General features: G+C 42.7%; 5 protein-coding genes across 10 annotated transcripts; 1 reads left to right on the forward strand and 4 right to left on the reverse strand.

The window, feature by feature from the left end:
• Positions 1-12332: 12332 nt before the first annotated feature.
• DHRS1 (dehydrogenase/reductase 1) lies at positions 12333-17608 on the reverse strand. The gene has a single exon (XM_090038377.1). The coding sequence runs from the start codon at positions 17538-17540 to the stop codon at positions 16554-16556; it is 987 nt and encodes a 328-aa protein (XP_089894503.1). The 5' UTR covers positions 17541-17608; the 3' UTR covers positions 12333-16553.
• Positions 17609-17971: 363 nt separating this feature from the next.
• On the reverse strand, positions 17972-31017 carry ZUP1 (zinc finger containing ubiquitin peptidase 1). 4 transcript variants are annotated; one of them, XM_090038397.1, is made up of 9 exons: positions 30625-31017; positions 27867-27974; positions 26168-26277; positions 24353-24521; positions 22732-22920; positions 22223-22391; positions 20901-21052; positions 20420-20640; positions 17972-18174 (listed from the first exon to the last, which is right to left on the reverse strand). In XM_090038397.1, exons 1-9 carry the CDS (start codon positions 30947-30949, stop codon positions 18127-18129), a joined length of 1491 nt encoding a protein of 496 aa, XP_089894523.1. In that variant the 5' UTR covers positions 30950-31017; the 3' UTR covers positions 17972-18126. The 4 variants fall into 4 exon arrangements, with proteins under 4 accessions (XP_089894523.1, XP_089894541.1, XP_089894514.1 ...); XM_090038415.1 differs by lacking the exon at positions 20420-20640; XM_090038388.1 differs by having other exon boundaries at positions 17972-20640.
• A 144-nt stretch (positions 31018-31161) lies between these two features.
• On the forward strand, positions 31162-56956 carry KPNA5 (karyopherin subunit alpha 5). Of its 3 annotated transcripts, XM_090038424.1 has the most exons (14): positions 31162-31273; positions 32981-33114; positions 33833-33934; positions 34020-34119; positions 37782-37876; positions 40177-40308; positions 41245-41333; positions 44056-44155; positions 45248-45411; positions 47587-47665; positions 48853-48978; positions 51474-51601; positions 52355-52533; positions 53191-56956. In XM_090038424.1, exons 1-14 carry the CDS (start codon positions 31270-31272, stop codon positions 53376-53378), a joined length of 1620 nt encoding a protein of 539 aa, XP_089894550.1. In that variant the 5' UTR covers positions 31162-31269; the 3' UTR covers positions 53379-56956. The 3 variants fall into 3 exon arrangements, with proteins under 3 accessions (XP_089894550.1, XP_089894561.1, XP_089894572.1); XM_090038435.1 differs by lacking the exon at positions 31162-31273 and having other exon boundaries at positions 33004-33114; positions 33873-33934; XM_090038446.1 differs by lacking the exons at positions 31162-31273; positions 32981-33114 and having other exon boundaries at positions 33848-33934; positions 34024-34119.
• Positions 55363-67487, reverse strand: FAM162B (family with sequence similarity 162 member B). The gene is made up of 4 exons (XM_090038458.1): positions 67319-67487; positions 64946-65051; positions 58736-58844; positions 55363-58459 (listed from the first exon to the last, which is right to left on the reverse strand). Exons 1-4 carry the CDS (start codon positions 67428-67430, stop codon positions 58361-58363), a joined length of 426 nt encoding a protein of 141 aa, XP_089894584.1. The 5' UTR covers positions 67431-67487; the 3' UTR covers positions 55363-58360.
• An 11069-nt stretch (positions 67488-78556) lies between these two features.
• Positions 78557-94652, reverse strand: GPRC6A (G protein-coupled receptor class C group 6 member A). The gene is made up of 6 exons (XM_090031438.1): positions 94459-94652; positions 93465-93768; positions 90475-91302; positions 84416-84628; positions 80909-81032; positions 78557-79680 (listed from the first exon to the last, which is right to left on the reverse strand). The coding sequence occupies exons 1-6, from the start codon at positions 94650-94652 to the stop codon at positions 78557-78559; spliced, it is 2787 nt and encodes a 928-aa protein (XP_089887564.1).
• Between the last annotated feature and the right edge of the window lie 18209 nt (positions 94653-112861).

Raw genomic sequence — 112861 nt, forward strand, 5'->3', positions numbered from 1 at the left:
GTTCATCTTGGAGTCCACTATGAGATCCCTTTTCACTTCTGTGTTGCTGAGAGGGTCATTCCCCAGCCAGCAGGTGTGCTGGATATTTTTAAGTTCTAGGTGCAGCATTCTGCATTTGTACTTCTTGTAATGCATCCTATTGTGTTCTTCCCACTTATCCAACCTGTCCAGGTCTGCCTGTAATTGTTCGCTACCCTCCAGAGTGTTCACTTCCCCTGACAATTTAGTATCATCCACAAACTTGGACAGAGTACACTTCATGCCCACATCAAAGTCACTGATGAAGACATTGAAAAGTGCAGGTCTAAGGACCAAGCCCTGTGGGACCCCACTACCCACATCCTTCCAGCTTGATACCCAACTGTCTACTACCACTCTCTGGGTGCGACCCCCCGCAAGCCAATTTGCCATCCACCAGACAGTGTAAGCATTTAAGTCTGGTGGTTAAGAAGAGTGGTTGCTTCTCAAGGAAGCGATCCTCAGTGCACAAGCTAAATCTATTCCAACACAGAGGAAAGGCAGCAAGAAGGCACAGCAGCCCTCCTGGCTCTCCAGGGACCCAGCAGACCTCCTGCAGCTAAAAAGGAAAGCCTACAAAGGATGGAGGACAGGATTCACCTCCAAGGAGAATTATTCTGCAATGGTCCGGTCCTGCAGGGAGCAAACCAGGAAAGCCAAGGCTGCAACTGAACTCCAACTAGCTTCAAGCATCAAGGACAACAAAAAGTCCTTTTTCAGATATGTGGGGAGCCGGAGGAAAAGCAAGGGCAATGTTGGACCCCTGCTAAACCAGATGGGGCAACTGACAACTGACGCCCAGGAAAAAGCCAACCTATTAAATAGGTACTTTGCATCAGTCTTTCATCAGTCCCATGGGACGCCCATGCCTGCTATGGGACAGGGAGATCCGGGTGATGGGGATCCCCTACCCTCCATAAATGCTGACCTTGTGAAGGAACATCTTGAGAAGCTGGATACCTTCAAGTCAGCCGGCCCTGACAATCTGCACCCCAGGGTACTCAAGGAGCTGGCGAGCGTCATAGCCCAGCCCCTGGCACGGATCTTTGAAAACTCCTGGCGCTCTGGTGTAGTGCCCAAAGACTGGAAGAAGGCCAATGTGGTGCCAAACTTCAAGAAAGGGAGGAGAGTGGATCCGGCTAACTACAGGCCCATTAGCCTGACTTCTATCCTGGGGAAGATCTTAGAAAAGTTTATTAAGGAGGCCATCCTTGATGGACTGGCCCAGGTTAACATCCTAAGGGATAGCCAGCACGGATTTGTTGCGGGTAGGTCTTGTTTGACCAATCTCATTTCCTTCTATGACCGGGTGACCTATCAGCTGGACGAGGGAGAAGAGATTGTGATGTCATATATCTTGACTTCAAAAAAGCTTTTGATCTGGTATCCCATGATCACCTCTTGGCCAAACTGGCCAGTTGTGGCCTTGGCTCCACCACGATCCACTGGCTGGGAAACTGGCTCCGTGGTTGGACCCAGAGGGTTGTAATTGATGGCAGTCACTCTTCGTGGTGCCCTGTGACCAGTGGGGTCCCTCAAAGCTCTGTGACCCATCCTGTTCAACATCTTCATTAATGATGTGGACACTGGAGTCAGGAGTGGACTGGCCAAGTTTGCCGATGACACCAAACTTTGGGGCAAAGCATCCACACCAGAAGACAGGCAGGTGATCCAGGCTGACCTGGACAGGCTCAGCAAATGGGCGGATGAGAACCTGATGGTGTTTAACACCAAAAAATGCAAGGTTCTCCACCTTGGGGGAAAAAACCTGCAGCACCCTTATAGGCTCGGCAGTGCTACTTTGGCTAGCACTACAGAAGAAAGAGACTTGGGGGTCATCATTGACTACAAGATGAACATGAGGCTGCAATGCGATGCTGCGGCTAATAAAGTGACCAAAACACTGGCTTGCATCCATAGATGCTTCTCGAGCAAATCCCGGGACATCATTCTCTCCTTGTACTCGGCCTTGGTGAGGCCGCAGCTGGAGTACTGCGTCCAGTTTTGGGCTCCACAATTCAAAAAGGATGTGGAGAAGCTTGAGAGAGTCCAGAGGAGAGCCACGCGCATGATCAGAGGTCAGGAAAACAGATCTTACGATGATAGGCTGAGAGCCATGGGACTCTTTAGCCTGGAAAAGCGTAGGCTCAGGGGTGATCTGATGGCCACCTATAAGTTTATCAGGGGTGACCACCAGGATCTGGGTGAACGTCTGTTCACCAGAGCGCCCCAAGGGATGACGAGGTCGAACGGTCACAAACTCCTGCAAGACCGTTTCAGGCTGGACATAAGGAAGAATTTCTTTACTGTCCGAGCCCCCAGGGTCTGGAACAGTCTGCCAGTGGAGGTGGTTCAAGCACCTACATTGAACACCTTCAAGAGTAAATTGGATGCTTATCTTGCTGGGATCCTATGACCCCAGCTGATTTCCTGCCCTTTGGGCAGGGGGCTGGACTCAATGATCTCCCGAGGTCCCTTCCAGCCCTGATGTCTATGAAATCTGTGAAAGTCACAGCCTCTTAATTTATTTATGAGAGTAGGATGAGATGTGGTATCAAAGGCCTTCCTAAAATCTAAGAAACAACATCCACCTCTACTCCTGTGTCTAAACACTTTGTGACCTGGTCACAGCATAGTTAACAGCAAGTTAACAGCATATTCTATGGTTGGTAATTTCTGTATTCAGTTTTCTATAAATATTTACTGCAGACTTGGATATGGCATTGCAATTTTTCTGGGAAAGAGGTTTTTTAATATTTGTAATACATGAGTGATTATTCTGGCTGAATGTCTTTTTAGGCAATCAGTTCACAGCTTTCATACCATATGTTATAACTGAACACAAGTGACAAATTACTCGTATAAGCTATTTGGATGATGTGTTGACTTCTGTTTTTCTTGGTTTGTGTCTCCAATAGTTATAGCAAACTCCTGGTTTGACCATGTTAAAGGCTGGTACACACACAAGGATGAGTTCAACATTTTCTTCCTATCCTCTGAAGAAATGATTAAGGTGGAGTCTATTAATCCTTTTACATTTCACATACAGAGTCATGAACAAGAACAAGCAGATGAAATGTAGGCACACCCTAGAATTATACTTAAAGAAGTGCTGGCATTGGTGAGAAGTAACCTGTTTTTTTACATTACACAGAGTTTGTTAAAATGATGAAATACATGAATTAAGTAAAGTTGGAGAAAGCTTTCATCACAAAACTGATAGATTGCTTTTAGGTTTCATTGCCAAACCTTTCCAAGATGCTTGTCTGGTTTGAGTTGGCTCATGCCCACACTTCAGAATTCTCAGCTGCAAATTTGAAAACTCCAAGCAAAACTCTGAATAAAGGCCTCTAAATTAAGACCAGTCAATTTGGCCAAATTTTATTAGTTTCACTGAGAAACTCACCTGAAAGGCTTCTCGCTGTTCTCTTCCCAAATGGTGCAAAGTGCACCACCGCTACTTGCGCCTAGAGAACCAAACATCCACTTACATCTGGAAATGCCCTATGGCATGTTGTATATTCCCATCTTTGACTCATTCATGCATGTATGGATTGCAATAACGTCTTGTGCCTGGTGCTGATTTCTAGTGCTGCCTCAATGTTTGGGGGTGTATGGTTTTTCTTGCCTGGTCTCTTTCCTAGGTTTGGAACGTAAGCAGACTTTTGATATGCTCTTGGCTGACTAATGGACATTTATCTTTTTTGCGATCTGGGCATCTCAACTGTATTTTTGGGGTCTTATCATTAGAATTATATTATAATTCCAATGGTTTCTTCTCAACTTCTTTATCAGAAATATCAGTTAAAACTCGGCCTCAAAGGTACTTACTTTTGCTTCCTGTAAAATCAATTTAACATTAGTTTATAGACATTTCTAGCAAATATTTTAGCTGATTCAATACATAAGTGACTGTACAGGTAGAAACAAGTTCTGGTCATGATAGATGCCAACTGCCTCATGCATGCATTTGGTGGCATATCAGGACAAGCACTCGTTACCTGCTACAGTGGAGGCCAACTTTTTTGGCAGGTGTGCTGCAAATTAGCTCCACATCCTCCCTGATTGCCACTCTGATTCCCTTCCCCTACCCCATCTACTGCTCTGCTTTCTGCCCTGTGCCTCTTGCCCCATCTGCAGCTCTGCTTTCTGCCTCCTGCTTTATTGCTGCTGTGCTGCCTTCTCCCACCCCACTCTATTGCATGCCACATATAGGGGCAAATAGGAGTCTCAGATGAGCCTACTATGGTACATATTCAGTCCATTCTCTTGCAAACATTTTGTTTGTGCTTAACCTTCAGTATTTGTACTGTTCCATCTATTTTAGTGGGACTAAGCCAAGATTGTAAAACAGCCAAGTACTAGCACCCGCCTCTGCACCTACAGCTCATTCAAGGGATGGGCCATTTCTGGAAAATATAATTACTAAAAAATGCAACATTCCCAAACCTAAGTAGAATTAGGCAATAAGGCACAATGAAATCTAATGTGTGGTACCATAAATCGTACCTCCTGCAATGTATGTGTGGCATTGCAGGAAGTGTGATTGTGTGGATCTTGCATCAGATCCCATTACGCCTTTACCGGCACGTGTAGAGGAGTCCTAAGAAACAGTTAAACTTCAACATCTGGTCACATGTCTCACACATGTATAGGTGTAAGTATAAGTAGGTGGAGAAGTTTCCAATGACTTGTTTGGCAAAGGTTTGTGTATATGTAGATGAGAAACTAACAGAAGTGAGGAGAAAGAAAAGATCTGAGTCTCAAGTAGACAGGGTGGATAATCAGGAGGAGAACCTTCCTGAGAATAAGCATAGAAAGAGCTATTTAGGTTACATGCTGGCTGAAACAAGCTTGTAGCTATGTCAATAAAGGTGCCATCTCTTGTCTAATTTTTCCATATTTAAAGAAAAAAAACTGTACACTCTTCGTAAATAAACAGGACTACATCGAGGGAACATCTGACTCGTGTCTAGAAAAAGTCAGAAGATGCTCAACCTTTGGCTAGCATCTCGGATCAAAACTAACAGTATTTTAATATTTTTTCAAGAATGACTTTAAACTCTCTCTCCCCTACAGCATCTGACTCAAAGATTAATGAACTCCAAGCAATAAACTCCACTTATGTAATGTAGTTTTACAATCAGAAGCACATGGAAATATTTGTACTTTCTGGGGTTTCTATCAGCATTCTTTGTGTGTGAATTGCAAATTTGGGAGCAAAGCAATTTGTATGTGTGACAGGCTAGCTGGCAGTGACCTAGCCCAGGGGTTTTGAAAGGGCAAAAGATGATTGGAGGACTTGGGATTCCCTTTCCTCACCAATCTGGTAATGATTTGGCCCAGGGATTTTGAAGGGGTAAAAGATGATTGGAGGACTTTCCACACCAATCAGGCCCCAGAGACTCACCTCCCCCATGTCCTAATTGGCCCCTTGGGTCACCTGGAGGGGGGTAAAAGGGGCAGCGTGGGCTGACTCAGGAGAGACAACAAGGAAGACGCTTCACAGAGCTGGCAAGAGCTGAGCCAGTGGGGCAGGAGCAATGCCCCAGAAGAGCCTGAAAGAGCAGGACCTGCAGGGAGCAGTGGGACCCTCAGCCGTACGGCGTGTGGCCGGCAGGAGAGGCCCCCCGCTGGGCTCCAGGATCCCCTACGAGAGGCTGCAGCCAGGAGGAGAGGCTCCCCCCGCTCCAGCAAGGATCTGAGCAGTGATCTGAGGGCTTCCCAGCTCTGTTTCCAGCTCCTCCAAACAGAGGCCAGGCAGCTTGACATGAGGCTGGCGCACTGGGAAGGTGAAGACCCCTAGCAGGCTGGAGCAGTGTCAGCAGTGGTGGCTGTGTGGCAGCATTCCTGCCTACCATGTAGGAGAGCAGGGTCCAAGTCCCAGCAAAGGTGATTTGGGGTGTGAAGCATGTCTTGCAGTGGAAAGGGGCTATGGTGTTTTCTCCCTCTCTGGGTACCAAGGCCCTATATTTCCCTGTCATTTGATATTTTGCATTTTGTGCCTTTTTACATTTCACCAACCCATATTGTTTGTTCTACTGTTCGTGCTTTATATTTTGTTAACTGTCTTTTGTCAGTGATTGTAAGTGTCTAACCTTTGTTGAATCCTGCCCCCTTGGGGCATTGTAGTGTCCACTATACCCTCTGATTTATGCCTGTTATGTTCCCAGTATTAAAAGGCGTATGGTTAAGTCCCCATTGGTGGTCTGGCTCTGCTCTATAGGGGGAGGAGAGTCCCTACACTTCCCATAGCACTTGTGCACCTGCTGTGATCCCTTCAATTGGAGAGGGGGTACCTCTTGGAGTACCGCCCAGGTTACATATGTATGTGTATCTGTGAGCACAAAGTTGGCCTTAGGGGTGGATGATGTAAGTGACTGCCCAGGGGGCCATGGTTAGAGGGGCACCACCCCACCGCACCGTGGCCGATCCCAGCCCCTGGTCTGCAACAGCTGCTCTGGAGGAGCTTGGTGTGGGCTGGTGGTTGGGGAGGGACCAACTACAAAGCCAGAAACCCCACCTCAGCCAGGTCCCTGCAGCACTCCCTTGAGGAGGAATGGACTGGGGTCTGGGCCAGCCGCTATGCTGGTTATGCAGACCACCTCCCCCCTCACCTGCCAACCTGCCCAGGTCAAGGAGCAGGGCCCCAGATGCAACCTCCAAGTCCATCTGTGCTGACAGGAGCTGCAGCAGCAGGGGGCAGCTCAGACTTCAGGTGCCCCATTCCCATCTCTGAGTCACAGGGGAAGGAACCATTGGGGGAAGTGTGGCATCATGTTTGTCCAACAGGTTTGCAAGAAGCAGCAGGGGGAGGAAAAGGACATAACAACCTGGCTGGGCCAGATTGACCCCTGGGGCAAGACAAGGCAAGGGTTTTTATTGGGTGGGGGCACCAAAATACAAGTTTGCTCAGGGCACCTTTTTTCTTAAAGTCAGCTCCATATGAGCACAACAGGCAATTTCTGTAAACTATTTTGATCGAGGTGTATGTGAAGCAGCCGAGGTTATTTATTAAGTTGCTTGCCAAAAACTCCATTGTGGTTTTGGAGGGTGTCACAGGAATTGCTTTCTAAAATTATTATTAGAGCTTGCTGCGAAGTTAAATTTCTGCTTCACAGCATGCTGTATGATTCTAAACTGGATTATTTCATAATCCAAATGAAACACTGAATTTCAAAATTGCAAGTGCAAAAGCTTTTCTGTTTAAAAAAAATTCTGTTTTGGGATCAATCAAATGTTTTCTTTTGGTTTTCATGTTTTATTTGCTTATTATTTTAACATTTAAAATGTAAAATCAAAGTAAGGTTTAAAAGGAAGGGTTTTACAGAATAGCAAAGCCTTTTGTTCTGGTGAAATCGAACATCTTCCATTTGATATTTTGTCTATGAAATCTGTCAAGTGGCACATTCACATAGAACAGGGGCTCCCAAAGTGTGGTACACATACCCCTGTGGGTGAGCAAGACATCTGTGGCGGGTTCGTGGGAGAAATTGTGCAATGGCAGATTTCATTTTCATTATAATAATAATTGGCATTTGCACTATTTAACATTTAAAATCAACATTTAAAATATGAAACGTATGCTGGTGGTGGTGTATGGGTGGCTGGTAAATCTGGAGGCAGGTTGCTTTATAAGAAAATGTTTGGGAATTTCTGGCACAGAATGTTTTGAATTCAGTGAATCAGCATTTTCAGATGGAAAAAATGGGCCATTGAACAATTTTCAGCCAGCTCTAGCAGTGGCTTTTCCTCATCATCCAACAAAGAAGAACTACACTGACAGTGGGCATGATTGCACCCTCCAACTCTTAAACTGGAGGTGCAACTCTCATACTGTCCTGTGCAGAGTAGGGGCTCACTTACTTTTCTCTCTCTGGCACAAGCAGGACTGATCTGAGCTTAATGGGTGTTCCAGTTTGTAATTCTTTTGCCTTATTTTGCCTTTGCAGCTGTTTCCTGTCCCACTGGCATGCCTAGACGATGTTATATCTTCTCTTAGCATGATTAAAATGATCTAAATTCAATAATACTGACTGAACATGCATGGTACCAATTTAGATATGCAATGGGAAATACAGCACATGAATGGAAAACTATTGAAGGAAATAGTTATATAAATTAAAAGAGAAATAACTGAAAATGGAGACCTTTGCCCTTTGGTTCTGACTGCAGTAGGAATTTTTCAGGGAATAAGAGGGAATCAGTTATATACAAGTATCTACTGTGTCTTGATTGTTATGAGCAGAATTCAAAATTTAAGGAGACAGAGTATATCAGATGATGAATATTCTGCAACAATGTGTAGAAGACCTGAGAACTGCACTGAGGCATTTTTTTTCTTTATAGTACTACTGCAGATCCCTAGGGCTGTCTTGTTGCACTGGTATAAAACAAGAATAAATGTTCTGAAAACATTTTAGGTCCTAAATTTTAGGACATAGTGGGCATGTCAACACAAGACACTTACTGTGTAGTAGCCTAATAACACTGCACATTAGCATGTCAGTCAAAAACCACAATAATATTCTACTGCACACTGTTATTAGGCTACTGCGCAGTAAATGTCACAAAATAACCATGCACCAGTGCTACTGTGCAGTAACTGTAGGTACTGCGCATTTAGTTGGTACTTCATTAGGCAAGTAATAAACTAAATGCACAGGAACTAAAGCACATAATGAATATGTAAATGTACCCAGCAATACTAGGTATTTAAACACTGTATGATCCACTATAATCTGCACAGGATAAGAAGCCTATTGTCCAGATACAGCCCCTAAACAAAGTACAGAACTGGCTGGGAACCAAAGGTTAAATTATTATGGTCTTTATTCATCATTTCATTGGTTTTAAAACTGCAAATATATTGATTTTGTGTTTTGGTGAAACAGATTGCTTAGTATGATTGGTACATAAGAGACCACAAAACAAAGATTTCTCTGCAACCCACATGGATTTTGTGATAAAAGGCTATTTTCTGGTGCATGTTTCTGTGTGCTAGCAGTCTCCTTTCCCACCAAGCCAATAAAGGGCAATTAAAATTTCATCTTTTACTTGAAACTTGAATAGCAAGAACCCCAAAGTGAGTTCTTAAAATGATTTCTTCTCGTCTACACCAGAGTGTATGCTGTAAATCAGGAGCAACTCTATTAAAGACAATGAAGTGAAATTGTGCAAAACGCTGTAAGAGGGTAGCCAGTCCCCAGATATTTTATTTATGTTATACTGAAGTAATCTATGGAAGATAAGCACTAAAGGAAAGCTGTCTAGAATGTGTGCTTGTTCTTGCATGCAGGCCCTTGAATAATGGCAGAAATGGAAATCACAACAGAGACATCAAACGAATATAATTTCCAAATTCAAAGGATTTAATTTCCAAAAGGGACTAGTTAAACCTGACTATCTAGAGACAATGAAGGACTTTGAAACCAGAGATGGCGATGTATTTATAATTACTTATCCCAAGTCTGGTAAGAAATGTTTTGTTTTTTTCCTAAAAGTAATTTGGCATTTATCCAGGATGTTCCTCACTTCTGAGTAAATTTACTGTGAGTCTTTTTAATAATAGAGATGAGGGTAAATAATGAAGCAATTCAGCTGTAAACACTGAACTTAGGGGTTGGGAGGGAGAGGACAGGAAAAGGATCAGTTGCACAAGGACTGTCAAACATACAGAATATCTTTGTAGCTTATTGCTTGCTTTATCATGCCATTAATTGGTTGAAGGTGGAGCTGGATCACAATTTAGCTGGTTAATCATGCCTTAAGTGTGAAGTGTAGAGGGGGCCTTACAACTATCCTTTATGAAGGGTTGTGGTTGCAACCCTTCCCCTCCAAAGTTAAGAAGCTACAACTCAAACCATATCAGTATTTCAAAATAAACAGTGCATACTTGATTTAAATGGTTCCTTTTATTTGTTCCCACAGATTAAGAATCAATTTAAGCCCCACAAGTTTCTATACCAAGTTTTACATGATCCTTTGGATAAAGAGAGAGAACGGGGAAGTGTCAACTTGTCATGTAGAAGGAAGTTTAGTCAGTCTGTTATGTTAGTTGGAAAGATAAAAGTTGTATCTAATTAAACCCCATTCATTTGATGACATAATGTGTAGTCACCAGGGTCTTAAAGATTTCCCTTTTGTATACTGAGAGAATTTCTCCACTGCCTTTAAATGCCACCTCTCATTTCCACTAGGATTATGTCTTCAATAGTTGCCCAGTCTGAAAAAGAGTAGGGAACCTAGGCTGGCAGAAGAGGTTGTTTTAAATCCCACACTTACACTGTGTTAGGAATCAGAAGCCCATTTTAAGTTACTGATTATTTAAATAAGTGTGTGTATGTATGCACACACGAAATGTGTATGCATGTATGTTATACAGGCAACCCCCACTTAGCGCTCTTAATTGGTTCCCAAAAAACTGAGTGTTAAGCAAAATAGCGTTAAGCAAAACCAAGTTTTTGATGAACCAAGATGGCAACCATCGTGACTGTTACAATGAAGCTCACTGAGCACTAAGCAGAATTCAGGTACCAATGTAAAATGAGCATTACAGCAAAATAGCACTAAGTGAAACAGCATTAAGCAGGGGTTGCCTGTACACACACACACACATTCAGTCTTTTAAAAAGCGGATTCAGTTGCCTGCTCATGGGCAGTGTTGGGGAGACATGGCATTAGGGGAAATGTAAGAATTTACCACAGTGCGACCAATAGTTGTTTTGCTACTGCTGCTTTGGTATCCCTGAAAGCCAAGCTCACAAATGAAAACTGGCAAAACAAATATGATAACCATCCTACACATATCTCATATTTATCAGGGATCCAGACTTTTCATTTGCTGTGGAAAAATGCAGATTTTCTCCTTTAAAGGAGAAAAATGTGGGAAACTGTGTGTTTCCCCTTATAGGTTGGCAGAGTTGCAGCCTGCAAGGGACTGCTTGGGGCTGGGATGGTAGCAAGATGCAAAGGGAAGAGAGCACCACGTGCATGTGTGTGCACACATGCACGTGGCAGCTGGGCAGTGCGGTGTGGAGTACCTCTTGCAGCTCCCTCCAGGTACATGTACTGCGGGGAGGCCACAGGTAACATAGTAGGGGAGCAGGGAGGCATGGGCAACATAGCAGGGAGGCATGTGCCCCCCCTCCCCAATTTCTCCACCTATACCAGGGCACATAGCTGCAGCCTAGCCGGATCAACTCCGGGCTTGAGCCGCCTCTGCATCCCAGTGGGCAGGACCAAGGGCAAGAAGGAGAAAGTGCCACGCCGCCATGGCTGCTAGGGAGAGGCACCCCCTGCACACCTGGCAGCAGCAGGGGGCACAACTCTGCACTGCCGGCATGCCCCACCTTGGTGGTGGTAACAGCTGGAGAAAATATATTTGGGAGGGGGAGCCGAGGGCCATTGCAGAGCCACCATGTGCTGGTGGTGGGTGCTGGTGGTGGAGTGAGGTGCTGTGTGGGCAGGCATGGTGGTGGTGCCGAGTGGCACTGTGGGATGGTGGTACCATGGCACTGCTGCTGTTGCCAACCACTGTGTAATGAGTTGGGGGGGGAGCGCTTCACCATGTTAACCCTGGCTTTCCCAACCTATGCTTGGTGGCCATGTCAGTGTGGTGCTCCCTCCTGCATTGGGTCTCATCCGCTGGGCCATGGAGGCAGCTCCTGCCTGGGCTTGGTCCAGTCAGGTTGCAGCCCTGCACCCAGTGTAGGTGCAGAAAAGTGGGGAGACATGCCCTGCCCCTGCTGTGTTGTGTGCCCAGACCCCGCCTTCCCAACACACCCACCTTGTTTCCCACACACTGGAGGGATGGGGACAGGGGGACAATGGATTGGGAGTGAAGGGCACTAGCAGGGCTGGGGGGATGGAGGACTGTGGGTCAGGAGTGAGGGGCACTGGCAGGGCCAGGGGGCTGTGGGTTGGGAGTGAGGGGCAATGACATGGGCAGGGGCAGGGAATAACAGGGTTGCTCATGTGGCGAAATGCCGGGCTAGCGGCTCCGGCACCGCTTAGGGGAGCCGCGGGCTTTGCGGAGTTGTGCGAGCGCGCGGCTTGTGGGGCGGAATTGAGGTAGCTCTTAGCCGCCCTCGAGGTTCGCCGAGTTGGCACAAGTAGACGACTTAGAGTAAGTAGTTAGTGTCTCTTAATCTATAGGGTGTCCATTGGTTCACGAGGTTCCAGAGCCAGCCCTTGCGTTCCAACAGTGGAACAAGTCCAAAGCTAGGTGCGGCTGCCGACTCCTTAAGTCCCAGAACTGGTCAACGGCTCATTGATATGGAATGTTAGTTATAAAAGTTATTACGGAGTAGATATAGAGTAAAATAAAAAGATTTATTCACTCACCTGGCCTCACCCTCTTACAAGTAAGAGGGGAGGCCGGTTGGAACGAAGTTGCAGTAAATACAAGTATAGCGAGCGTAGATATGCTGTCTAAGCTACGATGAGAGGCAGTCGAGAAGCGGAGTCTCCGATGTTTCTTCAGTTACAGTATGCTGGATACTAAAGGGGTCTGTTGGTTCACGGGGTTCCAGAGCCAGCAGCTGCCGACTCCGTAGTCCCAGAACTGGTCAACAGCTCATGAATGGGATAGTCTATAGGGTGTCCGTTGGTTCACGAGGTTCCAGAGCCAGCCCTCGCGTTCCAACAGTGGAACAAGTCCAAAGCTAGGTGCGGCTGCCGGCTCCTTAAGTCCCAGAACTGGTCAACGGCTCATAATTGGGAAACACAAAGCAATACTGTAACACAGTGAATCGTTGTCAGTTGTCGGATTTCTGAGGCCTTTATCTTCGCTGGGATACGCCCAGGCGGGGAGGCTGAGAACCGGTCTGCGGGGTGATCAGGCCCACAGAGTTTTCCAGTTGTCGTCTCTGCTGCTTCCTGCTTTTTGCCTCTTCTATAAATGTTTGTTGGACTGCCTCTATGACACTAACTATAGTATACAGATAGGATAATTTTCTTTTACATAATTATTGCTAGGCAGATTTTCTACATAAGTTTCATTTCTGCAAAAATGACACTTTTAGATAAGAAATGAAATTTACAGAATGCGCATGTGTAGCTTAATGCCAGTGAGAAAAGTACAAAGCATTCATTTTGATTAACAGTCCACTTCAAGGTTACATAAATGTGAGAGTGCCGCGCAGCAGTTACACAAAAAAAAGAGAAAATAATATAAAGTCTTTGCTAAAAACTATAAGACAGTTACAGCTCAGAGCCACAAAACGGGGAGTGGTGGGGGACAGCTGTAACAAGACCCACATCCTGGTAAGCAAAGGGGGAAGGGGAGCTCTGATTTTCCATGAAAATCACAAAATAGAATGCCAAAATACACAGGTATTTAGCATTTAATTATTGAGGCACTGGTAGGCTTCCAAATTGCTTTAGAACTGTAAATATATCAATAAAATATTGTGTTCAACTGATACCTATATATTTACTGGCACTTCATTTTAATCGCAGAAAAAGATGGATTTTGTGTTTGTTTTTTTTTATAAATCAGAGAACGTGGGATTTTTAAACAAAGGAAACCAGGATCCCTGCTTACCATGCAGAGGGAATTCATGTCTTTCATTTTTAAAGGCATATCAGAGAGATTCTCTTTGCAGGCACTTCAGGAGTGGAAGGACCATCCATCCTGATTAGGAATCTGAGCACATGGACATTGTTTCAAAGGAGAAATAGGAAAAGTGATCATTGTTGATGCAAATGACTGGCACTAAATAGAAAGAGCTATTGAAATTGTGGGGGGAGGAACAGCAAAGACACTTGGATGGCTTCATGGAACAGGAGACGATGGAAACGGGTGGGAGCAAGAATTAATGGAGTGCTCCATCAGAATGGTCGTGACCAGCTTCAAGCACCTGCACACCTCAGTGCAGGCACTTGACTATAGCCTTCTAAGCACACACCAGTCCCTATGGGCATGACTCTACCTGTTGAGCCTGAGATTACAGCCAAGAGTCAAGCATGCCAAGACTGGCTGGTTGTTGACTCTAGCATCTCCACTGAGAACCAAATCCTGTCTATTTACCCCATCACATGCACATTCAAGTCTTGCAATTAGCCAAAGTACAGGTCCTGAGCATATGCTGGAGGGCCTCTCCCAGGCTTTCCCAAGGTGAAGCAGCTGTTAAATGGCCTTTCACAATTTTCACACTTTACCATAGTTTATAATTGTTAGACACTTCCAGGTTTACTATCTTGAGTATAGGCATCCAATCCAGTTCCATAAATCCCTACCCTTCTAAAAATTTTTAATACTTTTTCTTATCTTGCATCCCCTTACAAAGATAGGTAGCACTGCTATCTCCATTTTACAGAAAAGTAAGACTATAGCAGATCATTGGAAAAACTGGAAACAGAACTTGGGTTTTCTCACCTTTTGGGCTAACTCAGAGGCATCAAACATATGGCTCGAAGAGCTGCTCTTCTGGCCTACCAGGCTACTGGTGGGCCACTGGAAGTTGTCCAGGGGCATGGCTTGTTGTAGAATCCAAGGCCCATGGGCCCTGGTAGATATGGAGAATGGTGGCAGGGTGAAAAAGTGCTGATACCCCTCAGGTCCCCTACAGTTGTTTAGCCCATTACCACTGCCACGGCCCCAGTTCCTTGGTCGCTGGCCCCACTGCCACCAGGTGCCCCATACCATGGCAGCAGCTTCAGGTCTGCCATAAGGCACATGGGAGGAACCAGAGCTGTGCTATGTGCCCCATCCCAGAGGTGGAGCTGCTACTCCTGTGTGCCCTGGGTTAGAGCCACAGCTACTACCATTGCATGCCCTAGGCTGGATCTGGCCTGTAAGAAGCTCCACAGTTTGGATGCAGCCAAGGGCACAAGGTGAGTTGATACACCTGGTCTAATTGGTAGTGGCATGCTGTTGCACAGGTAAACGTATCTTTTTCCAAAAAAAGTCAAAGTTCTGGAATCAAAAGAAAACAGAACAAGGTAAAAACAAAAGTGCAACCTCCACAAAACATCCCATTGTTTACAAGCCACGATATACAGGATACATTTAGTTTTGTACTGAGATTGTAAACAGCAAAACTCATGATTTGAAGGGGTATTTGTTCACTCTAAAAAGTGGCAATTAAAAAATGGCACCCGCTTACTCAACAGATTAACTCCTGTGTAACTTGTTCTATCCAGTTCCCTTCTGTTTTTACTGTTCATCTACTCTAGCAAAGAGTGAATGAGCTGGAGATCATCTACTGAATTAACTGTGGGCCAGCTGCAGTTATCTTTGGCCTAGTTACATATGTGCAATATCTGTGATGATAAATGATTGCACAAATACATGTGATCTGATATGCAGAAAATGTATTATCAAGGAACACAGTTTGACTCACTTCACATTGAGCCTATAATGATAGCAGAAAATGTATTATCAACAAACACAGCTTGACTCACTTCAGATTGAGCCTATAGTGATAGCAGTGGTTACGGCATAAAGCAAAATAAAACTACACTACATTGAGTATGAATCAAATGAACAAATAAACAGAGATACAACAAATTAATTTCCACCATGCTATTTTTTGTGATTGCTTAATTTGAGCAGAACTGCAAGCTAAAGTGTGTAGCCATCCCTCAACAAACTTCAATGCTTCTCCAAGAAGTCTGCTTTCCTAACTTCACAATATATTTGAAAGGCATGCCTGACTGTCATTTTCTAGCTGTGAGCTGTTATGATGTGATAGGGCTGGTGTGCCGCTGCAGCTGAGGGGGTCCAGGGGAATACTCAAGAAGCAACGCTTGTTTGGCGATATCTTTCACTGGACCTTTTTTGGACCACCTGGGAGAGACATGAGATGAGCTTTCAAGCCCAAACTGCCTCTTCTTGAGTCTTCAGAACTCAGGTCCCCAGACATGCAGCAGGGCATGGCTGAAAGGTTGTCTCACATCTCTCCCAGCTTTACAGTTAATTCAATAAGATCATAGCTGTTACAGCACAAGGAATCCATTGAGGCCTATGATAAAGACTGTGAGGAGGAGGGAAATGAGCCAGCCAAATACACTGAAACCAAGATATAATCCTGTCTTTAATATATGTGGCAATTATCCATTCAGAATATCACGGCTAAACCAGCATAACTAGGTACAATGTGGATTATGGCTGCTAAAGTGCACTCATAATCTACAGGGTTTTTTTTAAGTGTTCTACTGCAAAACTCCTAGGCAGAAAGGCTAACTGTGAAGTTAGCCTTCTAGGAAACAGGTGAACTACTGGACCCCAAACAAAATGTCTACAATCCTCAGATGGCTGGAAACTTGTGGGAATAACTGCTACCTTGGTCTGGGAAGTAATAGGAAAGCAGCAATCCCTGCAAAACTTTGGGGGAGGGGGGAGGGAATTTAAAAGATTGGCAAGAATTGCCTTAATCTCCAGAAAAGAGACAGACAGTCTCAGCTCACCCACTTCGAGCCCCACTTCAAAACAAGCTCCTGTGAGGCTGGCACTGAAAGAGAAACCTGTTTCATGGAAAGAGGTAAGGAAGGGTAGGAAATCTTTTTGAAAAAAGTAATTTGCAGTTCGGTCAGTCTTCTTTCTTAGGCTGCGGGGCCGGCTCCAGGGCCGAGTAGGCGCTGAACTTGCTGGCATAGAGGGCAAGGACCCATTTGGGGATAGTGAGACACTCCGGGATGAAGCGGAAGAAGCGGGCCAGCTGTGGCTTCAGCATGGTCAGCACGTTGCGCACCGCCAAGTAGTTGAAGACGGGCTTCCCATCCACATCCCGGAAGCCGTAGCGGCGGGCAAGGTCGGGGGTGAGCAGCACCTTGCCGCTGTGGGCCATGACGTGGGGGTCGGCTGCCAGGGCCACCACGCATTTGCCGCTGGCCTCGGTGCTCTCCGACATGCCCACCATCGCCTGCACCTTCTGGGCCAGCGGGCCCGTGCCCTGCTGCTCTTCCAGCACCTTCTCGGTGCGCACCAGCCCAGGCCACAGAGCCACGCAGGCCACGCCGTACGCGCGCAATTCGTGGGCACAGTCGGCTGCCAGGCGATCACAGGCGGCCTTGCCCACACCGTAGGGCACATTGAACATGTAGCCCAGGCCGCCGGGCGACGACACCACCACGAGCAGCCCGTGACCCGCCTGCACCATGAGGCGGGCGGCGTGGCGCAGGCACAGGTAGTGGCCCCGCAGCCCCGCGTTGTTGATGTCGTCCCACAGCTCGGCCGGGCTTTCCCAGAAGGGCCGGCCCTGCTGCGCCGCCACGGCGTCCGCCCCGGAGAAGGCGCAGCTGACCAGCACATCCAGGCGGCCGTCCTGCTCCTGCCGCACCCGCTCCAGCAGCTTCGCCACCTGCTCGTCCTGCGACGAGTCGCAGGCCACGGCCACGCAGCGCCCGCCCCGGGCCGACACCTCGGCCGCCGCCCGCCCCAGCGCCTCGACCCGCCGCCCCGTCACGTACACGGTGGCGCCCGCCGCCGCCAGCTGCAGCGCGATGCCCTTGCCCACGCCCCGCGACGCGCCGGTCACCACGCACACGCGGCCCGACAGCTGCCCGGCGCCCGCCATTGCCGCTGCCTCAGCACTGACTGGTGGTGGCCGCGACCTCCGCTCCCGGCCCCGCCCCCTGTGCCCGGCGCTTCCGCAGAGCGGCCGGAACCGTCCCCGCTGCAGCAGCGCCTCCTGGCTGGAGTGCTTTTTAGAGGCAGCAAATAAAGGTCGGGACTCAAGAAGAGACGTGTGAGCGAAGCCGGTGGAGAGCTAGGATCCGCCACGGCGACTCGATTTACACGGCGCAAGGGAGGAAGGAAAGGCTGCGAGTAGGAATTCGTTTCTCGTACTGTTGTTCAAGCATAAGCAGTTTGCTGCTTTTTTTACCTACCTAAACCTGAGCAATCAGCTGCCTGTACAGCTGACCCTCTATTACACCACACAGTGACTATTAATGTATAATAAACACGATCTCCAGCTCTTAAGTCAGAGGAACAAGCCCACAGCTGTTTGTTAAGAAAAATAGGAATCTTTAATTTATTTTTCATCTTAATATTAAAAGCTGTACAGTTTCTTAACATGTAAAGCACATGCTGATTGCCATGTTGAAAGACTTTTAAGGTTTCACATCCATAATATTGTGCAGGAATGCAGGTGGCAGCCTTTACGGGATCTTGTCTGCGGTGAAGAGCTGAGAAGCCTCACGTCGAGTCTTAAAAAGACAAGGGGGGCAGTTGGGGGGAAGGTAGCATAGAACAAAAATAAAAGGGCACAGTAATGAATGACTTCTTTTTTTTTTTTAAATAAACTAGCATTACCAAAACAATTTTAGAACAGTATTAGAGTTGAGAGTGCCCAGTATCTTTTATTATGAGTCCATATTTTCAGCTGCTTAACTCTGACAGACTAACTGCATAGGCTCAGATTTTCCATATCAGACAGAAATTTTCATTTAATTCAGCCATTTCCAAAAATAAAGTTAAAAAAAAAAAATTCTTCTCTAACTCATGCAAATAAAATAATCTACCATGATTTTGATAAGCAGCTCCTCCTGGTGGGGAGGTGGGGGTGTCAGTATGGTTTCTCTCGACATCCCTTTAAATTAATAACTTAACATCTTGAATTTAATGTAGCGAACATTAAGATTGCAAAACTTTACACATAAAACACAGGTAGTGCCAGAATTAAAGTTAACCATGAAATCTTAATTCACCTTTCTTTAGTACATACATCAAGGCAGTCTAAGCATGTGGTCATATAGCACTTTTCTAGAGCTCCTCTACCTCATCTAGTACATAAAATGGATTGTTAGAGAAATCATATAACACTGTGTACAGAGCATCCCTGCATATGTAGGATGACAACAATTTTTTTTTTGTAAACAGATGAGGCAGAGTGTTTCAGGAAGAGAAGGGGGGGGTTTGATAAAAGCAACTGAACTGCACCAAATAAGTAGATTCTATACCCACTTCTCTCACACAGCTCTTAACCAATAGTATACAGGTCACTTAATGACTTATCTATTAAATGTTGGTTCAATTGTACATTTATGCCCTGGGTACCAAAAAAAGACTCAACGAAGTCATGATATACAGAAGTGCAGAACATGGACGATTCATCTGTAGTGGACTATAGCTGTGCCCTGAATATACACAAAGGTGCTAAAAATGCACTGAAATATGCCAAGAGCAAATTTCTGCATTTCAATTTTGATGCCCAAAATAAAGTGGAGATTTTCATGATTTTAACCCTATCTTTGTGCCTTTCTTCTCAAGATGAAAAATGCAAATACTTGCATCTAACTTCACAGGGTTGGCATGAAGTCAGTTCACTACCACTTACAAAGCAGATAAATACTATGATGAAGGCACCTTAGAAATGTCATAAAGAAATTCTTTTCATATACTATTCATTGCATGGTTTTCACAATGTATATTATATACATCTCAGGCCACACACTGAGTGAGCAGGCTAGAGAGATTACGCCACTGAAAGAAAGAAAGAGTGTGAACAATTACCCAATACGGTGAAGGAGGTATGATGCTATGGAAAAATAGGGTGTGACTGCATCTTGAAGAGAGTGTATGCATGCAAAAAAGGGAACCTAATACACACTGCATTGGTATCCTTAAGTCTTTCCTTTCTAATGTCTGAATACTTTTGCAACCTTCATAATGGTGTTTTAAAATCGGTTTTTTTTGCATACTGTTTGCACATTTTGCTAACCTCTTTGCAACTTGCTAACAAAAGCACTCAGGCCCAGATCCACAAAGGACATGAAGTACCTAACTTCCACTGAAATCATCTCTACAGAATCAGTCTTGAGAATAGGAAACCCAGTTTGATCCTCAGTCAATACTTTAAGCTTAATTATTGAGACTTTAGCTGTGTGAGAAACAGTTTTTCAGCTCTTGTTAACCATGTTAAAATTATTTCAACTACAATTCAATTCTGTTTTTGTACTATATAAGATACATAAGGTCCAATGAGAATTGGCTTAAAACAGCATTAAAATTATTAATTATTTCCATATGACCAACCTGATACTGGCGTTCTTGACAAGTTATCTACTACTGGAAACTAGATCTGAAGAAAAAACCCTTTGTAGTTCAAATTTGGTATTCTTTGTTTCTTAGAAAGTGTGTATTCTTTGTAGCAGTCATTCTGTATATGCACACAATTTGTTTTACACATACTGGAAAACAGCAAACTTCTAAAAACTAAAAATTTTTAAGTCTCATAATATGAGAAAAAATTAATACTCTTTTTAAAATTTGGACTAGGAAATGGATACTCTGTAGTTTAAGAATGTGTATGAAAGCTGCCATCTTTATTCGTGAAGGATAAAGGTGGGGGGAGAAAAAAAGAACAGAACAATTCTGTTGACAGAGAACTGAAAGGAGAGAGGAAACTTTATTATTTTTCAGTAAGTTCAAGTTGCTTTCTGGAATACTTACCGTTTTTTCTTCCGGTGAAAGTACACCATCTACAGACACTATTTGGTACTGCTTATCTTTTAAGCTACCCACAAATTTCCGAAGTTGCTTCGGAAAGGTAACATCACCGTTGTGTCTTAACAGCTTCTGCATTTCTTGCAAAGGGCACCCTGGGTCAAATATTAGTAAACATAATGTTCTATTCTTCTTCTCTTCTATTCCAACAATGGTACGGCTATGACCTAATTCAGAAGAAATTTTCATTGTCATTTTGCTAGCCAATTCATGAAGTTATTTTATCCCTTAATTTATTATTTGTTAAATAAAAAAAATACAAATGAACTCAATGCTGATTATAGCAGTTTCATTCTGATGGAAATCTTATTTTAAGTAAAGAAAAATATAAAAATCTAGATGAATAGGAAAAAAGCCTGGGAAGAAAGAAGGAGGGGACAATACATATATGAAGATATAAAATAAAACTAAAACTTAGGATACTGACCTTGGTGCTGCAAGTAGAGAGGTGGCTTGGAGGTACACACAACTTTTGCACCATCTTCTCTGCCTCTAGAATAGTAGCTCAAAACCCACTCAAATAAACGAGGGTGTGTACCCATAGGGCCAGTTGGTTTGTGAAAGTCAATAACTTGACATCTATAAAGACATTTCAAATGAGATCTCAAAGAAAGATATAAAAGAGCCAGTTTTTAAAAAATGGTTTGTAGCGGTTACTCTTTCCTTTGTACACTGACTATTGTCTTTAGAAGATATTGTTCTGATAGATATTAGATTTGTAATTGGGTGGGACCAGAAGACACCGTACATATTAAACTGTTAGAAGACACACATCAGTGACATGCTTTCAAAATCAGTTTTACTGAGAAAAAAAACTCAAGCTAAAACCACACAGTTAGGAAACCCCTGGGCAGAAGTTTTCTATTTGTTGTCTCAGTCCAAAGTTGATTAGAAAGTTAATGATGACCCCTTCAACTTCAATCTGAATAATCCAAAAGTGGCAGGAATACATCATACATTAAGATAGATTATGTGGTAGCAACTTTTGGCACCACAGATCAACAACTGGAGTTCAAATGTGTTCATAAGACTCGATCCTCATTAAGGGAGATGAAGCTCTTAATTAAAATATTTTATACACATGGAACACAAAGTTCTATTCAGCTGAATAGTTGCTTTCACCACTCTATAATTCATAATTACGCAATTATAAGGTGTCTTGTATAGGGCTTACATGCGGTTATGACCTGGCTAGTTTTAATACAATGAAGTTGTATAAACTACACAGCTGAATGGCTTAGTCTTGCTTTTCTCTCAATGAAAACTGGGATTAAACACAAGTTATGATGACCTGAATGGATCAAAGTGGCTTATACATATGCAAATAAAGACAAACATATCTTAACTACTGATAAAATGTAGAATATTAAAGGGACTAAACAAGGTAGACCACTAGCTCTGAAAATATAAACTGACGATCACAATTTAACAGTGGCCACGGGCAGCAGTCCATGGATTGCACTTGGCTTGCCAAACCTTTTCAGTTAAAACCCTGATAAGGCCCAATTGGTTGTCTGGGAGAAATGTTACGGGCTAACACGGGTATGTAGGGAATCACTGCTATAGAAAACTGGTGCATGTTGTTATTTAAGATGCTATTTACTGCTTGAGCAAGTTCCAGACTAAGCCTATTAAGATTATTATAGATTCATAGATGCTAGGGTTGGGAGGGACCTCAACAGATCATTGAGTCTGACCCCCTGCCTAGGCAGGAAAGAGTGCTGGGACTTTACCAATGGCTGTACTTACTTTAACCTGAGACTGGTTAACAGGGAATAAATTTCACATGCTCCTATCCATGCCTTTGTACCACGTAATCTATTATTGAAGTGAGATGCTCCTTGAGGGTCAAAACCTTCTTTCCAAGCATCCTCAATCATGGATTGAATTTTTGGTATACTGGGAATTAATGTATGATCTGAAATAAAATAACACAAACCAAACCACTGAGTTGCAATGAGCAAACCAATTCTGATAATTCCATGAATATTAGAAGAAATGCATATTAAGACTTCCAGTAATAAAAGAAGAATTGCGGTATGAAAATACACTGGGTAGTTTTAGCTCTTATCTCCCTTAAGTTCAAACATCACTACTCAAGCATTGGTCTCTCTAATTGTTCTAGAACATATTAATACCAAGGAAACAACTTAAATATCAGTAATCTATTCCATATTAAAGATCACACCATCAATCTGAGGAATCAAAATATTTTATACAAAGGTTATGTAAAATATTAGCTCACTGCTAAAATATACCTTGCAAGCAATCATTATACATGTCATTCTTCAATAATGAAGAAAGCAACATTTGGAAGTTTCTGTAACCACAGCCCCAGCCCCTGTCTCCCAAGGATGAGCTGAAGTGATCCACTCCTACAGAAAGCCATATGCACCTTACATCTTTGAATTCATTTTGATAGTACTTGCATAGTGCTTCAATGACACCTTAAAAGAGAGAGAGAGAGAGAGAGAGAATGTGAAGTTTATCTTAAACAATACGCAATAATCTGTAAAGGCAGGCTCTCTTGACATAAAAGCAAGTGAATAAATTAAGGGCTTGGACAGACGTTCAGTTTCTCCAGGGAGAGTCCCTGTTCCTTCTGGAGAAACCATGAGTATATAGAAACTCATTTTTCTCCCTGAGTGACCACTTCTTTTACGCTGGGAGAAAAATTTATAACTTGGCAAAAATAACTCGGCAACAAACTAAGTGAAGTGGATCTCCAGAGATTCTCTCAGGAAACAGAACTTCTGTACATGCAAGAGATACAGAACCAACCTCCACAATCCCAGTGTACTGTTTCTCTCCCACACCTCTCACAGGTGGCGGGAGAGTACATGTCAGTCTAAGCCAAGCAGGAAGCAGAACATGCCCCTACAAGTGCTTCAGGCTAGAAAAGCCCAGCGCTGAAGCCACTGGGGTGGGGAGGGGCATGTTCTACTCCAGGCTTGTTCCATGCCTGAATCACACTGTAGTACTTGGATGCAGGGAAGCATATAAGCATAAATACTCCCTTCTGCCCAGTTTTAGCCAGGTCTTGAACATAGTATGGGAGAGAGGAGCAGCTGAGAGGCTCTTTGGTGCAGGGCACAGACCCTGCCACACCTTCCCTGAACCTGATGATCCCTGCCAGCTGTCACTTAAAAAGCCAGCTGGGTGGTGCAATCTAGGGCCCCATCTGTACTGCAGGCTCTTTGATCCTGTCTGAACTTCAGTACAGGGCAGTTTCTCCCTCAGGGGGAAATAAACCAGGGGGAGTTGCCCTGGATGATGTACACAGACTTGCTGAATGTTTGTTGGAATCAGGCCTTAAATTCAAGTCATCTACATATTGGACAAATTGGGTCTCATACCAAGTCATGTTGAATCTGGATCTTTGGAAGCATTTTAAGAATCCAAATACATCAAGTGTATTTTCTAACATTACTAGAGTACCACTTCATGAAAAAATAACAGCATATGGATAAAAATGCAGACTGGGAACCAAAGTAGGGATGTGAATAATACTGGCATATATTGTGTCTAAATAAATAACTCTTTCAAGTTTTTGGACCATCCATTAAAAAAAAAGAATCTCTGTTAAAAAAAAGAGAATTTGGCCAGAAGGCTAGTTGAAGTTCACAGGGTTTAATTAATTACTACACCATTCAAGAACCTAGGGAACAACTTTGCAAACTAACTTGGGTGGCCAGGATATTAGCAACCTGATACAATTTGACTACCAACTACACAAGGAATAAGGACAAGAATATATGTCAGGCATAGTAATCTGATAGTAAAGACCTTTAGTCATGGTGAAACTGGATTAACAAAAAGTAGTAAGATTTCCTCTTTTAAGATTTCCTCTTCCTCCAGCAACAGAGTTTCAGTACTGACCTGAGGTCTTTGTTTTTCCATCATCTACACCAAAAGCCAAAGATTCCATCATATCCGTCTTCCTCTTATGATATTCAAAAGGCTGCATTCTTCCTCTATTCACTTCCCTCTCCATGTTCTTCAGAAATTGTTGCTTATAGCCACCAGAATTGTCCAAACCATATCGTCTCTGTTACATACAAAACATGAATCACTAACATTTTTCCTTCTGCAGACCGGGCAATGAAAAAGAATGAAATTAACAGGCATAGATAACAAATTCATTACACTGATTTAGAGATAGAAAACCATAGAGCTGAACTTCTGGCAGAGGGTATTTTGTACTTAAAAAGCAAGTATGTAATTATCACTTCCAGTCTAAATCTGCTAGAAAACCTGTGTCTGTGAAAAGAATGCGTTCAGTAACTATTCAGTTCTAGCACATAAGGAAGTTGCAACATATTAACATTATAAAATATATTTTAATAAAATTTATACTAATAAACCCTACCAGTTTATGAGTTTATAATGAATCTAGATCTAACACAAGTTTCTAAACCAATGAATTTTAAATTCATACTTTTTAATGTAATAACTACTACATGCAAACACAACGTAATGTTAATAGTAGTATGACACCTAAGTGCTTTGCACGATAAAAGCACAGTAAGAATGAATATCCTTTATATGGTCCAGGGAAATTATTCACATATTTAAGGTTCAAGAAAAAAGCAAGATAGAAGGGTGAGGTGACTTGTTCAAATCCACAAATCAGCTGCTGGTAAGGACAAATTTAGAATTCAGTGTAGCCAGACTCCCAAGTCCGTTCCTATTCCTCCCCATAAAGGCAACTGTCTCATGATGCAGAAGTTAGAGGCTTATTATATACTAGCCAGTTGTCTGTCAAGAATGACAGGAGGAAGGGGGTGTTGGAGGACCGCCACCCACCACCCCAGCTCCGGTGGGGGGAGAGAAACTTGCACACAGCAGCTGCTGCCACCACCCACTGTCTGGTGATGCCGCCATTCCACATCCAGCCGCATGCAACCAGGTCCAGCCCCTGCCCCCTGCCCTGACCAAATGTGTGCACTTGAGCAAAAGTGTTATGGACAGGCAGGTTAAACCTTTTATTACATTACAATAAACATTGCTCCCATGCCATCCAAACAGCTTAATTTTAGTCCAACTACTATACTGCAGTTTTCTTGTAATATCCAACTATACAATCAATCTAATCATGGTTAAATAACATATACTGAAAATTCATTACTCAAAAAATTGTTAACAGTGAGTCACTAGGGTAATGAAACATGACATTCAGCTGATACCTTTGTTTACTTAATGTTTCTCAACTCAAAACAGTAGTCAGATTCAGCCCAATCCAAGCTAGAGCCCAACTGATGATATCATTAACCATCTATTAGACTGTTTTCTTGATATATCATAAGGAATGTGCAACTTACTTTATGGTACAATCCCAATTTATGATGCACACACTTTTTCTTTGCATACATCTACAGTACATGTAGTAAGATACCAAATTCAAAAACTCTAGGTTCAGACAATTCTGCAAAGTGACTACCACAGACTACAACAGAAAATAAGGACAAATGTTCTCACTCATGGAAATGGCTCCAAGTCTCACCTTCAGCTCTATTATTTTTATTTTATTAGTTAACTGTCTGCACTTAGTTTAATTGACATAATATGAAAATTGGTGAACAGCAAGACATATAAGCAGAATACACACAACTGTATGATACCCCACTGGTGATGATAATTCTTTCCTACCACCCCAGTTTTTATCATTTGAATACCATGGCAAATTTTCTGTACCTGTAGTTTTTTAAATTCTTCCTTCTCCTTTTTCACTTCTTCTAATCGTTGCTGTCTATCTTCTTCATCTTGGAGCTGCCGAGCCAATTCTAAATCACCTACATTTATACCTAATGGTAATATTCAAGAAAGAGTTGACAAAGTTTATATTTAACTTCATTTGCATACACAAACAGGAAAAGGATAGTAAATGCAGTTTTCTCTCTATATAAAAAAAACTTAAGAACTCAGATGCTAGATTGCGTGTTTGAGAATGATTTTGAGAAACTAGATACCGGTCAGATGCAGGGATACATTTAACTGAAAGAACCTTTCAAAGCTAAGGAATATTTGTTCATTTGCATTTTAATAATAAAGCATGTAAAAAGCGAGTTGGTTGACAGCCAACACCAATTTAATTTTTGTAAGTACATCAACAGGAAGTACCTGATAACTATGTTAATATTTTGGGGAGACATCTCCCACATTTATACAATTATTAATAATGTTGAAGGTGCACCTAAACTCAAGTAAGAGTACAGATGTTATTGGTGAGATTGAAAGAGCTGTTACAAGTAACCTGCCCTTCTACTAGTAAGGAAAAGCCTTCTCTGATCAGCTCTTTTAGAATGGAAACAGATGTCACTTGATGACTCATTTGTGCTGCCATTAAAATTTATATATGCACTCTCCGGCTGCCACAGACAAGTGTTCTGGGAGCCTGAGAGACCCTCAAGCCCTCAGAGCATCTGCCCAGCTTTTCCCACTTAGAGAAAACAGGGAAGCTGAGGTTCTCATCTTACAAAGACCTGCCCACAATCTCCTGAAGCGAGGAAAGTTTGCAGGCTCCTGGTGTGGAGGAATGGGACATAAGAAATCCCCAGTGCCCCAATATCTCTTTATGAGGACCCACAGAACCACCCCTGGAATCTCCAGGGATGCCTCTGGGTAAACTGCATCACTGCACAGCTGATCTGCTTCATTCATGTTTAGCTTCAGCCTTCTTTCTTGCCTGAGCTTGCTAAAGAGAAACCCACATCTTTTGGACTTAATTTCAAAAGACCAGGAAGCTTACTGGCAAACTTTCAGGTCCATGAAGTGCTGAATGACACAGATTAAAGTGAACACAGATAGAGCTGAGGTAAGGGACTGAACAGAATTTCACAGGAGCTGCCCAGAACTGGAGTACCAATGAGAAAATATCAGAGAACAGAAACAGCTGATAAATCATTACTAACTTCTGACAGAATAAGAATCATGGGCAATTTAGATCCGAGATGCCAAAAATGACTTTTAAAAAAAAAATCACCTGACCTGTGGATACTTATATATGTGAAATTTCAAAATATGTGATATTAGACTGTTGTATTTTAAAGAGCTGGAGAATATTAAAACTATTAAGTAGATCTATTGCATAGTAAGTAAAATGCAAACATGTCAATGCATATCCTTAGCAGTTCCATACCAAGTAGTGCTGTTTTCACTAACTGTTGTGTGTTGTAAAATTGTAGCTATAGGTATTTATTACTAACTGATTACATTTCATTTTTGAAAATGGGATCAATACAGACATAGCCATAAAGTTAAATACCAATTTTTTAAATAACTGAGGCAAATTTTAAGCAAAGTATAAACGATTGTATTTTTTTTTTGTAGGTATGAAACCTAGAATCAATTTAACCGCTTTTTGCCAACATCACCTTTTGATCTTTCTACCTACCTTCCAACAAGCTACACTCCTCTAAGTGTAAATCAACATGTTCTTGGAGAATCTGAGAGCTTGCACAGACAAGATCACACATTGGACATTCATAGAGCTGTTTGTTTCCTGTATTTGAAAAACAAATTACGTGAGAGTAGTACTGTGTGTAAGATCGGTGAGCTAATTATTTGATCCATAAAAATCAAACAAAAAAAAGCAGCAACAATGTGCTTTCTATGCCGAAAAAGTTAGTACTTTATTCACTTTAAAATCAATGCAAAATAAAAAATAGAATTTACTAGTAACATGATTTCAACAGAGTAACTAATGCCTTACGACAAAGCAAATATTACCTGTACATTAATTAAAGTAAACACTTACGAACAAATCTGTTAGCTGAGGGATTTTATTTTTCCATCAAGCATAATATGATGTTCAATTTAACTGTAGGAGATTACAATTGTTACCAGACACCTTAAATTATAAAACAGACTTTAACAGACTTAAAAGATCTACTCTTCAGTACCAGATATTTCAACGATCCAGGAAAGGAACACTCGTTTTTCATAAACTAGTTCCTGGCCTTCATTTTTGAAGATATAATACAGATGTCATGGAAACAACAACAAAAAAAATTAGTTTGTTCTTTTCTCATCATTCTCTGTTAAGCATACCAGGAGATTTCTTATCATAACTCCAAATATATATATTTTTGGTATTAGAAATACATTTCTAATAATAAAAGCTTGTCTGTCTTGTATTTACCAAATATCTCTAAAGAACCAGAAGGCCAGAGTAGGATTCTGCTCAAGCTTTAATAAGGGAGAAAGCAACAAAATTGAAAAAAAAAGTTTTTCTATAACTTTTTGGCATCCCGCTGAGTTTTAAAAAAAAACAACAGTTTTAGCACAGGGACAAGAATGTGCTTTCTTTTATCAATTGTTCAGTTTCACTCTGAGTACATCTTCAGACACATCTTCAGACATGTAAGACCTGAGGGACATTGGTATAGGAATATAGTGACAAATGATGCTAAATGCAAGCAAGAGCTCTTAGCAGTCAGTAAGCCAAGCCTGTGGCTTCCCTCAGAAAATGAGTCCTAAATTCCACAAAGCTGTGCAGCACTCTAGAAATCCTGCAGGAGTTCTCTCCTGGTTTAACAAGTATGTTCTTAAATTAATGGGACCAGCAGAGACATGCCTAGTATTATTTATGGAACTATATCACTCTATATACCTTCATATTTTCAGTGTTTTACATGCTAAAGAATATATATAACTGCACTTTGAAATCAATCAAGGGTGACACAGTGATAGAACCCAGTTCTACCCGACACAAAATTCCTATTCACCAGTGCAGAGGCAGTTAGCTTGTTAATCTGAAGCCATCAACAGGAAGGGCAGGAGGGCATCTTCCATACTACATGTTATGCCCATTCATAGCATCTCTGAACCAGTCAGCGAGTAAGGTAGTGGTTACAACACTGTTTTGAATGTAATAGCACCCCTGGATGAAAGCCACTCTTGGTGCTGCCTCACCTTTCCTCAGCGCTTCTCAACTGAGTGCACTTGTCTCCAGGTCAAAATGCCCCACACGCCTGCTGTACAGCCAGCCCAGAATGTGCACACTCTTCCTGCTCTCTGGTAACCCTAAAGCTGGCTTGGGGCACAGCTTTTCTTGGTCTGCTCCCCACCCCTACTCCTCCTGACAACAGTGATGCACCAGTGCAACTGTCCCTGCTTCTAAGAGGGGAGTGGGGAAAATGCAAATTAAAACAGAGTTATGGAGGGGTTCCCTGACTCTTTACAGTTGCATAAGTGCTGCATTAGAGGCTGACTAGTTCAGAGAGGCATGAGCTTTCCTAGCCAACACGCAACTTCCTCAGAAGCTACAAAACGACATCGTACATAGCAGTGATGAAAGTTCCCCCTTCTGCACCTTCGGTCTGACTTCGGGGGCAGATCCAGGGGAGGGAAAACTTGCACTCTTCTGATTCCTGCTCCACCCAGAGTTTAAAACCAACCACCCTGACAGCGGCAACAGCGTTTCTAGTCAGGTCGTGCAGAGGGAGTCATAGAAAATGATGGCTGAAAGGGACCACAGGAGGTCATCTAGTGTAATTCCCAGCTCAAAGCAGGACCAAAGTTGATTGACTTCATGGCTCCTAATCTACCAAATCCCTGCTAAACACTTTACTCCACAGGAGCTAGGGATTCTCTCTTCTGCTTACATGTCACTTTATATGAGACTGTGCACCTCACTGCCTGCACCCCCTTTCCAGAACTGCAGCTCTTCTTGTACCTGGCTTTATCCACCAGACAGCAGGAGCATGCACGTCAGTCCTGCACACAGGGCAAGGCTGCCACCTCAGTGCACCCGAGGGGTGTCACACAACACTATTGAGAACCACCTCTCAGTGCCTGCCCTGCCTCCAGCTCTCCCTATCCCAGGGAAGGGGTGAATCTTCACTCTTGAAAGTTTTTAAGACCCTGCTAGACAGAGCTTTGGCTGGGGTGATCTAATTTGGACTGGTCCTGCTTTCAGCAGGGGGTTGGCCTAGAGGTTCCTGACAACCCTAACTTCCCATGATTTTTATGCTAATCAGAGCCCTAGTAAGATACACAAACTCACGTGAGAGGCCTCCTGGCTCCTCCCGTGATGTCTCAAACCACCCCGTGGCATGATCCTCCCTTCCCCCCAATGCAAGGCGGCTCTGTAGACCGCAGCGGCGGGAAGCAGGGTTGAGTCCGGGCGCCACCCCCGGGATGGGCCTCACCTGGGGCGGTGGCGAGCAGCAGGCGGCCGTGCCGGGCTCGCAGGTGCGCCTCCAGCCCCGGGGCCGACGCCGCCGCCTCTCCGCAGATGGAGCACGCGGGCGGAACGGGCCCGGGAGCCGCCGCCGCAGCCCCCGGCGGGCGGGAGTTTTGAGGCCCCGGCTCGGGGTGCGCGGCGTCGATGTGGCGGCGCAGCTGGTCGTAGCCGCCGGCAAGGAAGCCGCAGAGCGGGCAGGGCGGGCCAGGCCCCAGGTGCACCCGCGCCAGGTGGCTCCGCACCTCCGACTCCGACGCCAGCTCCTGCCCGCACACGTCGCACACCGGCATCCCTGGGGCGCCCAACCGGTACCAGGTCTCCGGTAACGGTCGGGAGCTGAACTCCTTTCCGCTTCCGCTTCCGCTTCTGCACCGGCAGGGCGCATGCGCGCGCGGTCAAAAAGCCTACTTCCGTGTTGCTGCACGCGGGGCATGATGGGAACTGTGGTTTTGTGCTCGGCTGTCGGCTCGGACCGAGGCTGCGTCACTCGCGGCGCGCGGGGCCTGCTGGGAGGAAAGGCGGGGCTCGGAGAGTGGGTGCGATCGCCATCTTGGATTGCGAGACGTCGCGCGTGGTGGCCTTTGGGGCCTCTCCTTCGGGCGCCGCCTCCATGGGTGAGAGTAACGGGGCGGGCGCGGGTGCGGCTTGGCGCGGGGCACAGAGCAGGGCCCTGCGGGCTGGGGTCGACCGCCGCTTGCCCGCGCCTCTGCGGGGCGGCCTAGGCTGTCGAGGGGGAAGGGGGAGCCGGTCTTGAAGGACTGCCTTGCCAGGTCTTTAGTATGAAATAATCGTTTGGGAAGTTCAAATAATCCTTTTTGCTGAAGAACGAGCGTACGCTGAAAAATATACAAATAAGCATGCAAATAAGTGGTCGTCTTCTTTACTTTCTATTGCTCTCTGTAAGTTGCCAGCGACTGAGGGGGGACTGGGTCATCCAAGTGGAAGCATGTCTTTATTTGGAGGGCAGCCGTCCTTAGACAGTGCTGACAGCAAGCCCAAAAGTCAATTAATTGACTCTCTGAGAGGGACTTGGGTTAATGAGCTGCCTCACAAATGATTGTTTTCTTTGAACGTTTTTACTATCACTGGTCATACCAGATTTGAAATTATCATAGGAGTATGATGATTATTGTACACCTGGCAACACTGGCCTGGGTTGGCTGTGGAGGGAGTCAGCTGTGGGGGGGGGGGCTGTCCCTGGCTTTCAGTTCCTCGTCTCTGGGAGGAGAGCTGTGTGTTCGCAGCCTGAAAAGGGAGTCCAGCTGCCTGGGGAGGTGCAGGGTGGCTGCAGTCATATCAAGATTTTGAAAAGATTTGGCTAAATCTTACCCCATCTGGCAGCAGCAACCCAGAGGCAATAAGTTTTCCTGGGGACTGTCTGCTCTGGTTACAGACTCTTCAGGCCAGCGTTGTCAGGTCTTCAATGTGAAATTATCAACTTGGAAACTCAAAATTATTGTATTTGCTGAAAAACTGTTGTATGCTGAAAAAAACCACGTAATTATACAAATAAATTTCTTATTTACTTCATATTTGTTCACTTTTAGTCAGCAGTGAGTGAGTGAGAACTGGGTCATCGAAGTCAAAGCATTTCTTTATTTTGAGGCAAGCCATCATAAGAAAGTGCTGATTGCAAACCCAGAATTGGTTAAGATTCCCTGAGAGTGACTTGGGTTTTGCATATTCTGCATGAATGAGCTACCTCAAAAAATATTGTATGTTTTAAATACCTTTACTGTTGTTGAGCGTACATCACACAACAGGTGAAATTATTGTATAAATGCAATAATTATTGTACACCTGGCAACACTGCTTCAGGCTGAAGGCACCAACGTTGTAAAAGGAGCTGGGTGTGGTGAGAGCTGAAGGGAGGGCACTGAATGCTGTCATTCCCCGTTCACCTTGGTCTTGCCCTTGTTTCCAAAGTGCCATTAACATGACATGTCCTGTCAGAAGAGAGGCAAGCTACCACACTTGGGGGCATGGTCAGTGATAATCAGTTTGGCAGGTTTCACTGTGAAAACGGCACGCAGGCATTGCCCACAATGTGGTAACTTGCTTTTTCTAGCCTACTGTGTCCACGAGGAAGGTGCTGTCACATGCAGGTGGTTGAGCTCTTCTTAGTTGTTTGGTTTACATTGAGTACACTGTTTCCTAACTCAGGGTTTAGGCAATGCATCTGTTTAGGCAGCCTGTCTTTCAGAATGGAGTGGGTGCCATCCACTGTCAGAGGATGACAGTTTCTTGCCCTAGATATTGTGCAGGTGCTTGTATCTCATAACATACAGACTTTTAAGTAAAAGTTTTGTTCTTTGTTATAGACACCATGGCAAGCCCAGGAAAAGATAATTTTCGGATGAAAAGTTACAAGAACAATGCGCTCAATCCTCAAGAAATGCGCAGACGGAGAGAAGAAGAAGGAATCCAGCTTCGGAAGCAAAAAAGGGAAGAGCAAGTAGGTCTCTTACTCTGAAACATAGTAAACGTGGTCTATTAACTAAATAACTGAATATTTGTGAACGTAGAACGGCATCCACAAAGGGTGTTGAGATGCTTTTTGTTGTCTGGCCCTGGATTAAGGGGACGTGGGGGCGGCCATGCTCCATATGCAATTCATGGAGAAACTGCCCTTCAATATGATCCGGAGAAGACACAGGAGAACAGAGAGGCCTAACATATTGAATAGGAAATGCTGAACACAGGGTTGAGTCTTAGTCCACAAATTCGTTAAGAGAGTGATTCACATTCCATTTTAAAATATGTTTTGAATAATATTGGCTAAAATAGCAAGACTTTAAAGAAGAGGATTTCGGGTGTTTTCTTACATTTAAAAAATGTGTCAAGTGTTCTGATTTTAAAAAAGAATCGTACAAGCTAAAGTGTAGCGTGAGTGAAGCCATTGCTGTTTGTCCCGGTATATAAATTATGGGGATGTTTTGTGCATCTCCTTCAAAATTCATAATTTTTTTGTTGTAAGATCCCCATTTGCTTCAGTGACAGGAAAGGTGACTTGTCGATTACTTGCTGAAACTTACTTTTTTTCAAACTTACCAAATATCTTTAGCTGCTCATGGCATTGCATACTTTGAATGTTTACCCCTAATTTGGGTGGGAGGGGAGGTCATGTGGAAAATGTAATATTGTGAAACTTTATCTAGTTCTTCTTCATTTAGTTATTTAAACGCAGAAATGTTTCTCTCCCGGGAAATGAAGACTCTATGGTAGAAAGCCCTATCCAAGATCCTGATGTCAGCTCTACTGTACCTATTCCAGAGGTGAGTGTTTCAGAATTGCATTTGCAGTGTGCTTTCGAAGTACTGAAAACTGCAAAGATGTTATTTTTTTGAATTTTTTTTTAAGGAAGAAGTTATTACAGCAGATATGGTACAGATGATTTTCTCAGATGATCCTGATCAGCAACTTACAGCAACCCAAAAATTTAGAAAACTGCTTTCAAAAGGTAAATTAGTGTTGTGTTGCTTTCTTTCTTCAAATTTCTTCATAAACACAATATATCTTGAATTTGTTACACTCTTCAAAAAGAGAGCTAACTGAAGCTTCTAACTCTCGTATCACATGAATGTCAAATTCATTTGAACATAATGGTTAAGATGCACACCTTTATTACTCTACAGTTAAATCTTTTAGACAAAGAAAGAAAAACAAGGACATTTTGATTATAGTATCAGAACCAATAGCTGCACATTTAGCAATCGTTGCAGTACGGGCAACCACCACTTAGCACTCTTAGTTGGTGCTGAACAAACCGAGTGTTAAGTGGAAACACGCTAAGTGAAACCTGTTTCCCTAGAGAAGTTAATGTAAAATATAATTGGTTCTGCCACTTCTTGCTGCCTGCCTGCCAGCAGCTCCAGCACCACCCAAGCTCCTGCTGGCCCTAGCCCCAGGCACCAGCCTGGGCCCTGCGCTCCTGTAGTCCTGCCAGCTCATGCCCTCTTCTCTCCCCTTCTTACTGCTGCACCTCTCCACCCACCAGCCACTGAGCTTCTGCTGCCCCACCCTGGGCCTCTCCAGCCCTGGCCTTGGGCACTGGCCCAGGCTCCGCACTCATGCCCCCTGCCCACCCCTTTACACCACCACTGCTCCTCCCTGCCTGCTCCAGCACCACATGCTAGAGTGGATCCTGTGCTCCTGCTGTCCTGCACCCCCACCGGCACTCACCACTTCACTCAAATGCCACCGCTACCACTTCTCCCCATCCCTGCACTCAGCATTATCGCGAAACGCTCTGAGCACTAAATGAAACCAGATAGGTATTTTAAATGAGCACTATAGCAAAACTGAAGTAAGCAAAGCTGCATTATGCAGGGGTTACCTGTACTTAAGTATCAAGCAAGCTAGTGTTTACCTTTGTGAAAAATTTGATTTGGCTGCTAATATTAAAACGCACTTGCAGCTTTTGTTGAAGATTGTGACTGATGCATCTCATAGAATTATAGAAAAGTAGGTCTGGAAGGAACCTCCAGAGGTCATCTAGTCCTTGCATAAGTCAGAATCATCTCTATCCACACCATCCCATACAACTACAAACTCAGCTGTGACAGCCACAAGACATAACACCTTAACTTGCCACTGGTAAAGCAGGGTGACCACAGCAATTGACATTCTGATGCTGCAAATGTTGTTAAACTATGCTTGAGAGATCCATGCCGCACTTCCCCACCCACTACAAAGCAAGGCAGACATCCCCAGTCTGTACCAATGAATTATTCCTTATCTGCTGTTTATGTGAAAACCCCTTATACAACTTACTGATTTCAGATGGAGCAGTGAAGCAATGTAGAGAAAGTTCTCTTAATATATTTTAAAGTGTAATTTTAAGTATTGTCTGTAACAGTAATAAACTAAAATTCAAACAAGTGCCCCATAGGCAAAACTTTTAGATAATGTTTTAGAAAGTAGCATTTGGAAACACTCCAGAAGGAGATGGTGGCATGGTATTCGCACTACCATCTGAGTTTACAGACAGCACAGTAGCCAGGAGTACAGTTTAAGTCAAGTCTTGTGCATTTCATCCAATAATTCTGGATTTCATAGATTTCATAATTAGGGCTGGAATGGACCTCGAAAGATCATTGTGTCCAGCCCCCTGCCCAAAGGGCAGGAAGTCAGCTAGGGTTAAAAGATCCCAGCAAGATAAGCATTCAAATTCTTCTTAAAGGAGTCCGGAGTAGGTGCTTGCCCCACCTCTGGAGGGAGTCTATTTCAGGCCTTGGGAACTCGGACAGTAAAGAAGTTTTTCATTATAACTAGCTTAAAATGGTCTTGGAGAAGTTTGTGACTGTTGGACCTTGTTATCCCTTGGGACGCTGTGGTGAACAGGCATTCCCCCAAATTCTGATGCGCAACCCTGATGTACTTATAGGCTGCCAGCAAGTCACCCCAGAGCCTGTGGTTTTCTAGGCTGAAGAGTCTCATGGCTCTTCCTTGTTTTGACTTCTGCATGGCTAAAGGCCAAACAAAAAGTCTGATGATAGTTTTAATGGAATGATCATTCTCTTGGATGGAAACTTTTTCTGTAATTTGTGGTTGGGATTGTAAGAACAGCTTCAAAGCAGTTGTCTGCTGGCTTTTTCATTTTTGTATCAATAATGGTATTTAATAGGTTGGGTATTCATTATTTAGAAGACACTGGTATTTGTTCCTTGCTGCGTGGTAGCCAAAAAAAGTAATGAGTGCTTTCAAGCAGTTTGCTACTTATTGATTACTTTGGCTTTGTGGCCTTTAAAGTTTGACTACAACACCTGCTGTGTGTTGTAGTGATCTTCAGGACTGATTTAAAAAAAAAATGTTTTGTTCCAAAAAACCTGGATATTTTTAAATAATTGCAATGACATTCTTATTAAAAAAAAAAAACTGTTTTAAAATTAATTTTGAATTGATACAAAATATTCTATAGCTTAAGCTACCTCTTAAAATTATTGGATTCAGGAGCTTGAAGCAGATACGTTGTGCCTTACTAGCTAAAGAACAAGGTGGGGAAACATCCTAACTTTTGAGTAAAGTTTTACAAATATGGCACAAGAAGTTGTGCATTGTATGAAGGTTTTGATTCCTATAGGGATGAAGAGCTGTGATACTGAGTACATAGGATAGAAAACTGAAAGTCCCTGGCTATAGGGCATTATGTTTTTCTAGTAAGGGTCATACTGTGCACCAAACTTGAGGTCAGGAAGGATTTTCTTTTTTTTCCTCTTAAGCAGAATGGCATGGGCTTGTGGTGCCTTCCTCTGTATTATAGTTCTTTATCTATGATCTTATGCTATGATCTTAGCAGTTAATGAACTGCTTCCCTATTGTTGAAGTAGCAGGGCATTGGCAGTTCCCTCGTCTTTGTCCTGCAGTGTATTATAGACAGGGATCTGCACCATGGGCCAGATGAGTGGTACTGGGGCCAGCCCTTGGGCTGGGTAGTACCTGCAGACTGTCCTGGGGTGCTTGGTCCTGTGCACGGGGCCAGTTTAGTCCAGGTGCTGCTGGCAACTTGTGGCCCAGCTCAAAGAAGTGTGCAGCTGGCAGCGTACACCATGGGCTGGTGTTGTATTCCACATGCAGTGCACTGGTCCAGCCTGAGATCCCCAGGCAACATTGCAGGCCAGATGATTACGCTCTGTGGTCAGATCTTTGACACCCCTGTTACAGGATATCCTTGCTGTTTCCAGTTATTGTTCCTTGTAGTTGAATGTAAGGTTTCAAAGTGGGGAGTATGGACGTGCTTTAGGGTTAATGATTGTCTTTGAATGCATGGGACTGGAGTTGATGGCCTAGGTCACTGGTTCCCAATCTGTGGTACACGTACCACCAGTGGTATGCAGACAGCTTGTCAGTGGCACGCGTTAACAGACTTATTATAATTATTTCATATGACAAAAATTTCCTGGTGGTACTTCAGGTTGTATCATTTTACATTGGTAGTGCACAATCTGTCAGAGTTTGGGAACTGCTAGCCTAGGTGATCATCAAGGAGCAAATTGTATTTAAGGTAAAGATTAAAAATATCAGAGGAATTTATTGAGAACCATGCTTAATAACTGAATTCATATCCGTAAAATAATTTAACCTGCTGCCTTTTCCATTCATACATATATCTTTTTTTTCTAGAACCCAATCCACCTATAGATGAAGTAATCCAAAAACCAGGAGTTGTACAGAGATTTGTGAAATTTCTAGAGAGAAATGAGAATTGCACTCTTCAGGTAAGCTTATGCTTGATACAGGCATACATTTTGGATTAAAAAATCAGAAGAAACTGAGGAGCACTTTAGTTTTAGAATTTAGTAGAGTAATATGTCCTTAGGGCTTTGTATTGATGGCTCAGCATTTATTAATTGCTGTACTTTGATACGAATGATGGTCACTGTTCAGTATCAGGGTGTAGGCATAGCGGGGTAGTTGCATGTTACAATTAAGACATTCTAAACTTAGGTGGAATTTAAAGTTAGATCTGCACTCAGGCCCATGGTGACAGCAGAAGGAAGTAACTATGCTCTGGCCAAAGTGATAGTAGGATATGGATTCCCCATCCCTGCCTACTTTCAGGCTCCCTGGAGCCTGTGCCCAGATCAAGCCAGTGGGACATTGAGAGGGCCACACTGCCGCCTCACACGTAGTTCTGGTTCTTGTGCCCCAGCTGGGCCTCATGGATGCCCACTCACCTGCCACTGCCCCATCCCTGCCCTAGCAACTACCTGGCTGCAGCTGTTCTCTTCCCCGACTTCCCCCTTCTCTCTCACCCTTTCCTTTTCCCCACTCACCTGCTGCTCTTTGGCTGAATCTGGGAAGATAGCCAGGCCACCTCTCAGGTGGCCTCCCAGCAGTACCTCCCAGGATACCGGAGGACTGCAAATTGGCTGTTTTAGCTCAGTGGAGCAGCCTGATGTTAATGTTGGGGATATAAATATTGTTAAAAAAATTATCTGCTTAATCTCTAGTTATGTCGGCGGCAGGAGAGCGGGGCCGCACATAGACCTGATCAGACACAGCTGCTGTTGCTCTGTGGGCAGGGCCTTTGACAGGGGAGGAGAGGGGACAGCACCAAGCCAGCAGCAGCAGGAGAGGGGCTTACCCAGTCCGCTGTAGCTGCCAATGTGCTGGGAGGGAGGGAGCAGACTGTCTATGGATACTAGTTCCCCTTCGTCCTTCTTCCTCCTCTCTTTCTCTTTCTTGTTCTTCCCTTCCTCCTGCAGCCTGCCTGCCCTGTTGCATTCCTTTTTCTCAGATGCTGCTGCTTCCCAGTCCTCCTCCTCCCTCTCCCCGCCATGCTAAATGTTAATTGGTAATGTGTTACTGGTATAAATACAGTTATCCTTTAACCTTTCACTTCCCCCTTTAAGGTGACTCAGGTTGGGTAACAGGACCCAAAGATCGTCCTTGCCTGAAGTGGCATAACTTTAAGGTGTTTATAGGGCATTTAGCACTTGTTAATGAGCTTTACCATGCAGAGGCTTGCATTTTAAAATACCCTTAATAGGGTCCAAGTGTAATGTGTAATTTTACCCATAGATGTAATTCAGGTTGAAGCAGCATTTGTCTGTGCATAATTTATGAAGGGGAGTACAAGAAAAATGGAAGATATTTTCTGTATATTGTTTTCAGTGATGTTAACCGCTTTTGCAGATGTTACAAAATCAGAAAGGGAAGAAATTAAAAGTCCTCTGGTTCTTCATAACATTGTCAAAAAGTTGGCAGTAGGAATTACTGTTTCTATCCAAGGTGGTTAGCTTCACAAGCAAGGCTGATAATTGCCTTGTCTACATGTAAGTTTTGTGAGAGCTTGCTTAAATTTGAGTGTGTGGACAGACAAAACAGTTATATTGATTTTAAAAGTACATAGACTTTGGTACGACTGTATTTAGTGTGACTCTTTCGCCTCTCTGCTTTTAACTTACAGTAAGTGAACCTAAACCAGAAAAAATTACCCTTTATAAAATGATGTTGAGATTTTTTTTCTGTTTTGCATTTTTGGCTTAGTTCTTCAGAATTAGGACTTAAGTGTATGTAGTCTTAGTAGAGCATTGGGAATTAATGTAACTGGTTCATCACTGCCTTTCAAAATGCTGCAGTTGTACATCTCTCCCTGCCCTGAAATTGAGTGCTCACAAAAGCATTTGCATTTTTTTAAAAGCATACTTGTATTTAAATTGAGTGCAGCTGCCTTGCCACAAGGCTTATTTTCTGATTGTACAGAAAGGGGGGGAGGACACAGACTAATATCCAGCAGCTTTCCTTTATCAAGGAAATAGGTGAGATATTTTTGGATAATACCTGCTGATTTAGATTAGTAAAGTAACAGGTAATTAATTTTTAATGCTTTTTCTTCCTTTGGAAAGCAAAATAAAGGGAGTGACTGACAAATTTTGATATAAAAGAGAAAAAAATCTATTGAAAAATAAACATATAAAACTCATAAAACCATAATATCTGTACAGTTTTAATGTACTTGTGCTTTATTATTAGATAATTTGACCCCTCTGGGTTTTTTTTTCCCATTTGTTAGTTTGAAGCAGCTTGGGCATTGACAAATATAGCATCTGGAACGTTTCTACACACCAAAGTAGTAATTGAGACTGGAGCTGTTCCAATTTTTATTAAGTTGCTTAGCTCAGAGCATGAAGATGTCCAGGAGCAGGTAAATATTTGAGGGGAGGGGTGCATATATTAAAAATGCATTTGTAAAGGTCTTTCTTAATTCCCCTGTGTATTGGTCAAGAAGATTTAAGCCCTATGTTAATTTATTGTTATGACTCCTGTAAAATAAGGCCGCATCTTTTAATATTCTTTTCATTCCTTCCTACCTGTTATGCTTTATCTGCCTTTTCAAAGTGGTTTCCTTTATCTTACATTTTTTCTAAAAACTCATTTCTGTAGTGCCATTTACAAGAACTAAACAGGATCTAAAACAATACTATCCACCACAATGCCATTACCTTTTGTTTGTTTGATATAGGATTGTATTGTTTCTTTTGTCTTTGTTTTAGACTTTCCCCTTCATTTGTTTTTTGCCACTAACATCTTGCTTGATGTGTAAGCACTTTAGAGAAAGGAATGCAACTCGCTTGTCAGTATACTTTTGCATTCACTTTTATGTTTATTTTATTAGAGAGTAATAAAATAGAAATTGCTCTCTTTTAGCTAGTTCTGTTCATGGTTTTGAATTTTAGACAATTTTATCTCAAAGAGGACTTTAACATTGCTTTTGGATGACATTTCATTGTTGATAAGAAGACAGGCATCTGCTAGAAAAAAATTCGGTATAAAATACCATTAATTATTGAAATAATTATTTAAATATGAAACCACTAACTGACATCTTTATACAGGAATGACCTCTATGAAGTTGAAACTGTTATTTATAATCTGATTTGTGAAACTTGCAAAATAAATAACAAAATGTGCACATCAAAAATGTCTCTTTTGAGGTGTTTAATTTATAATTATATCATGAGCTGTTTTGATTAAATCATAGGAATTTGCTGCGAGAGGAATACATACTTTAGAGCGTAGTATATTGGTATTTTTATTTAATATGTGCATGTTGGTTTATTTTAGTATTTTGTTTTCAAAGGCAGTATGGGCTCTTGGTAATATTGCTGGTGATAATGCAGAATGCAGAGATTTTGTTTTAAACTGTGGAATACTGCCACCACTCTTGGAGTAAGTATTGTAAGTTAATGTCATAACTAAAATATAACTATAATAACAAAATATAGTTACTAAGAATAAGAATTCTAAGCATCAGATTGTCATTGCATTAATAAATGTGTGTTAGTATACATATTTTAAATAATATACATAAGCTTCTCTACTTCTTGTAGGAAACAGTTTTGAATTGAGAAAATACCAGTTGTTTGTTTACTAGCCCTTGGGACAGATTCTGTAGGTTTGAGATTATTTAATGTTGTTTTTAATTGGTAGGTCCATCACTGAAAAGGGTTAGTTTTATAGATCTAATAGAAACAATAGCATAGGCTCTTAGGTGCAGCCAAGTAAATTTTCCAACTTAATTTGTGGAGAAGTTATAGCGAGACGTGAGAAAACAGTTGTGCAGTCCTCTGGCTCTTGCTGAACACATGATCTTGCTTGTATAACTTTGAACAGCTTCACATGGCCCCAGGCCACAACACTGCCTCAGACTTGACAGTCAGGAGTGGGGTGTCAGCAGTTCAGCTACACCGGTTACGTCTCAGTCAAGGATTACACTATGTGAGCACATCTCCACATGCAGGGATGTGCATTGCTGTGGCAAAAATAGTAGTGGCACAAATTTGTGCCACTGCTATGTCATGGTGCACACCCCTGCACATTCAGTTGGGTGTGGGCAGATTCCCCCGCTTTGGGGAAACTGCTGTTCCCTTGCTCTGGCCATGGTCGGGGAGCCGGAGGACAACTAAAGCAGTAGAGATTCTCTGGTGGCAGCCAGAGCATCTGCTGGGATGACCCAGCTTCTGTGTCTGCCAGCACCCACTCCTCTTGCATATGCCATGCCACTTCTTGCTGTGCCACTTTTTTTTTTTTTTTTGCTATTGGGATTTCCCAGCAGCGAATCTTGCCCCTGCTGAGCACGGTTTAATGTGCCAGGTATATGGTTTGTGCCACCTGTGTGCCTGGATCCAGCCCGTGAAGATTATCCTTTCAAGGCCATGTGTAGACGAAATGAAGGGCGTCTAGGCACAACACTTTTTAGGGGACTAAATGCTTTTGCACTGTTTTAATGGTGTTGGTATTTACATGCCTCGGTGGCATTTTGCGTGTTAATTCCGGCCACTGTAGGAAATTTGGTAGCATAATTTGCCTTAAATGACTTGGGGCGCTGCAAACTAAAACTCTGATTGCAAGGAGGTTTAGTTTGCTGCCCCTGCACCATGGAGCAAGGCACTGGTCTCCTTGCAGCTCCACAGCTCTGCAGGAAGCCCTGCAGGCAGCCTGACAGCAGCTCTGCCCAAGAAAAGTAGTGAGCCTGATCTTTTTTTTTTTTTATTCCCCCCTGGAGCCTGCCTGAGCTGCACAGGAGCCTGGTGCTTTCCTCTGTGGCTGCGGTGCCCCCTGGGACTGCCTGAGCAAGGTGCCTGCAGCTGGGTGCCACCTGGGGGGGGGCGGGGGGGGCGTAGCTGCTGCGGAGGTAGGCACCAGACCCCGCTGCGGCCCAGAGACTGCTCTGCCTGCCGGCAGCTCGCCCTCCCCTCCCCACTGGAGAGGCAGGTAAGTCAGCAGGGTGTGTGCATGACACGGGGATTTAATCAGCCCTAAATTGAAGCGGTGTTTTTTAAAATCCACCACTTCAGTATAGGGCCCCTGTTTCACCTGCACACGCCCCAAATTTACTATCCCATCTTTAAGCTTGCAGAATGGTGGAGAGTAGTATTAGTGCAAAGGAGGATCTTGTCTGTCTATAGAGCTGTCTATACGTACAGTGAGTAAACTGTTTGTAAATAACTCCATGTGTATGTACTCTTATTTTGGAGAAGTGTCTACAGAGAGCTATTCCCAAATGGCTGCTATGCTTTAATTTTGTACCCTACTTTAATCTGAACTAACTTTTAGAAGTAGATCGGTCCTTTGCATCATTTTAACAGCTTTTTTGTATAGGCTTGCACGCTTTTGTAAAGATCATTTGTAATAACAAGTTCTCTCCTTAAAGTAAAATACCTTTTATTCTGGTCTTGACCATCTGAAAAAGTGTTAACATTAATGAACCCAGTGCTATATAAACAAAAAAAAAATTGGCGAGGAACCTATTATGATGTTAGCAGTCTAAATATAACATTACATTTAAGCGCACAAATCGAAATGAAATTGAGTATTTTTTATTCTTTAAGTTGAGTAAAATACCACAAAATTTAAAGAACACTTTTAAAATGGTGAAAAGGATATTACTTTCTAATTTTTTTAGTCCTGAAGTTGCAGGGCATTAGATAATGGTATATATGAAAAAAAAGAGAGAGCAAGAAGAGTAGTGGACTGAATGTCTCTTAAATGAAAATAGCATAAGTTAATTGAGAGGTTTCTCACAATACTTCTAAGTCCTTTTTCTGTACTAAAAAGAACCCAAACTATTTTCTAATCTTTTCTATATAAGCCTTTTGTTTGCTTTCCAATGTGATTCTTGATTGTAAAGATAGAGTTGGCCATACATTTTATTTGTGAGACTGTATGTTTTACAAGCTTATCTATTAATCTGTGGTTCATATTATAAGAGTATTTGAGGGCGTGTTAGCATCAAATAAAACTCAGTATTTTTTACAGTGATTAGTGATGGAATTGGTGCATGGAGACAAGGTATTTCCTGACTTCAGGCAGTATTAGCAATTCTAGGTAATAAACTGTCACCTGTTGGCTGTGAATGTAATGCAGTATTTCTTTTTGTTATTTTTGGCAGATTACTAACAAATTCAAATCGACTTACAACAACTCGAAATGCAGTCTGGGCACTCTCAAACCTTTGTAGAGGCAAGAATCCACCTCCAGACTTTAGCAAGGTATGACCAGAATATTTCCCATAGGAAGTTGGAAAGACTTTATGCTCTCTCACAAACTGTCTTCAGTTTTGGAGGCCAATTGGGTTAAGAGTGCTTTGAAGATTTAATATAGTCTGGTAGTCCATCTACAGATTAGAACAGGGGTTTCCAATTTACAGTCTGCCAGCTACATCTGGCCTGCTGATCTAATTAACCCACTCATTAACTTTCTTAGCAGCATCCCTTTCTCTTCTATATAAAAGATTTTATTTCTGGGATTAAATTATAGCATCTGATGAAATAGGGTGTTCCGTATGAAAATTCATGCATCTCATAAGGTGCCAGCCTGCCTTGCCTTCTGTGTGTTTTTTTTATTTCAGCGCATTTATTTAGTTCAGTAAATAACCTTTCATAAGTCATTATGTAAAGAAGAAAATACACAAAGTAATTGAAATGTTTAAACGACATTTTCAGAGACTTAGGCACTATTTTGCAAGTACACAGAGTTCTTATACTCTGTTGTTTCTCTCTCTCCATTTGAATATGTTATCTTTAAAAACAATTCTGTAATGTAAGCTTCTGTTTATAAATTGAGAATTTATTTGTATTCTTAAGAGATTTTAAATAGCTTGTTTCACTAAAAAAAATAGGATTGGTTTCTGGTAGTATTCACAACTCTGTCATTGGCTTCTGTAATATTTGATAAATGCCCAGTATCTCTTAATTTTCTAATCTGTACAATTTGGTTCATGGATAAAGGCATGAAAACATTCTCCTATACCGTCTTTAGAGTTAGGGGTTGGGTTTCCAAATGTAGGTACTCATCTTGCTACTTGAGTTCATAAGCCACAGCCTTCAACAGTAGCCCTCTAAAGACTGTTGACATTGTCCTTGTTTTTAACTGTGCAACTAGTCCTTCACTCTCCATGAAAATTCCATTCATGTCAGAGGTACTGATGAGCACTAACAGGATTAACAATTATGACATTTTATATTTAGGCTCAGGTACAGCACATGGCTTCATTTCTTTGAAAAATGCTTGCAAATATTCGCTAAAATTTAAAATGAAAAATACAGGAAACGTCTAATTGTGTATAATTTTTTTTAACCTAGGTTGCTCCTTGCTTAAATGTTTTATCAAGACTGTTATTTAGCAGTGACCCAGATGTATTAGCAGATGCTTGTTGGGCCCTCTCTTACCTTTCAGATGGACCTAATGATAAAATCCAAGCAGTTATTGATTCTGGAGTATGTCGAAGATTGGTCGAACTTCTGATGTAAGTGCCTTTGTGAAATCATTCATTTTTAGGGTGTTGCAGTTATACTAGACTCAAACTCTTGTTATATAATATCAGACTTCATTTATTTATTTATTTTGAAAATGGTCGCGGGAGCTATCCATTTTTTTTTCCTAGACTTTCCTCTTCCATTCTTATCTCTCCTATATTTTTGGCTCAGGCTAAATAACTGTATCTTTAATTTTAAAGCCTTTAGCACCTCTGAAAGTTAGAGGTACCCTGATAGAGATTTTTGGGGCTGATACCAATAGCCTTTATTTAAGGAGGCATATCAGCCGATACCAATCCAATTTCAGATACAGCTGCCTACAGCTGGTAAGTCTGGTGTGGTGGAAGGGGAGGGGGAGGGAAAGGATGTGGGGTGGAGGGAGCAGTTCAGTGTCTGCTGCAGTGAGGGAGGGGGCAGGGGCACCCAGGCAGGGTGGGGGGGGAAGAAGGAGGCTGGAGCCACAGTTCGTGGGGCAGGGGGCAGCTCCTGCTGCTGCTTGTACCCAGGGAGGGCATGGGGGGATGTGTGCCCCCCAGAGCTGTGCAGGGCAGAGTGGGGCTCTTCTTGGCAGTGGCTGGCCTCAGTGCGGGTGCCAGCGGTGGTGGCAGGGTGTTGCATCCACCCCAAATTTCGCTGCCACCTGCCTGGTGCAGCCCCAGGTCAATGCCCTGCCTCCACCCATTTGCCGGGAAGAGCCGGAGGCAGCGTTGGGTGGCTGGTAGTGGCTGCACTGTGAATGGAGCGGTGGTGAAATTTGGGGTGGATGCAGCATCCTCCCAGTGCTGCTGCGCCTGCTCCAAGCCCAGCTCCCACTGAGAAGAGCCCCGCACAGCCCTGGCTGCAGCCTGCCTGACACCACCCCACCAAGTGCAGATCCATTGGGCACACAGCCGCTCCCCCCCCACTGCTTCCCTGCCCGTGCCCTCCTGTAAGCAGCAGCGGGAGCTGCTTCCCCTCCAATAAGCTGCGGCTCTGGCCCTCCGCCCCCAGCCTCACCTGAGGAGCTTGTGCCCCCTCCCTTACCATGGGGGGCATTTGATCTGCCCCTCATACACCCTTTTCCACCCCCCTCCCCTGCTATCACACTGGACTTACCAGCTCGAGGCAGCTCTCCAGGCTGCTGGCTCTGCTGCTAGCTGCCTGAATGCTGTGTTGTGGCTGTGCACAGCATGGGCATTTATTGGCCAAGTTATCAGCCCCATTGGGCTGATATCCCATACAGCCACTTTTCTTTATATCAGTACTAATCTGATGTTGGACTGATGTATCGGTGCACCTCTACTAAAAATGAAAGGTACTGCTAGTGAAAGATCTTTCCTCTGCAGTACTTTAATCCTAGAGAGCAAACTCTGGACGCAAATTGTCTAAAAACTTTAGTGTTTGAATATTGTTTTCTTGCTAATCTTACATTTTAAGGAGCTCATTCACCAGAAATGCTGACAGTTATTTTGTGCATGGGTCCCAGACGCAGACTTGAATCATGTTCATACTATTTGAGTTCGGTTGGGCTCAGTGTCTGCCTAGAGGAGAGAAACAAAACTCTACTATGCACTTAGGAATGGGATAGGAGCTAAGGGAGATTGCATCTGTAAGTGAGACTTTGTGCAGTAGCCCTGTAAATAGATATGGTTAGGGTGACTCTTGAGAGAGAGGGCTGGAGATGAATTTTTATATTGCCATTGCTAAAGTATTTTAATTTATTTCTCAGTTGGTCATACAGGGAGATCTACCATGTGATTAGGGGAAGAAGTAAACATTGCCTCTCAAAAAACCCTGTTCTATATGGGGTCTACTTTAGCCTCACTGTCTGCTTACTTTATTTTCCTGACTGGATGATAATATTCTCAAGGGTACAGTTAATTTGACATTTGGGTGAAGTAAGTCATTCACATTTTCAGCTTTCAGATGATTTATCACTCATTAACTTCAGCCTTTTAGCACCTCCCAGAGGGAAAACTTCCCCTTGGATAGAGCAGTTGGGTTCAGCAGCTATGGAATCAAATTTTATGAATAGTGTGGGATTACAAAAGATATTGTTGTGTGGAGTTGCCCATAGATTGAGTTTTAGAGGTAACAGTTACTCATCGAAAGCTAAACACTATTCAGCTTAATTTTTATGTAATGCCTGGAAGCTTCACACAATCTAACATCCATAATTTTTCTAGGCACAATGATTACAAAGTTGTGTCTCCTGCATTAAGAGCAGTGGGAAATATTGTGACTGGTGATGATATTCAGACACAGGTAAGAACAGTGTTTGACTTGAGAAAAAATAATGTAGAAAAGGAGGAACTATATTTTTAATATTTTTGTTATAGGGATTAATTATAGTGCTTAAATTGCATAAGACTACTAATTGCAACCAAATGTTTGTTTGGCATTCTTATTTTATAGTGAAGGAGGTTTTTATAAAAACATACATATCACCAACATGACCAGAGATTTAACACTCTTGGCCAAGCCTTATACCTGCAGTTCCCAGGAGGTTTAAGACAGTTTGGCTGTTTCAGTTCTAGAAGCAAAATACCAAGCTTCATTTTGAATCTTCATCTGTTCCTCCCACAAATTAATTCCTAAAGTAATTTTCAAAAATAACTGGAGTTGTTTTTTAGTTTACACAGATAAAATGTTCTACATCCACTAATGTAGCCATAAAAAGATGCATTAAAATTTTAAAGATTTTTTCTAAAACTTCTTTCTCAGTAATTTTATTAATATAGGAATATTAGCATGGTCTGTATCAGTGGTCAGCAAGGTTTTGTAGCTGTGAGCTGGATCAGTCCTCAGGCAAACTAGTGCTGTCACCTAACCTGCTGCTGCTTTTCCTGCCACTTAACTGCAGCACATACAGGCTACTGGCACCATCGCCGCTGCCAGTGGCTCTCACAAAGGTGAATGGTGAGAGCAGACCAAGATATAGGAGCACCCAGGAAAGTGGGGGGTGTACAGTGTTCACTCATGCCGAGTGGAGTAGACTGTCAGCGAGTGCTCTCCTGTGTGTTCCCTTTTCCAGAGCATGTCCCACTCCTCCAATCTGCCAGAATTGAGAGGTATGGGAAGGGTTGTCCTATCTCTAGTCTCCAAGTTCTGATAGGAAATTGCATAGAAGAGTGCCCCCTGATAATCTGCTCCAAAACTATGAGCTGGGAGAGCAGAACTGCAGGACACAGGAGCTTCCTGTCATGCCTGTAGCTGAAGAGTGTCCAACCAGAACAGTTTTTCTGTCTTAATCGTCTTTGAGTCATTTAACAGTCTGTTTCTCGTTTGCTTTATACTACTCTACTGAAATAACATCTTTTTGGAAAAGACTAATTTTACACATTATGTATAGATATTGTTGTAAAACTTACCTTTTTGAGTTCAGCTAAAACCATCAATTGTGCCTTTTCCGTATGTGCAGACAGAACTTTTCAACTCTCAAATCATTTTAGGTAATTCTAAATTGTTCTGCATTACCCTGTCTCCTGCACTTGCTGAGTAGTCCTAAGGAATCCATTCGAAAAGAAGCTTGTTGGACTGTTTCTAATATTACTGCTGGAAACAGAGCTCAGATTCAGGTAAATAAAATCTTTTTTTACATCAGTAATTTTCTTAGGTGGTAGCTCACATGCTTTTCCTGCAGAAGAAAAAAATGGGTACATTTTTAGAACTTACCATTTGGTTTTAATTCTAGGTGTATCTTCATTTTTATCCCAGTGTTTATGCTGGCAATTAAAAATAATAAACTAAATTTACAGTTAACTTAAAATGTTTAGCAAAATAGTGTATTTGTATTTTAAAGACTGATTAATTTTACCTCTGAAAGGAATCAAGTGTTAGATAATTGTAAAGTTAATTGAAGGTTAAGACTTATTCAAGGGCTAAGTAACTTTTTATGGAAGAAATGTGTGACATAAAGCATTTGCTTTTGAAATTGTTTAACTTATCACTGTTTAAAAATGCTAATGAAACCTCCCAATCCCTAGCCACTGTTTTCCCGGCTGTAGCAGTGGGGGTGGGTCCAATACTTAGATTTCCTACCTGGAAAATTATAACAAAAATATAAATTGTCCATGTAAAGATTATTTATCTGATTATTTATTTTATATTCCAGTTAGTACAGTCAGTGAAGATTGATGAAAGTTTGGAGGAGCATTCAGAATATTTTACATAAAACATTCAGAATTGTGTGTTAGGCTTGTTCCCAGGTATTAAAAATTAGTTTGAGTTGAATTTGTTTTTGTATTAAAAGGATAAGATAAAATGTTACAGAAAAATTAGAAATGCAAAAGTTTCTTAAATATTAAGAGCATTATAACAGCTATGTTTTCCCCTTTTTGTTCAGTTGGCCTCATTTTAGAAAATCACTTGGCTTAGTCAGTTCACATCTGATGTGCTTTAGAGCATGGCTCTCCAACTTCTGGTTGACCAGGGGCTGTGTGCTGTCCCCTGGCCACATAATGTTACACGTGCTACAAGGGTTGTTCTCTGGGAATGCTCCCTCACTAGGTGGGTTTTGCTGGCAGCACACAGGCCCACATGACCTCCTCCACTGTGTGCAGCCCACTGGCATCTTGCTGGCCTGCCACGGGCCATGTGCCCTCTGTGGGCTATCAGTTGGACTGCCATCCTTTATAGCATGTGGAATAATGCACTTCGATCAGCAGTTTTTATTCCGGGGAAACTCGATAAATAACATTTCATACAAATTTATTTTCAAATAAAGGAATTTAACTTGTCTGTAATTCTAATTCCTTATGGGAATTTTTACAAGATTTCTATTCGATTAGGAACTTCTATAGCTTGAATCTCTTAACGTATACCAGCTGTCTGTTGTGGAAGCTAGATTTAAGTATTTTCTACAGTGGACAGAACACTAAAATAAATTCATTTTAAGATCAAGTCATAGAAATGATTTGCTTCCAAAGATTTTCTGTTACAAAAAGTGGCTTCACATAAAGTGAAATTTCTGAGAGAGAGAATGTCCATTTCCTTAAAACAAGTTTATCCATTTATATTGTTCATTTAAAACTTTGTATTGTATTTCAACCTTGCCACTTTGAAATTTTTAAGCTTTTGTTCTGTGAAAAGTTTTCAGTACGTCCACTGATTGGTCTGAATGGCAAAATGGTCCAATTCTCAACTGCCCCCGTGAAAAAGTTTGAGATTCCCAGAATAAGAGATTATGCATGAAATCTGCAATGTGTTGTACTGTAAATATACATATTTACTAATCAGCAGACCTGGAAATGGTCTTTATTGTACTGATCAGACAGGGATGTGGTGTTTGTATATGACTGCCTGGTTTTAGTTGCAAGACCTCTAGTCTGAGTACTCAGAAATGTATTGCCCTATAAAACTGTTGGTGTCATAGAAATGTCTGTAACTATAAAGGATTATTGTGGAATCCTGCCATTTTAGGGTACTTTTAATATAATACACTGTTTTAAATTTTCACTTGGAATTTACCTGTAGGCTATCTCACCATTGGGATTTTTGAGGGTGGGAGTGGGAGGTACAGTTCATTAATTGAGCAGATTCTGAGTCCTTTTAAATACTGATACTTTTCTTTCCTTTAAAAAGTATGCACATATTTTCCCAGCTGCACACTAGAATTGAGGCTAGATTATTTTAAGAAATTTACCTCCAGTTTTGAAATCCTAGAGTTTTCAATGCTCAGAATATTAAACATGCTGATGCAATTTGAATATCCTAATTGAAAGGGAATTATTATTTGTAGTATGAATTTTGAGGTTGTCATTGTGAGGCAAATTCAGAAAGAAGATCTTTTTATGAAATAGTACGCTCCAGTCACTTCCTGACTATAAAGTTTTATGTACATTTACATATTTAAATTCCATTGCTATCTGGTGCACTTCTCTGTAAAGAAGTGACTACCTATTATAAAAACAAGATTTCAGGATAAGAAGACCAGGTTGACATGTTCTCCAGTGGTAGTTACTATTTTAGAAACATCCCATATTTTGGAAGCATATCCTATGTCTCCTTCCCATATATATGTATTTGTTCGAAGTTTTTGTTACTATTTAAACAGTCATGTCATTTTTTTCAGGCCGTTATAGATGCAAATATTTTTCCAATATTGATTGAAATTCTTCAGAAAGCTGAATTCCGCACCAGAAAAGAAGCAGCGTGGGCTATTACTAATGCAACTTCAGGAGGCACTCCTGAACAGATCAGGTAATTTTATGTAAAATTTGATTCAAAGAAGTATATGTAAAATTAACATAGTACGAGTTTAAAAATAACCCACTAAACTAAGAATGGTGTCCACAAAGGAGTTCAGGCACTAGAGTTCAAGGAAGCAAGTCTCAAAGATTTCTGCCTAGTGCAGGTGTCTGAGACCTCCGCAGGTGTCTGAGATTTCCCTAAGCTTTTACATTCACCAGAAAACCTAGGCATTTAGAGTATTCTAGGCAGTCCCAGAGGCATTGCTGTCTTCACTGAGATATGCGTTTAGTTCCATATTTCCCACCAGAAACCATTTCATAAAGTAGTTGCCTCCATGCTTAACTTCTTGGGTGAGGAGGTCATACATATTCCAATAGGTGTGCTTAAAACATAGGACCACCAACAGATAGCATTAAATTCATTGCACACAGCCACTTCCATTAAAGGAATTTGGCCAGAGGCAGTGGTGCTATTGAAAAGCTGATTTTAAAATGCAGAATATGAGTGTCAAGTGATTGGAAAGTGGGAAACTCTGGGTTATAGGCATAAATAAGAGACCTCTCATTAGGATGAGTGGAGTTTTGACTGTATTTTAGAGTAAAATTATTGAATACTTCTGCATGTTTTAGAGAAGCTTTAACTTTAAGAAGTTTTGTTGTTAGGAGAACGCAAAGACCAAAGGTAGCAGAATTGTTTGTCGGAATTAACATACTAGATTATGAATCCTTTTCTTCCCTCTCTGCTTTCTTTATCATTACAAAGATATTTAGTAGCATTAGGTTGCACCAAACCTCTTTGTGACCTCTTGACTGTGATGGATTCCAAAATAGTGCAGGTGGCTTTAAATGGACTTGAAAATATTCTGCGTCTGGGAGAACAAGAATCCAAGCAAAATGGAATGGGTATTAATCCTTACTGTGCCCTTATAGAGGAAGCATATGGTAAGTAAATAATTTAACAAGGAATAATTCATCATTTAGAAATCATGCGATTTCACTGTGAAGTAGTTTAGAAACTTGGTTACAAATCGTGTACATTAAAAACATTTTTTCCTTCAAATTGCTAAATGCATTCGGTTTTGTATACTACTGATGATTTTATTTGGTAATTCAAGAGGTGAATCTTTGTAAATCAGTATTTAAACCTATTTTCCTGTGTTCTTCTTGCATCATTCAACATATAAAAATGAACTATAAAGTGAAAATGGAGCTTATGATTCTGTACTATCAATCTTGGAAATACAGGGTTAACAGATTCTCTAGTCAGGCTGTTGGAGCATTTAGGACTGAAGAAATGCATCTTAATTGTGAGCGAGCATATCCTCCCTGCTCCCTCTGCCACCAAAAATAAAACCCATGATACTGGAATACTCAGGATGGATTTATACAAACTATGGTAAAGAAAATTTGGTTCTGCATTGCATTCTTTTCAAACTGGGAGTTACCAATAATTTTTATATTGCAACCTGCCTCTCTGTTGAATTCATCACACAGTTTGGGTTATGAAAAAATTCACAATACATGGATTTACCTCTATATTATACAAGCTTTGAAATTCATTTGCATTGTTTTCCATTATTTTTTTCCTTCTATATTTAGGACTGGATAAAATTGAATTTCTTCAAAGACATGAAAATCAAGAGATCTACCAAAAGGCTTTTGAGCTAATAGAACATTACTTTGGTGTGGAAGAAGAGGATGCTAGTATTGCACCTCAAGTGGACGAGAGTCAGCAACAGTTTGTGTTTCAGCAACAGGAAGCTCCAATGGAAGGGTTTCAGCTGTAATTGTTTAAGTGAAGACAAGCATATGTAAATGTAAACATTATAGGTTTTTTTCCCAAGGGTCTTCTCTTTGTGGCCAAAGTTAGAAGAACATTTGAACGTGTTTTGCAGAAGACGGATAAAGAAGCAGCTCGTGCACTTTTATAACTTTTGTGTTAGAAACAATTTTTCATTCATTCATTTTTTGTATTTTTGTATTTCGTTGTCTTGTATGTTTAGAAACGGACTGTGCGAGTAATCAAGTCTAACGTTAAGGCATTATATGTGATTTAACAAGAACTGTTAAGCTTGAATAATAACCTCAGTAGGATTTTAGGTAGTGGTTCTGAATTTTTCATGTAATCTTTGAAACTGCATATTAGCAGTGCAGCTGTTGACAGTAAGCTTGACATGCCCAGTCTTTATCAAATCTACCTCTTATATTGAAGCCAAAAAGTCGCTTCAAAACTAAAGCATAATATTAAAGTGCTTGTAAAAAAAGCTAAATTAGAATGTGAAAATTATTTATTTAAATTGTAAGATGTAGTTTTATTATACTTGCAAAGAACTAGTGAAATGTATTTATAAAGCATATTTAAAAGCAAACAGATTTTAAAGTATGTAATGTTGATTACCTGATTTAACTTCGAATATATAATAAAAAAGGCAGTTCTGCATTATGTAGACACACTTATTTAAAGGCTTTCAAATCAGTAGAAATCTCTCTAGTTTTGATGCTGGCTCCTTAGTTCAAGCTGCTAAACAACATTAAAAGCCAGTTACAAATGTGATACTTTGCTATGTGAGCAATTACTATATTTGCCACAGGAATGTTGTGATTGGGAATGAGGGAGGGTGAATTGCACAATTGTAAGAAATAGGACAGGTTCATGTGACTGTTTCTACATTAAAAAGCGGTTAAATTATACTAGTTTGAGAATCCCTGCAATATTTGCCGTTCTTGAGCAAAGTTTAGACTGATTGTATATGTGCTGCTTCTGACCAAATATGTTACCACTGTTTTGAAATGTTTGCATTTTCTTTTAGATAAAATTAAAAATGCACCCTATTATGATCCATAGTGTTGCTGCATTGGGAGAAGGAATCTTCTCCATCTGGCTGAAGGAAAAAGGTTTGTTTTATTGTAAATATCATATTAGTTATGCAGACGACAAAATGACTCTAGATGTCTGCTTAAATATATAAATTCTACAACACTTAATGTCTGTTGCTACTACCAACTAAAAAAAAACATATCTAAGAATTTGAATATTGACGTTAGATTTTTTCAAAATCATTAAGCTGTACTGCTTGTTCTCACATCATAGTAGTCAGTCTGATAACTTAAACCTTTGGACTATTGAAAACCATTTTAAATATTTAACATATTCATGTCAAACTTTGTGTTGAAATAATAGTGAAAACCTCTTTGACCTCTGAAAGTGTTTAATCCTCTACAGTAGTTGCAATTTCCAATTAAACTTTTCCTGTGATACTGTGCTGGTTGCTAACCAAAACTTTGATGCACTGATTAGAGGGTGGTTTCATTTACATACTTTCACTGTACTTAAGATTTTTTAATTTGCTTATAAAAAGTGCAAGTACTCTTTGGTTGAAGTTCATAACAGAATTTACTTTAAGGGGACTGTTACAGCAATGTATACTATGTTGTAGCTTAAAGATGGGAATTGAAGGAAGCTGATTGGTGGACCATTGTGACTGATTATAATTAGCAAGATATAATTGAGAGAAACTGCAACTGCACTTGAATTCTTTTTGTGGAAATCAGATTCACTATGGAGAGGGAATGTACATAGGAGTGCTGGTACTGTATAGGTTCTATATAATAAGATTTTAGCAAGTGACACTTTAAACATAAGATTTGTACAGAATTACAGCATTTTGAATAATGTGCATAATGCTTAGTACAGCTGCCAAATTTTTCTTATAATGTTAGAGGATTGTAGTTGTGCCCTTTTCTACAATGAGAGTTTGAGAGATGCTGTCAGGTTTTTTTGGGCGTATTTGTTCAAAACATACAGGGTAATGATATTGGGAAATTTACCAGGATTACTAGTTAAATGCTGAATTTCAGTGTTCTTTTAATGAAAGAATAATTACAGGTAACAGGGTATTCCACTATTTCTAGCTAAATTGTTTTGATAATATTGCATAACCAGCTGTGCCTGCTTTTATTTTGAGGACCCCATAAGCACTGCATTTATAAGCCTCTCCAGTTAAGCCGAATCTAAATTATGAAAATCTTAATTAAAAGACTTGTAAATGGTGGGAAGAGCGGGCATTTAAAGTGTTAATACTTGTTTGAGAGTGCTTTTGTGGATACAGTATGTGTTTGAGCAGTTAGTGACTGCACTTTATGCATTTAGATACAAAATTATATTTCATGCTTCTGGCATATTCGAAGTATTTGCTATTAGCTTAATTGGGAACTAAAATCAATGGACTTTGGTTAATGAAAAGGATCTTATTTAATCTCAAGGTTTACCCTAATCTGTTAAAATCCAGTAGTCGCTTTGTAATTTTTAGTTCTACTCAAAGCAAAACTAAGTCTCATGGAAAACAGTTGTTTTAAATAGCCATTCATTAAGAATGGCTGTTGTCTGCCTGTGTTCTATAAGAAAGCTTTCACAGGTTAACAAGGCCTATGTCACTGATGGCATCATAGATGCTTATGAGAACAATGCAGTTGACTGCACGGGGAGCTGTTAGCTTTGCTCTATGAAAGGCTGTTAAAGGTGGGTGCTTGAGCAGAGCCAGAACTTGCTAAATATTTTGTCCATATTGGCTTTATCTAGAAGATTCATATCTGTTTTGAAATTAATTTAAAAACAGAACACTAAAGCATTGCTTTAGTTATTCAGCTTCTTCAAAAGAAGAATTTTTTAATAAGGTATCATTTGTTCAGCTTGAATTTGAATTCCGACTAGTTAATCTATGCAACTGTGCCAAGTCTGTTTTAGTTCCCTAATCTGATACACTAAAATCCATATCTAATTTTCTACTGACATTTTTCATCACTGCACTTTTCATCTTTGAAGTGTTGTTCATACTGCTCTTTAATTTTGTAGTATTTACTTTGAACACTGTTGCTAGCAGTAATCAAAAACAGTAATAATGTTGGCACAGAAATTAACTTCTTTACTATAGAACAAGTTTGAAACTGGAAAAATGTTTGGATTTTTTTTGTTTTGTTTTTAATTGCTGGGACTGTGTGAAAAGATGCACTATTAATCTTCCTTCATCTTCAGTTACCTCAGTTGGTTTTATGGTCTTACAAAAAGCTAAATTGCAATATTGAATATGATGTTTTTATATACACACACTGAATTTGCCACTTGATATGGATTGCAAACCAGTCTGACATTTAATAGAAATCATGAATTAGAAGCGTTTTTGTTTTCATAGATGGTATTTAATACATTAGTTTAATGTATTAAACTAATGTCTATAGGGATAGTGCATCTTTAAATCCAGATTGGAGGCCCATTACTGTAATTAAACATACATATGAACAGTATGCAATATTATGGAATGTTACAACTACAAATACCATACAGAACTAATAAAAGCAGTTTTTCACAGATGTGAATATTGTGCTTCTTCGAATCTCATTCTTTAGGCAATGCCAAATAAAAATGCAATTTTCTCTATAGAAAGAACCAAGTTTCTATGCTGTAGGAGAGTGCAATAATTCCTTCCCCTGCCCCCCAACAGAAACCCAAATCTTGCTAGAAGTGGATTTTTAAAATTAGAAAAATATCTAACATAAACAATGTTGTCTTTCCCTTTATCCTCACCTTCTTTGGCTTGCAAAATTAGCTTCATGGAGGATTCCAGGGTTAACTCTTTGTGTATTAGTTTGCAAACGCAGAGTCAGTCCAGCTTGTATCGGACTTTTCTTATTGACTGGAGCAAATGCTTTATCGTTACCTTGTTCCCCCCACCCCCATTAGAGCTGCATTAGTGATAAACAGAATCAATAACATCTCGAGGTTGTAGCCCCTGGCTTAACACTCCTTTCTTTAAAGCCATTTGCAAACTCTCCATGTGTGTACACATGCGACTAATCCGGCAGCAGTTTGCTCTTGAGTAAACTATTGGAGAGTAAACTCTCCCAGGCACATAACTACATGTGCAAGGATGTAGCAGCAGACTGCTCCCACTCCCCGTGGCCCTGTAATGGGCCCCTTCAACAGCAGAGCTGGCACTGGGAAATAAGGGTCTTCCAGTCCCACAATTGCAGAGCAGGGGCTGGGAGCTCCTTGCTGCCAAGGCAGAGGGACATTGCCCCACCCAGGCTCCAGTAGCAGAGCCTGCCCCAGCAGCTGGCAACTCCCTGGGGGAAGGAAGCAATCTCCCACCCCTTGCTGCCCAGTTGACCAGGAGGACATTTTCTCCTGATCAGGCATATACATATGCACTACTGTACAGTAAGTGATCCCGAGTAAATTTGCTACTTGCATTTTCAGGCAGCAAATTTACTTGCAATCAGAGCCAATTACTGCACAGTAAGCATCTGCACATGTAGATGCGGATGCTTACTGTGCAGTAATGAGCTCTACTGCACAGTAAAGCGTCTTGTGTAGACACACCCTGTTTTAGTCAGTAATAGAATCATGCATCTAAAGCAAGGGTCAGAATCAACTCCAATGTCCAGGGCAGAGGCAATGACACCTTGGACCCCCTGTGCCATCTGTAGGCAATTAACATTTTATCTAAGCAGGAAAATAGATAAAGCTTATTGAAACTAAAATTATTAGAATTTTCCACATGCTTGAATTGACCTTGGCCATACATTGTAAGTATTTAAAACTTCTTTGTGTAACAAGGAAAGAAACTCCATGCTCCTATGCAACTTTATGTGCACTCTGATTTATCAAAGTTTTATTAATACAGTCTCATTAATGGAGAAAATTGCCAATACAAAGGAATTGTTTAGGTTTTTTAAAGTTTGCTCCTACAAGCAGCTGCTCAAGTTTTAAAGATTATTTAGTCTTTGACTCTGCTGCTGCTGCAGCCTCTTCACGCCATTTGGCTTTCTTGGCTAGGTTCCCGCTTATTAAGGACTCCTGGTGTTCAGTAGCCTGTAAAAATAAGATACTCACTTTAGTGCAGTGTTGGAAATACTGCATTACGCTGGCAGTTAATGTCCTGTAGCAACATCAGTTATGGAGGAGAGTGTTTGGTAGCTAACATACAGTAGTGTTAAGTCTGAATAAATAGCAACTTGTAAATTACAATACTGTAGAGTTTGACACCCCTGTCTTCTTAAATGCACATGTACATGCCTGCATGTGCACACGTGTGGGCACGCACACACACACACACACCCCCCCACCCCCACCAGTCAGTATACCTACTCTTTTAGCAGATGCAATTGTAGCTAAGCAGGCTACAATTGTAAGTCCAATCATGATGTAACAGGCTTTTATTCGAACTTTACTTCTTGCAAAATCCAGCATTTCGTGCCTAAAATTAAGATGGTAGTGAGACAAATCAGTATGAAACATTGAGGTTGTCCTTTCTAGGCACCATAGATGTAACTTTTTAACAAGTTAAATACTGTGAACCAGTTAGTAAGATGTGGCCATTCCAGGATTGATGCATTTTCCTTTGTGAAGTGGAAAGTAGTTAATAATCTCCAAATGAAACCACAAGGTAGATGAATTCCTTGATACTTTTTCCCCTAAAACTTCGTGTAATGTTTCTCCTATAATTTTGTGAAATGAACAAGACATACATTTACTGTACATTTATTCAGTATTTATAAATTTAAAATACTTTTGTGCGACTTGTAGCAATTCAATTAATTTTGGTTTTTAATCTATGGACCACAGACAAGCCTTGAAAGCCCCGTGTTGCACACTGAACTAGAGCTCCTTAACTTCCAGAAACCTCAACCTTTGTTGGTCGCTACCAGCTGTGCTCTTTAGTTCCTGAAGCAATTGGCAAGCAATGGTGGGCTGTGTGTACTCAGTCCAAGCTGGGGACACAAAAGCAGGAATCCCTTCAACCCTCCAGTATGTAGTCTCCTAAAAGCTTGAATTGAGCCATTTTCTAGTAGTTATGACACTTAAGGACTGAACACTGTTCAAATTTTGTCTTACATGTGCAAGACGAGACGATTCCTTTCTTTTTAAACTTTCCCTTTTAAAATAAAGTTTAATTTGATGGGCCTGTTGCTTATAATTAAGATTCACTCCTTTTATAGTAGAATTTTAAAATTGCATTGTATGAATGAATTTTACATACTTCTCCAAAAAATAACTTGCTTTTGTCAAATGCACAAAGGGAAGGAACCTTGACAGCTATACTACCTAACAAAGCAGCTGAAAACAAGCACTATCCTTTTTTTACCTAGAAGGAAACGTGATAAAACTGGACACTGACTGCATTGCTCCTCTTCAGCCCTTTAAAACCGTACTATCACACACATCGGGAAATCTTTCAGGGTTAGTTGAGCAGCTTGAGTTGCAGGTGCCAAATAGCTTCAAGAGGGTTGTCAGTACTTGTAGGCCAGAGAACACTTGTTCTCTGTTCTATATTGCTTAAATGCATTAGTTTTAAGAAATCAAAACCAGACTCGCATACAACTATTAATCTAGGATGCATTTGGAATAACAGAAGCCAAAATATAAATGTGTTAGGTCAGTAACAACTATGTTACAGACATAATCGTATTTCAAATTGCACTAATTGAAACTGTCCTGAAACACCATACAACTTCTTGCCTTCTGCCTCTGATTCAAGGGAAGCAAACCTTATGGTTTTCTGTATCCTTTCATTAAGGACTATACCTCTCCATCCATGCTCAGGAATCAAGCAAACCCTTCACTGAAATCAATGACAGAGTTGTTTAAGCAAATGTTGGAGGAAGACTAGGACTTGCTTACTTAATGCCAAATGACTTAACTTTGCAATGGCAAGTTGAGTAAAGGTCTATCTTGATAAGTAATCATTAATAACAGGATTTTGCTCAAGCCTGTTTTCTAAGAATTAGGTTTTTTGATCACATGGTTCATGAATTGCAGTTCTAAAAAAAACATTTGGTCATGTTAAAGAAGAGTGATTACATTTACTTTTTGCCTGTCCAGCAGTTACCACGCTCACAAACTAGCCTGTCTTGCTTACGTATAAGTTAATTTAAAAAATCTCATGGGTATTTTATACTTATTTTTATAGGTTTCAGAGGCCTAATCTGAAAGTAAACTGTCTTTTCTAAGACGAAGTTCCTATAAGCTGAGAGCGAAATGAGCACCCTATCATGAGAAGGATTTTTTTTCTGAAATCATCAGGGGCTAAACCACTGGTGCAAGTTTTGTCCACAAACAAGTTATGGATTTGGTTCCCAGAGCTGGCGAGAAATCAACTGCACCCATAGAGCCATCTGTTTCGAATACTGTGCTTTCACAAAGCTGATTCTTCCCCACCCAGCTCCCTGAGAGCTGAGCTCCTGAAGAAATCAAACTTTATTGTTATGGTACTGTGCAACCCACATTTTCAAATGTAATGTAATTTGAATTAGTCTTCCTAAAATACAACATTGAAAATTATCTGTAAATTCCTGGCCCCCTTCAAGTAATAGGAGTTTTGCCATAGATGCCAGTTAAACTAGGATTTGCCACTGGAATAGGAAATAGTTCTAATACGAGGATGACAATAAAAGGTGTGCAATGTGATGTAAATAAGGGACAAGTGTATTTTTGCTTGTAGCCATGCTGCTCTCTTCCTTATTGTCTTCGTTACACAAGGAATGGAACTGATGGAAACAAAAGAAACACCCAGAGATGTTCCCTTTAACTGTTTCTCAAAGTGCAGTATGTTACATGCAATTAACTCCTCTACCAAGAAGTCTGGCAATAAGAAATGTAGCTGGACTGGAGATGGATATTATTTCTGTTAGGCAGTTACACGAACATGCCGTTTATACGTTAACTTCTGGTGATGACGTTTTTTTTCAGTAAAATTATCGGAGGAGGTGGTGGCTAGTGGAAAGGAAATGTCTAATGCACTATGAGATTTACCCTTGTGTATTCAGTTTAATGAAGAACATGGAATGGTAAAGTGGTTTAAGGCCTCTTACTTTAGACTTTATCAATGGTTGGCCTCAGTCAACCCAGTTACTCAGGCTGGGAAGTCAAAGGTAGATGGATGAGAATGGTAGTCACATTGCTCCTTCATGTACCATTAGCTACATGCCTCAATCTAGCCTATGGGCTTTCCAGGCTTAAGCAGATCACAACTGCTTCCGTTGATCCTGGAAATATACTTTGAAAAAATAAACAAGGAAGAGGACATGCTGTTTTTCTCTCTCCCCATTTTTTCTCAAATACTTTGCTGACATTATATATTGTCACTTGTTTGTCATCGTTTAGTAATCATCCACTCTTTCATAATATATATTGTGTTTATGTGATCTATAAACAAAATATTGGTGACTGATGCAACCTTCCTCTGATGTGACATTTTGTTAGATCAAACAGAATAAACACGCCAATCTGCAAATACCAACAGTGCTCAAATCATTAACAGGCTTTGGACCAAATACTTTCCATCTTGCTCACGCAAATATTTCTGTTTCCTTCAGTAATGATGATCACGAGTTGTTTAGTTCTTAAACAGTATCCACCAGAACTCATCAAGAAAAACATGGTCCCAGAAAATTGTTTTAGGCTTACATCTGAGTGTTCGGATGCTTCCAAATTTTCAGAGGTGGCATGCTCTGAAAGTCCAACAGCTTCCCTTCTGCTGTGATCAGCTGTACCTTACGTTGTGTTAAGCGCTTCCATTTTTACGGTAGGATTGCCAGCTTCTGTAACAATCTTCTAAAACAATGATTCTTGACCTTTTTCTCCATAACTTCTGTGAATTGTGCAGCACCCAATTTCAAAAACTAATTTATATATTATAAGTGCTTTCTTATTTGTACAGGGGGACTGGACAATGGGGATGGGGAAATCATGCAGGTAGAGTATCTCCTCACACCTTGTAGCACCTTTCAGAGGTTTTCGTGGTGCCCTGGTTGAGAATCACTGTTCTGATAACATCTCACCCTACTTATGGAACAGTAGAAAAGACAAGTCACCCACAGGAAGGTACAATAATAGAATGTAAGACTTGGGGCGAGATCCAATGAAGGGCTTAGGCATTTGGGTGGTTAACTTTTAGGCACTTGGCCCACTAAAGTGGAGTCCAGAACCCTGAGCGAGGCATCTGGCAACCTATACAGAGCCTAGGGAGAATTAACCTCCTCTGAACGGGATTCAGAGCAGCCAGTATGCTGAGGAAGGAGCTATGAAAACCAGCAGCTTTTGGTATGCAGATGTCTGATGATAACCAACATTTCATAGATTTCATAGACGTTAGGGCTGGAAGGGACCTCGGGAGATCATCGAGTCCAGCCCCCTGCCCAAAGGGCAGGAAGTCAGCTGGGGTCATAGGATCCCAGCAAGATAAGCATCCAATTTACTCTTGAAGGTGTTCAATGTAGGTGCTTGAACCACCTCCGCTGGCAGACTGTTCCAGACCTTGGGGGCTCGGACAGTAAAGAAATTCTTCCTTATGTCCAGCCTGAAACGGTCTTGCAGGAGTTTGTGACCATTTGACCTCGTCATCCTTTGGGGCGCTCTGGTGAACAAACGTTCCCCCAGATCCTGGTGGTCACCCTTGATAAACTTATCGGTGGCCATTATTTCACCCCTGAGCCTACGCTTTTCCAGGCTAAAGAGTCCCATGGCTCTCAGCCTGTCATCATAAGATCTGTTTTCCTGACCTCTGATCATGCGCGTGGCTCTCCTCTGGACTCTCTCAAGCTTCTCCACATCCTTTTTGAATTGTGGAGCCCAAAACTGGACGCAGTACTCCAGCTGCGGCCTCACCAAGGCCGAGTACAAGGGGAGAATGACGTCCCGGGATTTGCTCAAAAAGCATCTATGGATGCAAGCCGGCGTTTTGGTCACTTTATTAGCCGCAGCATCGCATTGCAGGCTCATGTTCATCTTGTGGTCAATGATGACCCCCAAGTCTCTTTCTTCTGTAGTGCTAACCAACGTAGCGCTGCCGAGCCTATAAGGGTGCTGCAGGTTTTTCCTCCCAAGGTGGAGAACCTTGCATTTTTCAGTGTTAAACACCATCAGGTTCTCGTCTGCCCATTTGCTGAGCTTGTCCAGGTCAGCCTGGATCACCCGCCTATCTTCTGGCGTGGATGCTTTGCCCCAAAGTTTGGTGTCATCGGCGAACTTGGCCAGTCCACTCCTGACTTCAATGTCCACATCTTTAATGAAGATGTTGAACACTATGGGTCCCAGGCCTTGAGGGACCCCACTGGTCACAGGGCACCACGATGAGTGACTGCCATCAATCACAACCCTCTGGGTCTGACCACGGAGCCAATTTCCCAGCCAGCGGATCATGGCGGAGCCAAGGCCACAACTGGCCAGTTTGGCCAAGAGGTGATCATGGGATACCAGATCAAAAGCTTTTTTGAAGTCAAAATATATGACATCAATCTCTTCTCCCTTGTCCAGCTGATAAGCCACCTGGTCATAGAAGGAAATGAGATTGGTCAAACAAGACCTACCCGCAACAAACCCGTGCTGGCTATCCCTTAGAATGTTAGCCTGGGCAATGCTGAGGACAGGAGTAAGTCTTAAATTCTATCCCCCAAATGCCTCACTTGGACCCTGCAGTAGGTGCATCTATCCTCAGCCCTGGACCTCCTACTGAAGGCATTTTCCTTCAAAAAGCATAGTTTGCTTTCTTGGTCAGAGATAGCTGGAGGAGAAAGAGCCCCACTTATTTGTAATAGCTTAGAGCAGCATTTCAAAACCTGTAGGTCACGATGCACAAGTGGGATGCAAAAATATATGAAAGGGTTGCGAACAAACTATAAGTGGATTGGCAAACTTTAAAAACTGATTCTCCTTTAAAGGAGAAAAATGTGGGAAACTGTTTTTTTCCCTCGTAGGCCAGCAGAGTTCCAGTCTGCAAGGGGCATACTAGAAGCTGGGGGTGGGAGGCACCTGGTCAGGACTGGCTATCCATGTTTACAAATGGGTCCTGGTACAATAAAGGTGGAGATCTGGCTTAGAGCAAGGAACACTTGCCCAGGGTGTGAGAAACTTTTCTTCCCTCTGCCTGAGGGGGTTCAGGCCCACAGACTTCCCCCTCCTGGGAAAATGGCCTCACTACCAAGACACAGGCTATTCGTGGAGATGTTAAAAGTTAAAAAAAGAGTTTGAGTAGGATCTAAGCATTGCATTTGGTCTGGGCACATTTTTTGATCTATAAAGGTATAAAGGCATAAAGGTAACAGTGGAAAGCAGAGAGGGCAGTTACACTAGAAGCTCTTAAATGAGGGAGAGGTTAGTGATGTGGAGGTAGAGGAAAAGGGATCATATTGTCTCACCATCCCTTATCAGAGGTACTTTTGCCTCCTACTTGACCACTGAAATTTAGGACATGGACAATTATCATCAGGTTAAGCTTTAGGTTCAGTTTCAAATCAAAGAACACGCCACCCTCTTTCACTTCAGCTCAGTAACCCCTCCTGGAAACAATGATGCACTTACGGGATCCTTGGAGGAATATCCTCTTCAGCCTTGAAGCATCCTGCCCACAGGAGGACTTTTTTATCAAACAGTGAAGGTTTGTAACCAGCAGGCATTTTCTTCTCAGCTTAAAGAAAAAAGCACTTATTTTGTACACTGAAAGCAGGGCCGTGGCTAGGGACATCCCTCATTCCATCCCTATCAAGGATGTTGCTGGAAGAACAGGGCAGGATTGTAGGATGAAGACCTTAATCTCCACTAGCAGCCTCTGCTTATAGGATCCTAGTTTCTCCCCCTCCCTCCCAACCCCTAGATTTACCCTGTTTTCTGTGAACACACTTGTAGAGCTGGGTAAAAACTGTATCCTGGTGATTTTTGTACCCAAACCCCCAAACTGTATCAAAGACAGAACAAATCAAGTTTTGACAGCCTTCCCACACCCCATCCAAAATAAAAAATCCAGATTCCATATGGCTTGAATGCAGGGGGGGGAACCCTACCTATTTATCTGCGTGACTACTAACCCAAATTCTAAAGCAGCAGTTTTCAACCTTTTTAGGCTCCAGAAACCTCTCCTTAGGCTCAAAGGGGCCCTTGGAAAATGTGAGCTCTTCATTTTCATTCATTTTTAAACTATGGGAAAATAATAAGAGCCATATTTCTGCTTGCAAAGCCCTCAGAAAGGCCACAGTGGGCAGAATGTATTTAACATTGCAAATTCCTATTTGAAAACTCTGGGTTTATCTTGTGAAGAGTCATAGAGAAGTAGGGCTGGAATGGACCAGCCCTATGATGCAGGATCAGCCCTAGCCAAACCCTCCTATACAATCCATAATCTAACCTTGACATACGACTGCCGTCAATTTTAACACAACACAGACATAGCACCCTAACCCGCCACAGGTAAAGCAGGGGAACTGCGGCAGCCAAAGTCATAGAGAAGTTAGGTTGAGAGATGCTTCCAGAAGTCATTCCAGTCTGTGCCTAGCCAAACTGTCCCTTACAATCATAAACTCTTCATTAAAACTACCCTCAGCCCTGACACAACACAGGCCTACCATCCTAACCTGCCACTGGTAAGGCAGGGGATCTCCCGCAGCCTACATCGCAAAGAAGAGGGGCTGGAAGAGACATGCAGAGGTCATCGAGTCCAAGCCCCTGCCAGAGGCAGGGTCATCCAGGTACCCCTGGGGTCTGCAGACCCTGCTTAAGACGTGTGGTTCTCAAGAGTATCTAAGAGGGAAGTTCTCTGTTCTTATTCTCTCTCTCTCAAACAGGAAATCCATCCATCCTGGCACAGGAGCCACCACCTCCCATGCCTGGTACTCGGATCCTGTATGGCTTTGGCCCCAGTTTGCCCATTGACCATGTGACTGTAAACACTGGTATACTGCTAGGGCTAAAAGATTGTCAGTGATTTTTTCCTAAAGATCACAGACTATTCACCATACCCTAGTTCAGCAGTTCCCAAACTCGGATGAGATTGCACACCACCAATTTAAAATGATACAACCTTAAGTACCACCAGCAAATTTTTCAGTGCAACCTTAAGTACCACCAGCAAATTTTTATTATATAAAGTAATTGTAATAAAACCTGTTAATGTGTACTGCATGTCTGCGTACCACCGGTGGTACCCGTACCACAGATTGGGAAACACTGCCCTAGTTGTTTGGGTAATATCTTTTTTTTGGTCCAACCTAGCAATCCTCTATAGATAACAAGGACTTCTCTTTCAAATGGATTTCTTCTTTTACTGAGTGCCCCTTAGTGTCCATGATTCTTCTTAAAGATCACAGACTAAACACCATACCCTAGCTGTTTGGGTAATATCTTTTTTTGGACCAACCTTGCAATACCCTATAGATAATAAGGACCTTATAGATAATAAGGATCCTCTTCTCTTTTGAATGGGTTTATTCATTTACTCAATGCCCTTTAGTGTCAGTGATTCTTCCTAACGATCATGGACTATTCACTATTTTGGTAATATCTTTTTTTGGACCAACCCTGCAATCCCCAATAAAGACCCTCTTCTCTTTCGAATGGGTTTCCTCATTTACTCAGTGCCCTTTAGTGTCAGTGATGCTTCCTGTAGATCACAGACTGTTCACCATGCCCTACTTGTGTGAGTAACCTGGCAGTCCCCTATAGACAATAAGGACCCTCTTCTCCTCTGAAAGGGTTTATTCCGCGTGCCAACCCAGAGCCCCTTCCCCGGGCACCAGCCCTGCCTCTGCTCGCGGCTCTGTGCCCAGCTCGGAGGGTGCTGGGATGAACCCCCTGTGGGCTCCAGGTCCCGCACCCCTCCCCCCCGCCCCCGGCGGGGTCCAGAGGGAGAGCGCCCCGGGCCGTGCGGTCGGCCCCTGCCGGTCCCCCCGGGACGGCACTCACCCGCGCCGGCATCCCCCGGGCTGCTCCTGTCCGCGCCGCGGGGCCGGGCCGGCGGGGTGCGGAGCCGCCCCGCAGCCAGCAGCCTGCCCAGGCGCCCGGCGGCCGGCAGCATGGCCAGGGCAGCGCGGGAGCAGGTCCGGCGAGCCGGCTCCGGCCCGGCCTCCCGGCGCCTCACCCCCCCCGCCCCGCCCCGCCCCGCCCCGCCCCCGCCCGGGCTCTGGGCGGGCAGCGCGCCGAGGGCACGCCTGTCGCCGCCCGAGAGGAGCTCGCAGGGTTGCCGGCTCTCGTGCTGTTGGGCGCTGTTCTTCAAGTCTCCGCTTCGGGAATGTGGAAAAAACCCAGCAACGTAGCTCTTTCTTTTACCTCTATTTCTATCCATATATAAAAGAAAGGGTTAGCAGCTGCACGCTGGGGGCAGAAGCGGACTGGCCAAGTTCGCCTCCGATGCCAGACTTTGGGGTAGCGTGTCGGCACCTGAGGAGAGGCTGGTGATCCAGGCTGAGCTGGGCAGGCTTAGAAAGCGGGCAGATAACAACCTGCTGGCGTTCAATGTAAGGTGCTCCACCTTGGATGGGGGGAGCCCTGCAGCACGCTTATAGGCTATGTTTGCTAGCACCACGCCCGAAAGGGACTTGGGGTCATGACTGACCACAAGATGAACATGAGCCCCCAGTGCAATGTCACAGCTGGTCAAGCAAACAAAACCCTGGCTTGCATCTATACATGCTTCTCAAGCTGATCACGGGATGTCATCCTCCCACTGTACTCAGCCTTGGTGAGGCTGCAGCTGGAGTACTGCGTCCAATTCTGGGCTCCACATGTCAGGAAGGATGTGAAGAAGCTTGAGAGAGTCCAGAGGAGAGCCACATGCATGATCAGAGGTCAGGAAAACAGGCCTCATGAAGAAAGGCTGAGAGCCATGGGGCTCTTCAGCCTGGAAAATCACAGGCTGAGGCGGGACCTGGTGGCTGCCTATAAGTACATCAGGATCTGGGAGAAGATCTGTTCACCAGAGCGCCCCAAGGGATAACAAAGTCCAATGGTCACAAACTCCTCCAGGACCGTTTTAGGCTGGACATAAGGAAAAACTTCTTTACTGTCCAAGGCCTGGAATAAACTCCCTCCAGAGGTAGGGCAAGCACCTACTCCAGACTCCTTTAAGAAGCATTTGGATGCTTATCTCCTATGACCCCAGCTGACTTCCTGCCTCTGGGGCCGGGGGCTAGACTTGATCCTCTGAAGTCCCTTCCAGCCCTAACATCTATGAAATCTATGAAAGAGCTACGCTGCTTACATTTCTGAAGTGTAGACTTCATGTAAAAAATCATGAGAGTTGGCAACCCTGGATTCATTCATGCTGGGGGTAGAGGTCTGGCAAGGGAAGAAGGTCCCAGGAGGCAACCCCTTAGGACAGCGTTTCTCAACCCATGGGTCACCCCCAAAAGTGGGTCATGGGAATATACAAAAGGGTGGTGAACAAACTTTAAAAGTGGATTCTCCTTTCAAGGAGAAAAATGTGGGAAATCCTGGCTTTTCCTTTGCAGGCTGCCAGAGGGGCTGTTTCTGCCCCTCCTCCTCCTCCTCCTCCTCCTCCTCCCCCTTCTCCCTCCCCCCAGAGAAGAGCATCCTTATTATCTATAGAGGATTGCCAGGTTGGTCCAAAAAAAGATATTACACAAATATCTGGGGTCTGGTGCATAGTCTGTGATCTTTAGGAAGAATCACTGACACTAAGGGGCACTCAGTAAAAGAAGAAATCCATGAGAACTAGTCAGGTTCTAGCATGTATGAACTGACCAAGAAATTGTAGAAATGCTATTTAAAAGAGGGTTTCATGGGTCACACAAACCTTCTTCCTTCCAGCAAACAGTAGTGGTGTAATACAAGTATTGTAGCATATTAGAGGCTCACAAAATTGACAGGTGCAAGCACCAAGACTTTCAGAAAGTTAAAATGTCAGGGCTACCTTTAGCTTAAGATTGAATTTCTACTCCTTTACTTCACAAACATGGCCATGTGAATACGGGTATACTGCTAGGGCTGAAAGATTGCTGGTGATTTTTTCCTAAAGATCATGGGCTATTCACCATACCCTAGTTGGCAGAGGTCCACTGATTGCTGGAAGGAAGCATGTGTCCATTTGTGGCTATGGGAGGCAATGAAAGTGCCACCCTTACTGCCATGGACAGCAGCAACATTACTGCAACATTTCCTTCTAGTAAAACTTTCTAAGAGGGATCAAATATACATCAGCTATAACAGTACACCTGTGTGGTCATGAAAACCCCATGTGGAGGGCAGAGTGCATTTCTCTGCACCCTTGCTTTCTTGCCATAGGAAGAAAAAAAAAAGCATACCACACACCACATTCAAGCCACTTTTTGCGAAGTAGGAAAACAAATCCTTAGACCACAAGCTATAAAGTCTACCTCACAGAAAGTGTCCTCTCCAAATGGTATACCTATTCCATCAATGTTAAAAACTCAACACCAGCTTCCCAGTTGCAAGACTCCCCACTTTCTCAGTGAGAGAGAGAGCTGGACAGAGAATTCCCACATCCTGCTTGTTAGGCTTCTGTCCTGGGATAGGAGGGTCTCAACTTCAAGTTCCTGCTCTGCTGACTCAGAACACCTGGTTATGGCATGTGCAGATCTCTTAACTCTTTCTTTTGAAGCCTACATATTTTGGCTTTGACAGAACAGCCTACCTTAATACACTTCATTTAGTCAAAGAATGTTCCTACTGAGTCTAGTTTCCACCTAAAAAGCAATGTTTATTATGTTCTGCACAGGACTGCTTAATGGCACAGGTAGCAGGAATTTTTGCTTTATGGCGCATATATACCCCTGTGTCTGAACCCCTGTGTCTGAACTGACACACATCTTGAAAGAACACATCAGATACATCATGAAATCAAGTGTGTTTTGAAAAACTGGAAACAGTTTGAAAATGCCTGTGAGCAAGTAACCTGAGCATAGGCTAGAGTTTGAATGATTGTTTATCCCACCAGATGTCTTCATGCTGTAGATACTTCCCCATGCCACTCCCACTCACCCCTACTTACATGCTTTCTATTTTGTGGTATACTTACTTAATACTTTCTGTAAATATGCATATGATGAAAGACTAATGGGAGATGCCATCACTTCTTCCTTGGCCCTTTGCCACTAAATCCTTTGGTTGACAAGTAACAAAGCTAGTAGTGGAAGACCCCCAACAGATCATGTGTACCAATAATTTCTGTAGATTTAACCAAATTCATAATCTGCTCATCAGCTTTGGGGCAAAATTGTTAATTTCTTTAGAAAGTCCTCTGGCAGCCAGTCCACAGCTACCAAATGTTGAATAACATCAGTTTCATTGCATTTGTCCCTTCATTCAAGCAAGTTTATGTATTGCATGTCTTTCTTCATCTTTTACACATCAGAATCAAATAGGAACACAGAGATATATGGAACACACTTGTAATTTTTTCTGTAATTTTAGTGTAATTTTTTCATTTACAGTAACCCATTTTACTGATACCACATATATCATTATTACTAGAAGCTCAAGAAACATTCTAAATTATGAATGTCCAGTTTATTCCATATACATATTCCATCCACATACCAATAAAAATAAAACACAATGGTGCAATAAAAGTATTTCTGAGGTATCAAAGAGACAGTTCACTTCTGCAGTGACTAAGGCAGTAGTAAAACTTCCTTAACAGGGGCATAACAATAAACTTTGAAACAGTAATACACCATTAGATGGCAGCAATACAAAAGAGTTACATTAAAAGCCTGTGTTCAAGCAAGTAGGGTCAAAGTTAAAGGCTCTATAGGCTTTATTGACTTGCAAATAACTATTGGGTTGTAACCAATGACTTTCTCCAAGTCTTCTTCACCACTGAAGGATAAGGTAAGCAAGTCTCTGTGGATCTTATAGATCTAAATAAATTCAAAGTGCACTGCTTTGAGAACTATGGCCAGATTTGACTCCATGTATCTGGCTTCTATTTCACCCTTGAGTCCCTAAAAACCCATGAATGCATCTATTTTTGGAACATGCTGTCATCTTAGCCTTAAGACAAGATCACAAAAAATAAGCAAGCAGCAGAAAAATCCACCTACATCCTGTATTAATGGTTTTTTTGGAACCTAATCAGAATAGAATAGGATCACACTTAGGTAAAGAATGGTCTGGCCTCCATGGGTGCTGACAGACATGTAGGCCCCTGTTCTAACTCATGGCACTTTACATAAAGTGCCATGAGTTAGAGCAACTCTTCCCGCCCCCAACATATATGTTTGCCTGCTGGGTCGGGGGAGGAGCGTGTGGGGGAGAGACATCAAGCCTGCCTGCAGGAGCCCAAGGAGCATGCTTGTAGCGAAGAAGCCACCTCTGTCCCCCAGCCCTGCTGCCCCCATCCCAGCTCCAAAGCTGTCTATAGGGAGAGAGGGGGAGCAAGCTGGGGTTTACCTGGCTTGAGCTGGAGGAGGGGACTGGGGGAGGGCTATGAGGGCGGTTGGGACTCCAATCCACCTGCCTTCCCTCCACCTCACACTGGGCAAACCCCAGCTAACAGCTTATTCCCTCTACCCTATCCCTCCTCCCCTTCCTAGTCTGATGCAGCCTGGCTCTGATCGCATGACAGACTAACCCTAGGGAACACAAGTTCCCTAAGACACTTCAAAATGTCACAGCACAGCTGTAGAGTGCTTTCAGGGGGTTGATCATGCAACAAACATAACTTCTGTCTGTGCTTCAAGTGTTTAAAAACAGAGGAGCTTGGAAATTTGTCACACATTTGACACAGAGAGAGAGAGGGAGAGAAACTATTTTCACTGAATTAAAAGTGCTCTAAAAGTGTCAGTTTTCAGATATTTTATTCAAAGCTCAATTTTGTGAACAGAAACATAGCTAAGGTTAAAATGTCTCATTCTGACAAATTAAAATGGAACGGTCTGATTTTTCATTTTGAAATAAAGCTTATTATTTTTCATATAATTCATTTTAAAGGCTGAAAAAGGCCAGAATCATTACAATGTTTCAAATGTATCAAAATAAAAGGCTTCAGTTTAGTCAAGCCAACTTTTCTTTTCCCCTTTCCCCTGGAATGTTAAGGTGTTTTTGATGCTTTGGGCTTGAACCTTGTAGTTGCGTGAGAGGGTTGTTCGTGAAGGTTTAAAAGCTAAGTTAGGCAACTGCCCAGAGGAGTTTTCCATCTATTGACTCCTCTGTGAAATCCTATGAAATATGAACTTTCATTTCTACCCAGGAGAACTTTTACAATCTTTTCTCCAATGCCTGATGAAGGGTGTTTTTGCCCAAAAGCTTGCAATTAAATATTTTTTTTGCAAAAATCTTGTTGGTCCAATAAAAGATATCATCTCTACTATGAGTCCTGATTGCCTTTTCCTCTAGACCTATATGGCTACAACCTGGATACCTGAAGTTCATAGATCCATAGATTGTTAGGGGCTGGGAGGGACCTTGCCGATCATCAGGTCCGCCCCCCCCCCCCCCCCCAGTTCTAGGCAGGAAGACAACTGGGATTAAGTGACCCCAGCGAGGTGACTGTCCAGTCTCCTCTTGAAAGCCTCCAGGGTAGGTGACTACACCACCTCTGGAGGGAGTTTATTCCACAGTCTGGTCACCCTGACTGTGAAGCAGTTTTTTCTGTTCCACAACAAGGTAGAGAACAGTAATTAAAGTAGACCCATAGAGCAGCTCAAAGTAATATTCCACTTTGCAGAACACCCTCACCCTACCACAAGAGCTGCTTTAAAAAAGTGAGTTTGGAGCACGCCCAGAAGGTCAACAACACATCTAGGCTGTTTTATACCATGTAAAAGGAGTCTAAATGACAGAGTTCTTGAACTGTCAATAGTTCAGGAAAATATAATGTCAAATTTGAAATCCCTATGTTTCAGGGATGTATTTGGTAGCTGTGTTGGTCTGAGACAAAAACAAATGCAAAACTCTACAACTCTTGATTAAGAGATGATACCTTTATATAGGGTTACCAGATTTCTAGCATCTGTGAGAGGGAGGGGAGAAGATGGGAAGGAGAGGGGGGAGGGACATATGATTGGGGGAGGCATGGTATGCCAATGCCCTGCCTCTGCCCCTCACTCCTAAGACCCTGTCCCCCCTCCAGCCCTGCCAGCCCCACCTTACTCTTAACCCACCGCCTCCTACCCCCAAGGCTGCCAGTGCCCCTGACTCCCAACCCGCAGCCCTGCTCCCCCCAGCCCTGCTGCTCAAGCAGCTCCCGCATTGCACACACACACACCCACACACAGTGTCCCTTTACTTGGCTGGGGCTGCGCAGGGAGCACATGACCCCTGGCAGCCAATCACCTTGCCCACTGCTCCCAACCAGGGCCCAAAAAAGAGGACATGTCTAGGAAAAACGTGGACATATGGTAACTCTTTATTAGATCAACTAAGGAATCACAAAAAACATTTCTTTTTTTGCAAGCTTTCGGGCTCTCACACCCTTCATCAAGCTCAGGAGAAATTAAAGATGGTAAAAAGTCTTCATAGGTAGGAAATAAACTTTGTTCTTCCACAGAGGAAGCTGAAGATGGAAGTCTGTTCCTCTGGGTCCATGAGTGTGTCTTTGTGAGTTGCTTTTTGTTGTGCAGATAAGGAAGGATTCCTTCTCTGGTGGTTTCAGATGGCAAACAGGCAGAGAGGTGTAGAAATCTTTCTTGTTGGTCAGCAATGAAGTTTAAATCCAAAATCAGCTAAAATTCAGCATCTTCTATGTTGCAGGGATGCATTTGGTAGCCATGTTGGTCTGAGACAAAAAGAAATGCAAAACTCTAGAACTCTCACGATCAGTCACACATGTCCATATGCTTAAATACTAAATTCCTATTGATTCCTAAATTTCAGCAGGAGTTATCTCAAAGGCATAATGAATAGGGGTGGGGGTGAAAGAGGGGAGGTGTCAAGAGTGGTGGGGGAGCCCTACCTATTCTTGAGACTCAAAAACAGTCCCCAGCTGCTGCTTCTGCAGAATGGGATGGACACCCCGGGTTTTGCTCCTACAGCAGCAATGCCATGTCCATGTACTTGGCTGCTAGGGCGTAGACTCCACAGGGCTGAGGGTGCCATTCTGGTGCTCCTACTAAGTTGGCGCCCAGGGCTGGTGCCCCAGTCACTCACACTAAGTTATGCTACCATGCTATCTAAAGGCATTGCATGTCTTAGTATGTGAGTGAACTTTCCTTCCCAAATCAGAGCTTAGTCGGGTAACATACACTGGTGCTCTTGTGCCATAAACATGTGTTTAAGGGGTCCCTACTCTTTTAGAGATCTTGTGCTTTGTCTTTAAATAGGTTCCTGAATTAGAGAAAGTATTTTTTGGTTAACAGGATATTAGGATGGGAGGCATTATTTTATTTATGAGCATTAGGTAACTATTACTTCATTATACTACCACATAAAGATTCCTCAGGGTATTGCTTTTTTCATCTTCCTATAGTTCAGGACTCACAGACCTACAAACCTGATAAGCCTCATCTAAATGCAATGTGATAAATTCTTACAGATGGGTCACTTACAGACATGATCATACATCATGTAACATCATTTGGCACAACCTCCATAGTTCTGCCAACAGTAGCCAGCAGAACTGTCAGCTCCTCTCAGCTACATTGTCAAACTTACCAGCTCTTCTTTGCACAGTAAGTGTAGCTAGGGGGGCAGACATGGGGCTGGGGAGAAAGGGTTAATGTGGAGGGAATGCCTGGTTGGAACAGAGCTGTGTGGGAGGGCTGGTAGGAAGGGAGGAAGGAGCTGATGTACTTGAGCACTGGAAGTTCATCAGGACAAAACTCCTTCCCTTTCCCTGGTCTGCCAGCTCTGCCTCATGTCTCTCTTGTGCTCTCCCCATAAAATCTACCACATCCCTATTTACCCCTATGCTCCCCAACATGACTGATTGCCCTCTATGCCTACCCTACATCCTTCCACAAGTTACCACACAGCTCGGCAACCGTATGGCTCTTACGGCTCTCATTCCTCAACATGTTTACCCCCATAGCTCTTCTCCTTCCACACAGCCCTTCAGTGTTGTTGTACTCATTGTTGGCAGTCCCTCAATTTGAGGATGATCACTACCTGGTGAATTGAGGGGATGCAACATTCAGCAGTTGAACAGCATTTTGAGATCTGAGTGAAAATCACTGTATCAAAACTAAGTATTACTATGCCGAGCTGAGCCAAAGCTCAGCCTTGGGAGAAAGAAGGAACAAAATAAAGACACTACTTTCAAAAACAATACGACTTTAATGATCTTGTTCCCTTATATATGCAAGGTAACATTCAAACATGCTCTAGTAGGCTACCCATTTGCTTCTGAAGATGTCAGCTTCTGAAAAAAGAACAGATTAGTATGAGCTTTGTTTCTTCCTTTTTTGAGAAATTTGGCACCCAACTGCAATTACATATTTACATACTACAGTTCTTCACATTCAAAACAGTACTCTTCACACATAATACAAAAGCAGCAATCATATCTACAGTTAAATGTACATACACACATACTCTTAGAGTTAGGCTCAGAAGTTATACACAAGTGTTCATAAATTGAAATTTTACAATTCAGATTCCTTCTACACATTCAGCTAAGCATTATATGACAAACTTATTTCATTGGATCTTTTGATAGCTGAATATGTTATCCATAATCAGGTTAATATAACACATGCACTGTTTCAGCACAAATTTTCCTGAAAATTCAGATGTATGAAAAAAGTATAAACATGATGACAATGTTAATTTTATGTACAATAGCTTGTTAATATATATTATTATAAGTGACACTAGAATCAGTGGACTTGATTTTGATATCACGTGAAATGATTCATTATTTAAACAGTGATAAGTGAGAATAAGGACCAGAGTCCAGACGTGATATGTAAGAAGTTAATATAATATTGCATTCATACAGTACAAAAATAAAAATATTAAATAATATTTTCCATTTTCCAAGTTAGTGGCACTACTAACTTAAACGTGGTACTCTTCACAGTCCTAGACGAGGTCTACACCACAAAATTTTGCTGGCATAAGTTTTGTTGTTCACCAGTGTGCAAAATAATCATACCTGCTGACAGAGCTATGCCAGTAAAACTCCGGGTTTTTGAAACCAAGACAAAAGAAGCACTTAACCTGTATCGTAAGAGGGGTTATGTAGTTATACTGTCAGAAAACTCTTTGGGCACATCCAGACGAGCACACATGTGCAGTCTGCAGCACTTCAAAGCTGTTTGAGGTGCCACAAACTGCATGCAGTGCAATGCAATCTTTAGTAGGAGCATCACTGGGAGATCCTGCTGGCAAAAGAAGTGGTGCAGTGGACACAGCAGTAGCATGAGACACAAGAAAAAGAGCCTGGCCATCCAGAACCAAGTTCTGGCTGTTGGCCAGGCACTGTGTGCTGCTGCTGTCCTGAGAGGCCCGCACAACCCCAGCTTCCCCTACCCAACCTGGGACAATTTGGCATGCACTGAAGTGCAGGTGCAGGGGCGTGCCCTGGGACACAAAGCAGTGGCACAAATATGTGCTGCTGCTATTTGTGCCATGGCAAACACATGTCCCTGAATGTGCATGCTCATCTGGATGCACCCTTTCTGACAGAGTACACTGCATATCTACCAGGGGGCTCTACTAGTGGACCTAGGCAGCAGAGGCTCTTCTCACACAGACAAACCTTTAATTAATATTAGTTAACATCTGTGCTACTGCTGGGTGTCAGAGATGCTGTTTTGTTGTTTTCAAAATCAGCCTTTTATACTACTACAAAAGGTAAGATTGCCCTCTTTTTGCATAGATGTTATCCATCATTATTTATTTAAGAAAATTCTTTATTGCTAAGTGCATGCTAATAACAAATTTGAATACCGATTTCTACCATCTTTGAACAAGACAACAGCTCTGGACAAGCAATCTGGGGCAGCTTCCCTTAATTCAAGGGTGTAAAACACATGATTTGTAAGCTGGATGCAGCACAGTAAAGTGGAGAGTTTGGAGGCATGGCTAGGAGGGGACATGGCCTGTTGCAGGACCTGGGGCCTCAGCGTCCCAGTGGATATGGGCATCAGTGGCAAGAGGTGAGTGAGAGCCATCCAACACATCCCTTAGTTACCCTGCAGCCACCTGGGACACCATGGCTTCTACCACTGCCACTGCAGTGGCCACTGACACTGCGGTGGATGTAGTAGGTGCTGCTGTTGCTGCAATGGCTGTTGTTGCCACTGCCATGCTGGCTATGGCCACTGTCTCTTCCTCATTCTCCAGGCTGGATCTGGTCCGTAAGGAGTCCTGTGGTCCAAATCCAACCAAGGGCCCAAAATGAGTTTAATACCTCTGTCTTAATAGAGTCTTTCTTTGTCACACACTGGAACTATAACTATGCTACTGGAGGGGAGGGGGTAGAGGGAATTGTTATCACTGAAAAAGATTACTGTAGTTACATAGCTGTCCTTAATATTTAAATTGGTTTGTCTTCTTGACTATTCATTTCCATGATAAGTATAGGGAAATTTAAGGCCATTGTTCAAGACACTAATGAGACCACATCTGGAATACTGTTTGGAATTCTGGGCATCCACGTTCAAGAATGATTCAGTCTAATCTATACAGATGCAGAGAAGGGCCAGCAGGGAATAAGAGACTGCCTTATTAGAGGAAACTAAAAGAGTTTGCTGTGGTTAGCCTGACAAAATTGTGTCCGAGAGGAAATATGATTACTCTCGATAAAGAGTTTAGGGGAAAGAAGAAGAGGTATTTAAGCCAAAGGGCAGTGTTGGCTCAGGTGAAAATCAGACTGAAAATCAGAAGGGTTCTAATCACAAGAGTAGTGATAAGTTGGGATGAAAAAAACAGTCACTATTTTACCATGGAGTACAGTGGCATATGTTTTTGGAGGGCTGATATGATGTGGTGGCCAGCTATGACAGGGGACTAAACTCCATGCCCCCAAGTCCCTTCCAGTCCCATATTATTTGAGCACTTTCACTCTCCTATTTCTGTAAAATAAAGGGCATGCTTTCCTTTTGCATGTTAGGGAAGCATCTCCTAAATTAGTGATGTCCAGCTGCAGTTTTTTCCTGCATACCAGAACACTACACCTTATGGAGGCTGGAGAGGGTCCTTAGGGAGATTAGAAAGACAGGAGACCAAGAGCCTGGCTCACTAAAAGGGTTCTTTCCCTATCTGGCCAGTGTTCCATAGTCAAATGCTAGACAACCTCTTCCTGGGTGTTATCCCAGCTACATTTTTTGGAGATAATTTCCCTCTTATTAATCTCTGCCCAGGCATCTGAAAATGGCAGCTGCCATTCACAGAGATTTTTTCTGATTTACAACAAGAGTTTGTGATTGGAAACTGTGAGACTGGACAATTGGTCTCCAAAGAAATCTGACTAACAGTAAGGCTGCCTGCACTCTTGGAAGAATAGCTGTAAATCATTTTGAGAAAAGCAGATTTGGTGTTTGCTTCTTGCTTATACAGTATGATATAACATTTTGGAAGGAATGTGCAGCAGAGAATTCCATAGTTTGATATTAAAATGACAATGATCTCAACAGCAGGCAGGTATTTGCCAAACGTAGTTGTGTAGACGGGGATAAATATAATCCATGCTATGAAATAAATGAGCATGCCAAAGGTTATGAATTTAGCTTCATTGTAATTCTCTGGTAGTTTCCTACCTTTAAAAGCAAATATGAAGCAAATAAAAGCCAGAGTTGCTATATAACCTAACATGATTCCTAAAGCCACAATAGACCCCTCATTACATTCCAGTATAATAACTTCTCGAATGGAAAAATTTTGTTCAACAAAAGGGCTTCTAAATATTACCCAGAAAGTGCAAATAATAACTTGAATTCCAGTGCAGGTCACTGCTATGGGAATAGGCTTATAGAGAGACTTCAGGAAATTCTGAATCTTGGGATCAAAGCTGAAGGCCAGTAAAATTTTAAGTGACTTCATTAAAATGCAAGAGATGCAGAGGACAAAACTTATGCCAAAGAGAGCTTGCCTTGTTTTACATTTGAATTCCCTTGGTTCACCAATGAAAAAGCCAGTGCTAAAAAAAATGAAGAAGTGGCAGAGGAGTATAACATAGCAGATCACTAAACCACCTGACGCCTTTACTACTGGGGTGTCCAGGTATCTAGTAAATATTGCAGTAATTATAACAATCAAAACAACCCCAAGTCCAGAGAGGATTAGTAGCAAAACAGCAAACCAGTCATTCCAGCTGAGGTACTGTACTGTCTTTTTGTGGCATCTAGTACTGTTCACAGGGGACCAATGAGTTTTGTTGTTGCATAGATAGCAGTGATCCATATCTAAAAAGGGAAAAATGGAAATCACTTTAAAAGACCCACATTGTCTAAACAGATTATTGGAGACAGAACATTTTTTCAGAGCTCTCAAGCAGGAGAAATGTAAGACAGAATTCTATTTTGCTTTATGCAAGTAAATGACAATTTTTCAGGAACAGGAATTGCATATTTGGCAGGTAAACTTAGTTTGGGATTCTGATACCTATGCAATGTGGACATATAAGCATCTACACAACTACAGAGCATGAATAGTGGGCTATGCATGAGACAGGTAAATATTATAGAATCATAGATAATTAGGTTTGGAAGGGACCTCAGGAGATCATCTAGTCCAACCCCCTCTTCAAAGCAGGGTCATACCCAACTAGATAATCCTAGCCAAAGCTTTGTCTAGCTGAATTTTGAAAACCTCCAACCTTCCACCACCTCTCTGGGTAACCTGTACCCTCCTATTGAGAAAATCCTTCCTAATACCTAGCCTAAACTTCCTTTGCTGCAACTTACGATGGTTGCTTCTTGTCCTGTCATCTGCTACCACTGAAACAATCTAGCTCCTTCCTCTTTCAAACTCTATTTCAGCTATGTATATCTTTAAGGGTAAGTCCCAGAAGAAATAAAGGAAAGGGGGGCAAAGAAGACTACTCTTATGTTGCAGCCCCATTAGCTGAGTGGTTAGGGCCCTTGCCCAGGTTCTAGGTCTACTCCTCACCCAGAAGGTATTTGAATCTGTAGTTCACTGACTTCTCAGCATAGTACTCTAACCACCAGGCTACAGGTCAAGCATTACTCAGTACTGTCTCCAGCATGTAGGGAGGAGGGAGGACCTGGGCAACTATAGGCCTGTCAGTCTTACCTCAATACTAGGGAAACTCTTTGAGAAGATCATCATGAATGTGTACTATTCATTTGGTAAAGCAGCTAGAGACCAGTGCAGTTAGGAAATTTATGCTTCAGTGGGAGCAAGAATCTAGGGGACAACCCATGATCTTCCAGAACACCCTCCATCTTACTGTAGCTCATACCCTTCCTCCTGAACCCACATATCAACCTTGATCAGCTGGGGCATTTAGCTGCTTTATCTTTGGAACATACAATTGCTTTTTGAAAATCATGTAAACATATACAAATATATTTTGCTCATTACAAAATTATTTTCCAGTTACCAAAGCACATAGCTGTATATACTTAAAACAACTGTATGGATCTCTTTATTTGACTCACAGTTCTTTACCTGTCTGATTGCTGTAATGGTTCTCTGGGCAATACACACACTCATAGCAGCATGTATGTGGACTTGCTGTAACCTTCTTCATTTGCCCTGGCCTGCATTCCTGGGAACATTTTGACTGAAATTTCTGCAATGTTGTGGAGAAAACAAACAAAAAAAGCAGCCCAAGCACAATTAATTCATGAGAACACTTTCAATTTACAATAAACAACACTCAGCTCATTCTACATTTGGATCAAGTTTTTGAACTTAAAAGACGTTTCAAAGATCCTGGAAAGAACTCTATAACATTCCAGTGTGGGATTCCATGTTAATTGGATTTCAGTGCTTTACCAGTAAAACAGTGGGCAGATTTTGAAAAGTCCCATTGATTTTTATGCAGATTCCTAGGCAAGTAGCTCACATCAGTAGAAGTTAGGTGCCTTAATACTGACTTTGGGTGTATCCCCACATGCAGGGGTTTGCTTTTGCAGTGGCAAAAATCAGCAGCAGAAAGCTGCACACACCCCTGTACGTGTACTTTGGTGCAGGGTAAAGTGCCTTGCTTTGGAGAAACTGCCATTTCCCTACTCCTTCCAGGTCCCAACATGCTGGAGGAGCCAGGGTGGAATTAGAAGAGGGGAAACCCTTTGGCCAGCACTGCATCTACTAGTCCACACTCCTGTGGTATGTGCTGCACTGCTTTTTTTTGCAGCATTTTGGTTTTTTGCTCCTGGGATTTCCTGATAGTAAATTTTGCCCCCGTGCTGCAAATTTGCAGTGCAGGGCACATTTTAATGTGCTAGGCATGTGGTTTGTGGTGCCAGAAAAAGGTCTGTGGTGCCACAAACAACATGTGCCTGCACGTCTGGATCTGGCCTCTGTCTGCTTAAAAATGGACTTAGGTTTCTAACACTTCCATGCTTTCAATGGAATTTTAGAAGGAATTCAGGCATCTACATCCATATTGCAATTATGAAAATTCTTGTTCAACCAATTCCTGTTTCTAGAGGCATTTAAAGTACATAGGCATATTTATGACTTAGAAGTTGCCCAAGTACCTGAAGTTGCACCTAGAACTTTCACCATCCAAGGGTTTGATTTGGCAGGCATCCCCAGACCACAGCATACAACTACAGGGCTGGGCTCCACACAAAATGTAGGGGCACTGTTCTATTTAATATATTATTCCAGTGGTGATACAACACAGTAGACTCAAATTCAATTCTCTTAACAGCTTGAGACATTCAAATCCAAATCTCCCACCTCCCCAAAGGAATGCCCTTAGTACCAGGCTGTAGGACAGGAGGAATGTTCCTCAGCCATCTTGTTAAAGTTATGTAGAAACCAACTTGTTAGCCACAAAGAGAGAACAGGACAGATGATGCAAAAGGACACCACTCTCTGTAACTTGGTATTTAGGGCACTTAGCTGAAAAAGGGCAAAGTTTGTCTCTGTTCCGAGGACTGCATCTGTATTTTATTGAATGACAGTTTAACAAGGAATACAGACATATTCTGAGGATGATGTTAAATCTGGATCTCCCACTTCCTTCGTGAATGTTTAACCTTAAACTACTTCCGAAAAGTACAGCTGCTTTTCTCTGGCCATGTTTTAAAATAAAAGAATAAAAGAAAAGGCAGAGTTGCTGGCCTTCAGGGATGCAGACTCTGCTTCCCAGGTGGTAGAAACCCCTGCATCGAGCCTTGCATGAAAGTCTAACCCGCTGAATGGAGAACTGCATACATTTTAGGTGCCTAAATCCGTATTGGATTCAGGATTTTGCTGATTTTAAACATTTGATCCTTAACCTCATGCAGGCTTCTGTCTTTCCCTTCCTTTATCATAGGCTAGGTACATACATTCCAATAATCCTGGAGAATTCTCCCAGTTTTGTTCTCCTGGTAGAAAAATTTACCCAGAGCAGTGTGTACAGATATTTGGGTATTGAGACCCTAGAGCAGCAGTTTTCAAACTTTTTGAGCTGAGTCCCCCTTTGAGTTACACTTCTGTTTACATTCCTGCTGGCTCCCTTTCCCCCACCCCCCAAAGCAGTGCAGTCAGGCACAGGGCACCTCTCATCCTAGCAGCCACTGGGGCTCAGCTTGGCTCCGTGGGGTGGGCTCCATCTGCTGCCACTCCAGCGCTTCCTGCAATGGCCCCACTGGAGCTCTAGGCTGTGCACCTGCCACATCGGGCTCCCAGAGGTGTAGCAGCCTGCTGGAGGAGCCTGACTGGGGCTTACAGACCCCACATTCCCTCATGTGGCTGCAGTGACACCACTTTCTTGCAAACTTCTTGCCCGTGTCCCCTTGCACTGTGCCTAGCCCCACCATGTTCCTTCACCCCCACCAGGGGAGTGTGCCCCACAGTTTGAAAACTGCTGCCCTAGAGAGTGGAGATGCCACAGTGCTGCCACTGTGTAGACAGGGGGGACCCTCTGCAAACATCTTAGAATGCTTTGCAGGTTCCCTTAGTCTGTCTGGCAACAGATGTTGCAAGTGCATAGGCCAGTCCTGATTGCCTGACCCAGACTACCCATGGTCAGCCTGTGTTTCCCTGAAGCACAATGTGGGGATTGTAAAGGGGCATGTTCTGCTCTTTGCTGGAGAAGCAGAGTCTATCTAGCAAGAGACACACTGTCTTTGTAGGCGGGGGGGAAGAGGGATTCTGGAGGATTATATTCTCTTCTGAGAGAAGCCAAAGCATGTACAGACATTCACTCTCCTGGGAGTGATTTAACCCAGGTTGTTCCTAGGTTATTTTCCTCCTGGAGCAGCCATTTTTACTTTGGGAGAAAAAGCATGAACAAGTATACACTTGTGGTTTCTCCTGGAAGAGCAGCAACTCTCCCAAGAGAAATTGCATGCCTTATCAGTAATAACAATTTGGTAGGACAGAATAGGTGTTCAATCACAGTTGCACAATCAAGTTATAACCTCTGTGTGATGGCACTGAAAGAAATGAGAATGGACAGATGGAAATGGTTGAAACTGCTATACAGTGCTACTATGGCAGTAGGATAATACAGAAAATGAAATGTAATCTAACTCACTTGTTTTTAGCTGTGCTGACCCTGCAGGGTCAACTTGATTATGTAACAGAACCAACTTGATTATATAAGACCCCTAATACTGAAAAAAAAAAATGTGCCATAAAAATGATGTTCCTATATAGTGACTTGTTCTATTAGAAGATACGGATTATGCATAAGAACTTTAAAGTATGACAGACATAATGGGTAAACTGATAGGGAAACATCTTTTGGAGGAATTTGAAATATATTTCAGTTGAAAACTGTGAGTTTACTCTCACATTCAAATCCTACTTAGCGTATATGAGGGTGGCAGAATTTTAATAAAAGTAATGGGATAGTTGAGGCCTGAGAGTTAGGAGGAATCTTTGTTAGTAATAGTAAGCCCATGAACGATTAATCGTTAATACACACTAGAAGTGCAAGATACTGCCAGAGGAAGATATGCAACTCTACACACCACTGTTTGACAAACTAAGAGCATGTGTGCCAAATACCTTTAAATTCACAAATTCATTTTTTTTCTCTTCATCTGGGAAGATAAAATAATCTTTCTGCAGGTCATATTCAGCCATATTGGTGATCTCCATCTGCCCATTGATTTCCTTCCAGAGGAGCACATCATACCCAGTATTCATGTCTCCTTTGACATCAAAATGAACTTCTTTTTCACTGTCAGTTATTTTGACTTTCTTCAGTTTTTCAAGAAGCTATAGCAGTAAAAATAAGAAACATGGCACACGTCAATACCATTTCAACTTGGAACAACTGATCTTTTTATATGGCCACATGTAGATAAAAACACTACTTTTTTTTAGGTGTATAGGGATTTTAAAGTCAGAAGGGACCATTACAATTTTCTAGTTTGGCCTCTTCCCATAAACTGATGTGATATAGGAGATGAGACTAGATAGCAAAAGCAGCCTCTATGGCCTTAAGATATATTGATTTATGGTCCTAAAAATGTAGTTTTACATGCTGAAAAGGGATAAAGAGGCCTTCAGAATGATTCTTTTTGTAGGAAATCTGCCCTGATGCCAGCTGCTGTTGTGTGGCTACATTCAACCTAGAGATGGGCTAAGTTTGGATGCAAATTGGATCCAGACCTAATCTTACCCAAAGCTCTGATCATGTTCAAGTCTGTATGAAGCTTTAGCTTTTGAAACTATTCTTCTTCCTAGGATGAGTCACCTAATGCCTAGAGCTGGGAAGGATATTTGAAGTTAATATTCTTGTCAGTCATTAAAATATTTGTGCTTTTCCACGTTCTGTATGAACAAAATCAAGGAACTAGTCTTTTGAAAAACACATTGATTAGGTCAATTTATTTTGTCATGTGCACAAATATAATGGTAACTCCCGGTCTAATGTGTAGTTTAGGGGAAATACTTCTAAATTTCACTGGTGTACATGAAAGGAGCATTGGGGCCTAAGTTACAAAGAACTTGAGTCCTAACACTTCAAAAGTAGAAAGTAGACTATCCATTTGCGTACCTCAGTTTTCTAGATGCTTAGGTTTAGAGACACTTGGTCTTTTCCTACAGGGGCTGAGCCTTAAATAATTCAAAATTCAACAACACTGAATATTAGACTCTGGCTGCCTCAGGCCGGATACCCCAAATAAGAAATGCCTTTTGAATAGCGGGCTCCTTCTGATTTGAGTATTATATAGCAAACAGCACCTTCTGCATCTGTTATCTGGTCCTGTGGTTTAAACATTAGAAGACTTAGTGGGTAACATTTCACACAGAATATTTGTTAAATTGAAAAAAGTTTTTCTTGGACAAGGTTCTTTGCTTCTAAATTTGTGAAACTACCAGAATTGCAAGTCTGTCCAGCTGCCAGAGCTTCAAATCCATGTTTCTATGGTAAATTGCCTATGTCAAGGGTGCCAAAAATACAGCCTCTGGGCTGGATCCAGCCTGCAGAGCCATTTCATCTGGGCTGTGAGGCTCCTGGAGAAGCCAAGAATTCAGAGGCAGGGTGAGTAGGGATGATGCGTGTAGCCAATTCCTGGGTACAGAGCCCTGTTGGAAATGCATGTAGCTTGGAAACACATGTAGGGGGCAGTAATGGCTACCTTAGCCCCTGTGCTACTGCCACTTGCCTCACCACCACTAGTAGGTCCAGATCTGGCCTGTAAGGAGCCCAGTAGCCTATATCTGGCCTGGAGGGCCAGTTAAGATTGACACCACAGCCCTATGTGATTCTTTTTAATTCATATTATGGAAGCTGAATTGCCCAACAGCAGCTGACAATGTTGTATTTTGTATGCTAGAAGAAGTATCAGAACAGAAGTTCTATATTAAGACAATTGGTTTTATAGTATAACACTGGTCTGATTCTCTCAGGATAAAATTTTAACCCTTTCTCATCACAGAAATTCAGGCTATAAACTGGTATTGTCTAATGAAGTGGATTAGTTGTGGCAGGATGCATTCACTTCAATGAGCAAAATACACTTCGCCTATTGTTGTGCGCCAGACAGGGGCCTGATCCTGTGGGACAATGAAGAACACGTTCCCTGCTTACAGAGACACACCTCAGAGATTCCCCAGTGTGCCTCTGGAAGAGGGGGAAGCCAGGGTTTCCTGCTTGCAGAGATGTGCCCCTGGCAATCTCTAGAGCAGGTCTCTGTAAGCAGGGAACCCCAAATTTTCCCACTTAGAGACACAGCTCAGATATTCCCCAGAGTGCATCTCTAAGTGAGGAAACCCAGCTTAGATATGTGCTTTGGAGATTCCCTGGGGCACATCTCTAAACTTTGAAACCCAGTTTCTCCACCTACAGAGATGTGCCCCAAGGAATCTTTGCGGTGTGTCACTGTAAGCAGAGAAAGCTGGGATTCCCTGCTTACAAAGAGATTTCCCAGGGTGTGTCTCTGTAAGAGGGGAAAGCTGAGCAGAGTCTCTAGGGGACTGAAGGGCCCAATCCTGTATGGAAACTCTCAGGGTACAGAGGATCTGGGGCTTCAAGCCACAGAGGTGCCTGCCTGGGGCACCTGGAAAGTGCAAGCATCTCTGGGCTGCCCAAGCTTGTGCATAAAGCAAGCAAACATCTGCTGCAATAAAGCAGCAGAAACTATTACCACCTGTGTTGCTGCCACAAACTACGGGCATTTGTGGCACGACAGCGGGCACGGCCATCTGTTTGCTTGGCATTTGTTCTGCCATAAAAAATGTTCTGGCAGCACAAAGGCAAAGTCTGTTTCCGCCCTCAAATTAAAGGTTTGTTAAGGCACCCATCATTCATTCATCATTGTCCCAGAGGGCAGGACCTGTCAGTAATATTACAGTCACTGATTCCATGCTTCTTAATTTAGACAGAAATTTTACCTACTTTACCTGGCATGCGTAAAAACTTTAGGTGTGAAAGGTTAAATTAATGTCAACAGAATGAGGTCTGGATGGATGGTTCAGTTCAAGTCTACTGAAAAGCCTCATCTCTTTGGAGTCCTGGTTTGGAAGCCATGGTTTTGCAATAGACTATTATATCATTATAGCATAATGCCATCCACAAATGCCATGGCTATGAAACTGAGCCATGAGAACAAACATCATTTATTTTATTAATGAAGTCATCCACACCTTATTTTCCTCCATTTTACAAGAGTGTCTAAACGGGGTTCTAATTTGTACATTTACATTCCAGTTGGACATAGTCTACTCCTATAGTCATGGTATAAGATGGAACAGGAGATTATAACCACTGTGCAGAATTTCTATTCCATGTCCCTGGGCACATCATGTGACCTTTCTGTACTTCAGGTGTGTGACAGGGGTGCCACTTTCGGAGCCTCTCTGGACACGCGGCTCCGCCCCCCTGTAATGGGCCGATCGCCTGCCTACTCTTGTCTGCCACGCCTTGATCTTATTTATAAACGATGGATAATTGGAATTAGGGGGAAGCTGCCCATTTGTGTGTGCCCCGATGACGGGGGCGCTGTCTGCGGCTCCTTTTCCTCCCCTGCACTGCAGCCCAAGCCTCGCCAATGGTGCTGGTGTAATCTATCCTGGGCCATGTTATTATGCCATGGCCCATTGTCTGCCTTTGGGGCCTCTTGCCACCCCTTCTGCCTCTCGGGGCTCCTCACTGCCCCCCTGAACTCTGGGGCTCCTTACTGGTGCCCCTTTCTGGCGCCTCTGGGCTGGTCAAACACCTGGCAGCGCCCCCCCCCCCCGCTGGGCCCTGTCTTGTGCTTCCCACGCTCCTTGCCCTCTCTGGGGCCTCTTGCCCCCTCTGGACCTATGCCGCTCCTCTCGCGCTTGTGCCACACGCTTTCTGGGCCTGCACCGCGCTTCCTGCACTTCTCACCCCCTCTGAGGCCCATGTCGCGCTTCTTGCGTTTGTGCCATGCTTCCTGCACTTCCTCGCCCTCTCAGGGCCTATGCTGCGCTTCTCACCCTCTCAGGCCTATGCCATGCCTCTCACGCTCCCTTGCCCTCTCGGGGCCTATGCCACGCTTCCCGCACTGCGCCGCGCCTCTTGCGCTCGGGCCTCAGGTGGCCCGTAGCCGTGCCTGGCCCCCTGACCCTTCCTCTGGGTCATGCGCCCTACTGGGCAACCACCCTTGAGGGCTGGGATCCCAACCACACACACCAAGTGCTTCTCCAGCACTCTCCCGCCGTGCCCACTGTGGCACCAAATGCCGTGCCACCCTGACACCACTTGCTGTGCCCCTAATGGGCACCAGGAACCCCCAAGTACTGGGGGGCCCCCGTGAGGCCTCCTCACACCCCTACAGCCTTACCCGGTCCTCCGGTATAACCATAACTAAACCATGAGCCAAACGGCTATAACACAAACACAAGAAGCCTCCTGGCTTGTAACCCAAAGTCCGCACTCACTCAGCTCTTCGCCAGACCCCATCTCATCATGTGGCCAGTCAGAGTAGCCAGGCTGTAACCCCGGACTCTGTCTGATCAGCTCTCCCACCAAGCTCCTGCTCCTGCAGCTGCCAGGAGGGAACTGCCTCTGGCCTTAGCCTTCTCTGTTTATAAAGGCCAGGCCCTGCCCCCTGGTGGTCAGCTGACCCACTCTGTTACCATGGTAACTCTCACCTGCTGCCCTGCTGAGTGGCAGCTGAGCCCATTCGCTACCATTCAGTAGCAGGCACCCTAGTGCCCTGCTACAAGGTGTATCATTGGTTTCAAAAGGGGACACAGTAAGAGAGTTTTACAATACATTTTTAGTTGAAGCGTAGCAGGGCAGCCGCAATGTACAGGGCAGTGCCAGCTGCCATGGTGCCAATGGCAGCAGTGCAGTCTGCCACGGCAGTGGCTATTTTTGTGTCCAACTACAAAGGCAATGCCTGGGGCAGCTCCCCTGGTTATCTCTCCCCCTCTTCCCCAGTTCATTACTGGTTATAAGAACTTCAGATCGAAGTGTCTAATTTATTATTATTAGTTATAATAATTATTGCAAGGATTGAAACTTCCCTGATGTTCTCATTCCTCAGTACATGGTTCTGTGGCCAGGATTCAGTTTCTGTCTAAATTTTATCTATATATTCTTTGGTATAGTTAAGTATAAATTCTTGTGGGATACACTTTCAAACCAGTTCAAAGGGTTAAGTCACATCTCTTTCTCCACATGATCTGGGTCTTTAGCTATTCCACTAGGTTTTGAGTTAAACTGAGACATAATGAGAGTTCAAATTCACTGGAGTTTATAATATCTACTTTTCCCATGTCTGAATTTGGCCATTTATGTAGGAGATTGATATTTGTTGTTTTCTTTACATCCTATCTTGGTTTGACCTGTTCTGCTCTGGAAGAAGCAATCACATCAGGTCAGGGGGCACCAGTGTTTGTTTGCCTTTTGAATGAACTTTGTTTAACTCTCTAAGTAAAAGTGTGTAAAAGTGAATAGTCCTGACAAGGTATTTGGGTAAAAAGGTCAGGTCAGATTTATTGGTCTGATTTCTCCTTCTGTTTCCTTATCAAAACAATCCTGAAAACAGATAAATTTTAGGCAATGTACTTCACCTATCCTTAAGACATAGTGTCTGGTTTTCCCATTGCTCACTCTGTTTGCCTAGAATCTATATTTTGAGGATGGTTTTGCAGAGGAAACAGCAGGAGAAATCAGAATTAACACACACAAAATAAATCATTTTAACTTTCAATCAAAAGGTCCCTGATTGACACTCTGATCCCCTTCTCTGACCTGATCTGCTACTTTATCTGCTTCCTGCACTCCCTGCCCAATCTGCTATTCTGCTCCCTGCCTGATCTGCTGTTCTGCTTTCTGCTCTATATGCTGCTGTGCTGCCTGCCCTCTCCCTATCTGCCATATGACACACAAAGAGGCTGTCTGTGCCACTTGTGGCAAGTGTACCACCAGTTAGCCACACTTGAGTTAGATAATTCTTTGTATCCAGGATGATGGATCTATAGGCAATGAAAAAGAAGGGACTTAACAGGAAGTAGACTAGATTACTCAGTGAGAGAAGACACAAGTGTTTGGCTGGTCAACTCAGGTAAGAAGCAAGGAAGAAATACAAGGGAATGAAGAATACATATAGAAGAAACAGCAAAGAAAAATTTACCCGTACCTCCCAGGGAGCAAAAGCAAAGGGATTTTTGCAGTTCCTGTCCTGGCACTGCTCTCGAATGGCATATGCAATAGTTTGGACTGCCAGCATAGTACTGTGGATAAATCCAGGCTCAATGTTGGCAATCAGAAAATCATCTTTCAAGGTTTGATTGTTTTCTCCAGCCTTGTACATTAAACTCTCCTGGGTGCAATTTGAAATGCAATTATTCAATTCTTGGTCCTTTACATGGGCACAGGCGGACAAAAGTAGCATGTATTCATTTAGAAACTTGTTATTTTCCATGGGCTTTGCATGCAGAGTTTTCAAGAAGTAATGGAACGTAGATATGTTTCCACTTTTGAACGCAAATCCCACCACTGTTCCGAGGCGCTTGATGTAGGGAATCATGCTAACCTTGACAGCAGCTGACCAGTTATCACTTGCAATCCAGACTTTATTTATGTTCCTCTCAATGGCTTTTTGAAATAGTCTCATCACATGGAATTGTCTCATAAAAACAACAATTACATTTACCCTGGTTTCCTTGATAATCTTCTCAAATGCTTGATTGACTTTGGCATTAATGGTGCTATCAGAGAGAAAGGCTGGTAACATCTCTTTATAAGCAATACAGACATTGTTCGCCATGGCCTGTATCCCAAAGCTCTCCAGAGCAAAGCGTCCATAATCATCATCAGTGGCTATGATTCCAATCCAATTCCACCCAGACATGTGGATCAATCGGGCCATTGCTCTTGTCTGATAGAAATCACTGGGCACAGTACGTAGAAAGGAAGGAAATCGGATTTTATCACTGAGGATTTCAGCAGAGGATGCCTGACTCACCTAGAAAGAGACAGAGTAGTTACAGAAATTCTGAGTAGATGCTAAGAGATCCAAAGCCAGTACAACTGCTTTCTTTTAATGTGCTTAGGGTTGCCCCAATAGGAGTTCCAAATGTGAACTTGATACAGATAAAGATAGAAGTAGCTCTAAGCCATCTTTCTGCCTCTGACCATATAGGCGCTTGTCACAGGCTACTCTTGGAGACTTTTTGAGTAGCCCAGAGTCAACGAAAACATTGTATTGCAGCTCTGCCACTTCATGGGCCCGCTGTGTCTTCTCCCTACCCCTTACTGCTCCCAAGTATGCCAGATGCCTAGATTCAAATTGAGCTCTCTTTCAGGCAGGTAATACTTAGGGGCATTTTTACATGTACTCTGGGAGTGGGCACCTTAAATTAAAGGGCCAAAGCGTCTTGTCTATTGGCGTTCTTGCACTTCAAAATGGTGGCGGGGTGCTTTATTTAAAACTTGTCAAATAAGCTTTAGTTAAAGTGCCCCCACTGCCATTTTGAAGTGCAGGGATGCTGATACACAAGACGCAAAGGCTGGCTGGAGTGTGCTAATTACCATGCTCCAGCAGACTCAATTAGTCAATTCTGCTCCGAGGTGCTGTAATCACAGCACATTGGCGCAGCCTCCTGGAATATGTACGGGCAACTAGGTGCCTAACTTTGGCTGCATAAGTGGCATTTGGGGGCATTTACCTGGCTTTTAGAACCTGCTTCCTCTTCTTTTCTCTCTGATGTCCTGTACCTCACCTTACCTTTCTAAGCATGCTCAGAAGAGGTCCACACCAGTATAGCAGATGTTTTTATTCCACCAGGGAAAGCCTGTTACCCTGTGCAACCCCTCAAATGTTAAGCACATGTTTAGTGACTGTGTGACAGAAAGGAAGAGCAGCAACTCACTTACCTTTTAGTCTACCTAAAAGTGGGGACACTTGCCCAGGCAGTGGGAGATGAGAGTGCTTGGCTCTCCTCATGCAGAGCATCTCCCACTCCCCAGCAACGTGTTCTAGCCACCAGGCCAGGCCAGGGCTAAGAATAGTCTTCATTTCTGCTTGCTAAAGCTGACAAGAAAGAATGGTTTGTAGAGACAGTATCTCCTACCTCCTACCAGAAGTGAAGTGTGCTGAAAGGGAAGTAACTCCTGGGTCTTATGGTTCATTGATAACAAGATCACCGAAGTGATGGAGCAATCCAATCAGAGACCCACCCCCCAGGTTGATTTTCAAACTGGGGCTCTCATTTCTTATGGGGGGGGGCCTCAGCCTCTGAACCTCCCCTTAATTCACACACTGCCTGTGACAGTGCAAGATTTTGTTCACTATAAGATAGCTTTTGAATAAGATCAGATGGAGTGTTCAGTTTAATATTTGCTACATCTGTTGGGCGTGGAGCATAACCATTACTTACTACTGTGGTTGGCTGGACTCCACGTTACTACTATGTCTTTATCTCTTTACTGTGACCCTACTTTCTAGCCAAAATGCTGTATGCTCTACTTTCAGCAGCAGGTGCAGCACGCTAAAGTGTGAAGGAATTTCCCTTAACATGGTCAATACTAGATCCTGGCCTTAACTCCATCCTTTTAGTCTGACGGAGCACAAGTACCAAAGGCAGGTACTTATATGCATGCCAAAATTTCAGCATCTAAGTAGTCTCACCTGTTCCACTCCCTGTATGTGGGGTGTGCTGAGGATGGAGAAGGATGTTTAGGGAAGACATGCAGTGAAGCTGGGGAGCCATATATTCCAGCAGTCTTTGACTCCACCCTGTGCACAATTTGGCCAGACCCTGAATCTCTTCAAACTAGAACTTTATCTTTCTTGCAGCAGAGGACAAGACAGTAGCAAAATCACCTCAGGCCAAGCTTGATATCTCTGGAAACAACAGACTTCAGATCACTTTCCCTTTGCTCACTAGTTCCATGGTTTTCAACAATCATCATGCCTCACTGTCCTGCAGCTTTCTATCCTATAATACATATGATATTGTCAGGTTAGCATCTTCCCCATTGATTCCTGAAGACCCTAGGAAGCCTTTGAGCCAAATCCAACTCTGGCATGCACATGTGCAACTCCCATTTACTTTGGTTGGAGCTCTTCCTATTTATACCAATGCTAATTTGATCCTGCATTCAAAATAATAATATTCCTTCTACCTGTGGGATTAGTTGCAAATTCAGTAGCCTTGAAACTGACATTGTTACTTCAGAGTAGCTGGCTCCAATGACGGCTTTAACACGTGGTATATAGTCAGAATAGTTGCACTTGAATTCAACCTCATTCTTGGATGTGTTGAATTTAGACAGGAACCTCACAGCTGCTCCCATGGCTTTTGTAACTTCTGCACAAGTGTCATAGATTTCATAGCCCAGTGTAATTCCAGACAATAGTGTTGAATTGTTGATCATTTCAATAGCATGTATCATTGCCAGGGTCTGAAGAAACACCTGAATTTCAAAACTGCCACAAAAAACACAATTTTAAAATTAATATCTTCAGGAAAGGGGGGGAGAACTGTTTGGAGTTGCGACAGTTTATTAAATTTACACCAATGTTAAAACCTTCAATTTTGTATTATAATTCTGAAGCCAAACCAGTTAACTCCTAAAAGTTTCAACTGATTTTTCTATTCAGAATTTGGGTTTTTTCAAGCCCCAAACTCACAGTGATATTGGATGGTTTGCCTCAGGTTTAAGACGAAAGGACACATTTCCATGAATGTGTCTATGTCCATTTTATTTCTAACTGCTATTTCATTCCAAATAATACATGGTAGCAGAGCAGAATACTTTAGGCAAATAACAACTAATCAAAATGAAACCAATAACTGAAATACAAAGGCTGCTCACCCTCAAGCTCCAACACTATTTGATTAAATCTGCACATAAGGCCAAGTGAACAAAAAGAGAGTCATCCCTCAAATGCACCTGGCCCATAATATCTTCTAGTAAACTTGTCTTTGCCATACTCTATGCATTATCTACCCTATTCCACCGAGTGGTGCTTTGGACTCATCTCTTTATAAGAAGTAGTTTATTGAGAGATGCAATTTACTGAGAAGTGTTTGAGTCTTCTAGTCTGGAAACTACATGACTGATATTAGCAAAATCATTCTGGTATTTCATCTGCAGTGTTTGCAAAATTACTCACCCAACACAATTCTGAAACACCGGTCTTATGGAGTATTCATTTGGATGTAGCATTTTCCTATGAACTGCAAATAAAGCTCCAATAACAATGTCCCCAGGAGAACTGGCACCCACAAAGTCGTCAGCATTCTGGCAAGAGTGGGACATATCAAAGCTAATCACAAAGCAGAGGATCAACAAACCAACTAATGCCATGTTTCTGTTTCCCTTCCTCACTAGTTGCCTTCAGCCAGTTAAGCTAGCTGCAGTACCATCAGCTCTTGTGCCTATTTCACCTGTAAACAGCAGCAAAGAAAAAAAGTCTGAATTGAAAGCTAGTCACACTTCACTTGATGCTTGCTTTTAATTCAAATGGCTTGTGTTATTTCAACAGTGCCACTAAAGTGATGCTACCATAAACAGGAGAGAGAGAGAAAGAGAGAGAGAGAGAGAGAGAGAGAGAGAGAGAGAGGAACCCTGAAACAGATTAGTCTGTAGGCTGGGTTCTGGGTACAAAAGCTCTGTACTCTTAGATAATTGTATATGAAACAGATGCCAAATATTTTAGTATAAATTTGGGATTGTGCCTCTGTAAGCACAGCTTCCTGCCCAGGTTAATGTAAGTATAAGAAGCCTTGTAAAATCCCAGTAAAAACAACATGAAGTTCTCTGAGGATCTAATTCAAATACAATGGAGAGAATCCTATTGAATTCGGTGCAATTTTGATCAGGCCTGGAAAGCAGTTGTCGACAGACTGAATTTGCTCACAGTTGTTCTCTTTTAACATCATGGTGTAAAATAGGGGTTTTCAACCTTTTTTAATAAGCGTACCCCCGGCAGCCGGATGTGGAGTGGGGAGAGAAGGGGTGGTGTGTGGCCAGATGCAGAGCAGGGTAGGGGGTGGTAGCGGCCGCACATGGAGCAGTGACAGTGTGGAGTGGTTGGTGGTGCTGGCAGCTGCCATGTGTGAGCTCCGCTGCTGCCCGCCCCCCCCCCAGCATCTGGCCAGCTGGAGGGTGCCTGTGTGCCCTGCAGAGGGGCACTGCTGCCCTCCCCCCCCTTCCCCTGTTTCTGGGAGGCAGTGGCGCAGGGTAATAGGTGGCAGTGCTCTGTCCCCACCCACCCACACATATCCCTTGGGCCTTCCCAAATACCCCCAAGGGTACTTGTACCCCTGGCTGACAAACCCTGGTATAAAACACAAGTTTGGATGTGTTAGTTTCCCTGGGTCTTATCCAAAATCCACCTTGCACTGAGTTTAATGGGCTTTGGATCATGTCCTCAGTTAAGAGCCAGAACTTGCCCCCTACACTTTAAGTCTTGGCAATGAAGGCAATAAAACCATGGACACATATCCCGTTTTATTAAAAGAATTGGGAGTCTCTTCCTTTCTCCTTTTCATTCCACCAAAAAAAAATCTCTCCACATGTGAGGATCCCCCTGCTTAGTGAAAGACACAGTATAGCCATTTTCTGCATTAGCACCTCATACTAAATCTACAGAAATTTTTTCCATAGAATTGTGTCTCCTTAGACACAATGCTTTCACATAGATACTGCGTTCTTGCAAATGCTGCCAAGATTTCCTCCGATTACAAAAAACATAGATTACAGGATCCATTTTGGATGGCATTTTCTAGGCCTTCCAGGGAGTTTTCATTCAAAGAGGTTATGTAGATGACAATCTGAACTAGCAGCCTGAATTTTATTTATTGGATACAGCAGTTACATTGTGAGTAGTGGTAGTTCCCATGAAAGTTATGCTGCTACTGGCTCAGTCTATGATTAAGCAGCAGTCTTCACTCTGCAGTAAATGCCACAAATCAATTTGTGTATGCCGTGAAGAGTTATGTTAACTTTTTTTTTTCCAAGGAGGACATATACATGATGATGGATTCATTAGATCAAGAAAGGTTGTTTCTCGACTGTACCCAGCCTCTGGTAGACCTGCCCTTTCAAAATGAGATGTGAAAAGGAGTAGGTAGTCTATTATTCAGATTTCAGTTGTGCTCCTCATGCACTTAGGTGCTGTCTGAACAGAAGAGATGAAAGAAAGCAAGCAAGCGAGTGAGCGAGTGAATGTTCAGAAAGCTCTGATTACTGTTTTTTTAAAGGATAAAACCCTTTAGCTAAAATCTTTGTGGTATTTTTTTTTTCTGTCTTCATTCTCTTTCCTTGTTTTCTCCCTCCCTTTTCTTCTTTCCTTCTCCTTTTCATTTTTATCATTGAAAGGGGAAAATGGGGAAGAAAGGGAGGGGAAAAATGATTATCAGTTTTCATAAACCTCACAATGGCCAATCAAACAGCATTTTCAAAAAAGGACATTTTTAATTTTAATACTCTCAAACATTTTGTCTGGTTGCAATGATTATTATGTTTATGCTCTGTGTGTTCCAGAATAAAAGAGAGCACTTGAGCACTACTGGTATATTCTGACTGTTTATCAAACTAAGGATTTTAATCTCTTTGGCAATAATTCAAATGATGCTACCAAAATGGTACTACATTAGCTTTAGAATCCACAGATTTTCTTGGCATATGACAAATTCATTTTTTATATTAGCTGCTTCTGCCTAAACTGACAAAAAGCCAAACTTATAAAGAGAATGGCTTTAGACAGCACTGAGAAAATATTATTGTTGTATAATCAACCACATTTTCTTTAATGAGAAAAAGAACTAAGCAGGATGCACTTTATACATTTTATTTGAACCCAGACACTTACCTTCAGTGTAATCACTAGCTTCTTGATATTATAATGTTCACTCACAATACTGAGGGCTAGTTTTTAAATGTCAGGTTTCACTAAGGCCAGTTTTCTCTCCTGTGTTTTGCTACACAATAAAATGGCCTGTTTCCTATCTCCAACCTTCCTTCTTTCCATCCTAAATATAACATTTAACCAGAGCTGACTGCATCTTCTCTTGTGCACCTTATTACAGACTCTGATGGGTAGAGCTGACATAATTTTTACCACTTTTACACTGGTGCAACTTCAGTTATTGCACGGATACCGATCTTGGTTTATACCAGTGTAAATGAGATCAAATTTGGTCCTGACCTAGGAACTGTGTTGGCTTTGTGTTGCATAGGTATTATTGCATAACTATTGCAATCTTTAATCATGTTTATTCATAAATAATGATATTATGATTCACCGTCATTTGCTTACGATAAAGCAGTGCCATTTGCTGTTTATACAGCTTGAGATATAAACATCACGGGTGAAAATATCTCTGTATCTGGTAGTTTCCAGCAATGCAGCTGTCTTTTCTTGGAAGGTGCAGGATGTTGTGAATGGAAACACTGTACTGATAAACCCCAGCTCAATTTCAATTCAAAATTCAAGTTGCATTCTTTCTTTATGCTTTATCTCATCTTCTGCCAGCCTTGGGACATTTCTTTCTCTCCAGAAGGTTAGCTCTAAAGTTTCTGTCCAGCCCATGTGGAAGTTGGTCTCCTCTACTTCTGGGTGTAGCCTCTCTGGTATTCCATGGTTGTGGGAAGTCCGGTTGGTGGGATGAAAGGCAACATAGATCTAATCATAAAGGCCTCGTCTGCACTGCCTCCCTGCTGTGTGCAGGAGCACTGCTGAGGACAATGTTCCACCTACTTGTTCTTGTACCACATGCGTCAAGTCCCCAAAATGAGACAACGTAACTAACTTAGAGCAGCCTTGAAACCCACCTTAGTTCTGCTCTTGTGTGTGCTTTTCAGTGTGCTGTCAGGAGTGCTTTAAGAGGCAAATATGCTTCATTTGTGGGGTTTGTTGCCTGTGGATCTGGGAGGAGTAGGTGAAGCATGCTTTCTGGAGTGCGAGGTCTGCAGCTTGGGATGTAGCACTGACATGGTGGAAGCATACACATATTAGGACAGAGGCTTCAAATCAGATTTAACAATACTTGGGAAACAATTGAAGAGTGAGGAGCACCAGGGTGACATGCCTGTATTTACAGCAATATGTGCTGATGGACTTCTGTATTTTGTACCAGATGGGACTTTTTGAGGATGCATAGCTTCTATCCCAGATATGATATAAAGGAATCAAACATGCAGATCTTACATGCATAGATCATTGTGGCCAGGTCTGAATCTATCTGGATAGGGTATGATACTCTGGTTGCTAGTTGGTCAAAGTGTCACTGTGATTTTTGGCACTGTGATTAGTTAGATATCCTCTACCACAGATGAATGCAGAAGGACACCAAGGTTCAAGAGTTCAAGGACAGATATTCTCAGAGGTGGGAAAATGGCATGGAGGAAGTTGATTCCTTGAAGCTTTTCCCTCAACCTTTCACCATCACTGCAATCTCCCCTGGATTTAATTTCAACCAGCTGCTCTTCATCCCTGGGCTGATTTCAGCCTGACATTGAGAAACTAGGTTGTGGTGCTGAGATTTGACAAAGAAGAAATGCAGAACTAGGTGAGGTATACTGAAATTTCTGTCCTGGCTAGTCCTGGCAAAACGCTAGTAATTTTACAGAGGTAGACTTGATTTAAACATTCTCGGGCCCTTGCTTTGGAAAATGAAGGTTGACAAAATAAACATCACATATAATTGGTGCATAATTTAATGTTATTTATAAAAAATCATGAAATGATGTGAGAAATAAACTCAATTGCTTAGACTTCTCCATTGAGAACAAGTTTATGCAAAACATTTTCATGGAAGGATTTGTTTTTGGCCAAATCCTCCCGCTGAGAGTTAGTACTGTGTGGATACTGTGTGAGAGGTAAATAGAAAATCCCTACCCAGATAAATCTATGTTATGTGTTGTTGCAGAATCAGTTGGATAGCTGGAAATATTATTTTACAGTGGTATGAATGCACAAAAAAAACATGACCCTATGGAAACTGGCAGTACTATAAATGTAGTTGAATAATCCTTAAGTCTTTAGAGGTTCATGCAGCCCAAATGACAATTTGTAACTGCTCTCACCTAACTCCATATTTCATAGATTTCATAGACATTAGGGCTGGAAGGGACCTCGGAAGATCATCGAGTCCAGCCCCCTGCCCAAAGGGCAGGAAGTCAGCTGGGGTCATAGGACCCCAGCAAGATAAGCATCCAATTTGCTCTTGAAGGTGTTCAAAGTAGGTGCTTGAACCAACTCCAATGGCAGGCTGTTCCAGACCTTGGGGACTCGGACAGTAAAGAAATTCATCCTTATGTCCAGCCTGAAACGGTCTTGCAGGAGTTTGTGACCGTTCGACCTCGTCATCCCTTGGGGTGCTCTGGTGAACAAACGTTCCCCCAGATCCTGGTGAACACCCCTGGTAAAATTATAGGTGGCCATCAGATCACCCCGAGCCTGTGCTTTTCCAGGCCCCATGGCTCTCAGCCAGTCGTCGTAAGGTCTGTTTTCCTGACTTCTGATCATGCACGTGGCTCTTCTCTGGACTCTCTCAAGCTTCTCCACATCTTTTTTGAACTGTGGGGCCCAAAACTGGACATAGTACTCCAGCTGCGGCCTCACCAAAGCCGAGTACAAGGGGAGAATGATGTCTCTGGATTTGCTTGAGATGCATCTATAGATGCAAGCCAGCATTTGGTTGCTTTACTAGCCACAGCATTGCATTGCAGGCTCATGTTCATCTTGTGGTCTCTTTCTTCCGTAGTGCTAGCACTGCCGAGCCTATAAGGATGCTGCAGGTTTTTTCCCCCAAGGTGGAGAACCTTGCATTTTTTGGTGTTAAACACCATCAGGTTCTCATCCACCCATTTGCTGAGCCTGTCCAGGTCAGCCTGGATCACCTGCCTGTCTTCTGGTGTGGATGCTTTGCCCCAAAGCTGGTGTCATCGGCGAACTTGGCCAGTCCGCTTCTGACTCCAATGTCCACATCATTAATGAAGATGTTGAACAATATGGGTCCAAGGACAGAGCCTTGGGGGACACCACTGGTCACAGGACACCATGACAATTGACTTCCATCAATTACTACACTCTGGGTTCGACCACGGAGCCAAGTTCCCAGCCAGTGGATCATAGTAGACCCAAGGCCACAATTGGCCAGTTTCTCCAAGAAGTGATCATGGGATACCAGATCAAAGGCTTTTTTGAAGTCAAGATATATGACATCAATCTCTTTTCCCTTGTCCAGGTGATAGGTCACCTGGTCATAGAAGGAAATGAGATTGGTCAAGCAAGTCCCACCTGCAACAAGCCCATGCTGGCTATCCCTCAGGATGTTGATGTCGGCCAGTCCATTAAGGATGACCTCTTTAATAAACTTTTCTAAGACCTTCCCCGGGATAGAGGTCAGGCTGATGGGCCTGTAGTTTGCTGGATCCACTTTCCTCCCTTTCCTGAAGATAAGCACCACATTGGCCTTCTTGCTCACTGTCCCTGTTCTGCAATCCCAATTGCGGACCTACAGCTGGGAGCTCCCTGCATGGGGAGAGTTCCCCTCCCAGCCTGGAGCTGGCTGGGACCTGCCCCAGATCAGGACAGTTCCTGGCCAGCCCTGGGCTGTTCAGGGAAGTCTTCACATGCAGACTGGAGGTGGCTGGGGGCTGTCCTGTTTCAAGCAGTCCCCAACCAGCTCCAGGCTGTACATGCAGACTTCCCAGTGCAGCTCCAGGCTGGCTGGGAACTCCCAGGCCTGCAGCTTTTTCCCAAACCTGTGCCCTGATTGGGTGATTGAAGCATGGGGCTTGGAAAGAGCTGTGGGGGAGGGACAGGTCCCAGCCCCCTGCCCCGATCTGACAGTGGGGCAGCTAGCAGTGAGCAAACTTTAGTTAAAGTGCCCCTGCCACTGTTTTTCAGTATGGGGACACTGATACACAAGGCACTTGAGTCTGCTGGAGTGTGGTAATTACCATGCTCCAACAGACTTGATTAATTACAGTATGTCAGAGCAGCCCTGCAGCATGTGTTTAGGTGCCCATAATGTCTGTTCTAATAAGATACTATCTATGGGGTGGATTTGCCTACAATGCATATAGCTTCTATTACAATGCTCTCTGTTAAAAGGCTGGGGTGGTGGAAAGCTGTTCGAGGGAGGTTGTGACAGTATCAGGTGCCTTTGACTTCTTTTGTGTGTGTATGCTTATATCTATGAGTTGGGAGTGAAAGGACTTCAGTCATTCTATGCAGGCCCAAAAGGGTTCTGCTCTGGCTGGGGAAGGATATAATCAGGGCACTCAAAGATGTGGTGATACAATATGACTTCAGTTCATCTTCTATTGCTTACACTTCTATGGACTTATAAAAAATTATAGTTTCATAGTTGGTAGGGTCAGAAGGGACCTAAGCAGATGATCAAGTCTGATCTCCTGCCATGGGCAGGAAAGAGTACTGTGGTCAAACGACCCTGGCTAGGTGATTATCCTTTTGAAGACCCCCCAGGGTAAGAGTAAGTACCACTTCCCTTGGAATTTGGTTCCAGATCCTAGCTGCCCTGACTGTGAAGTAGCACCTCCTGATGTCTAGTCTGAATTTACTCTCAGTCAACTTATGACTGTTATTCCTTGTTACTCCTGGTAGTGCTTGGGGGAACAGGGACTCTCCCATAGCCTGCACCCTGAGGAGAGACTGAGAGACCTAGATCTCTTCAGCCTTCACAAGATAAGGCTGAGAAGTGATCTTGTGGCTGTCTATAAATTCATCAGGGGAAGGCAGCACAGAATAGGAGATGCTCTATTTACTAGGGCACCCCTTGGAGTAACTAGGAACAATGGCCACAAATTGATGAAGAGCAGATTTAGGTTGGACATCAGAAAGAACTTCTTTACTGTAAGGGTTGCCAGCATCTGAACTGGGCTTCCAAGGGCAGTGGTGCTCTCCCCTACCCTGGGGGTCTTCAAGAGGAGACTGGACAAGCACAGAGCTGGGGTCAACTGACCCCAGCACTCTTTTCTGCCCAGGGCAAGTGGTCAGACTCAATGACCTACTGAGGTCCCTTCTGACCCTAACATCTATGAATCTATTACGCATAAAAATTAGTTAAACGAATGTCACTGAGGTGGCAAAATGAAGCATTCCAAAGCTAGGATATGCCAAAGCCAAGACTGCTTCTGTTACTCATATAATTTGTATGCTTTATGATATAGCTTTATTACATGGTCATGTGTAATTTGTTTTCAAGACTTGTACTGAGAACTGTCCAGAATTGATTTTTCTTTTGCTAATGGAATCAACATATGGAAAAAAAAAATAATTTGCAGAATTTCAGTTGTGGGCTCTTCATCACTGGAGGTGTTTAAGAGGTTGGACAGCCACTGGTGGGGGATGATCTAGGTGTAGCTATGCCTATTTTCTACCTTAGGTATTTTCCATGCTTCTGGCTGACCCTGCCCTCAACCCCCTGCTTATCTGTGTCAAGGTGTTTTTAAGCCTCCCAAGAAGCATTAGGTGTTGGTTGCAGCTCAGTCTGGGGACTTCAACTGAAGTGTGCCAATTCTCCAGCTAGGAGCAAAGCTGGAGGTTCCTTGGCTAGAGGCCCCTCTACTCAGGGTCAGGTCAATTACCATATTTCAGGTCAAGAAGGAATTTTACTGTATGATCAGATTGGTTTGGACAGTGGGAGTTTTTGCCTTCCTCTATGGCAGAGCACAGCAGCAGAAAGAGATCTTGGAGTTATTGTCAACTCCAAGATGAATATGGAGTTGTCAATGTGATAAAGTAATTAGCAGAGCAAACCTCACTTTTTCACTGGGGCAAAGTGGGGGTCCCTGACTAGCCACAGTGCTAGTTTTCCCACCTGCCTTTGGGCATGCCACCCACCTGTCTCTCCTGCCATCTTGTTGTTAATTAAGTCGTTAATTAAGGGTGGGGGCTGCCCATTCTTGCCCTGATGCCAGGGAGTGCTATCTGCAGCTCTGTTTCTCCCCTACACTGCAGCCCAAGCCTCGCAGATGGCATCCAGATGGCTCAATGGTCCTGGCCTATAGCCGGACCAGGCTTAACCCTTGTTGTCAGGCCTCAGGCACACGCACATTCATACTGCCCTCCTCTCACTAGGGCCTCTCACACTCTACCCCCTCTCACAGGGTCTCTTTCATGGCTTGACAACTTATACTGCCTTGCTCCCTCTTCGAGTGGGCCCCTTAGGCCACAGGCTTTACCTAGCTCATACCTTGGATGGCAGATGTACCAATTTTGGGCCTCTCCCAAGACCCTCACCTGGGTAGTGGCCAGCCAATTACCCAACCAGGTCTAAGCTTGCCCTGGCCCCTACTGGGGCCAACTCTATACATTCAAACATACTGGGCTCCCCACCGTCTGGTTTTCCTCCCTCACTGGGGCTCCTTATTTCCTCCCCTTTACTGGGGCTCCACACCGCCCCCTTACTGTGGCTGCCTCCTCACTGGGGCTCCTCATCTGTTTCCCCTTACTTGGGCGCCTCGTCTCTGCCCCCTCACTGGGGCTATGGAGCTTCCCTCACTCCTCGGGATTTTGCCCCACAAGGCTGAGGTGGCTGCAGCCATGCCCGGCCCCAACTACCTCTGATGACAAATGACCTACCCAAAGGTGAGGGCTGGGGTTAAGGCGCCTTTTACCAGGGTGGTAACTGGCCTGGCATTTCCTGGGGGCTCCCATGCCACTGAGAGCCCCACCAGGCCACCCACTCCTGACAGGGTGCAGTTTTAGGTCATTCCCAGGACAAGGAGCCTCCTAGCTATCCCCTACAGCTCCTGACCTAACGTCCAGAATGTTGCATGCAGCCTTGCCTGCAACTGTTACTGCCTGGACTGCCAGCAGCAAACTGCTCTGTTTATATAGGCAGACAGAGATTTAAAATGGCCACCACAATCAAGTACCTGCTGGCTGCTTGGCTTAGCTGTTAAAGTGGCAGGCACCAACAGTGCCCTGCCACACACCTTCCCCCTTAAAATAGTTCCTGCTGGAGGTTTCTCCTGCTGCTTCTCCAAAGCAGGGTTCCCTCAGAGCCTATGAAAGCCCTCAAGTGGTGAGCACCCCTAAAGCTGCTCCACCACAGTCATGCATCAGTAGGTGAGTCATGAAAAGGCCCAAGGAGGTGATGCTTCCCTTCTATGTGGCACTGGTCAGGCTGCAGCTAGAGTACTGCATCCAATTCTGGGCACCACAATTCAAGAGGGATGTGGAAAACCTTGAGAGGGTCCAGAGGAGGCCTACAGGGAAGTCCTTGTGAGGAAAGGCTGAGGGACCTGGACATTTTCAGCCTCTGCAAGAGAAGCCTGAGGGGGGATCTTGTGGTAGTATACAAATTCACCGGGGGGGCAGGGATGGGGGCCAGCAGGGAATAGGAGATGCTCTGTTTACCAGAGCACCCCTTGGAATAACCAACAACAATGGCCACAAGCTGATAGAAAGTAGACTTAGGTTGGACATTCTTCATGATTAGGGTTGGAAGATCTGGAATGGGCTTCCAAGGGAGGTGGTGCTCTCCCCTGACTTGGGAGTCTTCAAGAAGAGACTGGACAAGCCCCTGAATAGGATCACAAGACCCCAGCACTTTTTTCTGCCATTGGGAGGGGATTGGACTCCATGATCCATTGAGGTCCCAGCATCTATGAATCTGTGTGGCCTTCTACCTGCTATCACCCGAGCATATATTGACAACACTTTATAGAAGCAGTCCATTGGCCGCTGTGGTTCCCTTGCTTTCCCTATGGCAGGTTAGGGTGTTAGGTCTGTGTTGTGTCAGCATTGAGGATAATCTTATGTAGAGTTTGATTATGGTTGTATGGGGTGGTTTGGATAGGGATAATCCTGCCTCAGGCAGGAGGTTGGACTAGGTGACCTCTGGAGGTCCCTTCCAGCTCTACTTCTCTATGAATCTTTCCAGTTGAGTGTACTGCAGTGTCACAGCCACTGTAATGTTCCATATCTGATTTCTCTGACCCAATGAATAATTATGAATAATTATCCACACAAACTGGTATGGTTTCAGCAGCCCTAGCCCATCCCCCACCCCATAGCACATGACAGCCTAGTGGATAGGGAACTTTTATGGCAAAAGTGGGTTCAAATCCCCTCAGATGGATTCAAAGTCTCCTACATCCTGGGTGAGTGTTCGAAGCACTACCTTCTAACCTGAACAACCTGAAGAAAGGCTGTCATAGGTCCCTAATTCCAGAACAAGGTTCCAGGCTGTGAACCAAAGGGCAGATTGGCCTGGCTGTAGAGAGGAACTTAATTAAATTGCCTAACTCCCAGGGATGAGTAGTTTCATAGTTGGTAGAGACAGAAGGGACCTCAGCAGATCATCAAGTCTGACCCCCTGCCATGGCAGGAAAGAGTACTAGGGTCCAACGACCCTGGCTAGGTAATTATCTAGCCTCCTTTTGAAGACCCCCAGATAGGAGTGAGCACCACTTCCCTTGGAAGTTGGTTCCAGACCTAGCCACTCTGACTGTGAAGTAGCGCCTCCTGATATCTAGCCTGAACCTACTCTCAGTCAACTTGTTGCTGTTATTCCTAGTTACTCCTGGTAGTGCTCGGGAGAACAGGGAGTCTCCTGTTCCCCGCTGGTCCCCACTGGTGAGTTTGTAGATGGCCTCTCAGCCTTCTCTTGTGGAGGCTGAACAAGTTCAGGTCCCGTAGCCTCTCCTCATAGGGCCTACCCTGCTGCCCCTTGATCATGTGAGTGGGCCTCCTCTGGACCCTCTCCATGCTGTCCACATCCCTCCTGAAGTATGGCGCCCAGAACTGGATGCAGTAGGATTTAAGTGTTTCCTATTGGCCACTGGGGGAAGCACTGGTTGTTGTGGATCCCATTCTTTAGGGACCTTACTTTTCCCCTGTATCATAGGGAATAGCGTTAAAGAGGTGCTTCAGCTGGGATGTTGGGAATTCTCCCAGGTAGCTAGGCACCTAAGGGCTGGGTGCTACAACATATGACTATAGTGCAAAAGCCATTTCTGCTTGACAAATGAACTCCCTCTTAGGAACATGCCTGACTGGTCAAAAGAAAGACTTTCCTTCACAGTATTTTCTGTTTCTAAATTTGTAGAAAATTGTACAAAAGACTTCAAATGCCAAATTTTACAAATTGCTATGTAGTTTGTGCACATTTCTTCAGCAAATGGAGTCCAGAAGCGGAGGAGTACTGAGGTAAAAAAAATCCAGGGAGAGTGGGTGGGCTTTCCATCTGTTCTTCAACTCATTATGATTTCTTTTTTACACTCATATTAGTTTACCTTGCTTTCCAGCACACACTGGAAACCATGTTTTCTACTTTGTTCCCCGTGGCAGAATATATCATTGTAAGGCTCTATGTGGAACCTAAATATATTCCCTCTTAAACAAAACATTTTGATTTAAACACAGCTACAACTCTGATACAATAAACCAATTAGGGCCAAACTTTTTGGCAGGTATGCCACAAATTAAGCTCCATGCCCTTCTTGACTGCCAGTCTGATCCCCTTCCCCTGCCCAGTTTGCTATTCTGTGGGTGCATGTATGCTTTAGGGTGGAGCTGACTAGCTCTTCAGTAAAGCGTCACTATTTACATGTGTGCCTGTATTAGGGCACAGTAAACTAATTAACTTATCTGTAGGATAGTAGTGTCTGGGGCAAGTACTATCCTACAGCAGAGTAGTTATGTGTGCCAAAACACATGTGTAGATGGTGATCAGGGCTGGCTGAGGCATGAGGATGCTACAGTGCAGGTGCTGCCTGCCACGTAGCAGTCTGATGTCATTCACATTACTTAGAAAATTGCCAGTATTAAGCATTTCCATTTGTATGCACTGATGCCACATGCAGAGGCTGCCCATGCCACTTGTGGCATGCCTGCTGCAGGTTGACCACCCCTGAAATAAACAATAGCAGGCAGGCATCACATTAATAATAGCTTTAATGACTTGGAAAACTTTCCTTTACCTCAATTATACTAGTACATAGGAATCATTATATCTTATTACATTGATCAAATGTTGTTCTTTTTTATATGGATGCAAATCTCTTTTACCTGAATTCAGCTAAACTGATGGAAGAACCAAGTTGCCTGTTTATTGGCAATGGTTTTAGCTGAAAGGTCTTATGGCTTTTTGGAACTATTGTTTAGTTTTTTGTTTTTTTTAAAAAAGCAATTTCAATATTGCCAACTAAAAGCATTCAAATTCATGAGCTGTGTTCCAAAAATAGAGATGATGATGGTGACAATGATGGTCACAACAAGACCATTTTGTATTTGTTTTCTGGTATTTGACCCTTTAGCAGCTAGGCTTTCAATTTTGCCCCGCAACTTATTTTTTTCAAATGAAAGTTGAAATTTCCCCATATGATCCCAGGCACAGAAACTTAATGAAAAACATCAGCACTGTTGTCTCTGATTCCCATTGTTCTATGACTGGGGAATAAACTGTTTTCACTTGAACCAGAGTAACTGAAGACTTGAGCCTGCCAGGCGTCAAGCACCCCAATTTTCATTGACATCAATGGATGTTAAGAATATTCAGCATTTTCCAGTATTGGGACTTGAGAAATTTCCCCTGGAATCACTTAAAGAATAGTTTAGTGAATTTTAGAGTTGCTCAAACACACACTCACAGTACTGTAAAGTACAGTTTGCTCAACTGATATATGGAACAGAGATTTATATTACATGACAACATACACTGATACTGTTTTATCAAGGTGTAAGTATTAATGGAAGAATGAAAACTGGTAAATGGAAATACTTCCTGTTTCATAATAGCAACATTGATTTGTTATGTATTTTTATTCAAGTGGCTAGCTCCACAACAGCTGGAGCAATGGGAATAGTTACACATTTTTTGTCATGCTTTTTGTATCAGTTAATGTGTTTCCATACAAAATAGGTCAGTATAACTTTAAGAAACAGTTATCTCCCAATGCTTTACTCACCCATAAATGATGTCCGGACCATAACAACAAACTAATACCTGGATTTGGATCTAAAATGTAGTTTTGATAAAAAGCAAGTCTTTATAAATCTTAAATTAACATTAAAAATGTTGCCATGAGCTTTTATGATTAAATTTCCTTGAAATAATATGATTTGCAATTTCTGTGTTGGAATATTTAAATACAAATAGGAAACATCATGACTACCTTATAGTTGTTCTGGAGTGGAAATAAAATGTGACTAGAAGCAAAAGTGAAGAGTGTTTAGTCTGCCTTCCATTGTCAGTCTGAGTTCATGATGATACACCCATTATTGTGATGTCCAAGGAATGCCTTGTCCAGACTGAATGAAACAAACAAGACAAGCCTACCACTAGTGATACAAAGCAAGCAGGATTTTAACAACTCAAAGACGTTATTAACAATGTTGGCATGTACACTTTTTAAAATATTATTTTAAAACTTACTATTCTTTAAAATAGGACAACTGCTGAAACAAGGCAGAGAGGAATGCCAAATGGAAAGCTATTCCAGGATTATGGAAAGGATAATGAATACTTATTCCTGCCTTGAGCACAGGGATAGACTAGGCGACCTTTGGAGGTTTCTTCTACACCAATTTTTCTATGATTTTGACTTATATGTTTATTTGAATGTTCATCCTATCTACTCAGTATGGTAAGTACCATCACAGGAAATGCAGCTAGATAATTATTGTCATGTTGTCTCTCTTTCTCTCTTCACGGTAGGAAAATCCCACTACCCTTTGTTACCAATGAGTAATATTGGAAGGGTGTATATACAACATTAGAGTCTGTTTACTGAGAACCTTTTGGAACTGATGAGTGCCAAGGGCATTATTCATGCTAAGAGCCAATGAATTTTGCAGTAGCACATCTCACTGGAAAATCCCAGTGTACTCTTAGGCTTGTGATTACCCTTCCAAATTCTCTAGCACATGAGCCATGGGCAAATCCAAAAATAAAATCAGAGACTAAGCAAAACTAAATCAAAGATGTTCTATTTAATTTAATATGTATTTTTCAAAAAGAGCCAATTTTATCTTCTGGGATAAGAAAACACTCTGCTTATCCTTCCTCCCCACAAATCCACAGGGAAAAAAATCCAGATTGTTCCAGTGATTTCTTAAGGTCCATTTTCTGGTCCAGTCTTTTATTTATATTTCAAAGTAAAGATTTGCAGACCAGATCATACACTGTCCGATTAATAGTGTAAGTCCTAGTTTCATGAATACTTCGCATAGTCTTCGAGTTTGAAATACCAGGGAGGAAACACTACAAAGCTGAACTGAGCTTTGGAATTTCCTATTCTGAGCTTCCTTCCCATGAGAGTTTTCATGCTGCCCAAGAGACCAAGTCTTTGTCCAGGCTGTTTTATTTATATTCTTTTCAGTTTGTAAGCAGTGCATTTCCAAATAACTCATTTTTAATGAAGTGTGGCAGAGGCATTTGACTGGAACCAGATAAATCGGGAGATAAATCGATGTTTGTTCTCAGCAAGTTTGTATATAGAAAAGAAAAACACACTGAAAAAATGTATAAAGACACCAAATCCTTTCTTCTGAAAAACTGCTTTATTAAGAAGGATCAATGAATTAAATTTTCCAATGACTAATCTTTGTTTTTGTGTCTTATTCCTAAAAGGGAAGAAAAGAAAATTGTTTTGAGGCCAGCAAAGTGGTTTGTGGGAATGCTGTCATAACACATTAACAACATCTGTATGTCCTGCCCTCTACAGACTCCTTGAGCTCTGAGGCCACATACCCTTAAACACAAACTTCCAAGCTGTTCTTCAGTGTTGTTTCATGTGCCATACTCTTGTCCCAGCCTATATTACAGCTGACACTCCTTTTGGCTGCATGCTGTTTTCAATTTGTTTTACAACAACTTACAAGTTAAACAAGCCCATGCTTTAGATATCAAGCTGCTAAGCCAATTACATTTTGCTTGTTAAGAGCAGGTTTTTTTCTTCCTGTGCAAGAAGCAGTCACTGATATTTAAATAGACAAGAATTTATTAGCACCTCAAGGCCTCTACAAGGGTAAGAGCTCTATCACATTAGGCCCTTTCTGTATAAATCATAAAAAAACAGACACTACCCCAAAAGACTCCTTTTTACACATGAGGAACAGAGAGGTCACTTTTTCAAGGGCAAGCAGGACATATAAGTGGAGAACAGAAACTGAACCCAAATCTCTCTTATGCCTCATCTGAGTATGTTACCCACGAGACTACCTTTCATCATTATTCAGCAATAAGTGCCCAAATCAGACAACTTTGACAAACAGTTTGTAGGTAGAATAAAATTCAGGTGAATCCCTGCTCAGACCCAAAACAGCTATGATTGGAGGATTGGAGTCAAACCATTTGCAGAGCTCTGTTAAATCGCCTGAGCTGAGACAAAACCAGACTCTTATAACGGCACTCTTCTTTCTGTGAGACAGGATGCTGAACAGGAGCTCAGAAGATGGAAGCAAAATTATCTCAGACTACAGCATGACTCAAATAGACAATTAACTACAGTGTATACAAGGTTTAGATTGCTGTAGGCTGGACTGTTAAATGGGTTGTTCTGCACAAATGTGCCATTCATTTATTCTGTTGATAAGAGACACAGCAAAGGCCTCTGTGATGTTTTCAAAACACTTCTCAGATTGAACAGGTGGTGTTTAAGGAGTTGTAATTAAAAGAAAGAACTAGATGAAGCTGGCTGTGATTAAGGAGATAGCACACCTCATGCTTTGGTGTGCAAAACAGAAAGCAAGGCAGAAGTAGGCTGACTTTTCAATTGCTGGTCCAATTTATATGAAACTCTCAAGGCATCTGTGACTGAAGACTGATGAGTATTTCTAAGAACTATCATAGAGGTCCTCAAAATTTTTCTAATCACCAAACATCTTGTCCTGGCCTACTCAAATCCCACACTCTTGTAGTATGTGGGACTGAAGTCCTTGTATAAAGTTACCTTCTACTTCCCTTCTGTTTTACTGTCACATCTTATCCTCATCTTGATTGTAGAGTCCGCATCCCAGGGTGCCTGTCTTTTTCCACCTTTCATCTCAGAGATGATGGAAACAAAGTAAACTTATTTTCTTGAAGAAATTATTTTCTCACTCAAACTGCATTAAACTTTAGTCTGACTTTGAAACTGACTGTTAGCATGTGATTTCTTTCAACCAAAGAAGCCAACATCCAAAGGATCTGTAGCTAAACCAGAATGTAGAAGTATATATGTCAGTAACAGTGTATATAGGTGAGAAGTTATGTAAGCAACATAGTGCTGAACCCAGTGAAAGCAATAGAGGTGTGCCATCAAGCTGCACTGGTTTTGCATCAGCTAATTACATATACAATGTAATTGAAAAAAAGGTTTTTCTCAAGTAAAAGCAAAGCAAACAATGCACAGAACACACATAACACCAGACTACCTGGCAGTCTTATGTGATTCATATTACTTAGAAAATTGCCAGTCTTAAGCATTTCCATTTATATGTACAATGAGCAGTAGTGCAATAAAAAATATGAAAGATGGAATGTTAATTCGTAGAACATAAAAAAATGGGTGTTGCATGGCATCATAGCTATACCATGCTATTTGTTCAAAGAAAGGCTGTACACTCTTTGCTGGCCACATAGGACTATTCATATGCTGCATGAGTGACAGCAGTCACAGCTAATGGTCTTAACTATGCACAAAGAAGACTGGTCCCATGCCCTTGTTGGTCATTGTTAATGCCAGCTTAGAAGTCATCTGTACAATAAGCCAGATGTACAAGAGCTGAGTGCTACTAATAGAACTGTGCAAAATACCTGCATAAATTCTGATTCAAAGATAAATATATTTTCCACCTTCTGCCCATATTCTTTGAAAATGCACCAAGAGGCTGATATGGCTTCTACAACTGCCAGTAAAAACCACGTTTGGACTTCCTACCACCCTCCCATCCTGCCTACCATTCTTTCCATCTACAGATTGGTTAAACATGTAAACAATGAAGTGATTTTCAGGTGTCAAGCTGTGAAGCTAATGGATTTGAGCTAATCACAAAATAGTTCTAACAAAATTTGGCAGAGAAAAAAAGGACTTGTCTTTACAGAAAAGAAGTGTAAGTTAAGATACCTATCTCAGGGAAAAATTACAGTGGAGAAACTGCATAGTCTGGTTAGTTTAAATCAATGCTTAACTGTCCACCTATGGTTTACCTGGTAAAGCTACAACAGCTCTAGTGCCAACTTAATTATTTTCATAGGAAGACATCTGTTTTTGAAGGAAAGGTAACTCCAAAGGCAAAAGAGACACAACAAGCTGAATTCTACTCACAGTTTTACCTGTATAAATCTAGAGTACTTTTATTAACATCCTTATTGGACCATTGATCCACCTGAGTGATAATCTGTATGGCACATCTACACGTGCAATTAGTCACAATCAAATTTACTATACATTATCTTAATGTGCAATAAGTGATTATTGGCAGGTGTCTACACATGCCGAGAACTAGCACTAAAGTTAGTGCCAGTTCCCTCCAGTCCCGCCATGTCCCTCTGTGGCCACCAGGGGGAGCTCCAGCTTCCAGCCCCAGCTGCTAGCACTTGGCAGCC

Source organism: Crocodylus siamensis, chromosome 1 (assembly GCF_052110815.1).
Source record: "Crocodylus siamensis isolate JL-2025a chromosome 1, ASM5211081v1, whole genome shotgun sequence".
NCBI classification, from domain to species: Eukaryota; Metazoa; Chordata; order Crocodylia; family Crocodylidae; genus Crocodylus; species Crocodylus siamensis.

Excerpts from the sequence above, each read along its gene's own strand:
- DHRS1 (XM_090038377.1), bottom strand. The coding sequence starts at position 17,540 with ATGGCGGGCGCCGGGCAGCTGTCGGGCCGCGTGTGCGTGGTGACCGGC.
- ZUP1 (XM_090038388.1), bottom strand. The coding sequence starts at position 30,949 with ATGCCGGTGTGCGACGTGTGCGGGCAGGAGCTGGCGTCGGAGTCGGAG. Across the intron at positions 27,975-30,624 it reads GCTGCTCGCCACCGCCCCAG|GAAACAAACAGCTCTATGAA; the intron begins GTGAGGCCCATC and ends TTTCAAATACAG. Across the intron at positions 22,921-24,352 it reads TGGAAAAACAAAGACCTCAG|GTGTCATTGAAGCACTATGC; the intron begins GTCAGTACTGAA and ends CTCTCTTTTAAG.
- KPNA5 (XM_090038424.1), top strand. Across the intron at positions 51,602-52,354 it reads GGCACTCCTGAACAGATCAG|ATATTTAGTAGCATTAGGTT; the intron begins GTAATTTTATGT and ends ATCATTACAAAG. Across the intron at positions 52,534-53,190 it reads CCTTATAGAGGAAGCATATG|GACTGGATAAAATTGAATTT; the intron begins GTAAGTAAATAA and ends TTCTATATTTAG.
- FAM162B (XM_090038458.1), bottom strand. The coding sequence starts at position 67,430 with ATGCTGCCGGCCGCCGGGCGCCTGGGCAGGCTGCTGGCTGCGGGGCGG. Across the intron at positions 65,052-67,318 it reads CCCGGGGGATGCCGGCGCGG|CTGAGAAGAAAATGCCTGCT; the intron begins GTGAGTGCCGTC and ends TTTTTCTTTAAG. Across the intron at positions 58,845-64,945 it reads GATATTCCTCCAAGGATCCC|GCACGAAATGCTGGATTTTG; the intron begins GTAAGTGCATCA and ends TCTTAATTTTAG.
- GPRC6A (XM_090031438.1), bottom strand. The coding sequence starts at position 94,652 with ATGGCATTAGTTGGTTTGTTGATCCTCTGCTTTGTGATTAGCTTTGAT. Across the intron at positions 93,769-94,458 it reads GTGTTTCAGAATTGTGTTGG|TTTTGAAATTCAGGTGTTTC; the intron begins GTGAGTAATTTT and ends TTTTTGTGGCAG. Across the intron at positions 81,033-84,415 it reads ATGAATTTGTGAATTTAAAG|AAATTTCAGTCAAAATGTTC; the intron begins GTATTTGGCACA and ends ACAACATTGCAG.